Source organism: Cheilinus undulatus, linkage group 11, assembly GCF_018320785.1.
Source record: "Cheilinus undulatus linkage group 11, ASM1832078v1, whole genome shotgun sequence".
Taxonomy (NCBI): Eukaryota; Metazoa; Chordata; class Actinopteri; order Labriformes; family Labridae; genus Cheilinus; species Cheilinus undulatus.
Window position 1 is genome coordinate 29,981,149 of NC_054875.1, and position 144,179 is coordinate 30,125,327.

Sequence of the window (144,179 nt, forward strand, 5' to 3'; positions counted from 1 at the left end):
CCGAATGCTTTTGCTCATATAGTGTAGATCATAGCTTACAGCAGAAATGGATTTAAACAGGTGAACAGAGTCGGCATCACAATTACAGATATTTTTAGTGAATGTAAGAACAACTTGGGATGTAAAATAAATCTTTAAATCACATTTTTTGTCTTTTGTTTGGTTGCTATTCTTGGTTTGACAATGATCTAAAACAGTAAGTCATCTGAAGAAGCATTTTCTCATCTTTATTGTGTCAGAAAGGGAGGGTACAGCTCTGCTATCCCATTTATCTCAGCTTACCCATCCTTGACTATATTGGTGATTGCTGCCCTTTGTTAGCTGCAAACATTGTACGCTTATCTTATTAATAAAGGGGATGCTAATGTCACAGCCTTCAAATTGTGACTTTAACTTGAACATAAAGACTATCTGTTTCAGTTGGCTGATGGCTAATTGGACAGAGGTCAACTCTGACTTCCAAGTGCTCTAGATCCCCAGGAATGACTAAATCAGAAAAATAAATTGCGTAGTTGTATTCATCAGTAGCCACAGATTGAACTTTGGTGACTGAAAGGCTAACTGAATGTTAAGTTTGGTGCTATTAGAGGGCTGAAACGAGAAAAGGATGTTATAATACTAGAAATGAGCTCATGTTTCAACTCATGTATTCTGCTGTGCACTTGTAAGGCTTACAATACTGCAACTGTGTCCCAGGGTTATTTTTAGTTGATCAAGTTTGAGATGTAAGACTCTGCCTTTATCACTTTTTGGGAATAGTCATACTGTGTGATTCATTCTGGCTTTCTGTTCAAGCTGTGTTATTTTAATGACTTTCAGTGACTGTTATACATCTGTGATCTAATGTAGAGTGTAAGTATTCAAAGAGAAACATTTACTTGGAGGCATCTGTGTCTTTTCTTTTCTTCTTATACTCCTATTAATTTTTTCCTCCTCTTGTAAGCTGTTTGTCTCCTTGATACACTCCCTGAGGCCATCACTAGCCAAATAAAGCAACGGTCAACATCATAGCTTCACCCACATTGAATTGTTTCCATGTGACCTGTCTTTTATGGTCTATTAAAGGGTAAAGAGAATGGTTTTACTGGACTCTGTGCTCATTCACCCTCAAATATGCTTGTCCAGAACATCAATGACACCCATTAGCTGGAGGTTAGCATTCATCATTACTGTAATTCATTACGCAACAAATGTTTCTTTATTTAGTGTCATATCTTTTCACCCTTTAGACTGCTTCTGAAAGATTTAGATTCACAAGTCAAGTGCACAGAATATTATATATGAGATTAAAAAGTTGGAAAAATGAGCCAAACAGCCTCATAAAGATGGTTGGCAGCTAATAACCCCTGTCAGAAGCAGGCGACTCCCCCGTACAGGTTATGAGCACCATCTGGGTCTCTCAGAGAGCATGGTAGTAATGTAACCTCAGCTAGTTTGCATGGAGACATCCTACACATCTTCCCCAGCAGGGTGGAAGAAAACTCAGAGGTTATGTAGATGAGTCAGTCTTTTACATACATGCTTTTCTCCCACGTAGGGGCAGACAGATGGAGACGTGCAGTCGAGCGGGTTCGTGTGTGTAGGCTGGGTTTGTCCACTGGATATCTCGACTTGAGTAGGGAAATTAGAAGAAAGAAGTACTCTCAGAGTGAAGATGAGAGATCCCCAAGAGGCCAGCAAAACAGTTTACATAAGATGTGTAGTTTCATCATCAGAAGCCCAATTATTAGTGTAGCTATGTGTAGTAACAAGTTTGTCCTAAGCCTCTTAATGAAAGGTCAGCCAACTGAGGGGATCACTTTTCCTGGATTATGAGACTTTTCTTTGAGATGAGCTGCCAAATGACATGCAAATACAAGTCACAAGTCACTCATTCATCATATTCTTCTGCTGCGTTGTTTGCTTGGTTCATCGTTCTGGCCTGCTGGCTCCAGTATGCATTTCAGATGAAGCAGAACAGGGGTGTAAAAATCTCACCTTGAACTAGCAATGTAGAAAAGGGGCTTGCACGTCTTTGGCTGTTGACTTAGGGTGTTGCTGTTGCTTGATGAAGAAAAAGAATTGTGATAAGTATTCAAAATATACATTGACACAAGTGGTATAAAAGGGAGGTTAAAAATTGTGAAGTGAACCTTTGATACAAAATAATAGTTTTGTCAGCGGTGACACGTATGTTAATGATGTTGACTATGAATGTGTGTAGAAACCACATCAGACAGAGCCAAAAAGGATATGTCTAAGACATCACCACTGATGAGGAGACTGTGAGACTGGTTTCGTCATTAATGGCATTGCCTCTTGACTGTCACTGGCAAAATCTGCAGTTTTCAAATGTGTGCTGAATCAGCACTCCGCCAGCATAAGCCTTTCAGCTTGGTGCTAAAGCTACAGCCACTTCGTATAAATAGCCATTGTTAGGATTCTGACTGTGTAAAATGTGAGATCCAAGAACTTTCTCCTTCTTTCTCCCCCTGTAAACACTGAAAAATGACACCAGTGATGGCATTTTTAATCTGTCATTAATGTCGTAGCAGCTGCTCAGCTGTCGCTGCTTCATCTTCTCTGTGCTTAATGGCAGATCTGCCATGCCACCTACTGTTTTGGGATGTGTAGTCTAATGAGGAAGTAATTTATCAGTTAATACTTTATTAATGTAATAACAAAATTCTGTAAAATATTTCTAATATTGGATGATAATTTATCTGTACATTATATTTAATGAATCCTATTCATAACCTAAACTTCGGCCCAAACGGCTCAAAATGCTAGTAATGGTATCAAAGAGTGCATGTGTTTATGAACCAATCAAATACCATTCTGTTATTGAAGGCTATTAAAAGTTAGGTAAGTTTTGCCTCATAAATTATTGCCTCTTACTTGTTTCCCTCTTAAATGAAGCTATTGCACTGTTCCAATGATGCTATCCATTAGTTTGTAGCCTTTATGAAGACTTTTCTAACAAGCCTGGAACTCAGGTGACTTTTCAGGGACTTTATAAATGCATACGTTCCATTTTTAATCCATTTTGAGTCCTATATTGCTTTGTAGGGCCTGTCAACCAATGGCAGGCTGGCTCATAATGGTGAGAAAGAGAGAGAGATAGTGCCTGTGATGTGGTCCCTTGTGTCACTGATATGTTAATATTTTACAGCAAAACTCACAAAAATCAGCAGGACAAACAACATGAAGTGTCACAGAGAGGCTGTACACTGCAGTTCTACCTGTTGAGAATGTTCTGAGTTTTCCACAGCACAGTCATTAGAAAGTTTATACTAGTATTGGATTGGTAGTCAGTGTCAGCTGATACTCAATGCTCTGGTCTGAAATCTGGTATTTGGGAAGCAAAAAATTGTATCAGAACATCTCTAAATAAAACCAAAAGAAAATCAACAGGTTAAATGATTTTCTCAAGAGGTCTATAAGTTTGACGTTTAAGTGCTTTGTGGGGCTGCGAGAAACGTAATTGGCTCATCATGTTGAAACAGGGTTAAGCAATTTAGCCATGAATTAATCTGCAATTATAACCCTAATTATAACGTTCACTACTTTTATGCAAAAAATCTGAGGTTGGAAGTTAAATGCTTTTTGATAAGTAAAAGTGGTGCTTTTTGTCTAGAATTAATGAAAGGGTAAAAAATGTAGTGTTTGGGGTTCAGATAGGACAGAAATTCTAATTTTAGCTACGGAAATATCACCATTTTATGCCAGAGTTCACTGATCTGATTTTATGGGTAATACATTCACTTCAGCTCAATAAAATTGGAGGCATTCCTTGCCTGTATGTATTAGTAATTTTACCATATATCTGTGGACACTTATTGCATGTCCAACACTGTCACTTTAATGGTTGTACTTTAAAAGTTGCATCACCAACTAAACATCAGCCAGAAAGGCAATGAACCACAAGGTTATTCAGTGCCCTCACAGACAGCCCGAATGTCAAAAAAGGGCCACCAGTAGTGCAGAAGAGTGGGCACACACCCCTCCAGGCTGCAGAAGAGTGACTGGCTGAGTCTCCAGAGATGGAGCTGTCTATAGACTGGGCTGGCTGGCTGACACAGATACGTTTGTTAAACAAGAGAGAAGTAGCACTGAAATGGAGGGTCAAAGAAGATGAATGCTGGTTCTGGGTATGTCGAATCCATCTGCTGCCATCATGTAAACATATTAGTCATGGAGGCTTGCTAGCATGTCACCTATATAGGTGACAAAATGAACATAAAGTACATAAAATGGATCCATGCAAAAAAATTGTGTAAAAATGCGCACAGCAGTTTATGTGGCCATGCTCATGTGCACAAACGCATGCAGACACACAACACACACACTTTAATAAAACAGTGGTGACATGAGTCAGAGTGTCAGCTCTTGGAGCCCAATGGGAGAAAGCACAATGTGTGCTTAGGAGGATGCAGCACAGTTACACAACCACAGCTGGTCAGCATTGCAGAGGTCGATGCTGGAGGTAAACCTAAGGGCAGATGTGCTCATGTTTTGCATAACATGTATATCATCAAGCATCATTCCAGAAAGAAAACTCTAGTAGCATTGTGCATTGCTTGCCAGGGTTCACTCAGAGATTTTTAAAGGTTAAAACAGCAAGAGTCTTCCTTCTCTGGTGTTACGGCTATGGCCGTATTGTATTGCCTGTGTTTTGTATTTTGTATTGTTCTTTTGTGTTTGAGTGAGAGCCCTGTTGTCATGTGGATCTTCGTCTTGTTTTGTGTGAGAGTGAGTCCTCTGTTCGTCCCGTGTGTTTCTGAGTGAGTGTGCGGTCTATAGTGTGAGTGAATCTTTGTTGTGTCCACGTGGTGCTGCGTAATTGGCCAGTAGGGTGGCAGCAAGGAGACGCGGCCCTGGTTGGTTCTCCACGTCTTTAAAATACGGCGGCCTGCAGTTGACGGGGAGCCTAACTGACGGCAGCACCTCTTTGTTTCATCCCAGACTCCAAAGATTTATTGATAATAGTGTTTTCGTAGTAGTTTAGTACAGTTTAGCCGTAGCTTTGATTTTGTTTTGTAGTCTTACTTAGTCCCTTTTGGTCATTGTGTTTTTGTTGGATAAATTTTACTTTTGAGAGCTAGATCACCTCCTTAGTTTGAATCCAGTCTTTTTGTTTGAATTTACAGCCTATTGAGTGACCTGTTTAATTTAAAATATTGTAAATAAACTTTGTTAAACTTCCTTAGATACTGCCTGTTAGTTTGGGGACTGGGAAAAACATTTACTTTTCAAAAATATTATGTTAGTTACCTTTCCCCTAGACCGGTGCATAACATCTGGACAGCCAGATAGAACAGCAGCCAACAAGACAGGCATCTCAGGAATAGTTGAGAAATTACCTTTTAACTGAATATCAATGCCAAAATACTGAACTGCCAAAACACACACCCTTTGGCACATCAACCAGCTTCTCTCATCAAATCAAACAGCAGCAATGTTGGCAGTCATTGGGTAGTTCTGAATGAACATATGAATACAGCGAACAGATATTTGCAATCCCTCGAGCATGGCTTGCTGTAATAATAAAATGTGCACTGGGTAGTAGTGGTTCAACACATCATGGTTATATTAACCAACATCCAGGACTCAGAACACACGAGATCCTTTCATCACAGATCGCTGAAAATTATCATTGTAGTGTGAAATGATTTTTCTGCCAATAAATCCTCGTGCAGAGTCTCAGAGAATAAAGCAGCGCTGAAGACGTACTAAGGTGCCATGGATATCTACTGTACACATGTGACAGTCTAATCACTTTTCACACAGGAAAGGGTTGTGAAGTGTTAATGTTACAGGATGGAAAATTTGTACAGTATGTAGCTTTACAAGCATACTGTTATCTAAGAACCTGCTGTAGTCTGCAGATGTAAACTTGGAGACATACAGTCTCCTTTGATAGCAGTGTGTTTGGTTAAGAAACTGAAATGCATGATTCCGATTAAGCTGGCTGCACACTGGACTATTTGAAGTCCGATTTGTCTGGTCACGGTATCTGAGCATGCAGATGAAAGTCAGTGTTTTGGTCCTTGGTCCTCCAGGTCTTACTATACTCTTATGAAGCCTGGATGTTGACTGATAGCCAGAAACACCAGCTGGAATCCTTTGTGACGACTTCCTTTTGGTGCATTTTTGGATATCAATGGCAAGACCATGTGTCCAATGCTGATGTGCTCAGGAGAGCAAAGATAGGAAAGATCAGCTGCTAGATACATGAGTGGCTTCTTTGGGCACCTGACACACTTTACCAGGTCTGATCCAGCTCACCACATACTGGGTGCCTGGGAACTGGTGGGTATGACTCAGCCTTGGGAACGGCCGCTTTAAATATATGGGCAATTACTTTATAAATGGGTGTGTGGTGTCTTTATTTACTAATGTCTGTATTTACTACTCCAGATCTAGTCAGAGCCTGCCAGATACAGAATGATCTGCCAAATCAGGGTGCCTCCTTACTTATAAACTAACAGTAACAAATGAGAGTCAGCAGGTAGCATCATCAACCGAATTTTGTGTACTTTTACAAAACACAACTTTACCATCTTCTCAGCTAGGGTTTCATCCACATTTCATTCATGTTTCTTTGACTGCAAAAACAGAACGGCAGCCAGACTGTCGGTCCAGTTGTCCTTCATATTTGTTGTTCTTTGGACATGTTCCCGGTGCATTTTGGTCTCCACCAGGGTTGCACCTTTTCTCCAATTCTTATTTGTTATTTTCATGGATAGGATCTCACGGCACAGTCGGGGGGAAGATTTCAGCTTCAGGGAACTAAGAATTTAATCTCTGCTGTTTGCAGATGATGTGGTTCTGGCTTCCTCGGCTGGGGACCTCCAGCAGGCTCTGGGGCAGTTTGCAGTTTAATGCCAAGCAGCTGGTATGCGAGTAAGCCCCTCCAAGTCTGAGACCATGGTCCTCTGCCAGAAAACGGTGGATTGCTCTCTTCTGGTGGGGAGTGACTCTTTGCCTGAAGTGAAGGAGTTAAAGTATCTCTGGGTCTTGCTCACAAGTGAGGGTAGAATGGATCACGAGATTGACAGGCAGATTGGTGCTGCATCAGTAGTTTTGCAGGTACTGTATCATACCATCCAGAGGGATCTCAGGTAGAGTCACTACTCCTCCCTATCAAAAGGAGCCAGATGAGGTGATTCAGGCATCTGATCAGGGGGCCTCTTGGTCACCTCCTTGTGGAGGTCCTCTGGGTACATCCAACTGGAAGTAGACCCCAGGGCAGACCCAGAACTTGCTGGAGGGATTATATATCCCATCTGGCCTGGGAGCGCCTCTGAATCCCTCATGAGGAACTGGAAAACATTGCTGAGGAGAGGGACATCTGGGTTGACTTACTTCGCCTGCTGCCACCGAAACCTTCGGATAAGCAAAAATAGAAGATGGATTTGGCTCCCTACTAAAGTCCTGTTTGATCACGCAAGTTTATATGAGATCATGTGCTAGGACTCATTGCCGTGAAGCTGTCATTAAAAACAATAAGTGTAGGGTCTTCTTGGTCGGTCCAATCATCAATGTATACAGTCCTTAAAATAATCCAATCAGTGGCTTAAACCTGGGATTCAATCCTAAACTTGAATTTTGTAATCAGTTGCACCCCTACTGGAAAGCGATGTTTCAATCAAACTACAACATGCAGACAATAAGTCAGGTGAGGTCAGGCCATGTATGAGAGCATATATACCTGTGCGGCACTTTGCCGTGTCAACCTTGACTCTGCACTGCTCTGACCTGCTGATGGCCATGGTACAGATCTGTGCCAGGCCCATGCCCAATCTCTCCAGGTATCCTCCCAGCTGCACCCTCCACAACAAATTCTACTGCCCCCAGCATCTTGACCAGCCCACCGGGCCCTGTGCACCCAGTATGTGGCAAGCTGGATAAAGACAACACTGCTTTTATAACTTTTTTTGTTTGTTTATAAAGGGAATTTGGAATGAAGTCTGCTTGTCTGAGAGTTAGATCTGATGGATTTTTACTATTATAATTGTATTATTCATGTTATTATTTGATTCATCATCAATATTCTAATTAGTACATACATGCGAGTGGAGCTTGAAATGAAATTGAGATTGAATTTCCAGCTGCTGTCTTTTATTCAAATTGCATGCATGTTGAACAATGACCACTAGGGATCAGACTTTTATGCTTAAAGAGAAATCACACAGAGAGCTAACTGAAAGGAGTGTGGGAAGGTAGACTGAAAGTAAGGGTGAATTTCAAAAGGCAAACTGAGAAGAACAGTATGCTGAAACATCACTGGACACAGGGTTACTTATACAACTGTAATTTATTTTCAGGGGCCCTACTTAAGATCCTATCTACAGGAACAAAATAGGTTGATGATAAAATATTGTCTTTAATCAATAAATAAAACACTGACAGCACTTGACAGATGAGATTTGAGGTTTGGCAACCACAAAATAAGCCAATTAATTGAAGCACACTAGACTCTCCGTGCCAAGCAATGGTTGAGTCAAACTGGCAACAGTTACATCTATTTCTTCCTTTAGTTGGCAAACAGTACAAGACAAGCACAGACACCCAGACCTTCACATCCCAAGCTATTCAATAATATAGATTTAATCTTTTAATTTGATGCCTTTTTGATATCAGTCTCAGAAAAAAATAATTAAAAAGTGACCGTGTATGAAAGAATGGATAGTTTACACATAATAAAGAAAAAGCCATCTTCTCTACATCTACTTTCTAAGATATGTTTGATTTTAGGCATAAAAGGACAAAAAGACACTAGACTTGTGCTTGTAATGTGTTGTTTTGTATGTTTCTTGCATCTGTGTTTAGCGGAGACAGACAACTCTCAGAGGCTGTTGGACAATGATTCATCTCAGCACCTGAAGGTGAGAGAGAGACAGCGCTTTTTTGAAGAGGTCTACCAGCATGATATGGACAACTACCTGCCCTCCTCTCACCTGCAGATTGACTGCAGGAAACGTGAGTGACCATTTCTTCATGGAATTCTGTCATTAGGACAAAGTGTCACATTAGAGCCTCCAATTCTTTAACTTTATTCATATAGCAGGATTAAATAAACAGACACCTACAGTGTGCTTTAACAGTCAAAGCAAAGCAGGAAATCGGGAGGAGAAAAACAGATAAGCGTACAACTAAACAGAGAGATTTCCTCTTTTTCCAAAAAGTTTTCTTTGGGAGTTGAAACTTCTTTGAATAAGTGTTGGATATAGGCTGCCATCTACAGGCAAATTTGTGATTTTTCATAAAATCATAACTGATGGATGTGTGTTAGATTTTAGAAAAGAACATGTTTTGCGTTGTGTATGTTCTTGAATAGGTGTGCATAAAAGTTGATGAAATTAAGATTAAGATTTCATGAAATGCTTTAGACCTAAAAGTGCATATTTATGCTGTTCTGCCTGTATGCAGCCCCCATGGGAAGTATCTCTTCTATGGAGGTGAATGTGGATGTTCTGGAGCAGATGGACTTGATGGACATCTCTGACCAGGAAGCCCTTGATGTATTCCTCAATTCAGGATCTGGAGTAGATGACGGACAGCTAGCATCTCCACTACCAGGTACAATCAATGCCAATTAGGAAAGTTTGATCTGCTGCCAATGTCCTTTCACAAAGTCACTTTCTAATCAAATCCCACCCAAGGAATAAGAGCTGTTTTTACACATGCATCCCAAAATACAGGCTCTCGTTCAGCATATTCCCAAATTCAATGAATCAGGTCCATGAAGGAGTGGACTGACTGACAGGAAACATAATGAAGCAGTTTCACAATATGCACAGGGCTTGCACCATTTATAAGCTACACAGCTCACAGTCACGTGACATAAACTTTAACACCCCCTCCAACACGCTCTCAATAAATTTCCTCACGTTAAGTGTGTAACTAACACACATACTAACATTAACAACATGTCTAATTCTTACAGTCACAATTTTTACAGGACATTACAGGCAACAGAAGCATTATCACATAGGTCATTACAGAAAAAAAAGAAAAAATCCACTACAACACCTGCTGATGACAGAGCAAATGGCCAACCGGTTGAATGCCAGACAATGAAAACTTCTACATTACACTGAAACACATTGCTTTAGTTTTGGTGCAAATGAGAAGAATACCATACCTTTAGCCTACAGTGATATCACAGAAAGATGGCAACACCACACCTGCTGCATTTAGCTGTTTGACTTCTTGATCAAAGACTGTTGTGGAGATATGGAGCTAAACTTTTTTTTTTTTTTTTTTGAGCAAAACTTTGAATATGTTAGGAATGTGCAAGCAGGGTTGGATGTTTTGTCACTTGGGCAGGAATAAAAAATGCTTCAGAGACAAAAGGCACAGCACTGATCTTTACTGTGTCAGTGTACATAGGTTTAAGCTCCTGTAAGGAACTTTTGGCTTGAACTGGTTCTGGCGCCTGATGACTTGTCTATTTGCTTATCTTCAAATGCACCTGTATAAACTGTGTGTCACACTGAGTCTTTGGCGTAACCCCATGTACATGGGTGGCCCAGATTCAAGTCTGTGTTGTAGCTCCTTCCCAGCCAAAGGTTGCTTCTTAGAAATATTAGAAATATTTACTCTTGTTCACTTTTGCTGACTTAAAGAGACACCAGCAGTCATCTCAGCCTAGTTCATAGCCTGCTAAAAACTCCTAACAGTAGTTATAACTTAGAATTTAAAGTATAATGTTCACATATAGCCAGGCCTGTCCACAGAATTGGCTGGGCCCCTGAAAACCCTAGTGAATGGGCCCTCCCCTGCTGTGTTTTTTCAATATCATAAGTGGCACTGGTGCTAGCATCCTGGCTAACAGTTACCACCTTTTGGTGCTGTTCACTCGTGCCACTTTTAAACCCATTTTCATCACTTTCCCCACCCATTTAGCCATATGTTGCCACATTACAACCATTTTTGCCACCTTTAGACTATTTTTTACTCATTTCTAACCTCTTCGGCTATCCATTTTGTCACTGTGACTACTTTTCACCATTTACTTAGCCATTTTTGCCCCTTTTTCTCCTTTCTTAAACAATATTTTCTGCTTCATCCAATTTGTGCCACTTTTAACTATTTTTTTTAAATATATTTCACCCTTATTTAGTAGGGTAACACACATTGGGTTGAACACATAGCACATCATGGCATAGCTATGAAATCTGAAATCTTTCCTAATGGTTTAGTTCTATGTGCCCATCCACATTGTTAGCATGACCAAAAAAGGTAATTCTGTTTTAAGAAAGAGATTTACATTTTGAAAATGCTATGTTGTACTACAGCATAAATAAAAAGATTCATTTTTGTTGCTGTGGTAAGAGTGGCTATTAGACAGGCTGAATATAAAATATGGTTATCACAGATTAACTTTACAATGGACCATGGTTTTCCTGACCTCCATGGGCCCCCAATTAGCTGGGCGCCAGAAAGCTTTCCCTTTTATCCCCCCATATGAGCAGACTTGCATAGAACTCATTTATTTGAGATGATGTAAAAAAAAAAAAAAGATTTGTAAACTATGTATAAAATTTTGTGGCAGAAGTATCTTATTAAACCCCTTAAACTAGGATTATCTTTTTTTTTTGCTTGTTGAGACTCCAGCTTGCCACCTTTACACAAACTGCTTTTTTCCATGACAGTCAATACAAAAACAACTTTCAATTGCAATGCCATGCCAAGACCTTGTTTATAACTGGTATAGCCTTTTCTGTCAGCCATGCATATGAATTCCAATCATGGCAAAGATTGAGCAGTGCAGGTGCACCCTGCTGATATAATGAGCGCTGACAAAACAGGTGCAGAAATCCTCTCTCTCTCTGTTTTCAGAGGGTGAGGACGAAGAAGAAGAGGAGGAGGATGATGAAGATGCAGAGGTCGTTTACAGAGAGCGGGCGCCTTTGAAACGGCAGCACGAAGTGCAACGTGGCTCTCGCATGTCCTCGACATCCTCTGGATCCAGCGATACCAGCGAGGGTGGGGCAGACACACCTGTGATCCAGTCCGACGATGAAGAGGTGCATGCCGACACTTTACTGCTCACCTCTGTCCCTCATACCAGGGATGAAGAAACAGAGGAGGAGGACGAAGATGAAAGATGCCTTGGAAGTAAATCTTCTTAAAGACTGAATTTTACTCTATGTGGAGATAAACAGAGAGGGTGAAACCTGTCTGAAACCTCTCTCCCCGTCACTTCAGATTTGTCTTTTTTGGGGCAAAATCCTAGCATGGTTGACCTGGCTGTGATTCGCTGTCTTTCTGAATGTTTTCCTGAATACATCTTTCCTAATACCTGTTAAGTACGCCATTTAATGTGACTGGCATTCATGAGCAAATTAGATGAGTCATCCCTCTCACTTTCACTAATTTGTTTTGACTGAGGTTAAATAATTGTCAGTTTAAGATTTATTCTTTGTACTGCTCTACTCTTTTATGCCAATTCAATGCTTGAAGGCACAGGTGTTGAACTGCTATTTGAAGGCTGTTGTGCATCTCTGCTGTATAGATGTTCTGGGTAAAACTCAAAGAGAAGAACAGAAACAGTTAAGTACACCAAGGCAATATTAAAAGGAAAAATAATGACAAAGTGTAAGAAGAAATTCAAGAATTTTTAAGTGCACCTGAAATCTGAGTACTTTGGATGATCCTCATCTTAAATGGCACTGAGATTCAAAAGCATCCCTCTACCTCCTTTTGAATACAACACCTGCTCTATGGCATGAGAAATGGCTTTAGATGGAGATTCTTACAGAATGAACACATCAGACTGACAGCTCTTGTCTTCAGGGCTTTAACAGTGATCCAGCGTGAGGGCAGGGATTATGTATTTTGTTTTCAAAGGAAACGAGGCAAGCTTTATTTTGTTAATAAAAAAAAAGTTAAAGACTCTGTTGCAGTGTGCATGTGCAACTAAACAGTTATGAGCTGTGCTTGTAAATGCATGTCATTTTGTCCTTGTCAGTGATTGGATTATATGTTTTTAGTTGGGCTACTAAAGAGTGGTATCAGGCCCGTAGCCAGCAACGTGGAGGAGGGGGTCTTTTCCCCAAAAAGGGCAGTTTTTTTTTTTTTTATTGCAGTTTGTCCTCATTTTTCAAAATATCTTTCAAGGGTTGTATGTTGTGTCACACACAGAGAAGTTCTTCAAGTCAATAATATAAGGAGAATCACAAAAGGGGTGCTTTTAACAAGATAAGGCTTCTGTTTGGTTTAGATTAGGGCTGTCAATAGATTACATTTTTTAATTGCGATTAATCTCACAAATTGCATAGTTAACTTGCAATTAATTGCAATTAATCACACTTTTTTGTCTGTTCTAAATGCCACTTACAGGACTATTTCTCAAGATTTAAATACCCTTATCAACATGAGTGGACAAAAATATTTTTTTTATGCAAATGTTTGTTCATGTCAACAACCCAAAACAACAGATAATGTCAGAATTCTCTAGTCTGAGCGAAAAGATACTGAGAGCATAACATGGTAAACTCAAGCCCACCAAGCCACAACAGATGTAGATACTGACCTTAATGTAACATTACTGAATAATACCAGACTTGTAGAAGTTAAGTCCTCTGTTGTTCTCAGCAGCTTAACACAGACTAACAGATCTAATCATCACACATGGACATAAAGAGCATGGTCAGTGAAGTTTAAATCACTTAAAGATCATCCCTGGATCCTTCACACTAAAGCAGAGAATTTTGGTCTCACATGGTGGAAATAAAGACTCACAATCATCCCTTTACACCAAGAGGACTCACAACAGGATGATACAAAAAGAGAGACTAAATACAGTCAGAGAATTAAACTACAGATTACTCAAACATTTTTTTTCTGCATAAATAAAGGGGACCCACAGTCTAATAATGCTTTTTAGCTTATATTATGATACTCTACAGAGCTTCTTCACTCTCAGGCTCACCTGTAACACCTCTGCTCCTCTGTCACACACCAGCCTCTCCTGCTGTCTCTTCCTCCTCCTCATGATGTAGCTGTATATTCACCAGCGTCAGACTGTCTCCTATAGGGACTGCAGTCTTTGACCTTTTTGCAGCATCTTGATTGTTTTTCTTTAAATTTGGCGTTTATTTACAGTTCCAATCGATCGTTTTAGTAAGTTTTTTTTTGTCCGTATACTTTCACTTTCAAGCAGGAGCTGAGTGGGCATGGGAGAGGGGGGTAAATTGACCTTTATGAGACGTGATTGGGCCAGTCGACGGTCAATATAAAGGGTCAGCGCAGCTGTAGTGCCAGTTCTTAGCAGATATAAATAAATGAATAACTCATGCTGGCCCAAAAGTGTGTCGACCCACCAGGAAATGCCCGGTATGCCAGATAGCGAGTCCATCCCTGCTTTGCAGAGTTGTCTGAGCATAAACAATCCAGCATGGTGAGGGGGGCGGCTCTCTGCATTAGTGGTGTGCTCGGCCAGCGAGTGCTACAGGTTGTTTAAGACTCGACAAACTCCTGGTGACTCAGTTCATGTCGACAGTAAGAGAAAATAACTTCAGTTTTATCTGGCATGATCTGAAAGCTGAACTTGCCTTTCAAAAGTCTCTGTCCTTTATCCATTTCTGCTTGCTTGCACTGCATCAACGGCGCTGCTTCCTGATGTGGCAAACTAGGGGATGGGTTGAGGGTCACAGAGAACGTGTTTTAGTTAAAACTAAGGCTCTTAGTTTTAACGTGATAAATTTGACAGCCCTAGTTAAGATTTTTATTTTCTTGAATTAGTGTAGAATCACTCATAGTTGTTTTAGAAAGAAGTTCACATTATTTCTTTTTATTTCTTTAAAAAAAGGACTTCAATTCCACACTTTTGACAGTGAGGGGGGTTTCTTTTAAACCCATTGAACCCCCTGGCTACGTAGCCTGACGCGCCAGATGGATGTGTGAAACACATCCATCTGGGAAAGCTTCAATAGGAAACGTTTGAGAAAAGGCAGAGGATTTGCAAAAACTCGGGGTGTGATTGGATGAACGTTCAGTCTGTCACATCTCTACGGGCCAATAAGAGCAACAAAACACGTGATGTAGCAGTTGTCAAGCTGTGCGTGCGCAGCTACTAAGGAATAACACGAAACATGGCGATTATAGACATGTAAGTATTCGACTTTTGTCGTTTTTGAAAAGAAAACAACTCACTGCTTTCATTGTTCTTCTTTTAACAAAGAAATGTTGTCAAGTTCTGATAAAACTGGCGCTTTAGCAGCATCCACACTAATCTCTTCCTCCAAAACTGCACCAGCTCTTGCTGCTGCTTGTTTACGTCACGACTCTGCTGCGCCTGAAAGTGCTGCCCCTCGTCACTGATTGGTCCTGTCGCTTTGTAATCGGGCCCAAACATTTCAGATGGGTGCTTAACAAGATGGATTCGCCAGTGAAAAACAAGGAAACAGGCATGTCCATCTGCTTTGCAAGGTTACTGGCTACGGGCTTGACTACAGGACTAAACTATGCAGGTAGCACATTGACTTGTTACCAAGTTTCTCTTCTAAATGTGGCGTAAGATGTGGTGTAAGATGGATAAGCGTGATCTTGTGCAATGTGACTGAAAAGATTTATAGGCTTCTTCTGGGTAACTTCAGCGTCTTTGTGTTTGGATGAATAATGATATTGGTGTGTAAGGGTGTGGATGGCAAACTAAAAAATGAAGAAGTGTAATGATGGTTGACCCTATTGACTCTTTCAAAACATTTTTACAGTGTTCATCCTGAGGTGTAGCCATCCCCTTGTAAAAATCTTACAGGGAACAAAAAACATAATAAAACATGTCAAAAATGTTTTTTATGTCTGATTTTCACTTGCTTGCACTTGCTGTTTTCTTGCAGTTTTTCTCACACTCACTTCGCAGTTGAATCTCAACAACAGTGATCATCAACTGAGGGCTCAGGGGCCACATCAGGCCTTAGTCTACTGCACTAACTTTCTGATTAAGGACCTCAGAAGTGCAATTTTCCTTGCCTGACGATTAAAATAAACGGTCAGTTTCCTGCACGTGTTTTTAACCAATTATGACACATTGGCATCAAACCCAGCGAGGGACAACAAAACAGCCCCAGAATTATGTAGCCAAAGTATCTCAACCACAACTGGCTGTAGAATAAGTGATCTGTTTGAAAAAACTAAATACATTTACAGTTGGAGGAAACTAAAAATATTTAAACAAAAATATATGAATTAGATCCAAAATGTTTATATCAGTTTATTTGAAACTCTGGCTCCCAAGTGTCTGTCACGGAAAAAAGCTGGCCCATGTACAAATGTAGTGGATGACCCTGCTCTACAACACTGCTCATTGCTGAGTCACCAAATGTAGGCGATAAAACCTTACTGAAGAGCTGGGCACGTTGAAAGTTATTTTTTCAAAATGCTTGGAAGATCTGGACTAAAATTACTGGAGGCGACAAGAGATGAGCAGTTTAACTGGAAATCATATAAAACACATTGCAGTATTAAATAAAGCAAAGCAGGCTTTAAATTAAAAACCACTTCACATTCCCTACTGTTCAATTATGTTACTGTATCTAAATTACTGTGCAGAGGTTTGGGTAAATAATTATACAAGATGCAACATGGGCCATTCATAAAGCTGGATAACCCTATCACACAAACTATTCCTAAAGTCAAAATTACTCAAACTTACAGATCTTGTGGAATTTCAGATAGCACAAATAATATTAAACGCCAAAAATCCATTGTTACAAGGAAATGTTCAAAATAAATTTGCCAAAAGGGAAGCAGCTTCAGTGTAATCTGAGAGTGCGTGCAACAAAGAAACGTTTCTAACAGTTTAAATGTGGAGTTGGAGGAAAATCCAAACATATGCCAGTTCAAAAAGCATTATAAAGATAATAGTTATAAGGTGTTTGACTATCACCAGGCACTCACTGAAACCCTCAATGAGACTTCTGCACCTGTCCACAGGTATCCCACTCCTCATGAACAAACTGCTCCAGTTGTCTCAGGTTTGAAGGGTGCCTTCCCCAGACTGCAAGTTTCAGCTCCTTCCACAGATGTTCAATAGGATTTAGATCAGGGCTCAGAGTTTTGTTCTTAGCCATTCTTGTTTTGTTTTTTTGTTTTTTTTCTCTCTGTGCTGGAGGACCCATGACCTGTGACTGAGACCTAGCTCTCTTACACTAGGCAGCACATCTTGCTCCAGAACGCCTTTATATTCTTGAGATTTCATTGTACCCCGCACAGATGCAAGACTTTCTGTGCTAGATGCAGCAAAGCAGCCCCAGAACATACCTAGGCCTCCTTCATGTTTCACAGTTGGTGCAGTGGCCTTTTCTTTGTAGGCTTCATTTTTTGCATCTATGAACATAAAGCTGAGGTGACTTGCCAAAAAGCTCCAGTTTTGTCTCATCTGTCCAAAGGACATTCTCCCAGAAGCATTGTGGCTTGTCAAAATGAGTTCTGGCAAATTCCAGTCTGGCTTTTTTATGATTTGCTTTCAAAGGTGGAGTCTTCCATTAAATCCACTTTGGCGCCAACAGCAATGGATGGTGTGTTCTGACACTGATGTACCAGACATCTAGTGACATCTTTTCTAGGGATACCTTCAATTTTGTCCAGGCCAGTTTCATTATTTATTTGGGGTATTTTTTATGATCCTATTGAACCACAATCCAAAAGCAACGTCTGATTTCCATTTCATTAAAATAAACACAACATAATATGCTAATTAAAATAGGTGCTTTTTAGAGCAATGCATCATATCTATGATTAATAAAGTGTGCTGTAGACACAGGATAGGACATTACAACATAGTCTGAGCAAAGCACTTAAACACGCATTTGTCATTGCATTCTCTACTTCTACCAGTCTATGCATAATCTTTAAAATGCATGAGCAGTTGTAAAATTTTCAACCCCCTCTGCTTTCACTTCCAGAAGTTTTTTAAAAGCAGCGCAGAGATGAGGAGAGCAAAAGCAGGGATGAGGGTCTCGCTGCTCTGCTTCTCTTGCAGCAGGAGATGGAAGTAAACTTTTCTTCTTCGTGTGTTGGCATTCCAGCTACTTCTTCTTCTTCAGTGATGGATTAATAGCACTTTGAAAAAATGTATCAGCATTGCTGCCACCAAGATTGATGGGTCAATGTCACAATTCTTTTCTGTTCTTTTTTTAATAGTTCGGACATATTCCTCGTGTGACTACGTGCACCGAACCGTGACGATTGGCACGAATACAAAAACCATTACACCCCTTGTGTCTATCATCAGGCAAATCCATCCTGCAAAGCCTCAAGCTGGCAGACTTGTTTCCGGTCAGAGAATGAACAGACCAATCAGCATCATTTAAGGAAAATGAGGCAGTAGCTACAGGCGTGGTTGAGTTGGACTGCAAACCTGTAAACAAAGGCAGCCAGTGAAGAGATTGGCACAGATGCAGTTATAGGACAATATCTCTTTAGACCAAGAAGAGAAAAGAACTGCACGGACAGCTTTTCTGGGTGGAAAAGATGTTTTTCCTCTTCTTCTGACAGGCCTCAACAAGCTACACTGCTGAACACAGATAATGGCTGACTATCAAGCTTGTATTGTGATAATGATTCCCCAGGGTGACACTAATAGGTCATATATGTTTTTACTTTGATTGGCCTGTAATCAATGTGACACAGAGAACATGTCGAATTAGCCACAGAGATTTTTCATGTGTTAGCATGCAACTAATGAACCAAGATAGACATGACAGTCCATCTGTGGTTCATATTTATGCATTGCATTTAGGATCCCATGCTGAGTTTAGTCCTTAAGTTCCACCACTAAAGTTCAAAAACATCCACTAAATTGTACCACCTGTACACACTGGTGCAACTTTCCTCCTCTCTCTGCTCCACTGCTGTCTGCTGTCATCATTTAGCGTATAAAGTAAGGACTGATTCTGGTCTGTCTTCAAACACCACTCCAAAGTTCATATGTGTATTTGTACCTCGGGCATTTTTTCTTGCTGTTGAGACAGCAGATAACGCAAATATTTCACACGAAACCTATGAAGACATCCCAGCAGGTCTGAACAGGATGACTCCAAATAATGTCTGAAGGAGTTTTCTTTTGGGCCAGTACAAACAGGAGCAACAATAAAAGCAGAATTACTGTGTATAGGTTTGTGCCATGTGTGGGTGTATGTGGGTGTGCTGGCAGCTCATACATTAAGACTGGCTTTAAAGATGTTAAATTATCTCTTAAAGGTGAGACATGACAAGCTTGCTCAGTTTAACTCAGATATCTCATGTATAAAGACATACAAATGTATGATTTATCTTTAGGGAGAAAACATTTATGCACAGTATATATATATATATACTTAATGTCACGCAGCTGACATGTCCTGATGGCTGTTCCTCTCAATGCATTATGCTTTCCAGTTCTTCTAGTTTTACAAGTTTGCTTTATGTTTTTTTAACCTGCTTTTTTGAACCACTGTGGTTACTCTGTGAGCGCTCTGTATTATGAAAGCACCAAGGTTTGCCTGTGCAACTGTGCCCCACATAATTTGTTTAGTCTTAAACCCTGTGATAAATATATATCAGACCTAATGCCCTAGTTTTGACGCATTGCCGCTGCATCAAAGCTCAGTGGTATCGTGTGGCAGGATGAAGTGTGGCTTTGGTGGCATCAAAAAAGGTACCTTCACACAGAACTGTAAGGTTTGGTCTTGTTGGTTTTTTGCATTAATACCACCATTGCAACTGGCATAGAAAACATGCTGTTTCTACATTACGTCACGTTGTCTTAATTAATGAGGCTCACTTTTAGGGATGCGTGATAGTATCGGCAGTATATCGGTATTGGCCGATAATAAAAATGTACGCTGATCTGTATGGCTGATAGTATGACGTCATAATTAAGCACACAGACGTGCGCTAACAACAAACTCAACATGTCAGTTCTGTGGGAAAAGTCTGAGATGTGGGAACAAGACAGCAAAGTAGCTGTTTGCATCGCTTGTAAAGTACATGTGATGTGTGGAGGAGCTCGGCAACACGCCTTTAACACCACCAGTTTGATTTTTCATCTAAAAAACGTCATTCTGATGACTACAAGGACTTTCTTAAGATAAAGAATAACAAAACTTCGTGCAGGGTAAACTCGTCAGCAGCTTCTACTTAAGTGATTCGACAAAGCTAAGAAATACAGCAGCAACCACCCAAAGGTAAGGAGCTGAACAGGAAAATCATTGAATTTAGAGCTCTTGATAATCAGCCTTTCAGCATGGTAGAATATACGGGCTTCCACGGGCTAATGATGCATTTAAAGCCTGGCTACACTATACCTAGCAGGTGCTTACAGCCTTACCTGAACTGTAAAACATTGTTTCTAGTAATGTAGAGAAGTTCCTCTTTAAAGCTAGACATATTAGCTTCACCATGGATATATGGAAATCAAGTGTCCATCCTGTTATCATGTTGAGTCTCACTGCCTCAGTGGATAAATGAGGATTTCATTCTGAAAAAGCCTGCCCTGCATTCACAGGAGTGCTCACTCAGCAGCCGCAGTTGCAGTCACTTTTCATTTCGGTTTGGAAAATAGAGACAAAGAAAGTGCATATTGTGCTACGTAACAGTGTGTGAAATATGGCAAAAGCAAAGACGGATTTCTATGTGCCAAGTCTTTCATGCGTAGCACTCTGGCTGTGCACAAAGGTGTCTCCAGCATTGGACATGGGTGTCACCGTGATGTTACAGAGCAGTTAACAGTGAAATGCCCATTAAACTTTGATGCTTAGTTAGTTTGCGTTAATTGTACGACAAAGTTTAAAGCAGAATCAGGAGAACCACTTCTGTTGAAGTTTTATTTCTTTTGTTCATCTTGAGTCTCAAAAGTTTTAAAGCATATTTAAACTCTGAACTATAGCGAGATTTTTTGCATTTAAGAATCTGTCTTTTTGTTGTTGTTGTTATTTAATGCACTTTGTCAGGAGTATCTCAGGGAGCCATCCTGCAAACTGGCTGAGTTATAAGGAGAATCAATCTAAATGTATAAGCTATTTCTTTTTTGCACTCTGGTGCTCAGTGTTAGCAGGTTATTTTGCTGCTTTTTGCTGCCCTGAAAGATGCAGATGACTTTGGCTGTACTGTTAAAAATACATGTAGCATGTAATGCACATGTAACCCAAAGACATTACTGTAAGTTTTTCATTACTGTATGGCTGTAGTTGAAAACAAACAAAAAAAAACATTCTTCATTTCTGATAAAAATCTAATGTTTTGTCTGTTTCTTAAAAAAAAAAAGAACTACAGTATTTAAAAAGATATTTGTAGTACAGGATGGAATTGGTGTTTTTCACAGTGGAAAAAATTCTACCACTAAAGACACGAAACTTTTTATCTGTTAGTATTTTTTTTTTTTTTTTTTTTTTTTGCGATAATACATTACGTTCAGTATCAGTTTTCAGAGAATCACTACTGTTAATTTCGATCCTCAGCTGTTGTCAAAAATTTCTGCTGGAGTATTTTATGTCTGTTAAGCCCGACTACAGTTCAATAAGAATACCCTGCTGTCAGTGTTTGGAGAACATTACTCAGTTTTCTCCAACGCTTCAGAAGCTCTTAAGCCTCTTTAAGTCCAAACAGTTTTCCACTTCAGAAGCACTCTTAATAAAACTGTTTGACAATAAGTGTTTTATTTACAAGGGCAGTCTTCACTTTAAGAAGAAATTCTTGAAAAATGTCATGAGCCTAAGCCTTTTCTTTACATTTTGTCTCAAGGAACAACTCTGTACTTAGGAAGCTTTTTGATTTTCAAAGTTTTGATACTTGTTAACACCAGCAAACAGAACAAATAAAGTATATAGAGTTGCTACATAATGTGGGAACGGTAAGAATTAACAAAGGAGTTCAAGTTCTAGTGGATATTTCTGGCAAGCCAGAAAAAAGTTACCTAAAGACATTTGAAAACCTGAGTAAACAAAAGTTAATCCCTTCTTTTCAGCTGTAACGTTGACATTTCTCATTCATCATTCAAACCCTAACTCTGACCTAACCCAGTGTAACGTCTCTGTAATTCTCAGTCTCAGAAGTCATCTGAGGTGAAAGTAGCAAGAAGAGCTGCATCCTTAAGGACTGAGTTCACCACTCTGCAACCTCAGATAACTTACTGTTATTTAGGTATTTCTTCTTTTAGGTTGGTATGAATCCTGGAGTTAATAAATCGTCATCAGAATTTAGAAAACTTGCCAATAAACAAGTTGTGAAGTGTGGACTGGCAATGATTATAAATCTTCCCTTACCAGAGACTAATTGCACAAACCCAAACAAGAGATCAAGCCTTACCTTTGATTTAAAAAATTTGCCGAAAGGCTAAACAGATTAAAATGTATGTGCCTTGAATCTGTATTGCATGAGAAAAGCAGACAACTTTACAATATTTAAAAGAGGAGCATGACTCAGCCTTTACCCAACAAATTAAGTGGGGCTGCAGGGAATTTAAACCTGAAGGTAAATGACTGTAAGGTAAGGGAATTTTGGTGTCAAGAAAACTGAAAGAAAAAAAAAAGTTTTGACTAATAAAAAGACAAAATATCTATCCACCAACATATTGCAGCTTTTTATTGGGCAATCTTAAAAAAAAATGTTTGTTTTATTACTGCTGACAACATGGCTGCCAATTTGAGCCAAGATGACGCTTGCCTTGTTTTTTTGTTTTCTTTCTCTTTTAGAGCCCCGAGTCTTTAAGGTCATAAATAATACAAGTAACACCTGTGATTTCCCAGTTGTTTCCCTGAATGAGCCAGCTAATAAATGAATAAATTTAATTAAATGAAAGATGACAACCATTGGCAAGTGGCATGTCATGTCATGTCTGTATGCATTAAGTTTAACAGCTGTCTCTCTGTGAGCATGTACAATACTGAGCTAATCAGCTTAATATTATATTATTATTAGCATTCCATTTTTTAAGACTTCAAACATCTGCTGCTATCCACAAAAAGTGAATAGTGCTTTCAAATAAGCAGCTGAGGTGAGCATCCATAAATGTTAGCTTGCCTGCTACTTTCGTTCGTCTATCTTTTTGCACAGCTGTTTCCAATGAGAACGGACTGAAATCAGCAGCATCAAGGGCTTGAAAGGAAACTTTCTTTTTTAAAGAATTTAAGGGCTGGGGTGTGCCGGTAGTCGAGTGTTTAAGGCACGCACCATACACGCAGGCGACCCGGGTTCGAATCCGGCCCGTTGCACTATTTCCTGCATGTCTCTCCCTGCTCTCTTCCCTGTTTCCGACTCTATCCACAGTCCTCTCTCTAATAAAGGCATGAAAAAGCCCAAAAATAAATCTTAAAAAAATAAAAATAAAAAATTAAGGGCTTTGGCTCAGTCCCATTTGTAAGGTTTACTCCTACCCCTAATTTCTGAGTGTCTCCTTGCCCCTCCTGGAATGTCATCACTCCTTGTTGACAGTAAACAGACAATACCAAAAAGTTTTACTTCAAGTGATTTTTCATGAGTGTTTCCAAATGATCATAATGCACTACAACAACATTTAATAACATTAGATTGTTGTCATAACTTTCAAGTCTTGCCAATGATTCGCAAGGCCCTGAGGGACTTCCCATATCATCAGGCTTGGAGTACCTCCGGAAAGTCTTCCATTAAGGGGCCATGTAGCCCTAAATTCCAAAAGGAGTTGGGAGACTCCTACCTCGAGCCGTGAACTCACAAAACGTAGGGATGAGTGGTAGGTAGGGATGAACATAGTCAGTTTTATTGATATTGGGAGTCCTTATTAATACTACTATTGTTACTCAACAACATCACTTCCTTTGGTGAAACAATTCTGACATTTTCACTTATGTTTGGAAATGAAAACACATCAGAGTTTGTCCAAAAGGTCAAACTCTGCCCTGAATTTGCTGTAAGGTGTGCTAAATTATTAAACTGATATGACACAACAGATAAAAATCTATTATCTATCTGCTCATCGGTTTCTGCCCACATTATTTGCTGATGGATGATGTTTGTCAGAAATGCTGGCACTGGCTGATACCAGAGTTAAACTGATGCATCTGTGATCTCTTATCAATACTTCTCTAATAGAAGTGGTAGAAGCCCCAAACCCCCTCAAAAAGCTTTACCTTGTCTTCATATCAAGTAAGATATAAAAAAGAGATCTTTATAGGAAATATCAGAGCAATATTACAGTGGATTTTTGTGTGGTGAAATGACATAAAGTACGACTGGGCGATAGGGTTAAAATATTTAACCTCAGATTTTTTCAAACCAAACTTGATTTAAGATAATAACCAAATTTATTTATTTCAAATGAAAAAGAAACAGCTCTAACAGGTTTCTTTTATTGTTTTTTTTTTACCAACAAGGCTACTGAAGGCTATTAAAAGAGTTTGTTAACTTTAAGATCGAAAATAGTTATTTCAGCTCCTTTTTTATGAGTTGATAGGACACGTTTTTAGTTTTAAGTAAACAGTACTAAATCATTCTAAGTATTTTTTTGTCACTGTATTCAAATTATTTGACCATCAGCCCTTGTATGCACATTTCTCCCAGAATGCCTTTGGGCATCAGACACGTTTGCGCCATGAGTGAAGTTACTGACTCTGTAAGTCCCACCTGCTGGGAGCAACTATAATATACAATATGCTAAACACAATGAATATGGTCTTCCTGGTTTGGTGTGCACTGTTCGCTTGTTGTCACTTGTAGTCTCTTATACTGGCCTATCTTTAGTGGAACAAATGTTAAAGATTAAAGTACATGATAGAAATAAGGAAGAATTGCAGCTGATGATGAACATAGAGCTTTAACCTGTTGTTTTGAGTTGAATTTAAACTGAATTTTAAGAGTAGAAAATTTCCACAGAGCAGTTTAACTTATAGAAGTCAAATTAACTCAAAATAAATGTAAGAGTAATGATCTTTTTCCACCACTTAAAAACTTGACATAATCAGTTCCAACAAAAAAATTTAGCAGTTTCAGCTTGTTCAGTTTTACACTGTACAAATATTCTTTGAGATGAATGACAGTTGGGCGACTCCCAAATGCTTTCATTGGAAATAAGGGTCATGATTTATATGACTGGCCTATTTAAACAAAAGATGACAGTTCAAAGGAAGACAAAAGAACCTGCCAACTTAAATATAAAGAGGAGGAACTTTCATGTTCAGTTTTCTGCCAAACATCTGTTCTTTGGCTGTTGAGTGGATGAGAAAAAAAGTTGCCTAAATTCTCAGAATTTTGAGTGTGTGACTCAGTGACTGGCAGAGCAGGTTAGCATTGTTCTTTCCAAAGAGTTCATCATATCTGACTTCAGATGTGAATACAAAGGGCAAGACATTATTATCTACAATGGTTAATATATGCTTGAGGGTTTAATTTAATAAGAGTGGGGGGACATTTTTAAATAATTAGTATAATTTCTATCGTAGTATTTCTATAATCTGTTCAGTAAGCCTGTCAGACACACTGAAGGAACACAACTTGGCACACCAAAGATTCAAGAATAACATCACATGACTTTGAGAACGACGACAGATGTCACAATACAAGGTTTTAAAGTTATTTATGATGCTACAAGTAAAAATCAAATGATATAAATGACTGTTTCCAGAGCTGCTAGGCTAAGGCAAAATTTGTATTCATGATTATTTTGATTTATATTAAGATCAGTATTATTTACTATGATTGCTAACTGATTTTAAAATTTCAGATAAATGGGCTGTAGTAAAACTATGGCCACAGCGTTGTTACATAATGATTCTTGGTTTTATAAATTTCATAAAGACAGATTCCATAAAAGAAAGGTTGAGATGTGTATTAAACAAAATAACAATTAATGCACTTCAATAAATACAAATAAATCATTCCAAATTTCACTGGACTGTGACTATTTTCATACCTAACAGCAGTAGTGTAAGATATTATGCAGATCTCGGGAAAACAATATTTTTTATATTTGTAAATATGCCTAACAAAACAAAGATGCAAAATTAAAAAAAACCTGCATGAACTGCAAGAATAAAAAAGGTAGATAGAGAGAGAGATCTTTAATGAATAAAATGACCATAACTTGATGATTAAAATCATTATACATCTTTGACAGGACCTTAAAAAAGGTTGGTACAACTTTACAAAGTGACTTTAGTCACAAAGTTACTGCCCTGGAAACAACTTCAGAATAAAGGCACTGTTTGAAAATGGTGGTAGTTTTATCATTGAAAAGATGATTGTGCTTTTACTGTAGAATATATTGAAGGACTGACGATCAGGATACAGCAGGATAAATACAGAAAATCTGACATCAAATTTCATACTTTTAAGACCTTTTCAAAGATTGTCTCAATATTTTGAAGACCCTAATGCATCTTCAATTCCTAACAGTTACATTGGCAACAGTTATGTGCATGTGTTGTACAGATTGTCAGATACAAATTTACAATTAATACATGCAGATAGCATTTGTTATTCTTGTATGCAAAGAAAGCTGAAAGCTAGAAATGCTAGCATTTGCTAACATTAGCAAATGCTCAGTAGCAAGCCGTAGTAAGCTCAGCACTGACATAATCATGTAATTTGCCATTATTATTGTTGTTGGCTGGGCTCACAGATGTGGGTCAAGTGGGCTATAATGAAATCATTTTAGATCTGTTTGGCTGCACACATGGAGATGAAATGGTAGGCTTTAACAGATTTGTTCACTTTGAGACCTGGTTTCAAAAAACAGTGTTTTGGGCCCCCAAAACACCAGCTCCGTGTGGATGAAACACTGATTCATAAAAAGACAGTAAATCTCCTTTACATTAGTTCTCCACTCTCTCTACCTCACAGAGCATGAATGCTCTCTATGTGGATTCAGATTGAGCTACACTTATGTTTTTGCTCGTGATGTGTAAATTGAAAAATCACTTTTTTTTAGAAAGTGCAGGAATCATACCTAATTTCAGCATGTAGATCTTATTGCAGCTTTGATGTAATCCATCTGACATCTATGTGACATTAAGATCACAGCCTATTGAGGACGTGCACAGCCGACTGCGCACGGCAGCTACTATACATCATAAATATATATAGCTAACAGCAATTTATCTCTGGCCCAGGACAGGCATTGTTCCTGTGTAGCTTGTGAGTATGCTCTTACGTTGAGGGCCCAGGTTTATCTTTAATGGCTTGTTGAATGCTATTCAGAGAGGTCACTGACATGACTATGTCCATGTTTCCTGCCCTCAGTCTAGCAGCAAACAGCCCACTCTGCAATGTTCTGTGAGGCAAGGAAATAAACAAACATGGAGACCTTGGTGGTGGTCAAACGAAACATTTAAAACTGCTTCATAAGAAGAAAAATCAATGAGCAGTAACTAATATGAACCCTGCTTTCAGGTTTTGTAACAGCAGCATACCAAACATTCAAGGACTTTACACAGACGCTAAACCGTTCCAGGATTCGAGCTTTGTTGGCGCAATGGCAGTACAAATAATAAAAGGTTAAAACTACCAGACAGTCTAGATTGATGACATGATATTTCTCAGACTGATGGGAGGAAATAAAATCAGCTGCCAAGAGAAGTACAGAATAAAAAAAAAACCTTTTTGAAGCAGTTTTTACCTTAAAAACAGATAAGACTGTGCCTAACAGTTTAACCACAAAATGTGAAGGCATTCCAAACTTAAAATTGAGCCTTTAAAATACAGGTGTTTTTTTTTTGATGAAGGGACAAGTAGTCTGTCTCTGCCAAACCCCAAGTTCAAGCAAGAAGACTGTTTTCATGCCTCCCAACCTGCCTCTGCAGTCAGCAGAGATAGAAACATAGGTTTATGTTGTGTCTGTGAGCTTGTTTCAATAGTAACAGACTGTTTGTGCTTTTAAGACATTTTAGAGGCCATTAGATGGACCAGACAGGATTTTTCAACACTATTTTCTGTTTTTTCTATGTTTGTTTCTAGGTTTTGTCACTCTAAATAAGAAGAGCTTTTACAGCAATGAACCCAGACAGTGACTCTCTTAGCAGAAACAATGTCAGTCACTGTGGATGAAGGAACGACTGTAATCCTTAAGAAGTCACCTGAGTGAAAGTTGCGTCCCTGTTCTTCCTTTGTTGGCCTCTCTGTCCCATCAGCAGAGCCCTCTGTACTGCCTCTGGACAAAACAACACAATGTTCTTTCAAGCATGTTACCAGGGCCATGACCAACAGTTGTGTTCAAAATCAAAGTAATCCAACATCATTAACCAGATCAATCACTGTTTTTGGTAGAAATCATATTTCTACATGGCAAATAATTTACTAGTAGGTGTAGTAGAGTAATAGAAAACCAACAGACCCAACAGTCATGGTGTGCATGCTGCTGATTCTGTGTAAATGAATAATCAATTGAAAGGGGCATGTTCAAAATATTAGCAGTGTGGAGTTCAACTAGTAAGGTTATTCATTCTGTGAGAAAAAAGGTGTTAAGCAGGTGGTCCCTGTTTAAGGGTGAAGGCAGCAAATGTTGTACAAGCTGGTTGTAGAGTATTTCTCTCTGAAAATCTTAAAAGAGCAGCATACTTTGATTAAAATGTTGATTGGAGAGGGGAAACCTATAAAGAAGTGCAGAAAATGATAGCCTGCTCAGCTAAAATGATCTCAAAATGCTTTAAAATGGCAACCAAAACCAGAAATGCATAGAAGAAAATGTAAAACTACCAATTGAATGGATCAAAGAATAGCCAAAACAGCAAAGACTCAGCCAATGATCAGCTCCAGGTTGATCAAAAAAGGCCTACAGTTGCCTGTACTGTGATGCCTATGTAAAGCCAAGCTATCGGCAAGAAGTCCCCACAAAGTCCCACTGTTGAAAAAACAACATGTGCTGAAGAGGTTACAGTTTTCTTAAGAACACAATGGCTGGCCTAAAGAGAAATGGCACAACATGTTGTGGACTGATGCAAGATGGTTCTTTTGGGGTCTAGGCGCTGCAGACAGTTTGTTAAATGACCCCAAAACACTGAAATCAAGTCCCAGTACACTGTGAGGCATGGTGGTGCAAGCATGATGTGGGGATGTTTCTCATACCATGGTGTCGGGCCTATTTATGGCATACCAGGGATCATGGATTAGTTAAAACACATCAAAACACTTGAAGAGCTCATGTTGTCCTTTGCCGAAGAGGAAATGCCCTTGGAATGGGTTTTTTAACAAGACAACGACCCAAAACACACCAGTAAGTGAGCAGCATCTTGGTTCCATACCAACCAGATAAACGTAACGGAGTGGTCAGCCTAATCCCCGGACCTTATTTCAATAGAAAAACTTGTGTGGTGACATCAAAAATGCTGTTTCTGAGGTAAAACCAGGAAACACAAAAGAAATTGTGGAACGTAGTCCAGTGTCCTGGGCTGGAATACCTGTTCACTGGTGCTAGAACAACTGAATATTGTATAAACTGATTGTAACAGTGATTCACAGGAAAGCTTAATCTTTTCAGTTTAAAAAGTAAATTTTTGTTAAGAAAATACAGACACTGCTGTTTTTCATCAGCCTTTTTGTCATTTTCTTTTAAGCAATGACAAATTTGATATATTTTTACCTCCGCCAAGGAGGTTATGTGATCGGCAGGGTTTGTTAGTTACCCACGCCAATGAAATCGGCAGGGGGTTATGTAAAGGGTTCCATATCTTTCTTTCTTTCTTTCTTTGATCGTTTGTTTGTTTGTATGTGTACAAGATAACTCCAGAACGGAGAGTCAGCTCTTCACCAAACTTTCGGGGAATGTTGGGATAGTGACAAGGAAGAATTGATTAGATTTTGGCGATGATCCGCGCACCCGTTTGTTTTTTCTCATACTTCGAAATTTTGAACACCATAGTAATCAATGGGAGCGTCAGTTCCTTGGTGGCACTGCTTAGGCGTGGGTCTGCTGCCTCAGGCGGCCATTCTAGTTAGTTAGTTTGTTTGTTAGTTTGTTAGCAACATAAGTCAAAAGTTATGGACAGATTTTGATGAAATTTTTATGAAATGTCAGAAATGGCATAAGGAAGAACTGATTAGATTTTGGGAGTGATTCGGATCACCATCTGGATCCAGGAATTTTTCAAAGGATTCTTTACTATTGGGAGATAAGGCTAATGGCAGAGGTCTGCGCTCTCCGAGTGCTTTTCTAGTTCTTCATGTTTTGATTTGGAACAGAATGTGCAGTGTTCCTAATGCGTCTGCCTGTATAGAAATAAAAGCTGTTTTGGGAATTTTAGGCTCCAATCGTTTTATTAAACACACTGCTATTATTTTGAACACAACTGTATGTAGGATTGGCATTAAGTTTGTGTTAATGCGCACACAGGATCACCATTTATTTATCCTAACTGTCCACACTTGTCATATCTACTTAGCTACTTCTAACATTAAAATAACTCATTTAAAAAACTCTCTTTGTTTAATTGAGGTTAAGTTTAGTCTAGTTTCTTAGTTTATTTGAGGGACTATGCACAACTCAACTGTTGAGCCAGAGTTAGCGCTAAAATTAATTTAAAACTGTGGTCTCGGGGCAGAAAGGTGTAACAACGTACAACACAAATGGTTAAAAACAATATACAAACAGATTTTAAAAAACAGTGCATCACATAAAAACAACACAGGTAAAATGCATGTCATTCTCTTTAACATTGTTGCATACTCAAGTTTAATGAGTGATCACATGATGGTTAAAAGTGTTGCTTGTGAGAAAAATCACGGGCAAACACTTCAACTGCATGAAGTTTTTATGACCTCTAGCTGCACCCATATTTACACAAAAACAAAACAAAGAAAAAGACATATGAGGTCTGACGACTAGTTTTAGCCTTTGTTTAGCTTAGCATTATCATGCTCATTAACAAAAAGGTTAGAAATAACTATGTAGTGAGTCAGACATTAGCTTTGATGTGAGTAAAATAAATGACTCTGTCTCTAACAATGTGTATAAGAGAAAAAATACACATGCAAGACCAAATGGTATCATGCAATAAGTGTACATTACAGACTATCTAATTTTTGCAGAACCAACAATACTGAGCTGTGCACTGCCTGACATGTCAGGCAGTCATAAATAAGACAGAGTAACCTGAGCTAGAGAGTTGGAGGGGGTGTTCACTTGAGCATGTTTCTCAACACAGAAAAAAGGCATTTAAAGATCATTCATTCTCTCATTAAATCTAGTTTGATATAGAACTAAATGGCAAAGCAAATGTAAAAGAAACCGAGCATGAAATTTAATATGTCACATAGCACATACCATACATGAACAAACAGCCCTTTGTCAACTGTAAAGTCAACCTGCTGCCTGCAGGCAATAGGGGCTGTCTCATGTTCTCTATAATACAGGCTGTCTTTGACTGAGTGTGAGGACTCTCACACAGGATATCAGACAGAGAGGACCAAAATGAGGACCATTTCCCTGCTTCTGCTGGTAGGCATGAAATTCTGTTTTTTCTACAGCTATCATCAAATGGATATCTATGTATTTTTACTAAACTTATCTTTTTCGTTTGTCTTAAAATGGTTTCATCATCTAAACTGGCAGAATAACATGAAAAATAAAGTGATAGCTTAGTTATTTTGTTAACAAAAACTGTTCTGTGACAGTTTGTTGTAAACTTGGAAGTATCAGGACACAGTATCTACAGTTAGAGAACATATAGTTACCCGCGCTTTACTGTGTACTAAAAGGCTTCAGGCAAGATGGAAAGACATCAGGTAGAACCAGTTCTATATGCTTTATAGTAAAGGAACACAGGGTGGGGGTAAAGTAATATGAACTGCTTACAGTGTATTACAACAACAACCTGCAAAAGCTCAACCAAGGGAGAGAAGTTAAACTGAGTAGGAGGATTTGAATGAGTTGTAATATTTCTGGCACACAAGCTGCCACAGCAAAAGCCCAAGGCAGTAATGTAAATACAATCTTGAAAGGTATTTATTTACCCCCCCCTTCATACTTGAACTAATGCTGCAACAACCATGGCATTACAAAAGCAAAGGAATCTCAGGCTAAAACTTTCATTCAGTTCCAACATGGTGCTTTCACCTCTCTTTTACATCATTAACTCAATGAGCCAAAACTGAAAAATCTATGATAACTTTTAACCATATGAATTTATAAGACCACAAAAATGTTTTTTTTAAACAACTTTGCACTGAGGAATTGATTAGGGAAGAATCAGGCTAAAGTCAAACAGCTGAAGTAAAAGTATTCATATTTAAAACATCAGTCTCTTGTGCTTCAGCCCCTGAAAATCAGGAGCTCTGTGCTCTCAGAAAAGGCTCTATGCCTCTACCAATGGCTAATGTAATGCCTGTAAATACAGGCAGAAAATTTAATATCCACCCTAAAACCAATAACTGACTTTTTAATAATGACTGATACAGAGGCTATGCCAAAAATATTGTGCATCCTATTATGTTTTCTAATTTAATATGAATATGTCCTCATCTATTTATACTGGGTATACATTTTTTCCATTTGTTCTCTACTTCTGACAATATTTATCAGGTGTGTTAAAAATGCTCAAACATTGCCTTAGTTTTTTTTTTTAACTTATTAGACCTTACTTGCGGACCTCTCTCCCTCTCATCGTTGCGTGGGAAACACTGCTGATATAGGGTGTATTTAACATCCTGCCCAATGCGTATTGGAATTTACTTTACCTCTCCACAGTGCTTCACAGGATAAGTGGGTAAAGAAACAGAATAAATGGGCACTTTTTCTCATTTGTTTCAGTATCTCAGAAACAAAATAGTGGCAAAACAGGAAGAGTCAAATAAAGGCAGGCACAAAGCAAAGCCCAAGTGATCAATAATTCTCTGTGGCATCAAAGATCCAAATTACTCTTGACAGTGACAGAGCAATGTATCACAAGTGTGCTGCACATTATTGTTTGGGTTTTTGTTGTTAAAATGTCTTCTAGTAACCTTCTTTTTGTTCATCTGAAAAGCCTTTTGGAACTTGTTTTTGTCCCATATAAATAAAGCGTTACTGTTTTGTTATAAAGGCGTATGAAGCATGATGGAGTAGTTTTGGATTAGAAATGGCAAGTGCTCTATGATGAAGAGATTAAGCTTCTTAATCAGTTTCTTTGTTGTGGTAGGTTGCCATAATAGCCTTGGCGGAATCTCGCATCGAGTACGGCAGGCGTGCTAAACGGGTAACTGTTCCCTATTCAGGGATTCTAATCTCTAAAAAATGTTTGCTTATGGAAAAATGCTTATCACTTTGCTATTTGTTGATTTTTTTTCATCTGAAATGATTCTGGAAATTCTTTATTTTCCAAGCCAGTCTATTCTTTGTGGTATTCAGGGATTCCTTTCTTCTTGTGTTCCTGACCTGAGGTCTATTTTGGGTCCAATCTGGTTTCATGTTTGCATGCTATTTCTTGTGACAATCCTGCATCTGCATGCCACTGACTATCTTTGACACTATGCCATCTTAAAATTTATCAACACAGAGTCACAATGACTACAAATCTGTGCTCATTACTCCCTCTAGTCCCATGACTAGCAACATTAACCTTCACTCTTAGAATTAGAGCTGCACGATAATAATCGGTACCAATAAATTAGCGGCCGATATTGCACATATATTACATACTTTATTTATACTGAAAATAAAATACTAACTGATAAAATCAACTGAAAATAAAGCTTTTCTTTTCTCACAAGACTACACATGCCAAAACAATAGGTGGTGCCGCTGTTAAGCCCCAGAGAAGAAGAGGAAGCAGCCTCAGTGCTAAGAGGCTAACACAGTGGAGTTATTCAGTATTTACGGGGAGTATAAATAACAGTGTTTGTAAAAATTGCCCAGCAAAGATCCAGAAGAGTGGAAAATAGTCCTCGAGTTTTAACACAATGGATCATATAAGTCACTTAAAAGTCTTTAGCCTAACAATGTTAAAACGAAGCGGCTAGCCTTAGCTGCAGGCATTGGAAACGGCAGACAGTTTTCCAGAGCCAAAAGGCGCAACGCTAATAATGATAAAATCAGTCTGACAATCTCCTGATCCAGCGCTACTTTCATAACTCTGTTTGATGTGGTTTCATTCAGTCTGATCGACATTAGAAACAGAATTTTTGCCACAGACCACAGTGTACTTAACATTTTTTACCTATTTAGTGATATGACTTATGCCAGTGCATATTTTTATGTAAAACATCAGCTCTCTTTACTTCTGACTTATGCAGCAAAAAAAAAAAAAAAAATTAAATTAAAAAAACAGACCCCGATAAAAACTCCATTTGTTAAGCATGACAGCCTGTTATCATTTGGATTTGACCACTTGCCAAGATACTAAAATACAATTCGAGGGAAAAGGGGGAAAACTTATGTCAGCTGTTTGTGTATGTTGTACTTTGTTTGGTATATGAATGTTTAACAGAAAAAATAGGAGTTGTAAAGTCAGAATAGTTCTTTGTTTTTTGATAAAAACACGAGTGATGTCAGTTAGAATTTGTTATAAATATCTTTGCTCCCTACATATTAACCCCTTCTTACCCCCAGGTGTGCATACATACATCAAATAAACTTCTTTTTTAAAATCAACAATTAAAAAGAAAATAATTGTTCTTATCAGTTATCAGCCATGAGGACTAGGGAATTATCAATTAAAGAAAAAACTTATCATGCATCACTACTTTTAGTATTTGCAAAGAGGTCATTTTTGACTCAGCCCCATCTGTTGATATCCACATGACTAAAGTTCAGTGATCCTCCTTTGCACAATTGAGACAATTAAGCAAAATGTTTTTTTTTCCCTTGCCAATTTACAAAAAGTAATCAATGCATGTATTTTTTCCAGGCATGATATGACTATTGAAATACACATTATTCCAGCATCAGGAAGAGTAAAATGCAAAAACTGGTTCAAAACCCTGCCAGTAGGGGTTTAACAGATAGCATAGAAGTGACCACATTGCTCCTGTCCTTGCTTCTTTTACTGCATGCACACAAGTGAGTTTGAGAATTGATCCTCATTTCTTAATGCTTTCTTCTAAATCCTTTAACAAACATGCTCCACCAGTGATTTGCTGTAAACCAGACTGCTGCTTGAGATCTTCTGGCAGGGATAAAGACAGTGTAAATCTTTTCTCAAAACTCACTTTCATCAGCTGGCTTCTTTTTAACACTTGGCCTGGTCAAACTTCTTTACCCTGTTGTATTGATATGACTTTTATTAATGTTTGAGTATTAATAAGCTGTTTATCTGGCTTTTATTTATTTTATCATTTGTTTTGGGGGGTTTGCCTCGGACTCTAACAGGAGCTTTTATTGCGTTCCAAAAGAAGATGGGTTTTGTCTACTATTGAGCTAACAGAAGAGGAACCAGGACCATACCCCAAAAAGATTTCACAGGTGACGACATCAAATACTGAGGCAGTATTTTCTGATTCAGTCAAAGATGCAAATATTAATGTCTCTATGGTTTGTGTCTTGTCACTAGATGTTTAATAACATGACAGGAGACCATCACGAGTTCCGTATAAGTGGAATGGGTGTGGATCAGCCACCACTTGGTGTTTTTGAAATTGATAAGCACACTGGAGACGTTTTTGCCAATAGAGCTCTGGACCGAGAGAAGTACCCACAACCCTTCCACGTGAGTATATGCTAAAATGATGATAAAGAAACTTTGCACTGATTTATAACCTGTACAATTTATCTGACATGAGAAGCTGTCCCCACAGATCAAGTTTGACATCTACCACAAACACAGTGGGCTTCAACTGGACAAGGAGCTTGCTTTTGATGTAGAGCTAAAAGACATTAATGACAACGCACCCACGTTTGACCCTCCTAGAGTAACTCAAAGAGTAAAGGAAAGTACACGTGACAGTAAGTAGAAAGTTGTATTTTAGTAGTTATGGTTTAATTCAGACGGTCTGATACTGATATCTTCCTGACACAGTTGCTCATAGATGCATCTCACAGCAGGAGACACTCCCTGTTTAATGGGAGGAGGAAGAGGCAAGCTATGACAAAGCCTTTTTCACAAGTATACTACTTAGTTGCAGAATCACTCAAAGAGCAGAGCAGAAAACAGTGGTGAAAAAAAACACAAAACAGTAATAGCATGCATAAAAAATGCATTGGATATAAATGCTGTCACCCCCTGTCACTCATAGCAGTGATTTTTCAGATTACTTTGCTGTTTTCACATTGGTTAACTCTGACATCAAATTAACTAGGGGGCAGGCAGGAAAAAACCCAGGTAAAGTCGAGGTAAAAATGTGTCTGTGTTACAAATACAGCTCCACCTAAATTCTGTGGAGATTCTCAGGAATTTTGTGTAGCTGTCAAAGCATAGAAAGAAGGTACAGAGTTTTTCTTGCGGTCTTTAGGTATTACTTATCAAGCATCAAAAGCAGAGATTTCATCAATACGCAGTCATACTGAGTCCTTTTTCCTTTTCTTTTCTTCCATTTCTTAATCTGTTGCAGGTGACTTGTCAGTGCTACTGTACATCAACGACATAGATAAGGACAACACACCTAACTCTCAAACCACCGTAACCGTGGTTGATCAGAACCCAAAACAACCCAAGATTGGTATTCGCAAGATCAACGACAAACAGTTCCGGCTCACCCTTGACGGATGTTTCGACTATGATGTAAGACTGAATGAATTGTTCCTAAACAGCTGTCAGCATGTATGGTGCTGTAAAAAAGTATTTGCCCCCTTACTGATTTCTGATTTGTTGCATATTTTTTCACACTTTAATGTTTTGGATTATCAGACAAATTTTAATACCAGACAAAGACAGCCTGAGTAAATACAAAAGGCAGTTTTTAAATGATGATTTTTCATTTTATTAAGGGAAAAGGGCCATCCAAACCTCCCTTGCCCTATGTGAAAAAGTAATTGTCCCAAAACGTAATTACTGGATTTGCCACCCTTGGCGGCAACAACTATAAGCATATGTTTGTGATGACTGGAAATGAATCTTTCACATCACTGTGGAGGAACTTTGGCCCACTCCTCTTTGCAGAATTGTTTGAACTCAGCCATAACGGAGAGTTTTTGACCATGAACGAAATGTTTAAGGTTATGCCATATTCTCCAAACTTTGACTAGGCCACTCCAAAACCTCCATCTCGTTTTTCAAGCCATACAGACATGGAATTGCTTTCCTGCTCCAAAACCCGAATGTGCTTGAGGGCATGATCTGAAAGCCAACCCTTCTCCTTCAGGATTTCTGGTAGAGAGCAGAATTCAGTGTTCCATCAATCGCAGCAGATATCCTGGCCCTGAAGGAGCAAAGCAGCCCCAGACCATCACATTACTACCACGTTCAACTGTTGGCATGGTGCTCTTTTTATGAAATGTGTTAGTTTTAACGAGATGCACATCACCCAAAAAGTTCAACCTTTACCTTGTGAGTCCATTAAATATTTTCCCAAAAGTCTTGGGGGTCATCAAGATGTTTTTTTGGCCAATGTAAGACAAGCCTTGACTTCTTTTTGGTCAGCAGTCAAGTTTTTCTCCGTTTGTGGATAATGTTGTGGTTCGTTGATGTCCAAAGCCTTAAAAATGGCTTGGTAAGCATTTCCAGACTAATAGATGTCAATGAACACATTTCTCATCTGTTCTTGAATTTCTTTTGATGGTGACATGTTGTGTTGGGTTTTGAGATCTTTAAGCCAACTTCACTTTGTCAAACAAGTTCTATTTAAGTATTTAAGTGTTTTTTGATTCAACTGGTCTGGCAGTCATCAGGCTTGGGTGTGGTTAGTGTAATTGAGCTTAGCTGCTCAAAAAACATGGTTAATCACAGTTTATTCATGTTTTACAATGGGCTTGGATTGCTTTTTGGCATAGGACCTGGTAAGTTTGGATAGGTTTTTACCTTAATAAATGAGAATTTTTTTTTTTACATACTTGGGATGCCTTTTTCTGACACTGAAATGTGTGAAGTGAAACTAATATGAAAAAAAAAAAAGAAATCAAGAAGGGGGCAAATTCTTTTCACAGTACCATACATGCACAAAGAAGCATACATTGTGATCACCTTAATATCAATAATAAAATCTCTTTCTTTTGTTTCAGAAAGTAAAAAAGTATGACATAATTGTCAAAGCAAATGATCATGGAAAACCTGTCATGTCCTCATCGGCTACCATTACTCTCAATATTGTTGACACAAACACACATCTACCAACATTCAAGAAAAAGGAGGCATGTTATTTTTTACGACTTTTGCTGTAAGTATTGCTGTTTTCTGATTAATGCACTGAGGTGAAGTTGAAACTTTTCTGCATATCTAGTATCACGGGGAGGTGCAGGAAGCAACCATTGTTGATGAATTGTTGAGAATTGGAGTAGAGGATCTAGACACTCCTAAAACACCTGGTTGGCGCGCTGTGTATTACTTCATCAAAGGAAATGAGGATGGAAACTACATGATTCGAACAGACCCTGAAACCAATGAGGGAATTCTGAGTGTCGTCAAGGTAATTCTGCTTTCTTTTTCATATTTAAAGAATCCTGATCCATTTACAGAGGGAAAAGCTTGAAGTCTAATTAATGTGATAATGGATAATGGATAAAGAAATTATGCTGCATATGTGTTGATTTTATTTCTTCCAGAAAAAGGATTATGAAAAGACAATGACAGCAAATCTGCAGGTTGGGGTAAAGAATGAGGAACCTTTAACTATTTGTAAAGATCATAAGGATGGTGGCACAGCAGATGAGAAAAATCAAGATTCTACAGTCATCACAATCAAAGTGATTGATCTCAATGACCCACCGGTTTTTGACAAAGATCCAGTGCATGTATACGAGAGGGAAGAGGAAGCTATAGGAAAGACGCTGCTCATACCAAGTGTTTATGATGCAGAGGGAGACAAAGTCAGGTCAGTGTCCTCTATACAGTACTATTTCTCCTGTGACCTTAGGCTGCATCATATTTGGGTCTGAACTATGCAGATTTTTTTTAAATAGTAATTGGTACCAAAATCTGAAAAAAAGCAGAAATCATCATCAAAATGTTTTCTATTTATTTCCTTATATATATATTTCTTTAAATCTGAGGATTTTTTTTAAACAGGGTATTTTGCTGGGTGAAAATGTTAGTCTTCCTGATAAACAAACTACTCATGGATGCATTCCTTCCAATTGTTTGCAATGTATCTTTAGTTTGTATTTCCCACTGTCTCTTCAGCCTTTTGAAATGTGAACAGAACCCCAGGGTGAGCTGCATGAGTGAACACTAGAATTTGTTATATCTATAATAACTACCCACAAATGCAATAAACCACAAACGTAACACAAATCTGAAGCTTTTCATGGAATAATCTGGAAAATTTAATGTTTCCCACAAATGTAACAACAGTTGGCTACAGCAGACGTAAAGACTAATTTTCAACAAACATAATAACCAGTAAATCTACTAGGAATCTATTACATTCGTTGGAAGGTAACATTCTCCCTCTCTCAAAATTGTAATAACTCCCTACAAATGTAATATGGACATGAAAAATGAATTTTCTGGTCATTTTTGTTTGTTGTAGTTCTTTCAGTAATGCAAATGGATTCAAGTCAGTTCACTAGAAAGCACCAGGCTCAAATAAAGTGGAAGAAAATGTGTCAAAGCAGTGATTTGAGTCATTTATAAAGAACTTACAGAAACATTTGTTCTAATTTTCGGCTGTTTAAACATTGTTCAACATTCTTGTTATTATTATTATTATTATTATTATTATTATTATTATTATTATTATTAGCATGAGCAAGCTCAATATCTTAAGAGCCTTTAATTCAGGTTCAAGAAGTGTGGGTGCAGGACTTTAAAACCTTCATAGTCTCCCCGAGACAAAAATGTGTTTTTAGTCCTGAGAAGAATATATGTATCACATATGTTTAAGATACAATCCCTTCATTTTACATGGCTAAACATCAAACTTTATTAAAACCAACATAGCCTTGCCCTGTGTGTTTAGTTAACATGAAAGAATGTAAAAAAAAATGTAACATCAAAGAAGTCATATTTTTGTCAGTTCTCACTCTGTGAACTGTAAATTTACTGTTATTATTTATTATTTATTTGGATTAGATGAACCCTCTATGAGGGCTTGATGGGTTTTAGCATATATGTTTGACAAGTAGTGGCAGCCTTGCCCTTTGAGTTTTGTCCTCAGGCTAATTTTGAATATCTTGCCTAACTGTAAAGCAAATTTTAAAGGGAAAGGATGAACATCCCAGAAGGAGTTAATAGTCGAAGGAACCTTAAAAAGCTGATTTTGTCATCTGAGTCTGAGAGGTGTTTTCAGGTCTCTGTAGGATACATATGCCAGCCAAAATTCTAATTTCTAGAAGCAACCTGCTGCAGGGCTGATTTTTTGCAACTCCCACAGACAAAACCTTCTGAAACATTGGTTCTCAAACTGGGGTCCGGGACTCCTGAGGGTCCGTGAGCCAAAGCCTGGGGGTCCGCCAAATAATTCAAAATAAATTATTTAAGCAATGTCATGTCATCAGAAAGCAAACATATACATATAGGGATCACAGCACCATAAAACAACCACACTAAAGCAATGACATGAGTCAGCTTTGGGCTCAAACTCAGATATGATTGTGACATATCATGTAAATCTATCACTCGTCACACATCAGTCACGTTGTGCATTTGGTGAGCAGGTCCAGCTAGCAACAATGGATAAATATTTACTAGTAAGTGTGTCCACTCCATCAAGTGGTGCTAGGCCCAAACCAACTAAACTGAGGAAATATGATGACAGCTATCTCGAGACCAAAATGTGTTGAGTGTCTTCATGTGTTTGGAAATGAAGCAATGAAGCCTTCCAAGCTAATGGTTCATCTGATAACAAAGCATGCAGAGTTTAAGGACAAAACAAAAGATTTTTCAGATGAAAGACTGAGGAATAAATCTGCCACAAAACATGAATGGTGAACCTGACCACAACCTCACAAAAAGCACAGAGGGCTTCTTATTTAGCTGCTCAACAGATCAAATGAAGTAAGAAGCCACACTCAGCTGGACAAGAAGTCCTGATTAACATATGTTTAATCAGCGTGAGGGTTATGTGGGAGTCCTTGGAAAATTTCTGCCCTGTAGGGGGTCCCTAGCCCGGAAAAGTTTAGAGACCCCTGTTCTAAAGTACTTCCTGATTCATGGTGAATCTTGGTGTCATGGAGACGGCCTTAGGATGTTACAAAGCAATTTGAGGGAGATTTGGTCAACCTTGTATACTTTTTTTGTGAGGACCAGCCATTTTGGGACATTGCAAGACATCCACATTTATAAAATCTGCCATAGCCACTACAAACAGGTTCAAATATGTCCTCTGATACTGTCCAAAAATACAGTCAATCAAAATGATGGACTTCCTGTTTGGTTGACAATTTGGGTCCAAGAGACTTATTTTGTTGTCCTGACAAAATCAAAAATTTTTAAAATACTGTATGGGGACATCATCTCCAAAACTGTTATCAATCATACCCTTTTTCCAACTGAAATCTTTGTACCAAGATTCATGACTCTACAGGTGCTGAACTACTTCCTGTTTCATAATGGAAAAAATCTGATAATAATAATCTCACTTTCTCTGAAAGTTCTTTATAAATGACTCCGAGCATTGCTTTGACACATTTTGATCAACTCTACCTAAACCTGTGATGTTTTCGAATGAGATGACTTGAGCCCAGTGGGAGCTGTAAAAGAGCTACAACAAACAACAATGACTAGAATGTTTATTTTTCATGTTCATATCACATTTGTGTGAATTATTTCAATTTTGAGAGAGAGAGAATGTCACCTTCCCACTTTAAATTCCCGCAAATTTAATAGTTATACTGTGAGAAATTCAGTTATTACATTTGCAGTATGCATGTTTGTGGGATTATGACATTAGCTTTAAGGGACAAGGAAAACTGCAGCTTATGAAGATCTGAAGGGCGTGCTGTGTTGTAATTTTCAGGAGTTTATGTGTAAGAAGGGCCATAAAAGTCCCTCTGCCCAAGTTCTAAAATGTTTGCGAAGACAGATCTCAAAAACCTACCCTCTCTCGTCTTGTCATTCCTGGTTTTAATCTAGTATATCCTGTTCTATTTTCATTCCCCCTCCTGATTAGGTTTGTTCTGTTAGAAGATCCAGCTGATTGGGTCACCATTGATGAGACAACCGGAAAGATCACTTCAACTAAGAAGATGGACAGAGAGTCACCACATGTTAATCAAACATCAAACACTTACACTGTTGTTATTGCTGCAATAGATGATGGTACAAAAGATGCTCAAATGTAGATTTTAAATGCATGCCAATTTCAAAGAGCCCCTAGTTAACTGAGCAAGTACATTAATAACCTTTTTTTCCTTTGCTGTTGAACCAAGGTGAACCTTCAGCCACTGGGACAACCACTGTCCAGATCCACCTGACCGATATCAATGACAATGTGCCTCAGCTGGTCAGCAAAAATGTCACTATGTGTGGAAACAAGGTTAACAAGGTCATGGTGCAAGCCAATGATTCCGACGTGGATCCTTATGGTGGGCCCTTCACCTTCTCTCTGATGGACGAGGACAAGACTCTGGCACAGCGATGGAAAGTAGACCCTGCCACAGGTAGCAGATGTCTGTTAACCCTTTTTACAAACAAATTATTTCCTTTTTCCACTTACAAAATGACTACACCCCAATCTTTATCTGTTACCAGGGGAGGAAGGTTGGCTTGTTAGCCTAAAACAGCTTCCTTATGGTACCTACGAAGTTCCCCTAGTGATTCAGGATCAACAGAACATGATTGGACGTGATACTGTGGCAGTGACGGTGTGTGACTGTGGCGACAAGGATATCTGCAAAGGCAAAGCACCGCTTGTATCCAGTATAGGGGCCCCTGGCATTGGACTTATCTTTTTAGGACTCCTCCTATTCTTGTGTGAGTATGACAAAAAGAGAAAACACAACAAATCTGATAAGTTTATGCTCACTCAATCTTGAAACCCATCACTTATCTTCATTTGATATACGATATAGGCCTCTATAAAAGCATGGACATGGTTTCAGTAATTCTGGAGAAGCAAGTAGGTATTTTTAAACTTCCAGACAAGACCTTCTTTTTTATGTAGCATTTCAAATAATGTCCTTCGTGGTCTGTTACATCCTGCAAGAAATGCTCATTTATCTTTCTCACGAGAGGCAGTTCAATAGTGGATGATAATTACAGATGGGCTTCACTAATGCTAACTTCAGCCAGTAAAAGACTTTTTAAAAAAATCAACAAAGAAAAAACAATAAAGATCAGGGTAAAAGTACACTGTATTCTAGTGTAAATGCATGCTTGAAAATTCCCAAGTCAATTCTTCACTTTTCCATCTGCTAGCTACTTTTTTTAATCACTACTTAGCCATACATCATACCTATTTCTATTTCTCAAAAATTTACTACTGACAAGCACCATACTGACAATCCCCCAAAAAACCCTTGTAATGTGCAAAAATCAGTGGCTTTTTTTTCCTAACTTTGGACAGCATCAAGAGCATTTAAAGACTGTAAGCCTGTACTTCATTTATCTAATTGGTGAATTTCCCTTTTTGATATGTACCAATAAAACACTATTAAATCGCTAACAATTTTGAAATGGCAACCCCTGTTTAACTTATTCTGTCTTTATGATTTTCTCTCTCTAAAATTTGAGTTGCCTCTTACTTTGCTTTGGCATTTTTAAGATGGCACTGGAAACTCTTATCTACACTAACCTTAGTGTTTTGATATGGTTTATGTTCATTATGGAGAGAATTTAAAAATAATTAGGAAATCTGTTTATAATTCCAAATACTACCATTAGTGAATCTTTTCAGTAGGTTGTGAATAGGTGCACATAAAAAAATATCAACAATAAGTACACAATATGCTTTTATTTTGAAGGATATGTTAACATCTATTTGTTCTATCACATATTTTGTTCCATTAGGAGTCTAAATTTTTGTTTAAAAAAAAGTGTTTATGATTGAAAAATGTACAAAATTTAAATTTTGTTTATGCCTTGAGGAGGCCGGGATAGGTTCTGACACTAGACCAGTTGAGAACCACTGATTTACATAATCTATCAAACTGCAGATTACTTTTTATTTAAGTTTGGTGAGCAGATGAATACTATAGTTAAAAAAAATGCATCCCATTGTGAGCAAACAGAAAACTAATGACCCAGAGTTGTTGAAATAATATGAAATTCTTAATTATTATTTGGAGAAATTAAATAGCAAAAAAAAAAACAACATACAAGTATAGTCTTTACAATGTTTGTTAAAAAAAATTATATCACTGACATGCATGCACACTTTGAGATCATACGGATGACAATACTGATTTACTTTGAATGAAGGAGTTGAGATAGTAGTGGGATACTTTGACTATGTGGTAACAGTACTTTTACTATACCTCGAGCATTCATTTCAACACAGAAGAGTGACAGATTTAACCAAAATTTAAAGATACTATGATATCTCACATACATTTGTCACTCAATGCTTGGCCAAGCTATCATTAGCTCAAAAATCAAAGCTCGTTCCTCTATTTTTATAGCAATTCCTTCATTGTCCACTTGATTTCTCCCTTTTAAAAGAATAACAAAAAAAAAAAAAAAAAAAAAAAACAATACAAGCACTAGAGAAACATCCTATCCTGTCCCAACTCTGTCTGACTGCATGATTTTATATCTTGAACTACTTTTGTGCTGGAAAACAAAACTTCTCAATGTGCCAGTGCATACAACCTGCGTAATGCTTTTTTTCCATTGTGCAGGAAGCCATGAACAATTTACTGATAAATAGCTGTAGTAAATGGACACAAATTAAACCACATATAGAAGAAACTTATATACATACACCATAACAGTGTATCTGTAAACATTTTAACTTTTATTGAGACGTGCTGCTCTGGCAGTTGATCTCATACTTTTAAATATAAAAATACATTTAAAACTAACCACCGCTTCTCAAATACTTCACCTAACTGTTTTTTAAACAAAATAATGTATTGTTTTATGATAGGAGATGAGAAGCTCACATGGCAGCAGAGTAAGATCTACCTAGCTTATGATGTATATAATTTTTTTTTAACATGTTTTATTCTAAAGTGACACATGCCCGGGTCCTACAGGTTCCACGGTGCATTGTTGTTAATATAAACTTTATATTAGGATAAAAAAGAAAGGACTGACATCAGTGGAGAGAGGAGAACTGAGAGAGAGGGCGAGAAAGAAAACGCACCAGTTTAAGACCTGGTTTCATTCTGTGTTAAATTGTACCACTTTTACTGCCTGTGGCAGTTAGCCCTGGCCTTTGAAAGTTAGTTTTTATTTTTAATGAGACTTATCTGCATATGAGGGGAACAATTTTGTGTGTAATTTTTTCAGAATTTCCCCATTTACATGCATGCAAATGGGACAGGGTGATGTTTGCTCAGCTGAGTAGTTTGCTTTCATTTTATGTACTTTTTTGCCATATGGACAGCTTAACAATGTGAAAAAAGCCGTGTACCTCTTCAGGGGATCTGCCCCACAGTGTGGAAAATGTTGCGGAGTTTGGATGTGTGACAGCTCATGACTATCATTCCTAATCTCATAAATAAAAACAAAACTTTGGTTCTGTCTGGGTTTTTCCCACGATGATCAATTTTGTCTCGCTCATGGAAAAACTTTTGTGAATGAACATTTCTCCTCATAATTTCTGCTGACCATAAAACTATCAAAGTAATAAGTAAAGGTTAACAACTGTCTGCAACAGCTCCATGCCACAGCAGGTGATGTGAAATCAATCAATTTGTTGTCAACACCTTGAATGATTAAGTACCAATTTATCTATTTATTGTTGCAGTCATAATTAAAACTGTGATTCAAGCATAGGAAAATGAACCCCCAGCATTTGGGCTCTTTGCACTTAACATATAACAATCATTTTTGGATTGACAATTTAAAGCCAGACAGATTACTTCCAGCCACAGGTGTTGATTGTTTTCTTAGTTAAATCTGTCTTCCAATCAGATTTTAATGGATTCTTAAAAATACTTTCAACTTTGTCCTCATAAAAATGTTCAACCTCAAGTCAATTTTCCAGTTGCTTCAAAAACTTAAATTGTTTGGAGAAAGGCTCTTTTTTCATCATACAACTGGATAGATAGACCCTCAGCTGCTGAACTACAGAGCCCCCTCTTGGTCATTGAGAAGTATTACTGGAGCAGTAAGTTGCTAATGGTGTAAATAAATGGAAGATTTTTTCCTCTCCTGCAGCTTAACCGACCAGTAAAGAGACCTTCTTCACAATCAGCCTCTCGCTAACTCATGTTAAACTCTTATAGAAAACACACATTTCAAACTCTGTTCTTTTCTATTCTTATGTCTCTACAGTGCTGCTACTCCTCTTCATGTGTCAGTGTGGAAAAAAGGAGTTTAAAATCCCCATTACTGAGGATGAAGGTAACCAGACCCTCATCAAGTACAACCAAGAAGGAGGTGGCTCCGAATGCAAGGTTTGTTTGATATTTTGTGTGTATAAAGAAATAAAGAAAGTAAAGTTGTGACCGTATGCTGCAATATTTACCCAATCTAAATGCACGTCCCTTTCTGGGGGTCTACCTTTTTCTCTCTTTCTCTGCCAGTCTGTCCCCAGTCTGCCCCTGACACCGACGCGCATTGACACTGTGACGGACAGCATAAAAGTGGGCACCAAGCAGGTAATCCTCAATCTATTATCAATCTTCTTGTTGTTGGCTCTTTGTCTTTTTCTTTAAGAGAGAGCGCCTTATTTTTTTCACTAAGGTGGCAAATTCAACCTTACAGGTATTCCTACAGAAAACCAAAAACCAAGGAGTCACATAAAGCAAACATGGATTTCAGAAAATGTTACACCTAGTCCTGTTCAAACATGAGTGGCAGCTTTAATCCAGTCACTCTGTCACCTTTTCTTTTTCTGTCTACCTGAGGTGATGACAGATAGGCAGATGTTAAGTCGAGGTTAAGATGCTTGTTGTGAAAATATTTATGGCATAAATTACAGGGTTTGTAAAGGCCTGGTAACCAGTAGCAAACAGGTTTGACTTGTAAGCTACTGTTAGAATGTGTTTGATTCCCCAAAACAGGCTACCTGCACACAGACTATTTTATTTTTGGGGGGAAGCACTGATATCATTTACTGTGACTTCAGCAGTTGTGAAAGCTAGATAACAGAACTTTGATTCAAATCTCAGTTTAAGTGGGGTATTGAAGGGATGAGTTACTAATCAACTTTCAGAGCAGATTTTTAACTCTGCTTGGACCCACCTCCTCCATCCATCAGCTGCCTCCTCCCCTCCTAAACCACACTTCCTTCCCCTCTCTGCCAGTTTCAACAGCAAGTGTTTCGTGAAAAAGACAGTGGCAGACAAATGCTGATAAACATCTAAAAGCAAGACATCTCAAGGTTGATTTGGTGGTTATCAATTTGTTTTTTGACCGAAGAAAATATTTTGTCTGTTTGGGGCACAGATGGCCATGCAGTAAGGTCAAGCCCCATGTATGCAGGCGACCTGGATTTAATTCTACACTCATTTTTCCTTAGGAGGGGCCTCTTCCCTCACATGGTGGCGACACTACCGTTAGAAGTTCATGTGCAAAAAGAAAAAAGACTTATGATGGGATGGGACACTTTTGCCCAATATTTAAATCTGATTATTTCATTTTATTTTCCAAAGCTAAATGTGTTAGCCTGGTAATGGCATTTTTATAATGTGTTAGCATCAAGCTAACAAACTAAAACATGCACTCTCAGGCCCACTCTCAGGTTTATATCAATGCAGCGCAGTTAGGATATCGATGCTTCCTAATGTGGATCTATGTATTACTTATGCTGATCATCACTGTCTGTTATTTTCATTACTTCAATCAAGACACTTTTATTATTCTGTACTTGTACATTAGTGCATTTCTCCTCTGTTCAGCTGCATCAGTGTGTCATAATGTTTTTAAAGGCCAATGAAGAATTTTGAAGTGAGAGAGAGCCAGTGTAGTTATTTATTTGATTTCATTAGAAGAATTGCCACTTCAAAACTGTATGTTGGTTTGAAATGAAATACCTACTGCTGGTATGATAAATGTTTGAGCCTCTGGGTGGCATGTAAACAAGCTGAAGGAAGCCATCAATTTGATAACAGAGCTAACTACAACAAACCCAAGAGTCTGACTTCAGTCTCTTTTTAAGAAGTAAGTTCTCTACAATTAATCTACACAGGGTATATTTTCGATTGCTGCATATTAAAGAGAAATGTTATTTCAGTGTTAAAATAACCTGCATGATTCATGAAGTTCTGATTTAGTTAAATAAACTGATCCTGTGGATGCATGTCTCTTTCAGATAGTCAAAAATACAGTATGTTTAGTAAATTCAGTAGACATAGACTCTTCTGGGTTCTGATTATAACATTGTGGGTTTTTTTTTTTATACAATAGGTGACCAAAACAGCTCCAGTCATGAACCAGGAAATGGATGCATACAGCAGCTACAGCCATACCATGGTGAGTTACAGAGACAGAGGTTTACAAAGATTTAGAGCAGTTTACAGCAGCAGGATACATCCAAATGATAAACTAAGTTAACTTGCTAAGTGGTGCGTGCCTGTACTTGTCCTTTACTATGCTCCCTTACTTTACCTTAATGTAATTCGCCTACAGATTAACAGCCACATGAACTCAATGTCAATGCAGCATCAAAGAGACACCATGAGGAGCCAAGGAGCACAGAACATGGTGAGTGACAACAGGACAACAGCTTTGTTTACACGAGCTGCCCTTTCACTGTTCAGTTATGATATGGAGGACGGTCTACAGCTCAGTCAGATCAGCCAGCACACTGCCTGTTGAAATCCACAAGGGGGCGCCAGAGTCTACATTTTTATGAGCAACACAATTACAGACAAGATAACTCAAGTTTTTCCAATTGTTTATAGACTATATTTTTTGTCTCTTTTTCTCTATTCCATTAGCTCAGAATACTTTAAATGTATTATTTTCTATTTGGAATTAGCATAAATCTGGGGTTTAGATGACCTCAAATACAATACAGAGCTTAAAGTAAAAACAAAGATAAAACACTGCATACTCACTGTGGTAACTTGGGGTGCATACCAGGTGCTCTTGAAGTCAAAGTTGAAGACGACTAGATCAACTTGAAAGCCACAGGGGTAATTTAAGGCATACTTGCACTGAGCCAAGGATGTGGCGAGATTGGCTTTATTGGTTTAGGGCACATCAGCCTAAACCAATATGATAAGCCCTAAACCGATAAAGGCATTTAACCACATCCGTAGCTCGGTGAGAGTGAGCCTGCAAGAAGGCCTAGCTGCCTCCCCCTCCCCTTGGATAGAAAAGTGGTTATGAAATAACATGTTTACTTTACATCAAATGTTGTATACACATAAAAAAAGTTTAACTTAATGTGTATTCTGGTGTTTTAAATCTAACCAGTGTGAGTGACAATTTTAGTTGCAGAGCTTTTTGGAGATTCTTTAACCAGATTTAATTGCTAGAAATTGTATGGATCCTGACTAATATAATCTCATTAAACACTATCTGGCTTTATTATAGTATTTACAAGATTAAGTTGACAATAACTTTTTAATTTTACTCATTTCAGTACTCTATGTGGAACACAAGCAGGACAAACACCTATCAGGTAAGAAATGCAAATTAAAGTGGCATGTTTGCACAAGAAGGTAAAAACGAGACTTAGTTTTCATCATATAGAAGTTATTTATGTTTTTTAGTACAGTATGTTATTCCAGCAGTGGAAAGTGTATATATGCATGTTATAGTTTGATGATAGGAACTCATAATCCTCCTCTTTGTGAACAGGGAGGCTCTTCGAGATACAATCGCTCTCTCAGCTTGAGGTCAACACTGCACATAGCAGATCACCTTGACAGGGTAAGAAGCTCTGTGAATGTCTAATAAAAGATTTGACATATAGCATACACTACTAGTAGGGTGCATGTGGCTCTGAAGGTAAACAGGTTGTCTACCATCATGGCAAGTGTTTTCTCCCCCTCTTAAAGAGTGCTGTGCCTGACAAGATTTAAGTGTATTCAAAAATGTATACTTTCATCGTCAACATCTGCAGCTATCTATGACAGTCATATTCTGCTACTACAAGCAGTAAAGCAGCTTTTGTGTAAAACAACAGAATTTTAACGAAGGATAAACTCTCCTCTGTGAAATTGATAGCTAAGCCCCATAATACAAGTTACTCCTGGTGGTTACAGCAGCATTATGCATTCTCTCCTCCATGAATGGATGTGAGTGTTAACCATTCCGTGGTCAAAAGCTCCATATAAAACAGCTATTGACATTTTTCTGATAATAAAACTGGATAAACTAAGCATGCTGTAAAACACTAACGGCCAGCCAGGCCACAATCCCATTATTTAAACTCCCTGATGCTTATAAAATACCATTAATGAAACAAAAACACTGTATGGGAGTAAAGAGGTTAGATAATATGGTGAGTGTACATGTACACTGAATGTAAATGTGGGCTACTCGTTTCTTTATACATACAATATAACCATGACATCTTTGCTTGATTATTCCCACAGAGACTGCACACCATTGATGGAAACCACACAGACTACCCGGTGTACCGACCCTGTGAGTATGCCTACGAGGGGCAGGGGAGCAGATCCCAGTCGCTGGATAGGCTGTCTCTCAGCAACTATGGAGACGATTTAAACTTTCTGAATGAATTGGGACCGAAGTTCAAGACACTGGGAAGCGTCTTGCAGCAGAAAATTCAAGAAAAGAAGACAGGTTTTTAAAAGGCACTGCTGAACTGAGTTTTCAACTAAGCTTGATTTTTTTCTCCTCATTTGTATTTGTAAAAATGGATGGATCAGACTTAATCACTGGAGAGATTGTTGCGTGGACTTTGTACCAAACACTAAGGTGACATTGTAAATTGGTATCATTCCAATGGACTACGCAGAAGAGGTTATGACTTGCTTGTTTGAACTTGGAGTTATTGCACTGCACAAACTGTTATGCTCTGGTTATTTTGAAAAGTTACGTTTTGAAAGGGACTGGGTGTGTATGGTTTAATTTTTTTACTGTGCTTCTTTGAGAGTGACAGCTGTCACAGTAAACACAGCACATCATTTGAAGCTTTGGTGGTTTAGTCACGGCAGTATTATAAAGACTTTTATAGTGTACGTTTGTATGAAAAGTGGAAATTTTAGAAAATGTAAGATGTGGCTGGCTGTCTAGTCATACAGTGGTGTGCTTCGAACAACTATCATGGCTGTAGTTTTCTTTTGTTCTGAGGATTTTTGTATCAGTCTAAGTATGAATTCTTTAAGGAAAAAATAAAATGTGATTTTTGGGGAGAAACTTGCCTTTGCTTAAAGCTTTACTGGCAGCCACCTCTGGCGTAAAATCTTTAAACAAAAAGAAAATATGGTAAAAATATACTCAGCTCATAATGCGCTGTGATTTATGCTAGGTCCTTAATAACTTTTTCCCATGATACTTGTAAGCAGTGTTGGGTTAGCATGTTACCAAGCGATCTTTTAAGTTATCACATAACTTTTTAGTAGTAAGGAGCAACAATACATGAGTTTTGCATTCAAGTAATTCATGATTATTTTTTCATGATAGCCCCATTTCACTTTTTATCCCCACAAAAAAAGGAAAATCCACAAAAATTTAGGTTTGTAGTGGTTGCTTTGTAGTGCATGCTTCTATGTGACAGGCAGGAGTACACATTTTGTGATGCCATAGTATTGTATGCCTCTGCCCAGTTTGTTGTTAGATTGTGAGCACATTAAAGAGCTGTAACTTTATTTTGTTATTTATGCTGCAGAGGGACAGATTGGTGGCACCATACTTGGCTTTAGAATGACAGTAGAGTTCAAAGGCAGACCTATAGTAGGTTATGTGCGGGTATCACAATGTGGAGCTAGGCCTAGTTATGGGTTTAAATTGTGGTCAAGCAAAAGTACTCTTACGTGATATATAACACAATAATATTAGAAAATTACTTTTGAAAGTAAAGTTAACTGACAATGGCACTAGTAGCCCAGCTCATAATAATACTCTAGATAAGAGATTACCTCATTAAAGTGCGGTTTGTGATGCATATTTGCATATATTTGTATTTTTTTAAGTCATAGAAGTACTTCAACTAGATTGCAAAAATTTGGGGTAGACTAAAACAGCTAAAAGAATGGCCGACAATGATAAATATTGGATTGCAATATCACCCTCTCAAGGGGCAGAAGCACTGATGTTGCCGCTGTCTTAGAGTCCCTTCTCTCTCTGTGACCTGCAAAGCAAGTTTGGCCACGCTGCTTGCCACACATATGGAGGAAGAAGAGAAAGAGGGCTTGTCAGTTAGCTTTGCAGTCTTATATGGATAAAAAACAAAAATGCTAAACTGGTTGAAAAACTGCAGGGGGGCCACCTGTCTCATCTGCTATCATGTACGCCACTATTCAACCACGGATGAAGAGACCTTGAACAAGTTAAGTCCAATGCAAATCTGGCTTGCTGTTTACAAGCCAGATTGCATACATTTTTGTGGATCCAAATAGTAACTTAAAGGTACAGTGTGTAATATTTAGCCTATTAGCATTTAGCAAAACAAGCTTGGTTAAAATGAAACATAACATTTATAAGTAGATTGATCTAAATTAGTGTTGACATCTGATAATACATTTTTTAAATTTATGTTTTAAATTAACTCAGAATAAGCCTTTTATTCGTACATAGGGAGGGTCCCTTCCAAGGACGCTGCCATCTTGGATTTTTGCATTTTGCCTGTTTCTATGGCACCATAGAAGGAACCAAATAACAGTTAAGCATGTATTGATTTTTAAACTTCACTGGTTCCCACAGTTATCACCAGAGAAATGATCATCACACTCCAGAATTGACTGTTAGATGTTGACAGTCCCAATTTTACACACTGTACCTTTAAAGCAGTGGTTCCTTACCTGGGGTCCGGGCACCCCTTTAATTAGAATATAAAACACAAAAAAAAGAAAAGATGAAGAGAATCTGCTCATTTTGTGCAAATAAAGTCAATTTGTTTGGGGAAAAAATTAGATTATAGTCATATATTTACATGAAATCAAACTCATAATTTAAGAGTTTTAAAAGTCTGAAATTTACAGGAAAAAAATGAAATTTCGAAGTTTAAAAACTCTTACATTTTGACACTAGAAACTCAAAAATTGCTGTTTTAAAATCATAAATCTACAACAGTGTAAAGTAAAAAAGAAAACTGATGAAAAAAGTGGTTCAATTCTGGACTATATGGTCTCAAAAATTCCACGTTTTGGTTCATGTACATTTACAACTTTGTAAGTCAACAAATTATTTTTTTTCTCTCACATTAACAAGTTTTTAAACTTGCAGACTGAGTTTCTCATAGATCTTTTGTCAAGAACAAGTGTATATGGGCCTATAACATTAGGATTTTGTCAATGAAATCAATTAAAATTGATGTTTGTTGTTTTTCAAGTTGGTCGGGCTTTTCTTAGATATGAGTAAAGAGCCTTGAAGAAAAAAGGCTGGGAGCCAGTACCTTTAATGAAGCAATATTTAACCGTATTGTGAGGTACCCTCACATCCTCAACCATAAAGTTTCATCATTTGAAGCAGTAGTAATAAAATCATTCTGAACTATAACTGTATATATTTTACAAAACATGAACATTTTAAAATCAAGAGATCACTCACATCTTCATTTGCAGTTTTCAATTTTTCATCACAACACCTTGTTCATTATTTTTCAATCTTACATGCTACTAGCCGGGTCTAAATGTAAAATATGTTTACAGAAGTATAATGAAATAAAATGGTTACAGTCTTCAAAAGTTTAGTTAGATCAGTGATTTTCCCACAGTGCTGTCATTCTAGTGATAATCTTGCATTACATTTCATGACATACTGAGACATACTTTCTCTGAACATTGTTTTTAAAACCTGTGAGAGTGAGGTTGTCTACTGTGTTGCCACAGTGCACTGTTAAGATTGCATGCTGACACAATGGTTCTGTCTTGACTAGATCATATCATCAACTTCCCGCGTCAGCAAAAGGGAATCTTCAGCCAGACGTGTTTGATTTGTTGTGTTTCCCACGTTTCACGTTCGCTCTGAGCTGTTGCTGAAAGTTAAAGTAGTCGCCCCTCAGCCAGACAGCAGAGGTGGAAGAACTTGTTTTTTGATGAATGCTTGTATTGACAGTATGGTGCTGGGAGGCCATATCAGGTAAGGGTGTGGCAAAGAGAGTAACATGTAAATCTGGTATCTGTTAATCGGCTAGTTTGATCAACATGCACAATGAGCATGCAACGAGTCTAGTTTTTAACCTTTACTTTAGGTCAGTTTCAGAGTCATGAGATAACAAAAGACATGAACCAGACTGATAATGCAGACTACAGCAGAAAATAGGAAATCTTTGCCATACGCAAAGATGGATGAACATAATATTAATCAAAGTGATATTTCGGGATTTTGGAAGTTGGGTCGTAGGAGGTACTTGCTCCAAATGAAGTTTCTCTGCTCTCTCTTTCAGCCCCCTGACTCTTCATCTGCAGAAGTTCTTCGTCGGTGTACTCCGGTTCGAATATCCTCTTGTATCCCCAGTAAACGGTACATCATCATCACTCAAGTAAAAATTGCTCGTATAATCTTTGTTTTAGCTTGTTGTGGTGTTATTATCCGGGTAGAAGCAAGCAAACCCACACAGCTGATGAGAGGATATCGGTGCTGCATCGTAAATTAGTGCCTGGCACAGAGGGATTTTTTGGGGAGTAATGAAGTACATTTTCGACAGGCGAGCCAACATATTTTCTCAGCCAATTTTTAGAAAAACTTGTTAAACTATGCAGATAAAATGTTCCCATCTACAGCCACTTTGCCCTGGATCTCTCTGAGCTCGTAATAACACTGGGAGCAACTTTCACAGAAATCACTGGAGGCTAATGCCACTACTATAGCCAAGTACCTCATACCACCCAACTTCAAAAATCCCAAAATATCCCTTTAAGTTACTCAAAGAAGCTCAAATTCCACTTCTGATTTATCAAGGAAACAACAGCCTGAATTATTTTTTTAACTATACCAAAGAGCATTTACTGTAAAAGGCTTTTCATCACTGTTTTACAGTGTAAAACCTACCATCATGTCACTGTTTTCCAACATTCATTTCCAATTTAAAAAAGCAAATGACAACTCTATTTTGCACAATAAAGAAAGTGCAGCAATAAACAGCCATTTAAGGTTTCATAGTGCTTATCATTTAATTAAGTTCTGTTTTTTAGTCACTGACATAACGTACAGGTTTGGAATGTCCCTGCAGGAGTTGCAGCAATAATCCACTTTTCCTGAGAATGGATTTCTTCAGGGTGACTGGTAAAAGACGTCACAGCTTTGCCACACCACTGAATGGCATGGTTCAGTATAATGCTGGCTGGAACTTGTACTGTATGATATTACACAAGTCGCTGCAGGAGTCCCTCCAGAGTAAAATGGTTGATGGGGTATGCTTTCTTTGTTTCCTTGTGGTGAGTTTACGATGCACTCAGTTTAATTAAAATATGAGCTGGCCCTCCTAAAGAGCAGTGTTCAGGAGCGTGAGACAGCTCAGTGCATTTCTTTTCAATTCTTAAGTAAGTTTCCTACATAACTGTGCTGATTCTAATCTTACGTGATTGTCTTTGATGTCTCTCTAAAGGACATAGTTCCTCTTGATATTAATGCTAGCATTTAGTTCCAAAGTTTTTAAAAAAAAGATAGTTTCCCCTTGTTATATGCTACAGCTTTTACAGAGCCAGCTTAGAGTTGCTGCTGATGTGGACCATCAATCACAGAGCTGTCATTCAGCATATTTCCACTTTTTCTAATGCCATCACAATGAGCACAGACAACACTAAAACAAAGAAACAAAGGATGAATTAATCCATTTTTGATGACGAACTGAAAGAGCTTTTATGCAGAAACCACACAACAGAAAGAAAACCATTGTAAGGACTAATTAGCATCAAAAGGCACACAGGAGCATGAAAAACAAGCAAGTGACTTATAATCTGCTGTGGTTAACTGTGGTAAAATAAAAGTTGAACAGTTTGTAATGTTGCTAAACAAGAACTTTGGCTAAAGTGACATGAGCTGTTCAAAACTGGCTACACAGAAAGATGACACTAGTTTTAGACCCTACAAAAGCGACGTTGTGATGTTTTTGGCATTAAATGTAAGCAAAGTAGCACTTCCAATGCTTTCCTGAATGTGTCCTGTAGAAATGAGGTTGTGTTTTCTTACAAAAACAATTCTGTTATCTCTTAACAGTAAAATGTGACACTTACTGGGAATGCTTTCTGTTTCTAATTGTATATAGTTTGACACTTTTACCCTGGCAGCTGTTCCACACATTAAAAATTACTATACTGAACTGATCAGTAGTCAAGTTAATGGGGTTGGTTGACTTCATGGCTCGAAATAAGGTTTCTATGCGATTTTTCCCCTTTAAATTAGGCAGTTAGCTAAACTAATGAATAATTTTTTTATCTCATTCACTCACACAATATAATATTTCTAAACATAACAACCAAAGTAACTTCTTTAATCTTTTTATTTTTCTTTTTAAATAAAACATGCTATCAGAAGGCTAAAGTTTATGATAAAAGGAAGTAAAAAATACTTTGAGATGTAGCTTGTTTAAACCTTTTCTCACAAGGAGAGATTAAATGGCAAGCCAGACAAAGCAGGCATTAGTCATATGACTGGTTTTGTCTTGTTTGTCTTGGCTAACAAAGATCATGTGATGAATGTCGGTTAAGTTATGAAAAAAAAACCTGTCTCTGAATAGGGTCACAAATTTCATTAGTCAAAAATTCTGTTTTAAATGAAAGTTATTTACAACCACACCTGTAATAGCAAAAAAAAAAGAAGAAAAAAAAAATACACTTGAGCTTATTATGTTTTTTGTTCCAACTAAAGAAGTTTATATCTTATCATTTTTAATATAACACAATATGCATAAAGCAAAACCTATAATTCCTCACAAGGTTTAAATGAAAAGTGAATGAAAATAGGAGCTAACTAGGATTTGATTAACTGATAGCCTCTGTGGAAAATTACACCATCCAGCCTGTTGTTCCATCCCTACTTGTATTTTACACACAAACTATTTACACATTCTTCCTTCAACAAAACTAATTTACTTTTTTCATGGCTGAGATTGCGTGACAAATCGTGAATTTGAAAATTATCTATGTACTTCTATAGAGGAGAGTTTGAAAAGCAAACAATAAGTGTTCACCTGCACATACACACTTTGGCATGCTTGCACACAAATGCCCTACATACCTTGATCACGCCCAGCTGCACAGGAACAGGGTTCATAAGCAATGTTTTTTTTTTTTGTTTTGGACACAGGCCCTCCCACTCAAAGGTAAACTGCTGCTCGAGCCCACTTTTGCATTTAACTGATCTTTCATTCGGTCGATTACCAAAGGGACTTACTTTGAGGACAGCATAGGAGCTGGATACACAATGGAGAAAGTCCATCTCAGTCTTTTCATCATGCTGGTAAGAGTTCATCTTAGGTGGCGGGCTGTTCTGATAAGAGGGTTAGAGCTTTTAACTTAGATACCAACAAGACTGATCAGAATTAGAAAACAAGTTAACCAACATGCTGTTTTAACATGGAAAAAGTTACTAAGTTAATTTTTAGTTTAAGAGGAAAGAAAGGAGTGTGGGGGGATACTTTATTATATTGTCAACTATGGGAACATCTAAAAAATCAAAGCAGTTTTTCTTAGTAGATTGAATATTTAATCAGCATAACAACCACTGCAGTAGGCGCAATGTATGTATGTATGTATGTATGCAGGCCTGCCCAAAGAAACAGAGTGGTCCCTGAAAGTCTCAGTAAATAGACCCTTCCAAGATGAAAATATCATTGCATGCCCACTGGATCTTCAGCATAAGAGCTACCCCCCCTGGTCATCTCCTTGGTCTGACTCCATTCAGATTTAAAGAGGATGAAGAAAAAACACTGCAGGTCTTAGCATGGATGTAAACACTTAGCAGTGAGTCCAATGGGCCCACCCACATTGTGAATATCATAAACATAAAGACAAACTACTTTAAGAAGAGGGGGGTTACATTTTGAAACAGGCAACAGTACATAAAATGTTTTACACTTTTTTGCCTGGTAAATAATAATGAGTGTTTAGTAGTACTGGGTTGAACCGGTTTTTAACTTCAATCACAGTTTTGGCTTCCTCAAAATCATGAAAACAAGAAAATCATGATAAAATAATTATGATGCCACATGCTGTCATGCCTGTTTTGTCCATAACCTTTGTCGTATGGTAAATGTGTCCATGTTTTTTGTGGTATTTGACCATGGAAGTAATTCATTCTGTTTGTATTTCAAATCCTTATTTTACGTATTTATACTTTATATTCATTGATTTGAGTGAAAAATGAGAGAAGTGTTCAGGTTCCACAATACACATAATGCAGATGTTGTAAAATTGATGGGTAATTGTGATAATAATTGTGATCTCAGTATCAATAAAAAATACTCATTATGTTTGCTATAATTAAGCAAGTCTAGTGTATAAGTGTAAAATAAAAAGGTAATGATCGCAAAAACTTAGGACTGACCATGACCTCCATCTCCCTGGACTGCAGGAAGCTTCACCTATTTTCACTTTTATGGGCTGCCTTTTATGTATGTATGTATTTATGTATGTATGTAAATCCTCTGAGATTTAAGACACTTAACGACTCAGCTAGACTGTCAGACCACTGGGGCCACACACCTGCCGACCTGTTTACGACCTCATAGGGAAAGTTCCCTCCACACGAGGTATCAAAGAATCTCACATGATCAAACATGACGTTAGAATAAAAAAAAACATGGATGACTATTCATATCCTCAGCTAGCTGTCCCACTGCAACAGGCACTTGGCATACATTACAGTTGCAGCAAAAATCATGAAACAAGGAAAAGAATTCGTATTAAAACCTGGCTGGAATGGTGGTACCGTTGTGTTTATGTTTGTGAGCAGTGAAAGGACATAATAGCGATGCTGCTTGTCACTCTCACTGGCTGCTGGGGAGTATTTCGTCTGAGACATTACAACCTAGAATATTTACGATGTAATTTGGAGCAGTAAAATATTTTGGAATAATGGAAAGTTAGAAAAGCCTTTTCTAACATTCCATACTACAAAATAAGTAATAAAAGTATGTATGATTCGTGCTTATATCGTATCAGATTGATATTGGTATCAGCCAATACTCGGAAGTGAAAAAGTCTGATCAGGACATCCCTATTTGCTATAAGCCTCTGTTTGAGTTACACCCCCAAGTTCATCAGAGGGAGGCAATTTTGGCCTCAAATCAGCCTTAAAATCCTGTAGTTTGTGGCCAGTCTTATTGAGTAACAAAATAAAATACTGAAACAGGTGGTCCAAGCTTCCAGCAACTATGTGAAAAGTAGCCAGTTGTTTGTTTTCCAGGTAGCACGGCAATCAGAGGCATATAGCTAGTAAAAGGCCAATTTCCACTCCACCCTTTGCCCCCGACACTTTACCCTTCCTGTATATTTTGTGCATTCACAAACGGTGGGGAGTCCCAGTTCTCCTTGGAGTTCAGGGGTTGGGTGAAGCATTAGGGCTACTTGGCCCTTGAGATTTTCCAGAGGTAAACTCTAAACTGAGTGTTATGAGAAATCTCTATGCACACAGGCTTACATACTGTCTAAATCTTGCTTTTCAATAAGGCACACTAAAAATGTAGTTCTTTGGTCTGGTGGTTATAAGTTTAGTGTTGTCCTGTGCAACCTTGGGACACCACAGACAACTGAGTTATAGCGACTATTCGGTCACTGTGATTAACGTAAGATATTGTAGCCAGTAGAACACGCGTAAAACATTAACTTTTTAACAATCTGTTAACATAAATGCCATATTTTCCCACTACACTTTGTAGCTATGGTAAGTGGGGACTCAAATGGAGGGGTGGGGTAAACATGTAAAAATGGATAAACAATATGGTTACAGAGTCATATTCCATTGTTTCCCACGTGAAAAAAAAAAAAAAAGTCACATTTTCCTTTCAACACCCTCAGGTCTCAAAAACCTCTACCCAGTACTCAGTACATTGAGTAAACATTAGGCTAAATAAACTAATTTTTACTTTTCTTGAGTAGATTTATAGAACAGTAATTGAATTTCTACTGCAACAGTAGAACTACTCTGGTGAATTTTAATCAAAGAAACTGTACTTTTACTAAAAATAATTTCTGAATTCTCTCAGCCCCTGTATGAATGCAAAGTATGTACGTATGAATGGATAAATGTCAGTAAATACAAGGGTGCACAATATTTTCAGCACAATATCGGTATTGGCAGACATTAACTTAAAAAGGTCATTATGGTAAAGGCAGATATGAACATATCTGCCAACATTTACAATTATATTCGGCTATAAAATTCTGTCTATATCAGCTGTAAATATTGGCCCTATGAGCGAACATGTTTGTGGGGTTCTAGGCAGGACCAACAGGCCTTCATCAGCTAAAGTTTTTATTTTTTCTTATCATTCTTTACACTTTTAAGTGTGTTTTAAGGACTGACATTTGTTAATTTGTTTATCACCAAACTTAAATTGTGTGTTTTAAGAATTTAAGTTTTAAGAATGAACTACATTTACATTTGTTTTAATCTAATTTGTCACCAGAAATCTATTAGTGGCCATCCTATTTTTAAAGTAACACATTCTCCTCATCCAGTTCATTAAAGGCTAATTCACACCGCCATTTCAAGATGTGATATGTACCTCCCTATTTTTGGCTTCACAATGAATGTCCTTATGAATGTGCATCAGACGTAGTGACAGAGGTGAGATGGGATTAGTGGAACCAGTGGGGGATCGCAGTGCTCTTTTTGTGTGTTCATGTCTGACTATGTGTATGTGGAGCTCCCACAGTGCTGGTTCCTCTTGTTCCTGAAACACCATTTTGCAAAAAGAATGTATATTTGGGGTTACCGAATATCCCACCACTGCAGATGAATGTGGCCAGGTCACAGAAATGCACCATAATTAATCCTCTATTGCATGACTTTTTAATTTTTTGAGAAAAAAAAATTTAACCCTACTTTTTGGAAGCTTGGGGGTCCTTATTAAGAGATCAACCAAAAAAATTTCCCCACCACCACCCACTCTCCAGATTTTGGTTCTTTGCCTCAGGGCAACAATGTGCAATAAGGGTACCAAAACGTGATGGTTTCCAATATATATAAAATAAAACAAATAAGCAGTTTATTTTTAAAAATTACATTATATTTTAACAAGCAGCACATCAAAAAACAACTTTTTATTCATATATTCTATAATCAAGCATTTATTCCAATTCCATTTACTGTTTTTTTTTTATATACCACAGTATACTACTCATATGATAGTAGTAGTATCGTGGTCACCTATTACAGTATACTACTACTCTAGGGAATAAATATTCATTATCTAACTAACCTTCTACATATGTGATGGCAAAAGAAAAGACAATCTGAACCTAACTGTAAAGTTTCTTGCTTTTTAGAGCTTAAACTGCATTATACACATGTACAGCACTTTCCCCTATAAAGATGGAGTCAGATCTATCACTGAAGGACAGAATGGTTCCCCCCATGAAGACTCCATGTTTTTAACCCTGCTCTACCCCTGTATTACATTTTTTATAAGTAGGCAAAGCCTAGTGTGAGGAAACAACTGTACTTTTCTATGCCTTTGTAGGTCTGAATGCAAGTGTGCATGGGGGAGTTAGTCTGCTCATGTCAGTAGAAGTGATTCTGTGTCTGAATAATGTGTTAGTTGAACATGTTTCAGTCCCAGTGTTTCTTTGCTACAGTATTTGGTGTAGAACCAAGGAAGCTGTTGCTGTAGATGCAGTGCAGTTGCAGTGGTGGACGTAAACAGACCATCTCCTATAAAAGACAGTCAAACATACAGAGTCACAATAGGACTTCTCCAGCTTTCCAAAAAAGGACTCACAAAACACTGGCATCTACACATACACCATAGTTAACTCAACTATATAAAAAATGATATCTGACTGGCTAATGGCCAATTTAAAATACTCATTATTAAATCACTAATCACTAATAATAGTGTTCTGAAAACTGTAACATAGTGCCTCTCAGTCCTGGTCCCTGGGACCCTTTTCTGCTTCTTTTTGATTGATTTATTTTATCAATTGGATTTACAACAAGCTGATCATTTGGTTCAGATATAATGAAGCAGACAAGCATCTAACATGCAGGGTGAGATGTCTTCAGGGCCAGAGTTGAGAACCACTGCTTCATCAAAATTACTGTAACGGTAGTGGCCTAACTGCTTAATGTTGCCCTCAGGCAACAACCAAAAAACTCATTTTTGGTGACTAAAAAATATCACAATATGTCTTTAAACAATAAAGGATACGTCCTAACATATTAATGCACATGCACATATTTTTACTTATGAAGTAATTTCAATTTAATCATGTGAAATAACAGTATTTAACTTGCCAATCTCTGGCGCCGTGTCCTATGCCATTTTGACCCCCAAAAGTGATGCCCCACCCCCCTATAAAATATCACAACCACTGCTAACCCTTTTATTATTGCTAACAATTAGTTCTTGTGATATTATATCAAAAAATGAACGCCAAGAAACTATAGGGGGAAGTGTAATGACAATAAAACCGGTTCGTTGCCTGAGGGCAAAGTAGAGGGTTAACAACTTATGGTTCTGGAAGAAGCGTTATATGCAAACTAAGATGCTTATCCTACTTTAAAATCTTTATCAAAAACTTTTATAATACTCTTTTCAATAAAAATGCAATCCAAAAATACCCATGAAAAGTTCAGTCCACTCTAACTATGATATCATGTTTTGCAGTGTTTCGGAGTCTACAAGTCATCTTCAGAAATTCTTCATCGACAAAAAAGAGACTGGATCATTGATTCCTTTAAAATCTATGAAAACTATTCAGGATCTTACCCATATGAACTCGGCAAGGTGAGTATTTACCCAAAGTCGCAATAACCTGACATGCCAGATGACTGTTTCTTACATCCATTGAATGGGATATATTTCACATTAATCTGGGAAACCTCTCAAACAAAGTGTCTGGGAAGGGCAGGACTTGATAGGGTGAACATTTTGCCTGTCACATTCATTACGGGCCAATCAGAGCAACAAAACAAAATTAGGTAGTAGGCATGGACAGCTCTGTGAGTTACATGAGATCGGAAGGCAAGCTACTTGAACACTGGAGCTAGGAGGTGCTGAGTGCAGAGGCCAGTCCGGACTCTGGTGAAGTGCACAATCATATCCTACACCAGGAAAGGCTTTCTTCCATCCTGAAATGCTGTCCAGACCTTATAAAAACTGCTGTAGCTACATTGAGGTAATTGCTTTACCTGCAGGTGTTGTATGTATCAGCTTACAGTACAACTAAATTCTCCCATAACTATAATTAACAAATGCTGAAGCAGATCTAGAGAAGAGCAAAAACATCCTTTTTGCATTAAAAGCTTTCAATGCTGTTTTTTGCTCTTCTTTTCATAAACAAATGCGGCCCAATTCTGATAAAACTGCCGCTAATTGCTACACAGACGGCAGCCATTGCTTTTGGCTTTCAGTACAACTAAGCATCACTCATAGCCACTAGCTTGTTCTCCTCAAATGATGTTTATTGGTCTAGTCCTTTTTCAGACCAGGCACAATTATTTCAGACTGAAGCTTTGCAAGATGGATCTACCTGATGACAGACATAGAATCTGGCCAATCCATTTGCTTTGTAAGGTTAAAGTCACAATGCCTGGATATGTAAAGTACATACAATGAAAAGATCAGGAAGGACATTGCATAGTTCACTGCTGTTGTGTTTTTATTACTTGCAGATTAGGCTTGATAGGAACTTCACCGTTTTCCATATAGAAGGCCAGGGGGTCAAAGAGGAACCCATAAACACGTTAGCCATTGACGAAAACACGGGAGTCATTCAAGTCCACAGGCCTGTGGACTATGAGACTTACCAAGTACTGAAGGTATGAATGAATTAATATTTTAAAATATTGAGAAAGAGTTTGTGTGTGATCATTTTACAATTATTGTGTTGTCATTCCAGGTTAAATTCAAGGCAGTGAATAAGAAAAACAATGAAATAGACACAAAGCTGGGAGTTGAGATAATCATTGTGGATGCAAATGACAACCCTCCAAAGTTTGTTCCGAGCATGTACAATGCTAAAATACCAGAGTCAACAAAACAAGGTATTTCGCTTGTGCTACTATTGATGAAAAATATTTCACACTACAATAATTGTAGTGAATAGCATGTGGATTTCATTAAGGAACTAGAAATAAGGAAAAACCAACAACTGCTTTTTTTTATTCTGGCAGGCACTGATGTTATCAGGATTAAAGCAACTGATGAGGACTCTGATCTTGATGGAGAGCTTGATTACAAAATAATAAAGGTCGTTCCTAAAAATGATCATATGGAATTCTATCTAACTGAAATAGATGCTACTAAAACTGCAATCATTTCCTTCAGAGGCTGTCTGGAATACATGGTGAGAGAAGTCGCAAACTTAACACTGAATCAGACAACCTTGGAACTTATATATCTCCAAGTTTTTATTATACAGCTACTAACTGTTTGAATTTCCTTGTTTTAATTGATCAGAAAGCTCATGAATACACCATTATTGTGGAGGCAAAAGACCATGGAAGAGACAGACAACTCTCTGGCACCTGTACTGTCCAGGTCGAAGTAACTGAGGCAAATAACCACCTTCCTGTAATCACTGGAAAAACTGTAAGCAAACACTAAGAATACGTTTGGGAAAGTATTGATACCAATAAAACAATGCTCTCTTTAGAATAAAAATAAAAATGTTGTTATTTTGCATCCTAGGGTCCAGGGAGAGTGAAAGAAGGAGAGAAAAATGTTAATGTCTTACGCCTGCAAGTCAAGGATGAGGACGCCAAAGGTACACCTGCCTGGAAAGCAAAGTATACAATCCATGGAGACACCAACAAAAACTTTGGCATCAGTACTGATCCTGAGACCAATGAGGGAATACTGGTTGTGGAAAAGGTACCCTGTCTCTACCCTACAAATCTGCATTCTTTTGTAGGCTTCATTGTTTTTGTTTTGTATGTTTAAACAAATTTTTAAAAAGATGTACCACAATTAGGGATGTGCGGTTAAACTGTTACATTCATTTCTCAAATTAGCTGGCGCTAGATTTACGAGTCCGTTAACCTAATTATCTATCATTTTTTATAAATACAGCCTTGAAATCCCGGTCTACAATACTCTTTTACACTGTGATGAACCTTCCACCACTAGAAGCCGCTGTAACTTCGGTTTATGGCTGCTGCCTTCCTGACATAGTTTTCCCAGCACTTTGCAAGATGTAAATATTAGGGGTCGACCAGTTAACGGTCTGGTTTGGTTCTGATTATTGGCATTTTGCAGATTATTGGTATCTGCATTTTATTACACTGATCACCAATATGATTAATGAGTTAAAAAGTCTTCTACTTTGACTCCTCTGCATGTGTTTCCCCTCCTCTAGCTCTGTTCTCCTTCACTAACATAATGTCCTTCCCACAACACAACCTGATTGGCTAAAATATCACGAGTTCTAGCCAATCAACGCTGTAGCCTGTCCCTTGTAAACTGACACCAACCTGAAGCGCTCTCTCTGATGTGTTGCCTCATGAGCAGGAAATACAGCGGCTATCCCTGATGATAAAAACATTACAATCCTCCACACTGAAGTTCCTAAAACACCAGAATCCTGGACACAGTCTCTGCAATGACAAGCCTGTCCAGTTTCACAGTTAAACCACAGAGAATGACCGAAAAGTTAACTTTCTTTTTGGTGCTATGTAAGCCTGTTGTGTACATGGACGGGGTTGAAAAGGTTGCACTGAGCCACAGCTTGTGTTCCTAAAAGTTTAATTGGTGCTAGTGCTGCAGGGATTCTTACAGCTTCTCTGACTGCAGATGTAACATTTGTTATCAGTTTGAGACTGCATGTTTTTTCTTGTTACATAATATTAAATTAGCTGACAATAATGTTTCATGTTGAGTCTTATAATGTGTTGAATGTGTTAGAAAGCATCTTTAGCTGGATCATCATTTAACCAGCTGACTAAACATTGTTAGACTGTGGTGTTAATTCTTGCGCTAAACATGTTACAGTTCCCTGTTCATGGAAACAGTAATAAAAAGTCCCTCTACTAAACCAAAGTAACTGAAAACTGAATGCAATTTAAACAGGTATTTAGCTGAATAGGGAAACAGACATCTGCCAACATCCTTACCATGCAGTCACATGACCTGAATCATAGACTGTAGAAAGAATTGGACAAACCCTGTGTGACGTCAGCCATCTGCTTACAATAGGCGGACTCAAAGTGCTTTGGAAGCTAATCCGCAATGGCATCCAAATTGAAATTGTGGTCTCAACCGAACTTTGGATTACCCTAACAGCCCATCCACTAAGCTCAACTTCCTGTCACCTAACTAGAGAGCATTCTGGTTGACAGAAACATAGCCTTTGCCTCTCAAGCTATCTGTCAATCAATTGAGACGCGCCAATCAGTCCGCAGTGAGGTTTTTCCTAATAATAATCTAAACCATTGTGGTCCAAAAAAAATTCAACCCCTGTACAGTGAGAGACATTAGCTAATGAGACACGTTTGGTTTTTTTTAACCAGGCTGTAAACCAGTTTATTTCTAGTGTAAAAAACGTCTGTTTAACAGGTGTTCAGATGGGACTTCAAGTGTTCCTGCAGCTAGCCTCAAGTAGACACGCGCTGTGTATTGCAATTTTTTTGCACATTTTGCACACACGATGCCTCCATACATACATCCAGGTTGTTGTAATGCTTGCAATGATTTACAGATCAGTTGTAAACAATAAATGAAAAAGAAGCAGAGACGAGAAGAAAAGTTACTTGTAGTAGCAACAAGTAAAATGGCAGAGCAGAGCTAAATGACTGGCTTCTTAAACTTCTCCTGAACTTCTACATGTAGTTTTTCAGAACCCTCTAGATGTAAAGGCAAAGAGGTATGGAAATACACTTTAAAGGATACATGGGGATATGTGGTAGTGGAAGAGCCTGGATTCAGTAAGCTAACTTTCACACATTCATGCTGTCACAGGTTCAGGCAAAAACTCAAAAGGAGGACCCAAATGCAGATAACACAAAAGACTGATTTAATGAAACAAAAGAACTTACTCGAACAAAAAACCAGGAATCAAAATCAAAGTCCATAAAACAAAACAAAATTCACTAGGAGCACGAGGAGTAACACGGGGAATGACATCTACAATGAACCGACACAGACACAGGGAGACAGAGAGCTTAAATGCACAGGGAGTGATTAACAACAGAGGACAGGTGTGAACAATCAGACACAGGTGGAACTGGTGAAGGTAATCACGGTGGAGGGAAACTCAGGCAGGAAGCAAAACTGAAATCACACACAAGGGAAGGCAAACTACGAAGTAAAACAGGAAACATGGAACCTAACACAAGAAGCATACGAGGACTGAATGACAAAACTAAACACTAGAAGCTGAACAAAGGAAACTCAGGAGGATACAAAGAACCAAACACAAGGAGGGAAACTAAAACACAGGGAGGAAAACTGAACATGAAACACAGGGAGTAAATCTAAAACATGGAATAACTAAACAAGAAGCACAGGGAATAAACTACACAAGAAACAAAGGGAGTAGACATACTAGCTAACTAGACATAAAATACAAGGAGTAACTAAACGTAAAACACAGGGAATAACCTAAACATGAAGCCCTAAATACTAGAAACAGGAAAATACTACACAAGAAACACGAGGGCTAAAGAAAACTCCTAATAAACTCAAAACCTAATACAAGATCAAACTAGAAATCACAGAATTCACAAAGGATAATCATAGGAAAACTCAGAAACATAATAAATCAAAACCTGGATCATGACACATGCTTATTAGAGACTGTTAACCATTCCATGCAGTGAATGTTTTTATGCACTCAATGATTTTCTCCCACCTCAACAATTGTGTAACCTCCTGGTCACAAGCTGCACCTACAACAATCAAACCTGTGATGATGATCTACAACAGAGCAATTAAAATCTCAGATAGAGGCCGACAAGGTCACATCGCTGCCATATTCTTAAAAAATTGAATACGTTAAGTTTTGATAATATCATTAAAATTGCCGGTCCAAAACGGTTCATAAATGTTTAAATCACCAGGCCCTCCAGGTGCTCAGTAATGCATGGAGCGTCTCATGGAGACTGTAATGTTCCTCACTAGGAAAAATGGTGTTTTCCGTTCAGGGGGTCAAAATGTGTAATGTGTTGCCAGCAGAGCTCGAACTGGATCCAGTGGGATCATTTTAAACTAGGACTGAAGCAGCTTTTAAAGAGGTCTCAGTCTTGTAGTCATGGATGATTATGTGATTCCTTTCCAACTTTGTGCCATTGTATGATTATATATTTGATGCATTTGTTTTGTCTTTGATGTTGTGACTGTTTTGTGTGCATTTGTTGTGGCCTTTTATGTATTATAAAGGTCCAGCTATGACAGGCATTGCAAATTAGCTGTGGTCATACATTTTGTAGTGTTTGGCAATGGCTTACTTGCTTAATACTTGTCCCTATACAAATAAACACACAATAAATAAGTAGATTTAAATAACACCAAATGGAACAAAACTGTAACTGTTACTATTGCCAGTTCAGAACAGAAATCAGAGACACCTAGAAACATGCATCCAGGACTTGGTAATCCTTTTTCCCTGTTGAACTGAACCGATACCAAATGGTAACCCCAAAACTGAGGTACAAATTGAACTGTGACCTCTATAGTGTTGCATCATGTACTGATATGTCATAATATTTGATTAACTGAAAAATATAAAATGCCATTAAATACAGGATTTAAGTATTTAGTCACTACATTTCAGAGTCAGTTCAACCTCTTTCATATGTTAACTTCTTTTTTAGTGACATCTGACATTTTCCCACTGTCTTCTTCTGAAATTATCCCACTTCCTTCTTCTTTTTTCATCATGCTCCAAACAACTTCTTTGGCCGATTAACTTCACTTCACATTAGTCTCAATCACATTCTGAGGAGTCATTAAGCTGTGGTGTAGTGAATTCAATTCTAAAATCTGAGCATGATGTTTTTATCATAAAACATTTAGTTTTGATTCAATGTGATCAAATAGTTGTATCACAAGTCAGAATGCCAATATATTACTTGACTGATTTTTTCCCAACTACTGAACAAAGTGATATTGAATTATTTTGCAAAATTATAGACCTACACAAAAAAAGATACAGAATGAGTATTTTGTTTGAACTGTTTTATATGAAACTATTATCTCCAAAATTTAAAGAAGTAATCTTAATCTTTTACATTTTAACACCTACTGTTCTTTGCTATTTATTTATGTTTGTTAATTGAATTAATTATAGTAATTTTACTATAGCTGTTGTATGCTATAAGGTAACTCCCCACCCTTCTCTTAAAGAGCCCTGTGATGTTAAGTTTGACATGACATGAACTGTAAGCCCTTCTGCTCATCCCTGCTTCTGGTCATACTTCTTTTACAGCCACTGGACTATGAAGAAAGTCATAAAAAGAACTTGAATATCACTGTTGAGAATGAGATCCCCTTTAGCTCCTGCAAAGTGAACAAACGCCCAAAAACTGGTCTTTGGGATGTAACCATGAGTGACAAAGCAAAAGAACAAGCCCCCTTTCAAGTCACAGTGAATGTAGAGGATGTCAATGACGCCCCGGTCTTCCTCAAAACAAACAAAAAAGTTTCAGTGAAAGAAAACGTTGCTGTGGGACACTACCTGGAGACATTTAAGGCTGAAGACCATGATGGCAACGGGGCAAACAAAATATCGTAAGTAACAATAAACAAAAGCTTCATGTATTTATCACTTCAAATCAGTACATTATCATGTACTTGGATGAACTCTAAAATTTCTAACACATCTCATGTTTGTATTTCAGATACAGAAAAGGAGAAGATAAAGCAGGTTTTGTTTCTGTTGACCCTAAGACTGGAAAAGTAACTACATCAAGGCTTATAGACCGAGAGTCATCATTTGTGAAAAACAACACCTATATTGTCAACATACTTGCTTCTGACAATGGTATGTTTTTACTCACTTTATTTGGCGTGCCTTTCTTCCACTTACACATGTATGGAGCTTAGCCAACAGGGAGCTTATTCATTCCAAGGGGTAGCTCTGATATATCTGATGTGTCTGCAAAACTCATCACCACCGTGATGTTTCAGCTTAGAATGCCACCTGAGCATGTTTAAAAAACTGAACTGATTCAGAGAGACCTTATGGAGATGTGCTAACAAGCTAATGACTAGCTTAAAGACTACTTCCTTAGATTCAGTTTCCTATTTTGATGTACAAGTGAGCATGTATGGTTAAAAAGAACTTGTTTTTTTATAAAAACCCACTGTGGATCTGACAAATGTTATTTCACCTATACATGGTTCTACCTTTAAAACGATCCAATTCTCTCTAAGAGTTTCACATCAGAAACAGTAATCTGTTTTATCAGTTTTATGTCAAATAAAACTGGAAGGCATCTTTCATATATTTACAGATTTAGGGACAGAAGTTGCATAAATAAGTGGAAACAAAGTGTTATTAATAGCATGTTGTACATTTTCTGTGGTATGATAAATGTCCTTGTCCAATTGCTAAAATATATACATGTTTCTCCACTGGCTAGCACACCCACCAATGACAGGCACAGCAACCCTTACCATTTATATTTTTGATGAAAATGACAACGCTCCATCCCTGGCTAAAAGCATATTCGACATCTGCCAGTCTAGTAAACCACCTATGGCCAATATCGAGGCCTTTGACTTAGATGAAGGAGCAAATGGTGGACCTTTCAGCTTCAAGCTCCTTGGAGATGTTAAGGGGAAATGGAGGATTGAACCTCCTCAAGGTAAGCTCTTGCCACAACCTTAAAATATGTCTAAGATAATTTTTTCCATGCAACTAATCTCACTTGTTTCAGATATCTAAGATGTTACCATTTCAAACTTAATTGTATATTCTTTTTTTTTTTTTTGCATCTACAGGGCACTCTGTCAACCTGATCAAAGACAGCCAAGTTCACTCAGGTCGCTATGACTTACAGCTTCAAGTGTCTGACCTCAAGCAAATGTCCAAAATCCACAACCTAACAGTGACTGTATGTAAATGCAAAAACCCCCAATTTCCCAACTGCGTTATTCGCCAATCTTTGGGCTCAGCTAAGGCACCGTTTGTTGGGATCATTTTCCTGGCATTACTACTGGCTGCAGGTAGGATCCATGTCCAAAATACTACAATCACTGAAATCACATTTTAACTACCAAAAAAAGAAATAAACATTTAACTGTGTTGTTTGCTACTATCTTCTGAGTAAAACTGCTGAAGAAAATCCAAACCAAACTTAATCTCTACCTTTGCTGTATTTGATTTGTCTGTGTTGTCTTATATCCAAGCCATTCTTCTTATGGCCTTATTTGTGAGATGTAAGGGAAACCCGCCTCCGCCAATCAACGCTGAAGGTTCACAGCACCTCATGAAGTCCAACATTGAAAAACCAGGAACTGACTGCAAGGTATCCACTTTGATTTTAAAATAACCTGGACTAGAATCCAACATTTCTTTCTGTTTCTTTTCTTAATTTGTTACATTTTTTTCATTAAAATTCACCTCTTATCTTAAAAGTGTTATAGCCTGTACAAATGTAACTTAACTCTCTAGAAAGGGTGGATGGTACTAAAAAAATAATTTTCTCATAGCTGAATCAAAATCAAGATTATAACACAATTATTTTTCATACTGATTTTGAAGACTAATTCCTAAGTTGTAGACCAGAACAACCTAACTTCTTTTCCCTGTTTATTTTTTGATGTACAAATCCTGTGTTTACAAGTCAAGTCTGTTCAACTTTTTCATGTTCTGCATTAAACTGTTGACCAGTCTATGAAATATCAAACATTTGCCATATTATAGTGAGCACTGTCAGGAAAGGGGAATATTGTGCCCTTCCCCCAGAGTATTCTGTAGTACAAAATATTTATTTCCTTGTATTGAGATCTCTTTTATGGTGCATTTTCTACACCACTTGAAAAATGATCAGGTATTTGTGTGTCCTTTATTAATATTTAAAATCTTTTTTAGTGTTCTTTAGGGCAATGAGCGCTATAAACAGGATTCTACAAGTGCAGCTTTTGACAAGTAGCCTCTGTACATATGCAATATTATGCATAAGAACATTACTTTAGCTTTTTTTATGGTCAAGTGCAACCTGTGGCTCCTTTCCTGCATGGCTCTCTCCCACTCTCTCATTCCTGTTTCCAATTCTATCCACTGTCATCCTCCAAGTAAAGGCACAAAAAGCCCAACAAAATATCTCGAAAAAAATTGAGGGGACTGTATTTCTCATGGGTGGGTGTGGCATCAGCTCATTCAACTGACATGCCCACACCATCCCGGAGTACATTTTATTGCCTATTTTTTTATGATTTTGAAGCTTAGTTTTATAAACTTAGGGATTTTTCATTTGACTGAAATTTGACCTGGGCGTTCATAATGCAGTGGCCTGTCATACAACAAACTTAAGTGAAAGCAAAGCGGACCAACTTGTGAACCAAAGGCATGCAATGGCATAAAGCATAATGGTTTCCGGATATAATTTTGTCATTATATACATTCAGATATAATGTCAGTACCTCACTCGGCGTCTGTGTAACCATGGCGACACGTTGTAGTTTCTGGGCTCCCTTCTTATTCGGTACCAGTCCACTCGTCTCACATTAGGAACGACATGCTAGACAGCTTGCTGCCTTACTGGCTGCTCATAATGCCCCAAGGCAAAGGCAAAAATCCCAAGATACCATAAATGTTGTGTTGTTTCATCATTTATTTGGTAAAAGGAAGAAAAACGGAGATAGATTTCTGGTTTATTCTTTTTCTTTGTTTTCTTTTTATTCTTCATAGCTCTTTGTTTGCAACAACAGCGCCACAATCATATAACCGCCTAATGTTATACAGAAGGTGAAGTTTGTTTGACCAAGCGCAATGTAAATGTGAACCAAACTACAGGAAACTTGGAAATTTGTGCCCCGAACTAAACCGAGTCCCCTGGACTATCAAGGTGTGACAACAACCTAAATCTAAAGGTTAATTTCTAACCATGTATCCCTGCTTTGTAGGGAAGCAGATGTGGAAGCATGAGTGAGCACAGATATGCAACAAATAGGGTGGTCTCTCAGCTTTGACAGATCATCACTACATTCTATTTGTTCCTGACCTTCCTGACCACCTAGTCTCTCTTTAGATGTTAAAAAAGAAAAAAAAAAGAAGGAAAAAGGCATTATAGTAACTATCAAATACAAAGTGAGGCCATTTATAAGTTATCTCTCAAGGTGTTCATCTTGAACTGCATGATGCGGGTGAAGTTTTATCAGTGACTGCAGCATGCAGATGACAGCATTTACAAGTGAAAACTAAACAAAGGGCATTTTCAATACTTCTTTTCTATTGAGTTACTACCATTGATGACAAAGTACCTAATTCAAACATTTTGACTCATTGGCCAAACTGGCAAGTAGATGTAAAAAATCCAGGGGCCAATTATAGAACTTAAGCCTACTAGCAGAAATAATATATTGTGTTTTTCTGTAATGTACACATCTTTTTCTGTGCATTTCATTGAGATTAAAAAAAAAAGTATTATGTTCCTGCAGATCACAAATTGGATTTGAGCCTATTGGCCACTCCTACTCTTGCCACCCTTTGGATCTTGCCTTTTTTATTAAGTGAACATCCCAAACGCCACCCAAACATTTCTCTGTGAATAACAAATCTGCTAGAATTTACTCAATGAAATCCTTGCTGTATTTGCCGCTTGTTGGATGTTAATAGCTTATATCATTTAGTGTTATCAGCCATAATATGATGGCACAGCACTACAGTACACATTGAAATACTGCAAAAATGAATCTGACTTTTCCTATAAAAGCTAATTACTATATTTAAATATTCAACAGGTGGTGTTTAAGCCTAAACAGCAAGAGATCATCAAACAGGAGGAGACAACAATATACACCCCTATCGACTATCCAGATAATGTAATGCCAGTAAGTTCTAAAAGTGCATGTTTTCAATGATATTATGCTATAATGACACAATAACAAATGGGCAATGATACATCTTTTCTCCTTCGTCTTGATATGAATAAAGTTTGATTTGTATTTTTTATCTTGCAGTCAAGAAATCCATCCCTGTTGAAAACCAGGGACATCACAACCTATGGCACCAAAAATGACCAGGGTTACGAGCACACAAAGTTTACACATGTGGTACAGAAGTTCTCATGTTATGATTGCTTTGTTGTGGATGGTTTTATTCTCCCGATAATGAAACCAATGAAAAGATCAAAATTAGCCAAGGATTGGTGTAACTAAGAAGTATAATTGTGTGGCAAAAGTCACCTAACTTGTCACAGATGTCTGAAGAATTCACGTTGTTTTTGTGTTATTTCACCGTTCACATGATTTTTAACTTCATGAGTTGTTCTACACACCATTTCTCTGCTAAACCTGAAAAAAGTAAAACTAAAATGACACAGATCAATATGCTTTATTTTTGGATGGTTCAAAAGTTTGTGTGGCATCCAGAATTATTCACTGAGTTTCTTTATTTTTCAGACCATGGGGGGGTCATCTTCAATGAGAAGGGGACAGCAGAATAGCTTCTCAGTGCATGGGGTACTTCAAAGTTCATTTTTGTATAAACATACCTTGTTAAGGTTCTTTTCAATTCATTTCAAAATGCATCAAGTTTAACTTTTAAACACTGGACCTATTTAAGTCAAAACAAGGGCACAACTAACATTGTCTATGCCTAAAATTTTCAAAGGGTCAAGACCAACGATGGGGGTACTCTGAAGAACAAAACCTCACCACAATTCAAACTGAATTACTGCCCAAAGTACTTCATGGGGTAAGACAGATAAATTAATCACCCCCGCAAAGCTTGGTTATCAGGTTTCTATGTTTGCTGTCAGTTCATTTTTCCATATCTCTCTGTTTACCACAGAAGTTGTACACTCTGCAATCACCAGGAGAAGAGCTGTTGGATTACGGTCCTCGTGTGTATGCAGAGGAGAATGATCGCGAGCCCAACGATGTGCTTGATGCCATCTCCATTCCTGAATTATCCTTTGACCCCAACATGCAACTGGACCCCAGATTTAATCATCTGGCCTCAGTCTGCATGACAAATGCAAACACTTACCACTCACACAAATCTGTGCCTGTAGTTCAGAAAGTACTGAGAAAAACTTAGTGACTTTGACAGGAATTTTCCAAAACTCTTGGCTTTTGATGATCGACTGTTTGGCTTAACTTTTTTTTTCTAAGTCAGATGTTGAGGTTTGGGTGGTGTACAGTACAGGGTGTTGTTTTGTGTTCATAAAACTGCTATTGGGTTGCACCAGCTATGAGCAAGTTCAAACATAGCCTCAAAGGAAACTATTTTCTAACTGGAGTCTGAGTTTATGCACTACAAGAGTTTAAGGTAGGCCAAAATAGTTCCAACACAGGGTCAAATTATTGCTGACTTTGTACACCTAGAGCCTAAGAAGCATAAAAACTAACAAAATATGGTTGTTAGAGTGTATCATTTTGAAAACTGGCACAACTTGGAGGATGAGGAGCAGCAGCTGTTCAGTGTCACGGGCCCTAACTGATCAAACTTTTGTAGAAACACACATAGATTTGGATGGAAAAATCATCTTACAAAAAAGTCCAGTTGTTATTTATAAAACGCTTATCTGTCCAACAGTGTATGATTGACTTGATTGAAAGCAGTCGCCATTTAAATATATAGATTCACAGTTCAGCCGGCCTTGCCCCCAGAGTTTATGACATGCAGGTATGTGATACAGCAAAAACAACTGCACCCTTTATTAGGGTATCAATTTCCAGGTTGGAGACAAAAAAAGGAAAATAAATATTTGTTGTTTTTTCAGCCTGAAAAGTGGCATTTAAGTGACTCAGAAACACCATGTGGGGAAGGAAATCACTGCTGAGATTAACAGCGATGTTGGCAAACAACTGAACTCCAACTGATTTTTGAATGTTTAATTTATACATCTGTGATACATGACTTTTATATGATATGATCACAATTCTTTACTTTCAGATTAAAATATAATCACAATTCTTGACATTTGGGTTTAAAAAAACAGCCTGCTCTTAAAATGGCAATCAAAAGGCATTAATGCTCTTATAAGAAGCAGCATGTTAACAGGAGTAGGCCATCCTAAAACTGCCCAAGACTGAGAAAAGAACTGCCAGCTTATCTCAGATATTATTATTCATGTAAGCTAATTATAACTGTCAGAGGGCAGACAGTGATATGTTGGTTTACAGGAGAGATGAACTGCTTTCTTCTGAATGTTCATTTAACTTCAAACGATATTTGAGAAAGCCTGCAGTGTCCGCTAGCCTATAAAACAAATGAAATGTTGTCATAATTTGTTTTTCTAATCTGAATAGCTCTCTTGCCAAACATATCACTTGTAATTCTTACATTTTAGAGTGCTGAAGGTTGTGTCTTTGTCTAACAGCCTTCAGCAATGAGTCTGCATAAACTAAGGCTATAAATTCAGTCTCCAGACTCCAGAGTTCATTCATGGTCAGCTCTTCAACACACTGCAGGTTTATACAGTTAAATAGTTTAAAGTAAAACACTCCTCTTCCTGATGAATCTTTGCAGGCACAGCCATCTGAAAATATTTCCTATTTAGGAAGCTAAACATTTAAATCATTTCCTCTTGAGTTAAATGTTTTTTCCTCAAATAACTGTTTTTTTCTGCTTACGGAACTTTATTAATTACTGAAGGCAGCCTTTCTTATTTATTTTGAAAGCAAATCAATAAAGAATCATTTGTTAATCATATATAACAAACAACGAGGAAAGCAGCTGAAGCTTGTGCTGCTCAACATCATTTAAAAAGCAAAATTGCCTACAGGGAGTATCAGAAGTTAGATGTAATGTTCAAAAGCCATATCTAACCTAACAGCGTCAGATTCACGCTGCACAGAAAGGCCACACTGACTTGAATGTGTGTACATGAGCTGAGATCTGGCGTGGGATTTGAGTGCATTGTACGCTCATGTCCATATTGATAAATGCAGAAATAACCATACATCCAAATTTCTGCCATGTTTGATAAATGAGGGCAAGTGTGTTCTCTATGATGGCTGACAGCCCTAAGAAAGGTACGACGACTTTGTTTTGTACGCATACGTTCGTTCTCCATGAGTAGAGATGAATTTATCAGTCCAACAACAGAGTACTGTGAAATTATCTCATCTTTTAGTTTAAGATTTCACCACTTGTTACTGCTATCACCTCATCACGATACACCGTCATATTTTACTAACTTTTTGGTCCCAGTTTTAGGTTAATGGCTCTTAAAAGAAGGAATTCTATTCAGGGAGATTTAGACCGATAGGCAGCACTTTAACAAACACTGCACTATGAAAAAGAGGTTTCACAGAGTGATCACATGACGGTAAAACATTTCTGTGATATTACTTTGGCTGGTTTTGGAATTATGCTTTACAAGTCAAAAGGAACCCCTCATGTAAAGACATGTTCACCTTACTGCATTAACATTTGTGTCTCTTAAATGTAGATATCTAAATCAAAGTGGATATGATAGAGGCAGGGAGACAAGAGCTAATATGACAGGCTATATCGTTCATCAGTGCCAGTCTCCAGAGAACAAGCCAGCCTGGTATTAGCAGTGTGTCCTTGAACACAAAATAATGACATACTGCACACAATCTGCACAGTAGGATGAATATGCGCTGTACACTGGAGCATATATAGCCACTCGCGCTCCATGGCATGGCACTGGCACAGGGCTATGGTCTTCTCTGTCAAACTGGTGACCTATGGGTCACCTTATAATTTCAAATTTTCCCAAATTGTGGATATGTACTGTGTGATTTTGTACAGCATACACATCAGAGACTCAAATGATAAGGCAAACACGTCTGAACATGAAGGTTTCCTTTTAAGATGAAACTTTCAACCTTTGTGGTGCAACCAAACGATGACACAACATGAGTCACTAACGAAATAGTTTCATTTGAGAATTAAGAGTGGACTTCACTTCTATTCCTTAGAAAGAATTTACACATAGCTGGTGGAACAGGCAACAGGGACTCTATAAATCACAAAGGGTTGAAAATCTCACGTAGAAATAACTTCATATGAATGAACTGAATAAACAAAAAGGGACAAAAGAATGTATTTACAAACTGACTGAAGATATGGCTTCAAATTTCATTAATTTTTGGTTTCATTTGTTTAAAATCATAAAGTACACACTAAGTTCATGTTACACAGTCCTCATTCTTTTCCGTCTCTTTGCTTGTCCAAAGATTAATGTGTTAGTATTTGCTAGAATTGAGATTGGAAAACAGTTCAAATGAACTGGACATGAAATCTGTATTAGAAGTGTTACAGTATCAAACTGTAACACTTCATTTTCACAATGATTCAGGACATGGTTTAAAGTACAGCGAGTTTTGCCAACCTACACAAAGATAATTTCATATGTGCGGCAATGCACACTCCAAAAGAATGGAGTAACCTTTGTAAATTCCACCAAAAAGATATAGGAGATTATTTTCTACTCTTCAAGATAAGGGCTTTTTTTCTATTCAGCACATTGTGGGACAGGCATCCTTCCAAAAAAAGAAAAAAATCAACCGCAGATAGTTATGATGTTGGGTGTGTAGCTGGGCAGGGCTATGGTATGAGAGAATGGAATCTCATAACACAGCGTTTGTAATTAAAACGGGGGACTGTGGGAACTGTTGACAAAGACATTAAATGAATACTGAACTGCATGATTCATAGTCTACTGAATTAGCAAGGTTATTTTCTTTTCTTAAGCTGAAATGGTGGGGATGGTGCCTTTGGCCAAAAGATCAAACTACAAGCATTAGCAGACTTCTTTAACATAACAAACTGTGTATTGAGAAAATACACAAAAAAAACAGCAAATGCTGCCATAGACAACAAACTGAACATGTCTAAGATATCACAACTGTTTCTTTCAGTTAAGATTGATTGCATTTTTCTGCATAGTGACTAGGACATAAATGTTTCTTTTTCATTAGCCATATTCTTAAGGTTTATTCTTGGGTATTGTGCATTGTGGTAGTCTTTTCTGTGGATACATTAGTAACAAGCTTTTCATTAACAAACTGTGAGTGCAATATAGGTTCTCAGGCGTTTGACAATGCTTACACTTTCTAGGGGCCAAAATCCCAACAGTGTTTGTGTGTGACTGCCAGAAATCTAAAGGTGTGTCTCTTCTTGGCAAACATTTCTCTTCCAAGGAAGAGAGGTAATTACTGACGCTACAGATGAGCCAAAATCCATGGTAATGCCAACCCCCATTTACCAGCTCGTCAAGCCAGTTTTGTTTTGTTTTTTTTGACTGGAGATAAAATAAAAAGGTGTGTGTATTTGCATGTCCTGTGTGTGTGTGTATTTGTAAACTTGTAGCAGACTAAGGCATCATATTTACTTTAAATTTTAAAGGATTCTGTTAAACTGCATAATTTAATTTCTTAAAATGTCTGTCTTCTAATATACCAATATCTAGGACACTGATGCAGGGACTAAAGATCTTTAAAAAAAAGACCAACAATTCTTGGCATTCAGAACAAGTTAGAGCAGCCTCCCTGCTCTGTATGAGCTTTCTCAAACAAGATAATGGTGCAGATTTTGCTGAATTCCCCCTTCCAAACAAAGTCAACAAAGTCTCAATTATCATACTGCTCTAAAGAATATCTTGATGGATTAGCCTGAGGTGTGATGTTTGCTAACTTGTGATCTTTTCCTCTCCAACAATCCGACGATCAGAGCTGCTCAGACTTGAGGTTTTGAATATTAAACATGTTCAGTATTTACAATCAGAAATCCTGTTGTGTGGGCAGAACACCAGGGTCAGCCGAGAAGACATGAGCGGGATTTTTACATGGAATAGAGCAATAGCTAATGAAGAAGTAAGGTGACCGAGGAAGGAGGCACAACAAATACAGCCATGACATTCATAGTCTATGTGAGACATAAAATTAGATGGACGTTAGAAGTGGAGGACCAAGTTGTTGGTTTGAGGCAACAACAGAGGTCTTTACACAATTCATACAGTAAACATACCACAATCAAGTTGACAAGGGAGGGGGCTAGACCAAAATTGGCATAGCTAGGTGAAGCAGGTTTAGCCGGCCTACTCTAAAGTTGTGTTTGTCCACACATGATTTTGCATTTTGTGAGTCGGGACTCAGGTTGTTGGCAAATGAATGGTGTGCTCTGTTGGTTATCTTGTTGCACACGACACCCTATAAAAACTAAATTTTTAAAGCTGTCGTTATTAATCACCATATGCATGATCTCACTTTTAAAAAAGTTTTAATTTAAAAAATCTTGAAGTGTGTGCCAGGCTTCCTGTTTTCAAAATTCAGGGCAATATGTATACCCTTACTTGTTGGGTCCTTTTAATATATAAATGACTGAGAAGTCTACCCACAGTGAGGTTAATTGTTTACTCATACAAATAAGATAGCTGTCAGAGCTGGATAGCTGTAGGAAACTGGAGAAGTTAAATTTGAGGCAAGACAGAAAGAAAATGAAGGGTCCCTTGAGAGACATAAAGAAATTAAGAATAAAATCATTTAAACATACAAACCAAGCTCTTTGGAACATTGTCAGATTACAGTATGAGAAAAGAAGACTATGTTGACGAAGTACTCAAACCTTCGATGTAGGCAACATAGAAGTAGTAATAGGCTTGTCTATGATAAGGCCCCTGAGCGTTTTGCTCTGTACTCGACAAAACTTAAAAGTAAAGAAAAGCATCAAAACATGTAGATGTTTTAATACCAGTTAAAATTAAGTTATAACTCAAAATGGCCAATTGAATGCTGTTGGTTTGATTATTAAAATCTTATCATTAAAATACAAAATACATGTTGAAAGATACATGTGTCCATCACTAAAGTGTTCCAGTTGATAAAACTGGAGCTGATTTTGACAGAGTTGGATAACTGTATTTATTTATGCACAAACTGCTGGGAAGCCTTGGAATTCCTTCAACAGAAATATACTGTCATAAGAGGCTGTCAAATTTTATGAAGTGTAATTTTGATTGTGGGAATGTAACACGCAGCCAAACTCTTGCTGTTCTCTAAAAGTGATGTCAGCAAGCCGGTTTCTGTAAATTTTCACAATCTTGGGTATTACGTAGTAACTTTCCCCCACTCAGTGGGAGATTACAAAATAGTAAGCTACTGTTAGTTTTGTTTCAGCTAATAGAAAACAATGACAGTCCGGTTTGAACGTGACATACTGTGATACAGAAGAGTGTCGAAGCATAGTGTGTTCTTCATTCAGAAAGTCTGTGATTATGTGTGTGTGATGTGCATTCTGCCTTATATTTTATATTGCCCTGGCTGAGGAAAAAAAAACATTCTCCTGTTTGGTGTTATCCAAACATCATGTAGCAGATGACATGAAAGTTCTAATTTCCACATTGATATACTACACTTACATTTCAGGATTCACATAATTAAGTGACTGACAGTAAAAAAAACCCACAAAAAACAGCCATCTAAGACATTAACCAAAAATAATATAATTTTAAAATATGCCAAAAGGAAAGAGAACTTTAGTCCTTGTAGGTGAAGTTATAAGAGGGCAAAAATCAAATAACTTTTATATACTTTTATATACATTTTCTAAAGCGCACATGGCAAAGGTATGTCCAGTAATCACAGCACAGCACTGCCCAACACTGAATTAACTGACCTCACATCAGGCCCTCTGAAATCAAAATTCATACCTGTAATCAGTCTGATTTATCTACTTCCTATTGAATACTGACCCCTTGTGGTTATACAGTGATATTGACAACATGTAATGTCTGATCTACACACCCAATCCCTTTGTATTGTATGTTCTAAAATTGTAAAGATGCAGTATATATGTCTTAAAAGTGTTTTAAAAGAAAATTCATTCTTATCTAATTCAAATAAGAATCATAAACTCAGTATGGAAAGTGGATGTTGACTTTGCTTAGACATTGTATGTGTGATTTAGTGAGCTTAAATGAGATTTCCTTTGTTACTAATGGCTGTGAGCAAAGCTTCAGGAAGGAGCACAGAAATAAAACAGACTCCATCCTCAAAGAGTGTGATCCACACATACAGATAGTATGTTTCAATGCACAGTTAAGTTCAGCTACAGTTAAAGCTCTATTATGCCTTCATCTCCTGGTATCCAAACACTGGGGGAGTTAATTTATTGATTTCCAACTCAGTATGACCCCTTTCCACTAGTTACTATTGGGCCTCCTTCAGGTTAACCATGCTAATAAGTAAAAAAAAACAATAAGACTGAATATTTGACAAACGGTCAAAAATAAACAGCTTGACATCACTGTATATTTTGCACACACTTCACTTTTGGGACAAATGTGTTGCCTGTTATACCTCTTGTTTAAGCATGGATGATAATTCTGCGTTGAATCTACCCCATAGGTATGTCATAGTGGTCGACGTTGTGAGAGCTACATACTAGTGCGTTAGTGTGTCGTTGCTCTGCAATATTCTACCTGAAAGCTAGTAAGCAGAGTGCCAATTCCTGGTCTTGCTGCCAAATTTCTTGCGTGTTTGTGTACAAGACGCCATGGCAACTGAAACCAAGTGTATTATGCTGGAGTTAAAAAAATATTGAGCAGCACTTGATTCTCCTGCAGTTACTGCAAAGAAGAAAAGAGAGGAAACATCGAAAAAGACGGAAAGTACAGCCGTTGAATCAGCTTAGATAGAGGACGGGGGGGATTTCTTGCATTTGCTCAACCACTGAGAGACATGGATGAGAAAATGCACATCTGAGATTTTGGATGCCGACAAGTAGATTTGACTAACTGTATCATCGTCACCCAGTGCTACCTTGTAGAGTAATTACAGGGCTTAGGTGCTGGGTCCTTTCAACAGATATTTGCATTTTTGAAGAAGATTCAGCACAGATATGACACAGAAGCACAAATCACTGTTTACAGGGACGTTTGGGAGCAGACATCAACACCACATCTGCCATGCATTTACGCTGGTCAACTTCCAGGTCAAAGCTTACAGTAGAAACTGTGGAGCATTTGCAGAACACCCGGGCCACTCCTGGTCTGATTAAGGTGAATACATGCAAGAGTAAATCTATTCCTAACTGGATTATTTAGCTGTTCAACACCCGAAAGAACATCAATTACTTTTTCAAGTCATTTGTCTTTAATTGTCATTTTTTATTTGCAGCTACCTTACACTGGGAACAGTTTTATAACATGAACATAACTGCGTGGACCCTGGGGGACATCCCCATACTGCTGATTTAAATGGTACCTGCAGTTTTAACACCAGTGTAGTGTGCGTTGTTTACTTGGGACAGTAGCCAGCCTGGAGAAACCAGTGGTATGCAGAGAGGGCGCTGGTAGAAATCTGCTGTTCCACCTGGAAGCCTTTATCAGGATAGTCCCTGATTCTCTCCACCACACCTAGAAAATATTGATATGAAAAAGAGCACACTCATGAAACAGAGAATAAAAACTTTTCACCACAATTTCCAGACACCAGTAATGGCATTAAAGAATGAGTGACAGACAGTACCAAGCATGTAGCAGATAAGATCAGAGGCTGTGCCCACAGTTGGATGAGGGTATTCAAAGATGCTTAACTGGGGTGAAGTCACAATGGCATGTTTGAGCTCTCTCAGGTCAGGCCATTGGCGCATGAAGGTGGCATAAACTCGACGTTCCATGAAGGGCTGCTGCACAAGGATGACACTGGAGACTGTTGAGGATGTAGAAATAATGACAAATATCACAGGCGAACAGATGAAGCTAAAAAAAGTTTTCTTGTGTTTAATTGAGATAATCAGAACAATATCTGAGACAAAAAGTTAAGAGTACAGCAGCTGTGAATATTTTGTTGCTCATTGTGTTATGGAAAAAGCTTCTACACTTATGAACAAGTTCAGCTATGATATCCCACCTGGAATGTTTCTTTCCTTGAGGACCCTGTGAGAGAAGCGGATATTCTCCCCAGTGTTTGTAGCTTCTGTCTCCAGCAAGATGTTCATCCTTGGAACTCCCATCCGAAGTGCAACATCCAGAAAGACATCAGCCTCCGGTCTGGTCCAAACGCCTACAGAAAATATAAAATGTCAGTGCTGATAACAGCTGTGATTGTCTGGGTATGAAAAAAAGTACTGACAAATATCTCTGACCAAGTGATTAAAGTGTGGAATTCCTTATCACAAAACACAAACAATAAACAAATGTTCTGGGTTTTTTTTCCAATTGGGGTAAGAATCTGACTTTTCAGATACTGACTTTTCAGAGCAGGACTGGCTAAATGTGCACTTTACAGTGAACCTCCACCAGTTTGAGTCTTTCGAGGGACTTTTCTTTGTGAAATCTGATCAGATATTTTATAACATGTAGAATAAAATGTAGGGTAGGAAGGGGTCTCTGTTGAAGGAAATGTGGAGAACAGCTGGCAGATCATTTTTATGTATTGGAAACTACCCAAAAATTTAGACACACTAGCATGATGCTACCCATGCAATGCTGAGCATTTATGGTTTTGTCCGTACTTGTTCAACATCACAGCTCACATTTGGCAGGGGAAAAAAAAAAAAAAGAATTAACACAACGACTAACTGGCGATATGCTACATGATCATCTCAATCCAGTAAGTGGGAATAACCATATAATAATCTGATTTGATATGCAAACATGCACACAGTAGAATGTGTTTTATTGTGTGTGTTACTGGGGAAAAAAAAAATTAAAAATTCAATAGTCAAGTCAATTCAAAATGATTTTCTATAGCATGTTTGAAGAAAAAAAAACACTTGACAAAAGTACTGCACAGGCTTAAGACATAGAAGACAATGAAACACAATAAAAAAAATTACAATAATAAACAGTACAAATAAAAACAGACAATGTCAAGTTGCCAAAGATCAACTTGTATTAAAAGCCATTTCAAATAGGGGAGTCAAGGACTAAAAGTTTTCGAAAGACTGAGCAGTTCTAATTTTTTCAGGTAAACTGTTCCACAGTCTTGGAACAGCCACCACAAATGCTTTGTCACCTAAAGTTTTGAGCCTACATCTCGGAACAGCTAAGAATATGTGATGTGTTGACGATCATTAAGTGCAGTTTCTTTCTTTTGGTAAGATTTAAAACCAGGCTGAATTTTTCTAAAATAATATTAAAAATCAAGATGTGACTGTAATTGATTAAAAACCACTCTCTCCAAAACCTTAGATGGAAAAAGAAGCACAGAAATGAGCTAAAAATTAGACAGAACAGAGGGATCACTGTTGGGGTTTTTAATAAGAGGCTGCACACGGCATGTTTAAAAACAGCTGGAACGCAGCCTGATTAAAGCGATAAACTTATCAAAGTTAAAATAGTTGGATTTCTTGTCACAGGAACATGACGTAAAACAGCAGAATCACTGTTGTCTTTTTTTACACTGTGTAGCCTCTCCACCTTTTGGCATACTGATGCAGCAGGGGGCATTGTTGGTCATGATTCATCAACTGCTAGCTATCAATGTTGGAGCTTGTACTGTTTTATCATTCAGATTTGTAGAGAGTTAGTCTAAGGGATTTCAAACTGCAGAAAATGCATTCCAAGCTTCATGTAAACCAACATTTTTATACCCTTCATTTCACTGAGCATTAACATCATAGCTTAATTCCAAAACTGCTGCTCTTCAATGCTAATGCATTATTCTGCTTCCACTCATGAGCTTTGTTCTACTCCAGTTATTACTTCTATCTGATAATGGATATCAGATTATGCTGTTCAAATGACTACTTGAGTAACCAGATAGCTCCAGAAATCAAATAATTATCAATTTATTTAACAGTCACATTGAGTGACAATAAAAGCAAGGAGGGAACAACTATTTCACTAAATCAGATTGACGATTTTTAGCAACACTGGTAAAATATGATTGTGGTTTTAACTTCAACTTAACCACAATCATCTAAACTAATGCCTCTTCATCTGTATAGATGTATGGGATGCTTAGATTACCAGCTGTTCCTTCTGTCTTTTGTTTTTCCTCTGCGTGCTTCAAAAATAAGCTGTAAAAATAGTGTGGACATGATCAAACACAATTGATATTGAGATGCACTGTCTAACGTTATATGCGTGTGTCTCCTTGATTAGTAAAGGCTATAACTATTATCATATGGATTTGGTCAAGCTGCCTACAGAACAAAGAAAAAACAAATGACAACGAAGAGATGTATGTTCTGACTGACCTGCTGTCTGTTTGCCCAGGTTGCCGGTGAAGAGAAGCCATGGAGCCCATCCCTCTAAAAATAGAGTCGCTGACCTCTCTGCAACCCGCAGGTCATGACAACCAAGTCCAATTATCACGTCACTCTTTTGAGAACAAAAACTTATGTCAGCAATAAAAAAGTACGAAATTTGACATGAACTAGGACTGAAATGGAAAAGTAGACTTAGCTGACAATTATGTTAGCTGAAACTACTTACTAAATACCCGGATGATTACCGAACGTTAACAAGCATGTGTCAATGCTACCCTCCTTTTTTTTTTTGCATATTTTAGGCACAAAACTTCCATTTTTCTTTTCATGCATACACTTCCATATTATTTACGTACTTAATAAAGAATGAGATGGGTTGAGCGGCTTACCAAACTCAGACAAATCCACTCAAGGCCACAAGTTTTTTTAAAAGCATTATATTTGAGTTTCAGTTTAACTAGCAAGCTAACCAACTTCCACTGAAAAAAGACAAGCTAGAAAGCGAAATAAACAAAAAACGTTGGAAAACTGCCTGATATGAAACGTCAGTGACTTACATTTGTATCTTGCTGAGAAATACGCAAAAATACCATAAAAATGTTCCTAAGCATATCAGAAATCATATAGAAAGCCTGTTGGCTTTTTTGCATTACAAAAGACTCAACCTCATTCAGTGGCAATATGGGAAATGGCAGTTTTGGGTTATTGTTATTATATATTTTTTAAATTTATAATATTTCCTGTCTTCTTTTTAAGGTCAAAGTCATGCAGTCTGGCGTAAACATTAATTTTAAATGTAAGTAAATTCATAGGCATTAATATAAAAATGTTTAAGGAAATATTTCCTCAGAATGACTCTACATACTTTTTTCAGAGGCTGATGCAAACAAAGGTAGTCCCACAGGATTCTGGCCCATTTCTCACTTTCTTCATCCATTTCTTCCACCTGTTGAGCTGTGGAGACAGGGAGCAGACTTCTCAACCTTAAGGCACATAAAAAAAAAATCCAGCAAATTCTAAATATGATGCCACACCCGCTCCCATGAGAACACAAGTTTAAGGTTTTAAAGTAAAGCAGCTGTCAAGACATATGTGGAATAGACTTACGTTAGTCATATAAGATTCACTGATGGAAAATTTGTTGCACAGCAGCCTCCATAACAGCATCAGCCTGAGGGGAGGAGACTGACCTAGACCAGTCTTTGAAAGAACCAGGGATCAGTACACTTGCTGGCTTCTACTGAAGCGTTTACCACTTAAGTCAAATTGTAGATCTGTTTAGGGTGACAATTATTGTATTTTAGTATTCAAAAACATTTGTTTCCATTAACTAAATACACTTTATTTCTTTTATTGGTATTAAATGCTTGTATCAACTACAAACAACGTTACTAAGCTGTTCTCTATAGATTTAACTGTTTCCCTTTACTCTGTCCTGTAACTGGGTGCATATGTACTGTTTACAACACCAAAATTCAGATCAAACTTTTCTCTAGAGAGTTCCATTCTGGTGATGCACATTCTGAGTCTCCATAGTGGCATTTTCAGCATAAAACAGAGAAAACTAGGGATAACACGACCCATAGATAAAAACGAAAGGCCAGGCTTTACTTTTAGAGCAGCAACCCAATAAATGCTGACATGGGGTCAAAGGGCAGTTGTGCCTCACCATACTCCTGTTGTTTTTCAGCTTCAAACAAAACAAACCACGCCTCTGGAATGGCAGTCAAAGCACAAGCACAACAGCTTGCCTCTGTTTTGTTTTTCCAGTCTGCTGCATTAATCCAAATGTGTGCATCTGTCCTGTTAATCAAATCAGCATAATTTTCTGTGTGAGCTGCATTACAACCAGTGATTGAGTGAAGTTTTCGAACAACACAAATGTCATAATCTGGTCTTTGCAAAACTTTTTAAACCAGTTCTTAAAAAATTATGTTTAAAATAAGTTTACCCTCTGCTTATTCACTTGGGAATCATGTTAGCATCACCACCAGGCTGGTCAGGGGTATGGAGTTTCTTGAATCCACTTGCACCTTACTTGAAAGTTTTCTTTGTATCTTTGTGCTCACAAATATCCCTTGGTGGACTTGTTTTTATTCATTTCTCTCTTGTTATAGCCAGAGCTTTAGCAGGCCTTTGATAGTCCTAACATTTTAAAGTGTACTTTTCCTGTTTTACATTGCCACTTTTGCCAAAACTTATATGTTTATCAAAAAGCTGTTAAAAGTAAAATTAAATGAATACTCTATGAAGCAGTCATAAAAAGCACACAAATATCAAAGTATTCTTAAACTTAAATTTAATAATTATTTTGAATACAATCAATATCATCCAGTATAAATAGTTCCATCAAGCCAGAGGAAAGAGCTTGCACTACCATCTAGTGGATTTCCCCTCCTCTTGGAGGTATCCGTCATACAGCTCTCTGAGGTGGAGGACAAGCTCCTCTACGTTCTTTCCTGTTAGTGCTGACACAGGGATGACCCGCTGGGTGACGAGGCTCCTCAAAGTCTTAAGCTTCTCCTCAGCCTCAGGTAGGTCCATTTTGTTGGCTATGATTGCTTGAGGCCGCTGGGAGAGACCAGCTTCGTACTGGTCCAGTTCAAATTGTAGGTGCTGGAGCTGCATCCAGGGCTCAGGGGAAGACAGGTCGAGAACAAAGAGGAGGCAACGACAGCGTTCTATGTGACGAAGAAAAGAGATCCCAAGGCCTCGGTTTTGATGTGCTCCCCTGATGATGCCTGGTATGTCAGCAACTGCAGACAGGAAGGTAAAATTGAAACGAAAATGTAGATTCAAATGAATAGAAAGATAAATAAAACTTTACAAAGCTGTTAAATAATATATGTATATATATATATATGTAATCTACCTGCAACTTGCTCATGATCCCTGTACTTGACGATCCCTACATGTGGGTTTAGTGTTGTAAAAGGATAAGCAGCGACAGCAGGTCTGGCATTGGAGATGGCTCTCAACAATGATGACTTCCCAGCATTAGGGAACCCAACCTTATGGAGAAAGGTAAAAACAGTTCAGCCAGTTGTGGGGTTGGCAGGCAACATACCATTTTTGACTTTGAGCAGCTTTTTTCTTACCAGTCCAGCATGAGCCATAGTACGTAGTTCTAACTGAAGAACCCTCTCTTGGCCCTCGGTTCCTGGGGTTGCTGTCATTGGTGCCCGGTTTTCATTTGATAAAAAGAAACGATTCCCTTTTCCACCAGACCCTCCAAAAGCAGCCAGATACTCCTGGCCATGCTCAGAAAGGTCAAAAACCATCTTTCCATGCTCTTTCACCACAGTACCTACAGGTACCTGTAGAATGGAAAAACATCAAAGTTAGACTTCACAAGAGGTTTATGACAAAACAGTTACAATAGTGTAGGTTAAGTGTTATTCACAGTGGACTCACAGATATATAAGTCGGACAGGCGTTTCTGCCATAACAGTTCTTGCTGCCTCCTGACTGCCCGTCCTCTCCCTTGTAAACTGGAACTACTTGTGCCAATGATTTGACAAAGCGGTCAGCTGAAGGCACACAAATGGGAAAGACTGTTTTGATGTAGGTTGTTTAAGATTGTATAGGAAAATTGTAAAACAAACAGCAAAAAGACAAGAAGGTGAACAGAATCCTTGCATGAGACTTACCCTTTATAATGATGCTTCCTCCATCTCCTCCATTACCTCCATCTGGTCCTCCCCACTCTTTACGGGGCTCACTGTGAAAGCTGCAGGCACCTTTACCACCTGAGCCGGCCACTAACTTCACATAGCGATAGTCTTTAAAGTGACGGGTCTATGGGCAAGAAAAAAAACAAGTAACATTTATCAGAAGACGGCCTCACACAACACCAATAATTGCAAGATTTGTAATGGACAAGACTCCAAATTCAGTTGCTTTAAATGGTTTTACAAAAGGATTTATAAGAGTGTTTTCCCACCTCTAGCTCATTTGCTTTGGTACAAATCAAGGACAAGTTGGTTACATTGTTGCTGATTTGCATCAACTTGGTCTGTGTTCACACAGGGGAGATTTATAAGCAGAGTAAAATGCAATGATAATGCCTTGAAAAGCCTTTTGCATTTGTGAGCATTAGTATATACAGTTGAAACCAGAGGTTTACATACACTATATAAAAAGGCACATAAACTTTTTTTTTCTCACCGTCTAACATTAAATCAGACTAAACTTTTCCTGTTTTGGTCAATTAGGATTACCAAAATTATTTCTATTTGCTAAATGCCAGAATAATGAGAAAATGATTTTTTTAGACAATTTTTTTATTGTTTTCTTGAGAGTCAGAAGTTTACACACACTAAGATTACTATGCCTTTAAACAATTTGGGAAAGCCCAGATGATGATGTCATGTCTTTGGAAGCCTCTGATAGATTTATTGACAACATTTGAGTTAATTAGAGGCACACCTGTGGATGTATTTTAAAGCACACCTGAAACACACTGCTTCTTTGTGTAACATCATGGGAAAATCAAAAGAAATCAGCCAAGATATCAGGAAGACAATTGTGGACTTACACAAGTCTGGTTCGTCCTTGGGTGCAATTTCCAGATGCCTGAAGGTGCCACGTTCATCTGTTCAAACAATTATATGCAAGTATAAACACCATGGGAATGTCCAGCCATCATACCGCTCAGGAAGGAGACGGGTTCTGTGTCCCAGAGATGAACGTGCTTTGGTCTGAAAAGTGCATCTCAACCCAAGAACAAAAGCAAAAGACCTTGTGAAGATGCTGGCTGAAGCTGGTAAGAGTGTGTCATTATCAACAGTCAAACGAGTCCTGTACCAACATGGGCTGAAAGGCCACTCTCCCAGGAAGAAGCCATAACTCCAAAAGAAACATAAAAAAGCCAGATTACAGTTTGCAAATGCACACAGGGACAAAGGCCTTAATTTTTGGAGACATGTTCTGTGGTCTGACAAAACTAAAATCAAACTTTTTGGCCATAATGACCATCGTTACATTTGGAGAAAAAAGGGGGAAGCTTGCAAGCCTGAGAACACCATCTCAACTGTGAAACATGGGGGTGGCAGCATCATGTTGTGGGGTTGTTTTGCTGCAGGAGGGACTGGTGCACTTCACAAAATAGATGGCATCATGAGGAAAGAACATTATGTGGAAATACTGAAGCAACATCTCAAGACATCAGCCAGGAAGTTCAAGCTTGGGCGCAAATGGGTTTTCCAAATGGACAATGACCCTAAGCATACTGCCAAACTGGTTACAAAGTGGCTTAAGGATAACAAAGTCAATGTTTTGGAGTGGCCATCACAAAGCCCTGATCTCAATCCCATTGAAAATTTATGGGCAGAGCTGAAAAGGCATGTGTGAGCAAGGTGGCCTACAAACTTGGCTCAGTTACACCAGTTCTGCCAGGAGGAATGGGCCAAAATTCCTGCAAACTATTGTGAGAAGCTTGTGGAAGCATATCCAAAACGTTTGACCCAAGTCATACAGTTTAAAGGCAATGCTACCAAATACTAATGAAATGTATGTAAACTTCTGACTCTCAAGAAAATAGTACAAAATTGTCTAAAAAATCATTTTCTCATTATTCTGGCATTTAGTAAATAGAAATAATTTTGGTAATCCTAATTGACCAAAAACAGGAAAAGCTTAATCTGATTTAATGTTAGACGGTGAGAAAAAAAAAGTTTATGTGCCTTTTTATATAGTGTATTTAAACTTCTGGTTTCAACTGTATGTATCAAATGTTAACAATCATGTAAAACAAGGCTACAAAAAGTATCTTAGAAATAATACACTGGACATTAGTCATTTATGGGCAATTGACAAAAACAGTGGGTAAGACAGGGTGATATACAAATAGCATGGAATTTATGAAGTGTGGCATATATATTAGGTCTACAGGTACATCTCAAAAAATTAAAACATCATTATAAAGTTCTATATTTCTTGTCACTCATTTCAGAAAGTGAAACCCATATATTATAGACTCATTACACATAGAGTGAAATATTCCAAGCCTTTATTTCTTGAAATGTTGATGATTATGACTTACAGATAATGAAAACTAAAATTCTGTGTTTCAGAAAATTAGAATATTGTGAAAAAGTTCAATATTGGAAGGTCATGGTGTCACACTCTAATCAGCTAATTCACTCAAAACACCTGCAAAGGTTTCCTGAGCTTTTAAATGGCCTCTCAGTCTGGGTCAGAAGGCTACACAATCATGGGGAAGACTGCAGGCTTGACAGCTGTCCAGAAGACAGTCACTGACACCCTCCACAAGGAGGGTAAGCCCCAAAAGGTCATTGCTAAAGAAGCTGGTTGTTCACAGAGTGCTGTATCCAAGCATATTCATAGAAAGTTGAGTGGTGGGAAAAAGTGTGGTAGGAAAAGGTGCACCAGCATAAAGGATAACCGCAGCCTTGAGAAGATTGTCAAGCAAAATCCATTCAAGATTTCGGGGGAGCTTCACAAGGAGTGGACTGAGGCTGGAGTCAGCGCATCAAGAGCCACTACGCACAGACCAATCCTAGACATGGGCTACAAATGTCGCATTCCTCGTGTCAAGCCACTCCTGAAACCGAGACAACATCAGAAGTGTCTTACGTGGGCTGTGGAGAAAAAGAATTGAACTGTTGCTCAGTGGCCCAAAGTCCTCTTTTCAGATGAAAGTAAATGTTGCATGTCATTTGGAAAATCAAGGTCCCAGAGTCTGAAGGAAGAGTGGAGAGGCACAGAATCCACGTTGCTTAAAGTCCAGTGTGAAGTTTCCACAGTCAGTGATGATTTGGGCTGCCATGGCATCTGCTGGTGTTGGTCCACTGTGTTTTCTGAAGTCCACAGTCAACACATCCATCTACCAGGACATTTTAGAGTACTTCATGCTTCCTTCTGCTGACAAGCTTGATGGAGATGCTGATTTCATTTTCCAGCAGGACTTGGCACCTGCCCACACTGCCAAAGGTACCAAAAGCTGGTTCAATGACCATGGTGTTACTGTGCTTGATTGGCCAGCAAACTGGCCTGACCTGAACCCCACAGAGAATCTATGGAGTATTGTCAAGAGGAAGATGAGAGACACCAGACCCAACAATGCAGATGACCTGAAGGCCGCTATCAAAGCAACCTGGGCTTCCATTACACCTGTGCAGTGCCACAGGCTGATCACCTCCATGCCACGCCACATTGATGCAGTATTTCATGCAAAAGGAGGCCCAACCGAGTATTGAATGCATAGAAATGAACAGCCTTTTCAGAAGCCTGACATTTCTGTTTAAAATATCCTTTTTCATTGATCTTGTGTGATATTCTAATTTTCTGAAACACAGAATTTTAGGTTTTCATTATCTGTAAAGGCTTGAAATATTTCACTCTATGTGAAATGAGTCTATATAATATATGGGTTTCACTTTCTGAAATGAGTGACAAAAAACATTAAACTTTTCACGATATTCTAATTTTTTGAGATGTACCTGTAAATACGGAGTATCCTGTTTATTCAATTTTCTTGAATTTTAAATATTCAAACAAAAACATAGTAGTTGAACACTGACTAACTTTACAAGGAAGTAACTCGGCAACTCTATACAGAAGGCAGATTGATGGATGTAATTTCAGTGTGTAATTCCTTAAATTAAAGCTCCTATTAGGAAGTTTGCTTTATGTTGTTTTTGGCACCCTCTGTCAACAAACTTCTGACTTTCTAAGAGAGAGTTCACATGTTCTCCTTGTGCATCCTCCCCAGGTACTCCAGTTCCCCCTCCAGCTCTAAGATATGCTCATTAGGCTGATTCATGACTCTAACTTACCCCCTGTAATTACCCTCGTGCAGGGGTTGGCACCCTGTAGCTCTTTTGCCTGTCCCAAGTGGCTCTCTGCAGATGTGCCAGAAATTTGAAGTAAAGGAAACTTGTTTTTTAACATCAAACAAATATTTTTTCTTATGCTATATTGAGATAGTTTTGTATATTTTTCTGTAAAACTTGCAACTTTTTTTATTCACTCATAACTTTATTTTTATAAATAGGCTTATTTTATCAACATAGATGTGCGTTATATCATTGTGTCTATGGCACAGCACACACCGGTGCTTCTTGTCTTGGAAGCAAAGACCAGGACAGTCACGTCATGAGTGACACCTGAAGAAGGAGTTTTGCACACATCACATGAGTTAAGTTTTTAATATCTGCAACCTGGTTTAGCACAGCAGGAGGGAAGTTAAGAACCAGAAAAAGATGATCAATTTGATAAGTTTCTTATTAAACTGGTGCGTCCATCGGACCATAAGAAGACTAAAGAAGTGTCAGCAGAAAATGTGAACAGTGATAATGTTAACAACAGCATGAAAAACTAAGACAAGTTCACACTTGACAGCATCAGTCAGAGGAGAAAAGAGAGAAAGGAGGCCAAGGGATCACTGTGGGCTGTTTGAGCAAAAAAAAAAGAGGTAAGCTCATGTTTTATTGTTATTCTCCTCTCTGCTGCTGTGAATTCTTCATTATTGATATGTTTGATGATGATTTCAATGTTATGGTGTGTAATAGTACAAGGTACTGTGTACAAGTGTGCATTTGTGTTGTAAAAGATGAGACTGTTAATGTTTGTGCTGAAAATGGCAAGTGTGTTAATGTGGCACTGTCCAGGGTGCTGACATCTGTCCATTATAGAGAGTGAAAGAGTGAGAAAGGCTGTACACAGCTAATTCTACTCTCATGAATATTTTGAGTCATTATCATAATTTCTGCAGTTTGTCCTTCAGATTGTGAGCTGAGATTGGTTCCAGTCCCCTGAGACCCCAAACACGAAAAGCGGTACAGATTAATGGATGGATGGATGTGTGAGTAGTAGTGCTGTTAAATTATGGAGAGAAAAAAAATATGATCACAGCAAGTTTGATTGATACAACTGTTTAACACATCACTCATTGATTTTAAAACCTGTAAAAATTACATCATCCTGAACACTTTAACATTCTAACCCCCCTCCCTCCCTTCAGCTGTTTGTCAGTTCTGACAGATAACCATTTTGGCCATTTACAAAAAAAACACATTATCCTCTGTTCATTTTATTCTGCTTATTTGTTTATACGCTAGCTAATCTATATGCAATCAAAAATAACCTATTCAAACACAAATTTTAATTTGGTTACTATTAAAGAAAAAGTTCTGAAATCATAAAATTCTGAGATAAGATACTTCAGATGAGTGAAAAATAAAATTAAGTGCAATAATGCTTTTTATTACTAAACATCATTACTGAATACCAGCATTAGCCAACTGAAAACTTGACATTCATCTTGAATTAGTAAAATGAAAACTGAGTAAATTTTAGTATGTCTGACAGAGTTGACAAAAATCAAGATATGATGGTCAAAAAAGCAACAATTTTTTTTTGGGGGGGGGGGCGTTTTTAAAACAAAACTTCACACAACTGCTAGTTGAGACCTCAAACTACACAAAAATCCAGTTCATTATTGTGTATAACAAAAATGAAGTAAAGTTTGGAAACTTAACTTCATTCCTTTTCACAAGATTTAGTTACTAGTTTAATTTTCCTTTTTTAAGATTTTTTTGGGCGGTGATTTTTGATACTTAAAGTCCTTGTAAAGTGTTAAAAAAAAGATCTTTATTTTATTTTTGCTGTATGAAAGGCCACTGTGTTATTAATGACCAAGCAAAATTTCAGTCATGAATCATCTGTAAGTTTATCAACTTAGTTTATTAACGTTACAGTTATCCGATACAAATGTCTCTGTTGTGACACTTTTAATGACCCATAGACCACCGTAAGCTGTTGCAGTTAAAATATTGCAACAGCTATCCGGTTTTGTTTTGAATAAATGGAAGCCAAAATCATAGTTGAAATGTCATTAATTCATTGTCAAGCAGTGATATATGGGGGTCTATTTTCTTTAAATTATCAAATCTAACATTCAGAAAATCATTGCCATTGAACACATGCATATTTTTAAAAAGTTTTGGGCTGGCAGCTTTCCTGCAGCAGTAGGTTCGGGGCATTTTAAGTAACAAAATCCAAGAAATTAATTGTTTTATATATGGCCAGGTTTGGATTTTAATCTCATACAGAAACATAAGTGATATTTTTGGCTGCTTCATAAACAGCTGAAACTCCTCACATGTGCATTCAATCTTATACTCCAAATACACGATGGATGATCCTAAATAGTGTTGGCCACTGCTGTTTTTATATCCATCCAGTTGTTGAGTTAAAATGGGATAGGAAATAATTGATCACCTACGCAGGTATGACACATACCAGCTTCTTCTCGGAGATCTCACTCTTCCTCGGGTTTCCTCGGACTTTGGAGTAAAGTGTACAGGAGGTGCTGACATCTCTGGTGCCGCCGTGAACTCTCAACCTCCACGCTGTCGACACTGTAGATCTAAAATCGATATTTTTTACCTCCTGACCAAAGAATGCGTTTACCAAAAGTGTGTCAGGGTTAAACCTCCGACAGCTTCTTGCTCTCGACAACGTCGCTAACATCGTATGTTGAACAGACGCACAGCTAATGACAGTTTAACAGTGTCACCTCCACCGTTGGTTTCACTACAGCCAACATCAGTGACCAAAGGGGAAGTGTGTCCGCAAATTAACTGAAAAAAAAAACCAGATGTCAAAACTATATTTAAAACCAAGATGTGAAGTCATTTTACTTCATAAATACTTCTACTACCTGCATGCTTTCGTTTATTTATCGAACATACTTCCTAGTACAGGAGCCGTGAAGGAACAATTTGTGCGAGTGTGCACTGTTTTGCCGAGACTTGGTGCTCTACCGCCACCCTCTGTACTGGAATGTACAGACATCCTAGCGATGTGTTTGTGCTCCCACTGAAACACTGTCTCCGAACAAGTTATGCCTTTATACGGCATTTTTGTAGCAACAACACATGAGTTTGGATGCACAATATGCACAAAATGCATATTAAATTCTATAAATAATCATTGTGTAGTTACAATCATCTACAATTTTTATCTATTCTTCCTGTCTCCCACATGCCTTATGACCATGCTTATAACATGCATTTTCAGACGTGAAATAGGACGTGTGGTGGACATTTTGACACAATACCGATTATTACAACTCTTCATTCAAAATAATGAAAAAATAGCTTGATAATTAAAATAAAGCCCCCCTAAAATGGTCTAAAATAGTATGTGGTGAAATGTTGCCTCTATAAAGCCCATGATTCATTTAGGGATAAAAAGACTTCCTTAAAGAGTCTCTCAAATAGGCAAAAAATGCAGACTTATAGAAGGTGAATGATGGTTTATTTTTTTTTTTTTATCACAATCAGTAACAAAAGACATCAGAAGATCTGGCAATGCAGTCTTACAATAAATGAGTAACATTCATGATTTAATTATGCACGAGAAACTTGACACTCTCTCAGTCATCTTACACACAAACAAACACACATCATCACAGACACGCATCAAAAGAGCACGGTTCTGATATGTAGAAGGATAATGATCTTAACTTTCCTCATTTTTACCTGTCAGAGCAGGAGCTCACTGTCAGTAGCAGAACAAAATATTTGGGACATCTCATTACTGATCAAATGTGTAATGATTATTTGTATAGACAGTGCCGTATGCTGTATGCTCAGGCCAATATTTTGGCAAGGAATTTTTTGATGTGCTCTGACAATGTCAAGATTACTCTCTTTAGAGCTTATGTACCCCTCTGTATAACGCCCCCTTGTGGACTAAGTACAAAGAGTCAAGCTTACATTCGTTGGGGAAGTGCAAGTGAGATGTTTTGTCAAGCAGGAGTTTACACTTTCCAGCCTCTAATGAGAAATCTGATGTACAAATTTATACTCAGGCTAAAGGACTCTCAGAACTCCATTATAATGCTATTGACTAATCCCAGTCATAGTGTTGTAAGATACCAGTCATCCTTGTGGAGACACTGGTATGGGTGTCTTTTATATATAGGGAGGTATTTTGTTAGTCCGTTGATTGTTTTTTTTAAATACTGTTTTTAATCCTGGTTTTATGTATTTGTTGTTGTTTTTACATGGACTTCTATGTCTGCTAATAAAGATGATGATGAAGCGGATTACATCCAAACTACCTACATCACTGATGACACAGCCTACTACATACAAGAGGAGAAAACATGCCATACATGTTCGATTGACAGTAAAATGAAACATACAAAATTTATGCAGTCTAAAGAGGCATGTGATTGTCACTGTCGAGTTGTAAATAGTTATTTAGCTGTTTGACAGCCAAGTTATCTCTTACCCTTGATTAACCCTGCAAATTACTGCTACCATTGTGTTATTTTACCCATCTGAGATCAAATGAAACATACTGCAAAACTGGATTCTCACAGACATACTTAAAATCTTATTAAACTCAAAATAAAAGATAGATAGATAGATAGATAGATAGATAGATAGATAGATAGATAGATAGATAGATAGATAGATAGATAGATAGATAGATAGATAACTTAACTGAAAATTATTTCCTCAAACAATGAGTATTAGTTAAAAACAGTTTCCTATCTTCAGACAACATATAACAACCAGCCCTAAGCCTATATGCCATTATTTTTTTCAACAAAGTGCTAATAATGATAAATATTTTGCCTCCAATATGAGAATAGTCCATCATAACTAACCATGTATTGCACTATCTGAAGAGGAGGTGCAGGATACCATACTGCTCTGTTCCTGTGTTACTTTGGCATTTTGAGGATCATTTTGTAAAAAAAAAAAAAAAACAGCCTGAATAACAGTACATACACATATTAGACGATGCATACACTGTCACTGCAAAAATAAAGTGCTGATAAAGTGGCAAAATCAGAGCTGAGAGCATCCCCCTCTCCAATTTCTGCTCATTGACATCTGTACAGAGCAATGCCACTGAAAATATGAACAAAAAACACTACCGTGGTGTTACATGATCATGAACGGTAAAGCACGTTTAAAGTCATGATGTGTTTATGAACACTGTAAGACATGAGTAGTGAATGCACAAAATGTAAGAGCACACAGCAACACAGCACAGTTTGACCAACACAGACAGACTCCCTGATCATGTCAGGTTTAAGACAGACGTTTTCACCTCTATGATTTATCATGACCTAGAACATTGTCTCAACTCAGACTTAAAGTAAAAGGCTTCATCTTGTTGCTAAGATAAACATAAAGGGATATTTCTGGCCATACAGTTTGCTTTTAAATCCACCGAAGTGTTTTGTACGCTGATACAGTGGCTTGCAAAATAAATTAATTAATTATAAAAAAAGGAAAAGCATAGAGGTACAATATTTTGAAGCTGCACTGCTTTATAGTTTGTCTTACACCGATTTTATATGAACTCTCATAATTTTACCAGCTTTTGGATAAGATTAGCTCTTCACACCTCCGTCTACCCACTACAACCCTGTGGCCAGCAAAACTGATAAAGAAAGCATCACACACGGCTAGATGATCTATTCTTAGCCACACTGATTATTAATGACAGGGTAATAATAATGGTGCAGCCAGGTCTTCTACTCAACAGCTGAGCCAGTCATTGTTGAATCATTCGCTTTTCACTTCTTCAACGTGGAAAACAGTGTGGTATTTTATTGCTGATAGTTTCCGTACTGACCCTGCAATGTATAAACGTTTACAAAAAGAAAAAGGTTAGACATTATGTTGGTTTTTTGCTGTAATAAGGAAGAAAATGTTATGGTACACAAGTATTTCTTTCTTTTTTATATTTCATTACAGAGGTGCCATCTTAATCTCCAGAGACCCTGCCTGTACATATGAGGTCATCGTTACGTTGTAGCTTTCCTACAACATTGTAATAAATTGTGCTGTTTAAATTTTTTATCCATAATTGTACAGAATTTCCATAAAAGTTAAAGTTATTTGCTTGTAGCGTCTGGGGAATTCAAACTGAAATGCAGGAATTTTGGAGGACATATTTGTATATTTTTTAGAGCTTGATTAGAAATTTTTTCTTTTTTTGAAGGGCAGGGGGAGGAGAAATTTTTCAGGTGCTTTCATAGGTTTGTGTGTGTGTGTGTTGGGGGGGGGGGGGTAATTTAGGAGAATTTGATTGAAAATTTGGCCAGGAAATTTCCTTCAGAGTTTTCCTAAATTTTCATTGCAAATTGTTTGGATGTTTCGGAGGAATTCATTTGCAAATTTTCCATGATTATTCATGGAATTTTGATAACATTTCTTTGTAGACTATTGTGGCATATTAGAAATTTTGAATTTGCATTTACATTTTTAAGGAATTTGCTTGACATTTGGGGGGAAAATTTCCACGCACTTTCAAAAGGCTTACTGAAATGTTTTGGAAATATTTCAGGATGTTTTGGGGTTGTTCTAAGGGATATTGTTTAAGAACTTTCATAGATGTCTTTAAGAAAGTCTTGGGAATTTGGGGATTTAAAAAATGTGGAAAAAGCCAATAATTTTAAAGAAAATTTTCCAAGATCTCAAGAACTTTAGAGGAAATCTAGTTCATACTCTGTCTTAGCAAGTTTTTTTTGGGTGAAAACAACTTTATGTTCAAAGACAAGGCTTAGTTTTACACTTACTGGATCCCAATTATCCCAAATAAGTGGGAGAAACTAAAGCTCAAGTCTAAGGATATTAAACTATAGTCTGTTAACTTGGTAAGAGGAAGTGAGTTGGCACTACGGCAGGCCTGAAGCCTCCTAACAAACAGCTAAACATGCACACTTGTCAGCCAGATCGGTCGTGTCCCACACACACAGTTGTGATGAATAACTGTTATCCTTCATTTAATCAGAACAGGTGAGTACTAAAATAAAACAATCCAATTTATAGTGTGTGCCAATCAGGAAATTAACTAATCAGACTATATTTGGTTTTTGAAACAGGTGGTCAACATGTTTATTTGGTTCATGGCATCCGAGGCTTTCACAGGGAGCTTCAGGAGGACTATTAAGAACTACAAGTTTGTGCACCTCTGCTTGGCTTTATTTTTCAACACTAGAGGTTGTTGCTAGGATCAACTGCATAAATCAGGTTTATTATGCTGAGCAATTCATTAAAACCCTATTTGAAAAATAGAGAGCAGGGAAAGAAAAAATATACATCTTTAAAGTTCTGAAACACTTTCTAATGGTTGAATCAATTAGAGTTACCGGTCTTTTTGTTTGCGGCAAACTTTTTTGGACATATAGTGTGCTTAGGGACCAATTTTTGATTTTGTTTTACACAGAAATGTTTTCCTTTTAGATAAGTGTGAGTATTGCAAAGCCATTTTCAAACATGGGGTGTATGGACTTATTTTGTGTACCTGTTCATAGGCATAGGGCCTCTGTGTCTGCGCTCCAGGGCCGCTCTGTGTAGTGCGATATGAGCCGTACTGTTGGCTTTGGCTCTGCTGATACTGAGAATACTGGGATGATCCACCTTGTCCAGAACCTGTGGCAGAGAGAACAGTGTCACTTTATTTGCTCATTTGTGTTTGTGTCAATGTGAATGTACCCAAATGGCTGAATGGGGTTTTCCTGACCATATCCCTGTGGCTGCCCGCTGTAGCCTTGTTGAGATGAGTACTGCTGCTGGCTGAAGGACTGCTGCTGGCCAGAGCCCTGCTGATACTGAGCCTGCTGCTGACTGTACTGGGAGTTACCTAGAAGAATATAAATGGCCAGAGTGCATTATCTTATTATGAATTTCCTCTTGATATCCTTTATTAATGAACATACAGCATGAGGGGTATTCTACTATACTTTACTATACATTTGTTAGGGTTGGATGAATTTAGCCAAACACTGTAAACAGAGAAATAAACAAATGCACAGTACTAAAAACTATTACCTCCTTCATAGTAATGTTGTGAAGAGTCGTCAAAGGACCTGTCATAGCCTTGCTCACCATAAGAAGACTGTTGATAGTAGTCTCCATGACCTGCAGAGAACACAATTTGACATGCAAAATTTCCACTGTGCAAGGAAAACCCCTTCTAGATGCAGAAGAGAAACTATCATTCATAATTTGATACCAAAGAAGTCCTCATACATATTCAAAGACAGAATAACAGGCATAATCAAACATCTTCAAAGACTTTTAACATCTACATTATGCACAAAGCACACCCTGAAGGAAGTTTGTACTCTCTCCTTAACACACTGTTATCGCACACCCTGAAACCTGAAATTTCGGCACACCAAAGGGGACAGTATGGACACAGACACACTGGGAGGAAACAGACCAGTAGCAGTCTTTCTATTCTTTTTCAGTGCTTTTTATCTCCCCCATTAAGGGCAAAAGACCGTGACTGGGAGTAAGAACTGAAGCCTCAGTGTTGTGGTAAATGTGGCTCAGACCTGTGATAGTGCTAAGAGGAAATCTAATGGCCTATAATGAGGGACTGTGTGCTTGGGAGCTGTGTGTATGTAGTTTATGGATGTGCATGATTACCATCAGGGTAATACTGCTGGTTTATGGGCTCGCTGGAGCTCTGAGTGTGTCCATACTGCTCTCCGTAGAACTCGTCTTGTCCCATGTACTGCTGTGCAGATCCTGCAAGACAGGCGACACCAGGATTGTTAAACACTGGGTTGGACCAATTTGACGCTCAGTTGGAGACTTAAGGGCTAGTGTCAGGACACTAGGCAAACTTGGGAGGGGACGTGATATCCATAAGAAAAATTAAATAAAATAACTAAAGACTGTTAGAAATGATAATATGTGCACCTTTTCCTCTAAAATGCATTTTAGACAACCAGGTGCATCTTAAGTTCATTTTTCTGCACTCTGAATAAAGTTCCAAACATTGTTGATGCATTGCACATGAAGCAAAATATTCAAATCCTTTTTTCTTTTAATCTTTGATTACAGGTTACAGCTCATAAAACTAAATTCAGTATTCCAAAATATGGATACGGAATTGGGATGTCAGAGCTGAGAATGACATCACAACCAGTTGACTTTGTTCCATTTGCTATTAGCTTGTTAGAGTAGGTGACTTTGTTGAAACACATCAAAATAAACTTTCTTTAAAGCACTTCTTTGAGCTCATATTAAACAAAATAATACAGGAGATGCATCACATGTTGCTGTTAGAATTATTTAATGAGAAATTACAGCCTGATTGCTGTTTTGTCAGCTACTGCCGGTGCTGCGTAGATATGTTTGAATATGGGTCTGTCTCCGCCTAGCCAGCATCATCAATCAATCAATCAAAGTTCTTGATTGATTGATCATGCGGCAGGTGGGCTGTGAAATGCTTTGTTGAAGCTCCACAATGAAGTGCGTGCGCTAGAACTTTTTAATTCAGTCAAAAGGCAAAGCTTTAATGCTCCTCTTACTGTGTTGTTGGCCTACCACCACATATATGCACTGGTGTGCTGAGCAACTAGGCAGATATTTGGGGAAAAACAACCCTTTCCGTGCAAATTGACCTTTTATATTAAGCATCTAATGATGAGGATGGTAACAGCAAAGCATATATACAGTAAAGATTAGCCTAGTGTCTGTCTATACTTCATGCTTCCTTCTGCTGACAAGCTTTATGGAGATGCTGATTTCATTTTCCAGCAGGACTTGGCACCTGTCCACACTGCCAATGGTACCAAAAGCTGGTTCAATTACCATGGTGTTACTGTGCTTGATTGGCCAGCAAACTGGCCTGACCTGAACCTCACAGAAAATCAATGGAGTATGGATAAGAGGAAGATAAGGGACTCCAGACTCAACAATAAAGAAGAACTGAAGGCTGCTATCAGAGCAACCTGGGCTTCCATAAAACCCTAGCAGTGCCACAGGCTGATTACCTCCATGCCACATTTTTTAAATAATTTATACAAAAAAAGCCCAGACCAAGTATTTAGTGCATAACAAATGTACTTATTAGAAGGTTAGCATTTGTGTCTAATATATATATTTTTAATATAAATGATCTATTATACTAATATTTGATATACTGTATTTAATTCATTTCCATTAGCTGTAATCTGGGATCATCAAGGTTAAAACAAAAAAGGGCTGGAAATATTTAATGTTATGTGTAATATAATGTTATATGAAAGGTTCACAGTATGATTATATAACAGAAGTAATGAACCCTTTCACAACAGTCTCTTCTTTATATACACCTGTATGGCCAGAATAAAGAGAGGATGAAGTGAATTTTGTTTTGAAAAGAAATACAGAAATCCATTTTGTTTTATGCCCTAGAAATTAAAAATGATATTCTGATGGGAGCTTACATTAATATTTTGTGGAAAAAAGTGGAGCGCTTGCTATGAATAATACAAACACAAGATTTAATAATAGGAAAACAATGAGAAAGAATTTAATTTCTTCTCGGTGATGGTGTGCCGAAACCCCAGATTTCACTCACCTGCTCTTGTGATGAACTTAAAACAACAAACTGGGAACAAAAACCGACAGAATGACATCTATCCTGAAGGTTTATCAAAGAGCCATGAAAGGTCTAAAATCAGTAACAATCCACAACATAGCACAGATTCTAAAAATACAGAGAAAAGCAATTAGAAAACTATTTTCTCCAAACATTCACAACATTATCTTTGCAACAAATCTGATCAATGCTCATTTGACTTAGGCAAAATAGTTAATACAGGAGCCTCAACAACATCCCCATGACCAATCACTTAGCCTAAAATCTGGACAATTCCACAACAGAGCTCTATCCTGGATGTATTTCAGCCAGTCATGCAAGGACAATACTGCACCAGGGCAAATGAGGACTTCAACCATTGCCTGTTGACCTGGAAACAGTAGCCTTTCCTTTTTTTTTTTTTTTAAATCTGACCACAACATGCATGGTCTTCACCCTTCAAAGTTGGAGCAGGACAAGGGCGGAGCTATTATTAGGCCCACACTGATGCAGCAAAAGTGATTTACAGGGATGAAACCAATGTGACAAGAAAGATGCATCTCCAAACCGCTTCTTAAAAGTCACAGGGGGCGACTGGGCAAGACCAGTTTAAAGACCTTCAATGTCACAATCCATTTATGATCACTGAAGGTAAGATCGAAGTCGCAACTTCCAGTGCTTAAAAGAGAGGCAAGTGCAAAATGTGCACTTTCTTGAGTGTCTGCTTTAGACAACCATAATTGGGTTCAAAAAGACCTCTTTAAAATCCAATGATAACACCTCTGAGACAGAACTCATGCCTTTTACAATTTAAGATAAAAGAAATTAAAACTAGTACCACAGATAATGTAAAACATTTCAACATTCAAGAATAGAATCTGCTGAAACATACAGCTTCAAACACTGCTCACACATCCATCTTTAGAACCACAATTCCAAAAAAGTTGGGGCATGCATGAAATTAAAATACAAACAAAATACAATGATTTACAAATCCCTTTAAAGTCATATTCAATTGAATACAGAGCAAAGACAAGGTATTTATTGTTTGAACTAATCTTTTTTATATACACACATTCTGAATTTTATGCCTTTAACATGCTCCTAGTTGGAACAGGACCACTGTTACATCTCCTTTTTTCTACCAACACTCAGTAAGCAACTGGGCACTAAAGACACCAACTGTGAAGTACTGAAAGTAGAATCCTTTCCCATACTTACTTGATGCATATCTTAATCCCTCAACAATGTAGGGTTTCTGCTGTCTAATTTTATGCTTCATAATGTGCCATACATTTTTAAAAGAAGACGTGTGGATTGCATGCAGGCCAGTCTAGTACCCACACTCTTAGGAGCCATGCTGTTGTAACTCTTGCAGCCTGTAGCTTGGCATTGTTTCGCTTAAATAAGAAGGGAACGTGCCAGAAAAAAAGACATTGCCATGGAAGCCTATGTTGGTGCAAAACATGCATGTATCTCTTGAAATTACTGGTGCATTCCCAGGTGTGCAAGTTGCCAACTAATAACCCTCCACACCAATACAGATGTTGGCTTTTGAAATAAGCACTGGTAAGTTCCCTTTAGCCTGGAGGATGCCATTATTTCATAAATGAACTGACCAATAGAGCAGCTGACTCTGAAACGGATCCAGCCTCAACTCGCTGGATTCAATCAATCAAGCAATCCCAGCTGCTCAGTGCTTTTGCACCAAATAAGGCTGGAATCATTAGAATGACAGTAGTATTAATAGGTTAGGAGCTGATATGGGGCAGTCCTTTTAGACTGGACACAGATTCACTGATGTCATATCCACAACAGCAAAATATTCTTACTGTGTCTTTCTATTGGATAAAAACTGCCCTGAAGTTTGTTCCCCCTAGATTTCTTTTAGACATTTCTACATCTGAATATGGTGATGTTTTGGATATGAATGCCTCTGCTCAGAATCTTCATATGGTGGAAAAGAGATCTTTCATTTCAATGGGACTAATCTGGCTAAATAAAGGTTGAATAAAAATACAAATATATAAAAACATTAACTGGGCTGAACATTATCTTGGTTTCCATTAATCTCTGCTCTGGTCCAAAACTGTTACAGATTAGTCCAGAGTCCTCACCAGATCATGCCCATTGTGCAAAAAGACACTGGGCAGACCCATTGCCCCATTTCAGACCAAAAATCTAAGTACATCGGTCCATGTCTGATCCAGTCACATTTTGCTATCTGGGGAACAACCAAAATCAATTTGGCATATGGACTCCTCAGACTGAAGCTCACTTTTCTACCAAGAGAAAACAGCAGCACTACTGGATGTTATTAAAAAATGGCTTTCATCCTACAAGCAGAGCTTGACTGGTAATCTGGCATACCCGGCATTCTCCTGGTGGGCTAATGCATGTTGGGGCTGATATGATTTTTTATTTTTCATATTAAAATATATATTTTTTTACTTTTCATTTTTTCACTAAGCACCAGCCCATTGACAGGGACAGCATCCCATTGGCTGGTTTCTTTAGAATGACAGTTTATTTAGCCCTATCACTTCTCCAAAGTCGAGAGCAATCTGGCTGCAGACCTCTATGGTGGTCTGCACCTCTATGGTGGACGGCAGGTATGTGACAGGGAGGTTGTCCCGAATTTTTTGGAACAGGTTGCAGGCATCAAATTCTGAATGTGTGATTATTTCCAAAAAAACAACAATAACAACTTCAATAAACAATAAAGTTTTAGTCACATTTTACACAATGCGGTTTGTGGTATGTACTTCAGCACTCACTCTACAACACAAACAAACTCACTTAACTGGCACAGAAAAAGCCTCACCACCTACCTTGCTGCGAGGAGCGGTAGGATCCCATGGGCCTCTGAGGCATCAGACTGTTCCCTTGACTGCCCTGGCCCATCAAGCCCATAGACTGCTGTCCCTGATAGTGCTGCCCCCCTGCCTGGGCTGAGGTGTAGTGTGGAGTAGCAGACTGTTGGTGCATCATGGTGACTGGATAGGAGTTTGGATTATAGGGGAGAGATCTCATATGTTATCACAAACATGCATATAGAAGGAAAGCAGATGTGAGAAGGCAGACTTGTGCATAATCAAACTGATAAATGAACAATTATAAAAAGACGTCCAAAGCAATCAGGGCACAGGGTACAGCCAGCATGGGTTCACACCAGTCAGGGGGTCTAGAAAAATCTCTTTGAAGAGGGTTGCCAAATAAAGCAAGTGAAAGCAGTCAGTGCATAAACACAGGTACAGTCAATGTGCATGAACATCCAAGGAGAGGTCAGCTGCATCTCAAGCCAGGGTTAAAGATCAGGAGAGGTAAAGCCTGGAGCAGGAGGAAGAGCGGAGGACACAAGATACCTCTCTGATGAACTGAATGTGTTTGATTCATGAGGGTTACACTGAACTATTTGGTAATCAACAGTGTGATGAGGGAGTTCTGTATATGAAAGAATGTCTAAAGCAAAACTGTGAAGCCGTTTAGCTTGAGTCGTTGTGTTCTGCAGATTTACAGAGATAAAAAACATCCTGATTTAAACGCTACTCTATTCCTGGCTCACCTTGGTTAGACTGCATGTTGAGGTTGTTGCGGGAAGAGGAGGATGAGGATGTGGAGGAAGAAGAGCCATAGCCCCCGGAGGAGGGTGCAGCGTGGTTGTAGCCGGAGGCTGAGGCTGGGCTACTGTAGCTGCTGAGGGATGCTGAGGGAATTGCCGACTGCACCTGACCAGACTGCTGCTGCTGCTGTATGGGGGCATGGCTGGGGCCTGACGACATACACGCACAGTCAGAGCAGCCAGAACATATTTCCATGTGGTGCATGTTAAGTTATAGACCCACATTCAGTTCATCTGTACAGAAAGCTTGTGAAGTGACTGAGTCACGAGTGTAAGAGGGGAAAAAGGAAAGCAAGACAGTTTGCCATACAAATCTAATCATCAGACCATTAGCAGAACAAAAGACTATGGATGCTTTCAGACACTTCAACTACAGAGGGAAGAGACACAAGACATGGTGTTGCGTCTGCAGACCAACATGCAGCAAAGTCAGAATCAAATGAGGACTCAAGGCACGGGACATACAACAAGGTGGAGCTGTGCACATGAAGCCTGGGATTTAGAGGAGGATAAATAAAATGTGAGCTTAAGTTAATTTTAAAAGATCTGAGTTAAGCTCTTACCATTGCTCATTTGGCTCTGCATCATTGATGTGGGGGGAAGCCCTGGTGCCATGTTGTCATTGAGGTTGTTAGGAGCATGTCCCCCACTTTGCCCCATCCCTCCTGGACACATAGACATATTGGTTGTGGGAGGCTAGAGGGAAAATTAGAAAGAACATTCTAATTTTATATAAAATGCATTATCACAAACGTTGCATTACTCTACTACAGCACTTGTGAATTATTTGCCACATAGAAATATAATTTCTAACAAAAATAGTGACTGGTCTGATTTGTGATGTTAACCTGCTATTATTTTGAACACAACTGTACTTCTTAAATGTGTCATGAGAGGATGTACAACAAATCTGTGGAGATTAATCTTTGAAATTTGCATATTTTGTCATGAAACTTCAAACAGGACTCACTGCAGGTAGTAGTGACTGCATGTTCTGATTTGAATCTGCTATTGTGGCCAAGTAAACAAGATTTCTGTGTAGGATCTGCTGATACCTGTTAGAAAGGGGAAATGAAAAATAGCATGATTTAGTTACATTACCTGTGATGCTTACATGCAATTGAAAGAGAACACTTACTGTGTGCATTCAGCTGTCTTCCCTTTGCTTTGGTAATCCATTATACATTGTATTAAATGGTGGTTCTCATCCAGCATCTATGGGAAACAATAATACAACTTCAGTATTGTGCGCATGGTGACATTATCCTATTAAGACATTGCAGTGATGCTGTCCTGGATTCTCAGAACTTCAACCAGCCTAAAACATTTCTATCTGGGTCATTATTTTCTTTTTTTTCATATTGGAGCCAAATAAAGCAGCAGCTCTTCAGTTTCTATTCAGGACATCGTTTGAAAGTCCATGTCTTAGTGCATTTTTACCGGAAACACTCGGTTCAGTCGAGGATAAAAGCAGCTGAGAAGTATATGGCTCAGCTGCCTACCGTCCTCCTCTTTACGCTCCTTTTTTTAGCATTACATCTCAGAAGGTGACTCTCTTTAACCCACTGAGACTTTTTTTAAAGAATGGCACAAAGAACGTGTTAAACATTTGTTAGAAACAGTTCACACAATTCCATGCTATTTTGTGTTTACAGTTCATTTACTAGAAGGGAAAAGCAGCGTGAAATAATGTAAAGAAAGCCTAGCAAAGCGCTCCAGCGTTACCGTAATGGCTTTGTTCGGTCCTTCAATTGACTGTACCGCTACAATACCAGTTGCCATTTCTTCTGATATTCGCCACAGGCTATACTTTCATATAGCACTAGCGCTGGACCGCACACTCCTGTCCAGACTACAATATTTAATCTCAAACGCAAATTAGCATTACCTTCTGAATGGTTTGCTGTGTCACCTCCCCTTTACTCCTGGGGCGAGCAGATGGAAATGCCACCGACATTTTGTCATATGGAAAAATTAAAGCGCTTCTTTTATTCTAATATTTATAATCATGAGCGCAACCCTCTATTTGGTTCTACAGTATGTCCATTACGATGAAAATTAGGGGGGTGGCATGTCATCTTTCGGTCATGAAGACAGGAAAATTGTGTGGATAAGTATATTTTTTCTGTGTTTGTTAACGTGTGTTATAAATAACGGGAAAGGCATGTTTTACACCCAATTAACAACAACTAAAAAATCAATATTTTCACGAAAGACAAACCCTCCCTCCCTCAGTTTTTGGTATGACCCGATCAGTGAGTAGCCTACCGCTTTTCCCTCTCCTCAGACGGAGTATGCTTTGATCCATGAGGGCCAATCAGTCTTTATTGTTCAGGCTGATCGGAAGAGCTATTGTGAATTGTGACTGCTGAACTTTTTCAGAGTAACTACATAAAGATTTGAATGCCACATCATAACAAGTCTATTTGCTCCGATTTCACCATGCACCTGTCATCTGGCAGGCTTTTACAACACTAACCTGTCATATACCTGGACTTCAGAACTCACTGAAGAAGTGTTGCCTTTTATTTCAGCCTATATTGAACACTTGTTCCCTTTGTATACGGGTATTATCATCAGGCATCAGTGGGCAGGGGCTTCAAGAAATAGTTATTACAGGTGTGCATCACATATGAGGCACATATCTAAAATTTTAATTTTTAATTTTCAATAATTAAGGTGTGCGCTTAGTTAGTAAAAATGAGTGAACAAACACATCAAAAAGTATTTGGATTATCCAAAAATAAGTCTCTGAGGAGGGCCCTGGCCCTAACAGCAAGGTTCAATCCTCTTAAAAAATCTACGCATCAAACAATTAGACCCCCATAGACTTACTGAAAAAAATTAACCGATGGATTTTTGTGTGGTAAAATGGCAGTAGATAAGAAGGGATATTGCACCAATGATGTGCATAATTCAATTTTTGTGTTAAATCTGGTCTAGTGATGTAAAAATATTTGTGGCAAGAGTGAGGTAGAGTGCACTGGATTGGCAAGTTCTGTTGGATATGTGTAGATATTTCAGAAATGTGTATAGGCCTATGGTAGTTCTGTGTTTTTAACTGAAAAATGCTTTGAAATGCTCTACACAAAAAGTATTCTGATGCCTGACCACACCAACAATGACTGTATTCAAATAGATATACTTTAATATGGAGTTAGCCCTCCTTTTACAACTATAACGGCCTCCACTCTTCTTGGAAGACTTTCCACAAGATTTTGGAGTGTTTTTGCAGGAATTTATACCCATTCATTCTGTAGAGCATTTATGAGGTCAGACACTGATCTTGGAAGAGACAGCCTTGCTTGTAATCTCCACTCCAGTTCATCCCAAAGGTTCTTCATGGGGTTGAGGTCAGGGCTCTGTGCTGGTCAGTCAAGTTCTTTTACACCAAACTCAAACTATAGAGCCCTTGCTTTGTTGGACTAAAAAGGGGGCCTTCTCCAAACTGTTGCCACAAAGTTGGAAGCATAGCGTTGTCTGAAACGTCTTATGAAGCATTAAGAGTATCCTTCTCTGGAGATTAGGAGCCCAAAAACAGCCCAATACTATTATTCTTCCTCCATAAAACTTCACAGTTGGCACAATGCAGAGGTAGATAACGCTCTCGATATCTGCCAAACCTAGATTCGCAAATCTGACTACCAAACAGAGAAGTGTGATTTGTCACTCCAGAGAACACGTTTCCACTGCTCCACAGTAACCCATTCCATGAAGTTCCCACAACCAGGTTGTGTGCTTAAAAATGGGGGAAGGCCTCAAATTGGTCTTCACCCTGAGGCCTCCAACTAAAACCAGCTCTGTCCCCAAGAAAAGACTAGGGAGCTCCATGCCCATAACGAACAAATACAATACTAAGATATGACCATGTAAGATCACAAACCCAGATTTATTAACCCATGCGCCTCACAAACCTATATAGCATACAGTAAATACATTCTAAAAGCTTGAGACAAGGACATTGGCATTTTAGGTTTATTGACATTAATCTCTCCCATTGCTTTAATCTTACAAAATGATACAAAGCACAAACTTCAAGACTTTAAATATACTTATTTGGTTCGTTTTTACATGAGTAATGTTAACAGTAAGCAGTTAATGAGTCTGACAAATGTACAACTCTCAAGAGGCAAAGCCACATATCTCTGGCATGAAAAACCCTCTACAAAGTGAAGCTTTCACGAGCAAAACAAAATCTAAACTTAAATATTCACTTCCCTTTTAGTTGAAAAGAAAATATTACAAATATTCTAGGGGAAAAAAAAATCTAGCTACAAAGTGAATCATCTCATGAGCCATGCATACATATTCCAGTAGGGGAAAAAAAAAATCAGAACAGACCTGTCTTTATACAGTGAGAGCTTTAAAGTCTATCATTATACACTAGTGGCAAAAAGTTGAAGATAGATCTGCTTTAGTGTGGTATCAAACTCTGGCCTTCACAGCCGTCCACCCGGAGCTCTGTAAGTTGACAGAGATGATCCCTGTCCTCTCCGTCCAGGGTATCCTCCTCTGAAGCCCTGGCCCCTCAGAAACCGTCCGGGGACCCCAAAAGTCTCCAGATTACGCCTCCGCTCTTCTGCCCATGTTAGTCTGAAACACAGGAGGCACAAGCCTGTAGCATCATGCTAGCATTCAACAGTGATAATTAACAAGGCAACTGCAGTTTACCTGAACTTCTTATCAGACGAGATGTTGTCAAAGAAAGACTTTGCTCTGTCATAGTAACATTTCGGTCCAAAATTATCTTCTTCAGTTAAGTGCAATTCCTCCTTTTCCTTCTCTTCCACATCTTGATCGCCATCTGCGGACCAAAATATTTACAATATATCTTGAAATTTTGCGGTATTAGACAAAGCAACATGCAACTTGCCTAAGATGAGACTAATTCACATATTCTAGACTCATGTTCAATCAATCACATCCCCAGATGCAATCTTAGATACAGAGATACTTTGCTGGGCAGGTAAATTTTTGAATATTGTCACTTTAAGATTATAGAGACTTGAACTGCTCATCTGTGACAAAATGTAAACAAATCTCTGCACATGTGAATTAAAAAGATAAGCTTCAGAAAGTGCAATAAACATTGTCAGATATAGCTTTAAAGCAAAGCAATGCCCAAATCTAATTCAGAGCATCCTCAGGAGGGACTGAAAACATTTCAAGATCAAACGGTGATTAAAAAAGAAAAAAAAAAAATTCTGCTCAAGATAAAAATTGTTAGCAGAATGACAATGCAGTGGCATGTTTAAGGTTACTCCAGGTGCTGAACCCACCTTGTTCATTCATCTTGTCTTTGGCCTCCTTCTCCAGTTGCTCCTTCATAAATTGAGCATTTGAGGAATCAAAATCAAAATCTGTATCAAACTTTAGGGTAGCAGCTGGAGCTTCAGCCACCATCAGCTGGCCTCTACTATAGTTCCTGCGCCTCCGGGCTCCTATGATTATAGTAAAGAAAGGCATTAGTTGTTAACAGCACACTCATTTTTGTTTGTTGCAACAATAATTCGGTTTTATTTTACAAACATGAACGCTTCATATTTACCTTTTCTTCTTGGTGGTGGCCTGTTTTCATTGCTCTGCTGTCGAGTTTCATATCGAGCACTGGGATAACCTGGACCCAACTTCCCTTAAATTAAAAAAAAACAAAACAAAAACATTGAGAGACTCAAAATGGAAATTACAGAATTTCATCAGAAACTGAGCCTCTCAAGTAAATAAGTAGACCATTGTTTTCCAAAGTGTAGGCACTGGGGGAACAACAGGTGGGTCGCAAGAGGCCTAATTTTGAAGATGAAGTTTTAAATGATCAGATACTTCATTACATGTTCATATGCCTTTTACAGTTCAAATAGTAAGAAAACAGAAGATTTAGCTTGCATCCCACCTTTTAAACATTTATTATGTCTGATGTACAGAGTGCACTGGCCTTCCCACAGATTTGGCTGGGCCCCTAAAAAACCAACAGAATGAGCTCTCCCCAGTGGGGATTTATTGAGATCACTGCATGTGTGGTGGATTAGAAGCATTGGTGTTAGCGTCCTGGCTAACAGCTACCTCATTATGGAGCTGAAGTGTGTCAAGTTATTAATGGGCTCTGATGTTGAAACAATTTATTCGTGCTACTTTTTAACCCAATTCACTTTTTCCATCCAATATTGCCACTTCACATGTGCTTTTTCTTTCCTTTTTTGCCACTATTTTTGTCACTATTGTCACTTCTGCCCATATTTGCAATTTCCCCCTTTAGACCCACTTTTCATCGTTCTTGCCCATTTGCCACTTTCAAACCATTCCTGCAACAAATTTGTCATTTTGTCCCTCATTTTGGCAGATTTTTCGCCAATTAAAGCCCAGGCTTGAAACGTTTTTTTTTTCAACCTTAACCCATTTCTGCCACTAATGTCACTTTTTGCTCATTTTGTCAATTTAAACCAATTTCTGTCACTTTTACCCATTTGTCTCTTTCCAAAATTATTCTAGTCTCTTTTTAAGTTGTCTCAGCTTTTCTGACACCCTGACATCTGTGCACATTATGGCCAAGCTATGAAGTCTGACATTACTTTCCTAATCATTCATTTTAGTTTGCCCATCCACATTGTTATCACCAAGAAAGAAGTCATTCTGTTTTAAGAAAAGGGATTTACATTTTGTTAAAGCTTATATTGCACTACAGCATTAATAAACACAAGTCATTTTCATTCCTTTGGTAAGAGGTCATTCCTCAGGTTCAAACTAAAACATCACAGCTTAACTTTACAATGGACCAAGATTTTGCTGACCTGCTCTCAGATTGGCTGGGCCCCAGAAATCTTTCCCCTTTATCCCCGCTTATAGACAGCCTTGAGTGTAGGTGTCATGGTTTGACTGGTGCTGAATTATCTGGTGATGCTCCATCAAACATTCTACTATATTGTTTTAATGCTACTAGGAAAGGGTTGATGGCATGACAGGGTATGTTTTAAATGATTATTAGAAAAGGATATATAGATCACTGTGCAGGTACCTGCTCGAAACAAAACAAACACTGATTATTTGATAATTTTACTTAATGACTTTGCCGAGACTTTCTTGTGATGACTTTAAAATCTAGACACGCTCACTGAAATCCTCTGTTTAAAAACCATAAATAAAGAGGTAAATACTGCAATCTTGTGTCACGGTTGACTGAGGGTTTTGGTGGTCCCCAAAAGATTTTCAGGTCTCAAACTGGGCCCTAGCACACTGAAGTGTGGGAAAGGCTGAAGTAGACAAAGTAAGTTACAAACCAGTGGCTCCAGTGCCCCTTCTGGCCTGGGGGCTCTCCTGTCTGGCCCTCGGAGGCCTCCTTCTCCACCGCTGCTCCTGCTCCTGGGATGATGTCAAAGCTCTCCTTTGCCTGGATCTGTCCACCTGTAGGGTCTGAACAGCCTTTTCCACCATAGTGCCCCTTCTGACATGTAAGCCAGGAAGTACAGGACCTGCATGAAAAATGCAATCAATTACTTTATTGTTTCAACATAGGTGCAAAATGAATTTTTTAAAATAAATCTGCATAAATTGATTTACCAAAGCCAAGAGCAGCAGCATACTGTTGACTGAGGAGAGAATTTGCAGCAAGTTGGCTGTAGGCAGGCATGCTTGCAGGACTACATGGTCCACGAGATGGGTAGACTCCAGAAGACCCTGCAATGGATGACTGAAATAAAAAAAAAGGTTTCAGCAATCCAGAAAACATACTCTAAACATAGCACATTTAGTCCACTTTGTGTTTAGAATAATTAAATTATGGCGTTCTTGTATAGAATACCTGTACTATTGCAGGATCCGGGGGTAGGCCATGGTAGGACCTTGGAGGTTCACACAGCGTTATATCTTTAATATCACTCCCACGAAAAGTGATATATTCATAGATATCATCTTTGGGTGGCGTTGGCCTGTCAGTGGGTCGTCCCTCAGTTCCTAAACACCTGACTAGTTGAGAAAAATGTTTTAAGTGAGAGCTATTTGGCTATCCATCAAAGAAAGGTCTACCTAACTCACCTTTAGCAAGGACCACTGTTGAGTTCACTTTATCAATTGTATACAAAATTCCCTCATAGCGATTTTGGGCTTTAGAAATTAAGCCAATTTTACAGCCAATACTCGGCTTTGCTAAGCTCATTTCGGTATATTACTCAGAGAAATTGGTGGCCTGATGTTCAAAAGAACCCGAGTCAATTCCGTGCATTCAACCCACCGGACCACAAACAATTCATCGGTGCTCTCAGGTGACTTGAAACCACGTCCATTGATTGAGGCGCAAACGCACCTGGAAACCTCTGATTAGCTGCAGAGCTCCTTGCTGACGTCAGCCATGTTGGGTTGATGACTGTTATGTTTATTTGATGGGAAATTTCTTCCAGGAGTAAGTTTTTGGAAAAAAATGTAACTTTACTGCCATGATGAGCTGCCCACGATACAATTAAATGGTATGCATCGATACTGTGCATAATTAAAGACATGTTCCGTGCTCAATTCTGATCTTTTCAGAAAGACTTCAAAAAAGATCAGATATGTATCTAATTTAGAACCATATACAAAAGTGACCTGAATCTGATTCGAAAAGGTCAGATTCAGTGTGACTTGCGCTTCTCATACTGTCAGAAAAGAACCAGATATGAATTACATGTGAGCAAAAAAAATCAGATTTAGGTCACTTTTAAGTACAGTGTGAACGTAGCCTAAGACGCTTCGTTCTCCCTGTGGTAAAGGCCCGCTAGAATCAGCTCACAGGACTCAATTCATATTCACTCCTGTACACAACGTAGACAGTCCACACTGCTGCTTTGAACTGTTTGTTCCCAGCTTATTTTATCCCACTGACCAATCACGGCCCCCGAGGTCACGTCACTGACGGTGCATCCAATCGGCGCATGCGTCTCACGAGCGAGCGTAGCTGGGCAAAGATGGCGGCGGGCTCCGATTTGCTGGATGATGTTTTGCTCAGCGCAGCGGTGGACGAAAAAGTAGTTAGTGATTCAGTTGGATCTTCAGAGTGTAATCTGACAGAAGCAGACCGTGTCAATTCAACCGTGCGAGCTCAGTCTGTTGTAAATAACGTTAACAGTACAGCAGCGTGAAGTATGTTTATTCAAATGTTCAGAGCAGTAAAATGGGACTTTCACAACAAGAGCTCGCTAAAACAGGTAAGATAGCTGTACACTCTGGTTAGCTAACATTAGCTAATTTTGGTCACGTTCTTTAACTGACAGTAGCTAACTTGGCTCTACTTTGTGTGTCCCGAAACTAACGCGAACCGGAGAGTTGCTCGACACCCGCTTGTTTTCATATTTTCAGGAGCTAAGGGAGCTGTCATAGACAGTACGGGGTCCCCTGATTCGAGCATGGATGGAGCAGCCGGGACCACATCGGCGGCGGGACCGAGCTTGACAGCCGCCCAGAGTCAGTCCAGGACGGGGGCAGAAAGTGGAGTCGACACGGTCGCTGCTGATGAAACATCTGTCGTCGGAAAACCTGCAATGACTTCTTCTCAAACTTTGAATGGAAGTACCGTGGTGACGAACTGTCACATCCCGGGAGGAGCGTCCGCTGACAGCAGCTCTCAGCCCGCTGTCACGCTTGTAAACAACGGACACGTTTCTGTAAGCAAAGGAGACACGACAGTTTTGTATGGAGCACCTACTGCTACGATTATTCGAACTACTTCTACAAGTCCACAGACTGCTGTCATTTCCTCTCAGGCTTCAGTGAAAAGTGTGCCCACCGTCACACTCGTGAGGCCACCTATGCAAACTCTTATCAACACCTCACAAAGTGGAGGGAACCCAACCACAATCCTAACATCACCCGCTGTCAGTGTAACCAGCACCACAGGCTCTGTTGTAAACAAATCCGACTTAACAAAAACAGTTCTTCAGACTAGTGGACACATAGTGGCTTCAACAGGGACAACAGTGACCAGGACTCCCACTGTTTGTGTGAATATGAGGACTTCAGTGCCATCAACCATCACCAGCACTCCTCCTGCAGGAATACGAGCCATTGCTCCACAGGTGTTGGCCCCAAGACTCACTCAGCCTCAACAAAACACCCAAAACATCCAAAACATTCAGCTCCCTCCAGGTAACCTAGTGTAAATTTAATAGAATTAGAGCATCCTCTTACTTATTCTGTGGGCCTCTGTGGGCTTTGTCAAGCTGCAGTAGTTTTGTCATAAGGTTTATGGCACTCAAAGACTAAGATCATAAAATAAACAGGTCAATGCTCTTGTGTATAGACATGACGTGATTGTAGACAGTTGTAATGAATAGCATTGATTGCCTTTAAAGGCCTCAAATGACAGATAAGAGGTGGGCAAGGTTCTAACTGCTAGATTAAATCTTTAGGGAAGTTCAGTTCTTCAGTGCATTGAAAAACTGATGCAATCTATCAGTTCTTTCTCTGCATAGTGAGCAGCCTCTAGCTGACAGCTGGGGGTGTGAAAAGCCCTGCAAGTTACGTTTTTGGAGTTTTTAGCAAAACTAGCTCACCTACTTCATTTGTATTCCTTGAAGTTCAAGTGTGGTCTAATGACTGAAGTTTGGTGTCTCCACAACGGGGAAAGATTTGTTTCTCTAAGTGTCAATATCAGTATTGGTTCAAATGGGGTTGAAAATTTTGGCATATTGTCTATCAGCAAAAATCTAATATCATGCATCTTAAGTTTTTTTGTGTAATTTTAAGCAAGTTCTCAGGATTGTCTCAGGAAACCACCTTGCAAGCTTGATGTATGACTAGGAGAATTTGTGTTCATTTGAAAGTACATATTTTTAGGGATGCACTATTATCGATATGATAGTGGTATGGGCACACATTACCTTATCAGATATTAACAATTCTACTGATATTTACAACCAATATTTTGCCTATAAAAATCTGCCTAAAACTGGCTGCATGAACAAATAAGTTATTGAGGTTTTAGGCTGCACCAACAGAACTACTTCAGATGAAATCTTATCCTTTTATTCATCATCATTCATTAAACTTTACAGAGTGTGTTTAAAGGACTGAAATTGGTTAATTCATTATCCTAAACCTTTAAAATGTGTGTTATAAGGAGTGAAGTTGTAGGTCTGAGTTATATTTAAGTATCAAATATTGGCAATAATCCAGTGTCGGTCATCCCTAATTTTTCTATGCGATTATTTTTAGGTTCTTCATCTTATGTATTATTCAACAAAAAAGCAATAAATCATTCTATATTATAACTAACACAAAATTAGAAAAAAATATTTAATTGGGATTTTAGCTCATATAGCAAATTTGATATCAATTGCTATACTGAGGGATAATAATTTTTACCTCAGCCAAAGAGGTTATGTGATCAGCAGCGTTTCTTAGTTTGTTTGTTAGTATGTTTGTTAGCAACATAACTCAAAAAGTTATGGACGGATTTTGATGAAATTTTCAGGAAATGGCATAAGGAAGAACTGATTAGATTTTGGGAGTAATGCGGATCACCATCTGGATACAGGTATGTTGTAAATGAGTCTTTACTATTGGGAGATAGGGCTAATGGCAGAGGTCTGCGCTCTGCGAGTGCTTTTCTAGTTTCTCATTTTTTTCTCAACTGTTCTGAAGAACAACACTTGTATGTATGCATAATGTGTAGAGCATGAAATCTGTGCTGCCAAAATTTTTTATCAAATTGGTATTTTGACACATTTCAGGATAAAACTAGAAAAGCACTCGGAGAATGCAGACTTCTGCCATTAGCCCTATCTCCCAATAGTACAGAACCCTTTAAAAAATTCCTGGATCAAGATGGTGATCCAGATCACTCCCAAAATCTAATCAGATCTTCCTTATACCATTTCTGACATTTCCTGAAAATTTCATCAAAATCCGCCCATAACTTTTTGAGTTATGTTGCTAACAAACTAACAAACCCTGCCAATCACATAACCTCCTTGGCGTGTGCAGCAGTGCAGCAGGCCATATTGCAATTTCATCTAATTTGTGATTAATTGCCCAGCCCCAGTCAGAATGAGAGAAGCAGGTCAGTTCTACAACAAAAGAGTCTTGTTTTCTTTTCAGTAAAAATGATATATTGGTATTGATTAAACTAATTATGGTTTGATGAATATCAGAAAAGATTTAGTATCATGCATCCCAAGTTTAAACACCATCTCATGGGGAGTTTTAAAAAATTCTCTCAAAAACTCTAACTTAAATATGCAGGAATTACCTGTACTTTCTGGAAATAAAAACAAAATCTACTCAATGTAAGGCACCAGATTTTTTTGCTTGGATAATTAAACTGGTATAATTACCGTGTGTATATATATATATATATATATACATTTTATTTTTGCAGAAATATCAACGTAGAAAAAGACAACATAAGAAGACCAGTGTATTGATAAAGCTCCATTTCTTACTAAATATCTTCTGTTTATAGTGAAAACAGGCTAAAATCAAGTTCCAACAACAAAATTACTTTGTTGTTTACACTGTTTTGTTGACACTTACTGCATCTATCTACATGACGACATGTTTCTGTTTTATTTTGATCTGACTGGTACTGACTATCTTGAAGTCTCTGAGCCTAGACCTCTCATCTGAGGTTAATCCATGCATTGACAGACCTTCAGATGGGTGATTCATACCTACTCATGTCTCTCTATTTGAACAGTGCAACTGTGTGACTGAACAGAAAAGCCATGACTTTGGACTTCTTAACTACCATGATATTTGCCTGTTGCAGGCATGGTCCTGGTCCGCAGTGAGAGCGGGCAGCTGCTCATGATTCACCAGCAGACCTTGGCTCAGATGCAGTCACAGTCCCAAAGTGCCATGACACCACGACCAGCAGCCCCCACCAGCACTCCACCTGTCCAGATCACGTCTCTACAGGTATTGTACCTGGAAAACAAAACACACAGACACTCGGTAAAAAAAGCTTGGTCTTGTTTTGTTGTGATGCAGAGCAGTGATATTGCTAGACCACCATTTAGGTGCGTGATCACTTCAGAGAGGCAGCAAGCCCGATCCACTTTGGGCGTTTAAATCTTTATCTTACTATCGTTATGCAGCTGCTATAGTTTTCTAAAATTCTGTTCATACTTTACATAAAAGAAATACATTTTGTTCTTGATGAACTTTTTTGTTTTAATATGTTTATTTGACACACTTAAGAACAATTAAAAAGTCTTTTTTCATACACTTTAGCATGGAGATGAAATCAAATTCTTTTTTTGTAGGCTGCAATTAGTCATTTCATTTAGACATTTAGACACAGACAAACAAACAAACAAACCCTGCCAATCACATAACCTCCTTGGTGGAGGTAATAATCAACACCATCAGTGAAAAGACTTGCTATTTTTTAGAAGTAATTGTAAAGCCTTTAACCACTGCCAGGATGAGAGTCATGATTAAACAACTTTTGCATGAACAAAAAAAAACATTGGCATTAAACTTATAAACCCCGCTGTCCCACAGGCTCCAGGCACATCACTGCTGTCTCGTCCAGTTACCCCCACCACAATTATTAAACAATCTTCCCCAGTCCACACCACCGTAACGGCCACCACAACTCTGCAGAGGCCTCCAGTGCTGCAGGTAACTCCACCACATTTTAAAGAATATTTATTTTGGGGCTTTTCTGCCTTTATTGGAGAGACAGGTCTGTGGATAGAGTCAGAAACAGAGGAGAGGGAGTTAGGAATGACATGCAGGAAATGAGCAACAGGCTGGATTTAAAGTCAGGCTGTTTGCTTCAAGGACAACAGGTGAGCCTGTGGTGAAGGAGCAAGCTGAGGATTATCGATAGTGTTAATTTTTATTCTGAAGTCACATTTGATCATGCAAGATTCTGTAAAATCCTGTGTGTGGGGAATCTTTGCTTTGAGGTGGAAAACTTTTCAGGATTGCAGGATTAAGTTGTTAGTTTTGTTGAATCATTTTCCAGATTTCACATACAGTATTTGTCTCATCATTGGCAACCTGAATGAGCAGCAAATGAAAAACTTTAAAAGTGCAAATGAAAAATTATCTCTCTTACACCATTTAGGATTTATATCTTCATTTTAAAAGCTTCCTAGTAACAGCCTTGAACCTGCTTCACGGGTTCTATTGTAATTCTTTGTTGCCTATTAACCATGCAACAAAAAGTTCTGTGTATCAATACTTGAGCAGTTGTTTTCATGTCAGTGTATGCTTTTGCTTGCTTGTTTTATTTTGTAGATATATTGTTTGTTTTCTTTGTTCTTTATTTATTGTTCTTAGAATGCCGAGGGAAAATCTCAAGCTTGAAGGGGTCTATTTTATATATATGTTTTGTGTCAATACCCTTTTCCATTAAAACATCAAGCTTGGAGGGAAAAACTGTTTTTTAAAGTCCAAATAAAGTTGACTGTAGCGGACTGTGCCCCTGGAGCACACGTCAAAGCTGCTACTCTGCCCTTGTCATTTTCCTCAGCCTCATGTCATGACTGCATATTCACTGACTTTTATAGAACACCATCATGCTGGGAGGAAGCGCCACTGCCCCAGGGCAGCCGCTCGGCACACCCGGCACAGCGCAGCCTGGATCTGCAGCCTCAGCAGTTACGCAGAGGGTAGGGTCGCTTGCAGCCACTGGGACCCCTGTCACTCCAACAGCTATCTCGGCTGTAAGAAAGAACTTCTAACCTTGAATGCTCCTGCCTTTGCAACCTTTTCAGTATAATTCAAAAGAAATGTTATGATATGTCTGTTAAAAGAAAATGTTATTTTGTATTGCAGGAGACATTGGAGAATGTCAAAAAGTGTCGAAACTTTCTGTCCACGTTGATTAAGCTGGCATCCAGTGGAAAACAGTCCTCTGAGACTACAGCTAATGTCAAGGAGCTGGTCAAGAACCTGCTGGTAAATGGCTAGTCCTGTTGATCTCTTATAACCCCATTTCCTAAAAAGTTGAGATTTTGTCTTAAATAAATAGCATGTGATGATTTGCAGAAATGGAAGTGTTCCTCAGCCCATGCAGTGAAGTCCACGACATAATAATTTAATGGCAATTCATATACAGAATTAAATTTGTATACTTTCCTAGTCTCCTGACTCCTCAAAACTGCTTTTGCACCAATCACTCATTCACCCATTCACACACTGATGGCTGAGACTGTAAAGTGTCCTTCAGAAATGATTAATCCCATTCATTCTCATACACACCCTACTGACAGGGTGGTGGGTGAAATCTAGAGTTTTACCATCTTTTGTGTACTGTCCCAACTTTTGAGGAAGGTATTGCTGGCATGAAAAATAAAATTGGTGCTTATATTACCTAAAAACAATAACATTTCTTTGTTTCAGCATTTGGTATCCTGTCTTTGTGCTGTTTCCAATCATGTTTTTATGCTTTGACATTGATTACGTTATGTTTTATGACATTTTATACAACGTCCAAACTTTTTAGGAAGCAGGGTCGCAAATCTCTCTTTTTAAAACTTGATCATTCCATCCTCTTTTTTATAGTTTTGTCTTTCCTTTAGTTGGTTCTATTAATTCTCTATGTCCCTGTGCTTATTTTAAACAGGAAGCAAAGATTGAGCCTGAAGATTTCACCAGTAGGTTATACAAGGAACTCAACTCCTCACCACAGCCGTACCTTGTGCCTTTCCTCAAGGTGAGACCAGTGACATAGTTGCAGATATGTACAGTACCTCTAAAAAGTATTCACCCCCCTTGGATATTATATAACAGTCATGGTCAATATAATTTGGCTTTTTAATAAGAAAAAGAAAACCTCTTTAATGTGAAAATATGAATATGAAAACAGATTTCTACAAAGTAATGTCAATTAAACAAAAATAAGTTATGTGAAATAAGAAACTGCATAGATATTCACCCTCTTTAAGTGGCTGACCTGATTTAACAGAGATCCAGCCAGTTGGTGCAAGTAGTCTCACAGTTAGTGAAAAGAGGATCACCTGAGTGCAGTGAATGTATCTCAAAGAGATTGTAGTATAAAGCCTACTGTGTCTGGAAGGTCCAGTCACTGGTTAACCAGTATTCATGGCTACCATTACACCATGGAGACAAAAGAACTCTCCAAGCAACTCAGAAAAAAGGTTATTGAAAAGTATAAGTGAGGAGATGAATTTAAAACACAGTTTAGGAGCAGTTTTGTGAAGAAGAATTGAGTAAAATTGCAGTGTTCAGATGTGCAAGCCTGATTGAGACCTATCCAGACAGACTCAGTACTGTGATTGCAGCTAAAGGTGCATCTACTAAATACTGACTTGAAGAGGGGGATATTTATGCAGTCCTTTTTTTTATATGACATGTTTGTGCTAAATTGACATTACTTTGTAGAAGTCCATTGTAACATGGATGTCTTTGATCTGGGACCATGATTCTAGCAAATGTCCATCCCCTTGTGTAGACCAAACTGAGTCTATGTACAGTCAGACTGTAACATTTCCAACATCACACTTTAATTTCAACACATTTTGAAGAGAGGTGATATTACTAAAAATACATACATACATCTCTGTTTTAGGTCAATTTAAATAGAGCCATGATTTTTGAAAATTATTGTGTTGTATCAAAAACGCTATGGGCTGGAGCTGAAGCAGTAATTATGGAGTGAGATCCATTTTCTCATACTATTTCATACAGTCAGTTTAACTCCTCTTGTGCCTGTTACCCTGCAGAGAAGCCTCCCAGCACTACGTCAGATGACCCCAGACTCAGAGGCCTTCATTCAGCAGAGCCTGATGCCTCAGCCCAGCACTCAACCTGCTGCAGCAGCCTCCACCGCCCTCACTGCTGTGGTGCTCCGACCGCCTCTCTCCACTGCTGCTGCCACCACCACCAGCACTGCTGCGACCAAAACCACAGTCATCAGCCTCACTCAGACACCTCACAGTAAACCTGGACTGGTAAATTTAAAGCTAAATGATTATTTGAATTTAGTCGCACAGAAGAGGAAGCCTTGGGAGAGTGCTTTTTAAGTCTTGGCTATGCTTTTTTTGTCATTGTTTGTCCCTAAATGTGCACAGATAGTCCCCCAGCAACAGGGGGCCGTGCTGAGGCCACAGGTGACACTGGCTCAGTCTCCCATGTTAACGCTCAGAGGACAACCTCACAACCGGATCATTGTGAGTCAGCCACAGGTGGTCAAACAGCTGCACACAGGTGTGTGTTTGATGCTTTACACAATTTTAATTTGTCCTTAGTTTGCTGTTTGTTGTTTCTCAGTAGATGTGTAAAATCACCCCAGTGCTTTGGATGTTATAGTTTTTTGGTAGATGACAAAGTGCTCAGTGTGTTTTTTGTGGAAAGGCACTGTTGCACCAAGAATACATGTAACAAATCAAACATTAACAAATCAAAACATGAAGAAAGCTAGTACTGCCATCTTGTGGATATTTTCCATGTTTGCAGGATTTAAATTGATCAGTTTTGCCACTCATTCCTGTTAGGCAGTATCAAAGATGTAAATGAGGTTGTGTGTCTTTGTCTCTCCCCTAAAGGAGTGAAGCAGACGTTACCTCCAGGTGTCAAGGGGGTGCAGATAGTGAGTCAGTCTGTGCTTGCTGCTCAGAAGAACAAGCTGAAGGAAGCAGGAGGAGGAACATTCAGGTTTGCAACACTTTTACATGAATATCATCAGTGTTTTAAATTCTGTTCCCTAGATAGCCAGCATTTAGAGATTCTTTTGTTTTGCCTGTAAAAGGACCATGTTAAATGTTAAACTTAATTGTTGTGCTTTGATGCATTGCATCAGATTTGGCTTAAAGCTATTACATCTGCAGTCCATAGGATGGACACAGTCAAAACATCAATTATAAAACATCACAGATAAAAACTACATGACAAAGCTGTGCATCATACATGCATGCATACACACTTAATATTAACATTAAGCAGCGGTATGAAAGCAGTGGTTGCAGAGTTGTAGATAAATTTGCACCATGTCCATCATCAGGCAAATCCATCTTGCAAAGCTCCGTGCATACAATGTTTGTGCCAGGTTTAAAAATGTTTCAGACCAATTAGCATCATTTTAGGAGAATGAGGCTGTAGCTACAGGTGGGGTTTATTTGTACTCACTGCCACTGGATTAGCTCTTATCAGTTTGCCACAGTGGTAGCTTTCTCAGAACTGGACCACCTTATTAAAATAAGAGCAACTTTTTCATGACAGAAAAGATGTTTTCACTCTTTTCTTAACCTTCTTTGGCATGAGTTTCTATAGGTAGGATTAAGTTTTACTTCAAGCTGATGTGTACAGGGCTGCTACCACTGTAGCTATTAGCTTGGAGTTGGTTGTAGGAAAGCAGCGGTTAAATCAGACCTGGACCACATTTCTTTATTATAACAAGAGCAAAGAGCCACAATTAAGGTTCTCTTGGCAGAGAAAATGCTTTCGCCCAATAACCTTTAGCATGAATTTTAGCCACTGACGAGCTCCGTTTATCATAAACTATGTCAATGCTAGCCTGCATAGCTCAGGTTAGTACTAGAACTGAACATGTTTACGCTCTGATCAATGTGACAGACAGATTGTCCGTCCAATCACCTTTGGATAATTTTTTGACAACTCTTGCCATTCCCAAATGCTTTGTATGTGAGGTTTCACAGATGGTGAGTCTATCAATACAATGGGTATATGGAACAGTCTATCTGGGGTGTCCGGTTAGAGTTAAGTGTCTTTCAGCTGATTTTTCAGTTTGTTTTAGGAGATTCCAGTGGAGTTATAGTTCTAAACGTAACCAGCAGACAAGTTACATCATTTGATATTTCAATAACCTCAAAATACTATGAGGGATTACTTTTTCTGGTTAAAAAAATATACTATCTAAAGCAGGTTGCAGTAGATGCAATATTTTCAACATTAAACTCCATATGTTTTAAATCTCTGACATGTTACTTGAGCTGGAAAAATTAGTTGAGAATGTAAATCAGAATGTATTTTTAATAAAAATGTAAAACTTGAGATTCCTTCTGCTTAGAAACTATGAGGATTATTCTCTTTCCTGTACCTAAAGTGGTGGCTGTGTGTTTTGCTAAAATTAAGAAAAAAGTCAGCATTTTTACTGGGATTAATTTTGGTCATAAGTTGAAATCAAAAGTGTATTTTCTTTCTAAGTATTAAATTTGAGAAAGTTAATGTGTTTGAAAAAAGCACATGCTGGTCTCAGGTTATTATATTACTTCATTAGGGTAGCTCGAACAGTCAGAGCACTTTTTCATCTCGCATTTATCGTTTTTTCTTTGGATTCAGTTTAGTGACAAAATTCCAAATACAGCAAAAAGAACTACACACTTCTGAACACAGATAATATCGCACACAAGGAAGGTGTTACAGTGAGGGAGACTTCAGTAAATTATTAGAATGATGGAAAGTATTCAGAAATGGTATAAAGTCAACATATTCATCATTCTTCATTCATAATATCACTGCATCGTTGTAGGTTTTTAGCCTTTATTCTATTTAATGTAAGATTTCAGCATGATCGTCCTGGCTTTGTCCATGATATACAACCTTTGTGTTGTTTGATGATGAGCTGGTTTTCATAGTCTCATTTGATCAGTGCTGCAGTGATTATCTCAAGTTTGGACTCATTTTTATATCAGGTTATAGGAAATACAAAATATTTTCTGCATTTACAGGGACAAAATAAATCATCATCACATTTGTGCAATTAAGATTACGAACATTATTAGTTACATTTTAATTAAAGGCATATTTTACACACACTTTTTAAAACTATGCCAATCATATAAGTTTATGTGTAGATAGAAGAGACTGTCTTTGCTGAGTTGTTCTTGTGATAGTGTCTTTTAAAACTACCAATAGGGGTCACCAAAAACAGAAATATTCAAATGTTATAGCCCACTGTGATAGGTCTTAATTATGCTTATATTGTTTAATGATGGTTTTGTAAATGAAGTTGTTCAATCTACATGCAACAAGGTGTAAATTGTCTCTGTATTTGTTTTTTTTGTTTGTTTGTTTTTTGTCATTCAGGGACGACGATGACATCAATGATGTGGCCTCTATGGCTGGAGTCAACCTGTCTGAGGAGAGCGCCCGTATCTTAGCAACCAACTCTGAGCTTGTAGGTGTGGTGACGCACTCCTGTAAGGACGAGAGCTTTCTCTCCACCTCTTTGCTCACCCAGAGAGCTCTGGAGATCGGTGAGATAATTGTAAACTTAATAGAGCACATTTTTGCTGCTAAAGCTCATGTTGTTTGAATCTTTATCCACGTTGTTGTTACAGCGAAGAAGTTTGGTATCAGCGAGCTGGGCACTGATGTTGTAAACTACATTTCCTACGCTACACAGCAGCGGCTACAAAACCTGCTGGAGAAGGTTTCACAAGTGGCACAGCAGAAGAATGGAACCTTCAAGGTGATCAAGAATATGGCTGTTTGACATAGTCCCCTTTGAGATAGATTTGTTCCCCACTTGTAAATTTCCTTCCTTTTATCAACATTTTTCCTCATCCATCAGGAGGATGAGCGGTACGAGCAAGTTAGCGATGTGCGGGCGCAGCTTAAATTCTTCGAGCAGCTGGATCAGATGGAGAAGCAAAGAAAAGAGGAGCAGGAGAGGGAGATTCTCTTGAAGGCTGCAAAGGTAGCAAATTAACAAAACATGCCTTATATAACAGGGAGAATCTTTCACACCACCTTGACTGAAATGTCCTCCACTTTTCTGCAGTCCCGATCCCGACAAGAAGACCCTGAGCAGCTCAGACTTAAACAGAAAGCCAAAGAGGTACAGTAAGATCATGCACAGTTAAGTGTGTTGTATCCTGATTATGTGAAACTAACCTATGTGTTTGTATTTCAGATGCAGCAGCAGGAGCTGGCTCAGATACGACAGAGAGAAGCTAATCTGACAGCACTGGCAGCAATCGGCCCGAGGAAAAAACGAAAAACAGACTCTCCAGTTAGAGGTGCCAGCGCAGAGGTGAGAAATACTGACCACTCTTATTCAGATTTTAAATACTGGAAGAGACTTGAAACATCCCTTGTTGCTCCCTCTACAGGGCTCAGGGTCAGGTCCCTCCCAGCCTGGAGCATCCAGTGGATCAGGCTCCAGACAGTTTACACGACATAGAATCACCAGAGTCAACCTCAGGGACCTGCTCTTCTGCCTGGAGAATGAAAGAGAGACCAGCCATTCACACCTGCTCTATAAAGGCTTCCTCAAATAGCACCCCTGTTACAAGCCTAGTGTTGCCCTGTGGCTTGAGGAAGCAGAGTTGAGAGTAAGTTCAGAACTTTGCTGTAGGTACCGTCTGTGATCACCCACTTCTGACTGATTAGTGGGAAGAGATTAACCCAGAATGCAGAGGGGCTGCCAACTTTTTAAAAAACCTCCTAAAGCACAGGCCTTTTGTACTTTTTTTGCGCCAAGATGGAGCAATTATTGGAACTCGGATCTGATTTCAGTTTGCCTCCTAGCTGGCTTTACCCTTTGGAGACCAGTTGCCCCCAACCACACTTTAATCATGTACTGCCTCATGCTGCACACAAGCAAACATGTTTTTTAACTAAACTCTGCAGTTTAGGTTTGCAGCAAATCTTTGTGAAGTGGTTCAACATGAGATTAAGAGCCTGATTTTATACTCACTGCAGTATTGACTATTTTAATGTAAACTCTCTGCTAACTGAGTTTAATTTATTACAAGTTTGTCTGATATTTTAGCATAGTTAGAGGCTCAGTCCTTGTTCTAACCTTACCCCTACCTCTACCCCTCGTTTACTAGTGTAAATGAAGAGACTTGTGTCTCTTTTGAAACGGAGTCAAAAGAGACAGAAGTGTGAAACTGCCCCTTACGGAAAGGGACAACCTTTTAGGTTCCTAATACATCATCAGTGGTGGTGATGGTGTTTATGTAAACAGACACCACCAGGTTTCCAATCTAATGGATGAAGAAAATACTTGTACACTTCTTTTCACCCTTGCTGATGATTTGCAAGCCATTCTGGGAGATTTCTCTTTCCACTAGGAAAGGGAATAACCTTGCAAAGCAGATAGATATGCCCATATCCTTGTTTTTCACTGGCAAATCCATCTTGTTAAGCTCTCATCTGAACCGTTTGGGCCCAGTTAGAAAGTGACAGGACCAATCAGCGAGGAGGGGCAGTACTTTCAGGCACAGCAGAGTTGTGACCTAAACAAGCAGAAGCAAGAGACCAGCGTGGATGCTGCTAAAGCGCCAGTTTTATCAGAACTTGGCAACATTTCTTCAATATAAGAAGAACAAAGAACAGCAGTGAGTTGTTTTCTTTTCAAAAACGACAAAAGTCGAGTACTTACATGTCTATAGTCGCCATGTTTCGTGTTATTCCTCCGTAGCTGCACACGCACAGCTCAGTAGCTGCTACATCACGTGTTTTGTTGCTCTGATTGGCCTGTAGAGATGTGACAGACAGAACGTTTGTCCAACCACACTCTGAGTTTTTTTCAAAGCCTCTGCCTTTTCTCAAACGTTTCCTATTGAAGCTTTCCCAGATGGATGTGTGAAACACATCCATCTGGTGTGTCAGGTTAGAAAGGGAATGTACCTCTGGGAAATCTCAGTTTGAAGGGTCACATGCCCCCAACATTTTATCCCACTTCTTCATTCCAGCAAGAATCTGGACACCCCTAACCCCAGCTATAAATGAGTAAAACATAGGAGTAGAGTTAATTGGTAAGGGCAAGAGGTGAACAGGGACTGAGTCTTAGGCCTTGTCCACAGGTAAGCGGGTTTCTGTTTTTAAAATAATTGTGTTCACACACTTTTTTAAAAAACGTCATCCACATGAAAAAGCAAAAATGCATTGTTTCGTCCCGTTAAAGCATGCCATGTCAACATTCGTCCATCCTTCACTGCAGCTCACTCAGAAACAGCAATGTTGTTCTTGACGTGAATTTTTCTCATGGTTCTTACTCAACTTGAACTCGTCCAAAACCAACCACACTGGCTGCAGGATCTGTGTTTGTCGGAGTGCTGTAAGAAGCAGCAGTGACCTCTGTAGTCCATTCAGACGTCTCTGTTCATGAACATAGTAGGAGAGCAAGTGTGTCTATACATGTAAGCATCTAAAGGTCCAGCAACATTTATGGTACTGGCACACAGCATGACATTACAAGACCAATACCATTGACATCAACAGTGCTTATACGATGTATTTACCCCCTTAGATGTTTTACCTTTTTTATTGATTTTATAAATCAATCATGGTCAATGTAATAGTTTCATGCATACTTAACAAGATTGTCCTCCAGGATTTCCCTACATTTTGCTGATTATTTTACCCTCTTCCTCTACAAGCCTGCCAGCTGTCAAGAAGCATCCCCACAGCTAAATGCTGCCGCCACTATGCTTCACAGTGTGGATGGTGTGTTTGTGGTGATTGTGTCCAGCTAACATATTGTCTGATCTGATGGCCAAAAAGCACCATTTTGGTCTCATCAGACCAAAGAACTTTATCCCACTTGACCATGGAGTCTCCCACATGCCTTTTGATGAACTCTAGTCCAGATTTAATACGTTTCTCCCATAAAACTTTGACTGGTGAAGAGCCTGGGCAAAAGTTGTATGCAGTCTTTGTCATCTCAGCTGCTGAAGCTTCTAACTCCTTCAGACTAGTTCTAGGAGTCTTGATGGCCTCTCACACTGGTCTCCTTCTTGCACGGCCACTCAGTTTGTGAGGACGGCCTGATCTAGGCCACTCATGCCATATTCTTTCCATTTCTTTATTATGGGTTCGACTGAACTCTGGGGGATGTTTAGTGCCTTGAAATATTTTTGTATCCATCCACAGACTTTCACTTTTCAATTACCCTTTTTCTAAGTTGCCTGGCGTGTTCTTTTGTCTCCATGGTGTAATGGTAGCCAGGAATACTGTTTGACATTACTTTGTAGAAAACTGTTTTCACTCGCACATTGAAGATATATTTTTGTTAAAAAAGCCACATTATATCGACCATGTTTTTTTTAAACCAATACAAGCAATAAAACATCCAAGGGGGTGAATACTTTTTATAGGCACTGTACATCCAAACAGCTTTCCATGTCTACACATAAACGTTTCCCAAAAGGTGCTTTTTTTCAGTGACCTAAAACACTGTTTGCATTTGTACAAAAAGCCAAAACCACCTGCCTACATGTGGACTAGGCCTTAATGTTGATTATAATTTTTTTCTACCTTGAAATTCTTCTCTTCCGCTGAGTTGCCTTTTTATCAAATCAAGCCATATGGATCAGAAACATCATCAGCTTCAATAATGTCCTCTATCCAACAGTTTTCTCCAGATCAGGATATGTACATTAACAATATTTACATGCTCTTTCTTTGTCTTTGCTTTAAAGAAGAAGAGATTAAGTGGTATGTCATTTTTTTTTTGTGCATGATTTAATCACAGGCTCTTGCTATGATAGTTCTACAACAGTGAGAGTCCCTCACACAGTGCCTGAAAGAGAAATTCCACTTTACAGTTGGATTATAATGGTGAAAATCAAGACTGGAGATTCTTCGCGTCCTTTCAGAAGCATCAGACTCAGCAGTTTGGAAATAAGGACTAAGAGACTTTCCCTTGAACAGAAACAACAATCTTTAAACAGTGTGTTGTTGGTATCCTTCCATCATTGAACACAAATTTAAAGAGTAAACAGATAAACTGGACTGGGAAGTATTGCTGCAAGGAAGCTCACTGTCTGCCAATTTAAAAATCATGAGATAATGGAGGAAAAAAAGTTTCCAAATGAGAGTTTGCCATGATTAACTTTAGGGTGGAACGTTTACTGCTTTTAGTCACCTTGTCAAACACATTCAAGTGTTATTTTAAGTATCTATTTTGCGTATCTGAAGAAAATCAAGCCCAGGCTTTTATAATGTAGGACTTTATTTTTAAAATGTGACATTTCCAGGTTCTGTCTCTAGTCTGATTTTAAAAACTCCTAGGAGTGTTTAGCTGGTCATGAAACTATCAGATGAGACAATTAACAGGAAGCAGCACAAAAAGCCTCTATTCACACTTTTCACAGCGGTTTCTCTCAATGAGTGAGGAAACTGATGTCAGATTGTTTTGCGCACGGCGCATACATGCCGTTTTTACAAAAAGCAGATATTGACATTGTTTGCTTTTTGCTAGTATCATCAAACTTAAAAGTTCTGGTTTTGTGCCGAGCCTACTTCCAAATGAAGGGAACAAAATCAGCAACGACGTACCATTTTGTCCACAGGGAGGCACCAAAGTCAACAGTCTGAAAGCTCCTCACAGGAGCTTTTAAAAGAAGAGGAGGGTTCGGAGAAGTCCTAATGTTATTAATCATAGTGATGATTTATGTTAATCAAAATTTGTCAGAAATGTTGTATGTCTAAATTTTTATATTTGTGAGTGATGGGGTTCATGTTGGGCAAATTGAAATGCAAAATGAAGAACGCACTTTGACAGTTTTTTAAAGATTAGATAAACATACCCACTTTATAACTCTTTTTATTTTTGTGTTCATTTATTTTGAATTAAATATCTTTTATTGTTGAATGAAAGAATGATTTGCAAATTTTACGACTGTACATACTAAGGTTTGCTATTTGTAGATTTATCCAGGTGACAGCTCCAAAGAAGGCATGTCTGTCTTATTTTCCATGCACAATATTGTCTGTATGAGAAATAAGATATTTACAATGCTTTCATGCCAATGTCTTGTACATTTTGCACAGCCTTTTGTTTATATGTAAATATCAGAATAAAAAGAAGTTTTTAATTGCTATTTTACAAATGATCCATATTAAAACTTAAAGGAAAAACACATCTTGATTGTCTTTATTGATTCTATGTGTGGACTTTCAGCTTTTCAAACAGAAGTTTGCACTAAAGCTTAGAGTAATCAGAACCCAAGTAATGGCACCCTTCTCTCCTGAAGATTGTCTTTAAGTTTTCTGTGAAAAACTGTCCAAGAGTTCTGGTGGACTGTTCGAAAGAGCCGACTTGAAACGCACTAAGACAATGGGCCTCATTCTTGAGAAGAAATGTGTTCTTAATACCCACAGAAATTTCTGACATTCACCAAAGCTTTCTTATCTGTTTTCGGATTTTGTTCTAGTGAGGTAGAGGATATAATTTGTTGTCATATAATAAGAAGGAATAAGTCTGAGGGGAAGATTTAAACTCTGGACTGTAATGGTAAATAGGCCTAAGGAAAATAAACTGATATAAGAGTAAAATTGACTTTTTGGGCACATTTCACACCAATTTATTTCAGGAGAAAGAAAAAAAATGCCAACAAACCCTTCCATAACTTGGATGTCTGTGTAGTCAGGGGTAAAAGATTGTTTTATCAAGCAATAATACTCTGGTAGCAGAAACACTGTTCTCAATTCTTCTCAGCATTAACAGACACAGCCTTTGTATTTTTCACTATTAATTGTTTATTTTTTTCAGGATGTGTGGCTTCAGAGAAGCCAGCCGCAGAGACTGGAATGCTGATACAGGCGCTTAGTCTTTCATACATTTGTTTTATATCTTTTTCGGCTTGAGGTAGAAATGTAGGGCTGTGACAAACCTAGGCGGACCGTGACTATTGTCTGAATGTTGTTCAATGTTTGAAGGAACACATTTTACATGTGCAAAAAATACAAATGACATTAACAAAGTATAAAAATTTAAACAGAGGATACTCAATCCACAAAGCTGGAAAAAAGTGATCTAAAGTCCTGTAAAGTGGGAGCTGCTCATAGTAAATATTTAAAGCCACAACATTTAAAGTAACATTTTTCCATACAGCATTTAAATGCACTTAAGCAACTTCATGCACTGCAATGCACTATGAAATGATAACAATGCTCCTTAGAAGAACAGACAGCAACAAGTATATAAAACGCTTATAAACAACATGCACTCATTTTATGAAATTACATGTAGGAAGGCCATTTCAATACAGTGCCTTTACAAACAGTCTCTATGGGCTTTAAACCCAAATAATACAATTGACATAATTCCACAAGACATAATCTTTGCTTCCTTCTTTACATCCCGTTCCATTTACATTGCGGTGGATGCTCATTTTAAGCCATCATAGAAGCAGGAAGGCTGATGCTCATATTCAGTCTTCAAGACATTTATGCACCCGAGACCAGCTCCCATGATTTTTCTTGTCTTTAATATGGGAAACCTGCCCAAAAGTACTTTAAGTACACTTAGTATGCAAAAAAATGTTCAAAACATATTAAAGTAAATAAAAAAACGTACAAACATAAAGTTTTAGTCAGCATGAACATAAGGGAATGCCACATAAGCTGATTGATGTGCACTGTAGCAGAGCTACACATATGTATTTTCAAAGTCAAATCTTTGAGATTACCTAACTTCTTAAAGGAAATATTCACTACTGATAAATGTACATATGAAATAAAGATTTAGCAGAGCGGTTACAACAAAAATGGACAGAAGGAATTGATTGTCATACAGGGAAAAAGAGATGAGGTGATTGCACTGGTTATTTTAGCAACATATTCATGATAACATAATGGAGTACCTTAACATTGTAAGACTTCAAGACTAACATCAACCGAGAGGTAAAAAAAATATATATAAAAAAAGAAAAAAGAAAAACATTTTATTTTAACATGCTGATTCAGCTGATATGACTGAGTGTGAGCTAGACGTTACAAAGAGGCCTTCACTATGAAGCGTGCTCAGGATAACCAGGACCAAATTATATGTTGTTTTTTACTCTGTATCCTGTGATTTTGCTGTTGCACCAAACAGTTTCACTCTTACGTTGACCTAACAATGACAATAAAAGCATTCTGACTGTGATCTCTCTCTGATCTCTGGCTTCACTAACAAAGGAGGGTCCTGCTCAACAATGACACAATGCTGCTGTCAATCTGATAAGAAATGTAAGAGTTCCTGCAAGCATGATCACATCTAAGAAGCAGAGTATAGGGCTGACAATTTGGGAAAATAACCTATTTGTGATTGTATGCTTCCAGTAATGCAACTGTGATTTAATATGTGATCAGTTTTTGAGTTCCTTATGTTTTTTGTCGAACAAACATGAGCAATAAACGGGTCTATATTATAACCAACACATTATTAGGTAGATTAAACTAGGGCTGAATAATTGTGAAATAATTTAGAATTTGATTTTTTTTACTCGAATTGCAAATTTAATATAAAGTGAAAAAAAAAACAGATGCTCAAATGTTTGCATAACGTGTAAAGCATAATATTTCTGCTGCAAAAAAAGTTTCAAACTATTGAGAAACACCTAAGACAAAGGAATACTGTCCCCTCGAAGATTCAAAAATTGCAGTAGGCCATATTACGATTTAATCTAAATTTCAATTACAGCCTTACAGGATAAGCAGCATTAACCAACCATAAAAAGGATCAAGTCTGCTATACAAATCAAAGTATTTTACAAACTAAAGACATAATCCAGGTTAAAATTATGGCAGCTGCAGCAAAAAGTGCAGGAAGATCAGACAAGTGCCAGATGTGAGTGCACAAATTAGTGAGACATTTATGTCAAGAGTTGACATCGGTTTATAATCTTTTTTTTATTTAAATAAAGTAGCCCTGAACACAAATGTTCTCATCCAAGGACCACTGTATGAACTGTGAAACTATGCATGAACTGTGCAAAATTATTTTCAACAACGTCAAAGCAGGCATTTCCTCACACCCCCCGTGAAATTTCTCTCAACCCACTGAGGGGTCTCAGACCCCAGGTTGCTTACATTAGTCCTTATTGAGGAATGATATCTGTGAATAAATACAAACCTTTTATATTTAAACTCTAAGTGCTTGCTGATCTATCCCCCTATCCACTCTCAGCTCATAGAGCTCTGATCTACACTCCTAAATTCTCAGTGGACACTCTTTGGTGATCAGCATTAGTAACATGGTGGTCTACTCAGTAAGAAGTGAACCACCTTCATAATGCTGAAAACATCACTTTAAACCTGAAGTTACCCCGTTCTCTTCAAATCCTGCTTCATAGTCCAGGCCTCTGAAGTCTGTCAAACTCTCATGAGCTATGAACAGGATTTATTTCACCTCAAAGCTTTGCAGATACACCTCCATAGTAGAGCTGAAATTACTTGTTAATGGCAGGCTGATTTGACTTTTATAGATGATTACCACTGAAATTTTTATTTTAATGTTGTCAAAACTCAAGAACTTTAAATTATATGGCAACTTTGAGAAACTTCAGTCAGTCGTTGAGCTTGAAAACATAAAAAACTATGATTGGGCATACTTCAATTCCCTGTAATATGACATTCAGGAAAGCCATAATTAGTCCGTGTAAAAGTTTAAATTCTCCAGACAAAAACACAGTCATAGAAATATCATGTTGTATTTATGCTCTGATGTTACCTGTTACCAATGCAAGCACATGAAGAAGCGAGTACTTGTTTAAGATTCGGCTTTTAAATAGATACAGTCCTACTTTTTACTTTAGGATTCATGTTAGATTTTTGACTGAGCTTATAAAGGAAGTTTATCTGATATCTGCAAATAACCTTGGAGATATCTGTATAGAATCAACATAAGAGCATGGTAAGGCTTTAAAAAGACAAAAAAGGCTTAGCTCAGAAGGTAAAGTTCCCACAACTTTATCTTGAAGTGCTTTAAAGACGTAAAGGGGATGAGTGCAGATGCAGCTGCAGAGGATTCCTTTTTTTAATTCAGCTCAGAGTTTAGGCCCAAAACTCAAAATGACTGAACCGCCTGAGCTTCAGAAAACATTCCAGGTGTCACTCTGGCTTTACAAAACCAGATTTTTCTTTTCTATGAAGGATTCCTGAATGAGTTTGCACCATGTGTTGTTGAAATAGGGCCCCCCTGCAGAGTTTTGGACCGTTAACCCTTTGAGAGACATGGCGTACCTGAAGTCCTGAAGTGGAGAGTCTCTAATCTTGAATTTCAAAGTCCAGGTTGCTGGAGTGTTGAAGTGATTGGCTGTCATTGTGATGGGTCAGAGTCCTGGCTGTTATACTCAGCCGTCTCCATTTTGAGGATGTAGGGAATGATGCTGTCGATAGAGACGTTACCGATCAAACCAGTGAAGAAGAGCTCTTCTGTGATGCTGGAGTTCATGAGGCGAAGTGCTGGGAGACGAGTCAGAATGCGGGTCAGCCTGATGAAACAAACACATGGCTATTAATACAGGGTGATTGAGAACATTTGTATTGTGTTCACCATAAGATGTTTTGATAATCAGCAATCCACCTCTCATTAATCCACCTCTCTTTTGTCTGATGCTTTTGTCTGCAGCCACTTCATCAGCAGCTTCCTGTCTTAAATGTTTTCGTTTTAGTTTAAACTCATTATCGCCAAAGAGAAACATTTGGTCCGTGTTGATTTAGGTGACCCCCTGTGGACAAGGTAATCTAGCCTAATCTTGCCCTGTAGATGTGTTTGTTGGGTTCTTTTTTTGTTTGTTTGTTTTGAAATCATTATTTTATAACAGATCCCAAATCAGTAGCTGTACGACATATGACGGCATAAACATTAGCTTCAGCTTGCTTCATAGCCAGTAAAAACTTTTCACTGGAGTATTAGGTAGAACTACAATTTGCCAGACATCCCCACAGTCAGAACTTCAAGCTTTGTTGACTATCTGTTTACAATACCGATATACAGGTGTATCTAAAAACGTTAGAATATCATGTAAAAGTTCTTTTTGTTTCTAGTTATTTACTTCAGAAAGTTAAACTACCAATTATTTTAGATTCATCTCAGACAAAGTGAAACTTTTCAAGACTTTTTTTGTTTTAATCTTGATTACAGCTTGTGAAAAATCAGAAATCCACTATCTCAGAATATTAAAATATTGTGGAAAAAGCCCAATTTGCAAAAGTTTCCTGAGCCTTCATTCTCGTACTTTGGTTCAGTGCACACAACCACAATCATGTGGAAGACTGCTGATTTGACAAATAACTACAACAGTATTAATTTTGACAGCTATTCGTTTTATTTTAGTCACAGTCTTAATCTATCGATTAGATGTATTTTAGGTTTAGTCACATTTTAGTCAATTCTACCCTTTGTAGTCTTAGACTAGTTTGAGTTGACAAAAACTCAAAAACATTTTAGCAACGTTTTTGTCCATCAAAAGTCCTAACATTTTAGTCTTAACTTTAAGTCAATTTTAGTCATCAAAGACCTATTTTTGGATAATTTTAGTCTAGTCTTTCTATGGAAAAATGGCTGTTGAAGAACATTTTTAGTCATAGTTTTCATCGATGAAATAAACACTGGTCCAGAAGACAATCATTGACACCCTCCAAGGAGGGTAAGCCACAGAATGTCACTGCTGAAAGGCAAGGCTGTGCTCAAAGGCTTTATCAAAGCATATTCAAGGAAAGTTGAGTAAAAGGGAAAAATGTGGCAAGAAAAGACGTTCAAGTGACAGAGATGGGTGCAGCCTTAAGAGGAATGTCAAACATAGCAGATTCAAGAACTAAAGGGAACTTCACAAGGAGTGGACTGAGGCTGGAGCCAGTTGATCAAGAGCCACCACACGGATGTGTACAGGTAATAGATGACAAATGTTGTTTTCCTAATGCTAAGCTATTCCTGACTGTAAACATCATTGGTGTCTCATCTGGGATAAGGAGAAAAGAAATGGACTGTTGCTCAGCAGTCCAAAGTCCTGTTATCACATAAAACAATATTTTGAATTGCATTTGGAAATCTAGGTCACAGAACCCACGGTTCTTAAAGCCCAGTGTTTTCAGTTTCCACAGTCAGTGATGGTTTGGGGTGCCATGTCATCTGCTGCTGTTGGTCCACAGTACTTTATTGAGTCCAGAGTCGATGCTGTCAGCCGTCTACCATGAGATTTTAGAGCACTTCATGTTTCCATCTGCTAAGAAACTTTACGGATATTATAATTTCCTTTTCCAGTAGAACTTGGCACCCGCCCACAGTAAAGCCAAAACCACCAGAAACTGGTTTGCTGACCATGGTATTACTGTGCTTGACAGGCCAGCCAACTGGCCTGACCAGAATCCCAGAGAGAATCTCTGGGAAATGTCAAGATGAAGATGACAACTCAAATACAGAGACAAGCTGAAGGCTGCTATTAGAACAACCTGTTTTTCATGCCAGTTTGTTACCAAAATAGCATTTAAGCTGATTTTGTCAGACTGTGGATTCTTCTGCCATTTCTGTGTTGTCTTTAAAATTGTATTAGTTGGATAGCCCTGTCATCCATCTGAGACAGTCTCCTGTTGTGAAGCATGTTTGAATAAGCAAATCAGAAAGAGATCAGGGGCAACCTGACCTTTCAAGAGTTCATGTATTTAAATTCTTGTGTTGGCACTGTTGAGCTGACTCGAGGCTTTAGATGTGTAAGCCCACCTGTAGGTGTCCTCAGGGTACGTTTTCTGCACATAATCTTGCAGCTCCATCAAGGCTTTCTCTTGTAACTTTTCAATCTGCCCACTGTTGTCCACACCTGGATGATCTGGCAAGTCAAACACAATCCAAAACTCCAAATCAGGTCATTTATTTAAATCACATTTACTTGTGAATTCAGTTAGTATCCACTGGCTGATAAAAGGTGTCCATTATTAACTTGAGTAGGACTCACCAGGGCTGAAGAGAACGATAGCTTTCAGATAGGCGTATTCATAGCTGTCAGTTTCCAGCCTCGTCATGCTGTTACAAAACTCCTGGAACTTCCAGATATGCTCCATCACCTGCTTCACCCTCTCCCCTGAAAGCTTGTCTGAGAGAGATGAAAAATCCACAAGACATGTCTCTTTGAATAAAAATACAACTACATGTCATCCTAAGATCCCCATAAATCATAGATAGTTTCTCCACTTTATATTAAAATTGAATCTGGTGTAGTATTTTTGCAGCTCATAGATGTCATAATGGGCTGTGCAACAATGGTGATAAAACTATTTTTATTGTTTTTGTATAGGTTCATTAAAATCTAACCAAAAGTGCCTCCTATTAATCTACCTTGTGACACATGAATGAGTAATGAGAGTAATTGCAGCCTCAGATATATTCTGTTATAAAACAACCCAGGTTTTAACTGTGTGCCTGCTGAGCAGTGATGGTGAGCTCTATTGTCTGTACCGTCCTGGATGCTGCTCTGAAGGTGGTTGATGATGGCGGTGAGGATCGTTGACAGGTTCATCACATGAGCGCACTGAGCCAAACCCAGAGTGAACAGCTCGTTCCAGCAGGCTCGCACTAAACTGGTGTGTGCCTCCTGACTGACAGAGTCAAAGACAATAAAAACAAAAAAATATGAGAAAATACAATGACAAATAAAATGTAAATAAGGCTTGGCACACACTGAGATTTCGGATCTGTAAAATGTCAGAGACCCAGCACATGTGGATAAACAATGACCGGCAGTTTTGTTCTGAAGTGTGTGGTGTGAAATTAGAGGGCAAGCTCAACATAACACACATTAATCAGGGGTCAAACTTGACTTTAGAGTAATAAAGCTAAATGTGTCTAGCTGTTAAATCTGTTGCTCCTTATCAGTTCAATCGTGGTATGTTTTGCAGCAAGTTTAAACATAGTGCTCTTGCCACAAAACAACAAGGTGGTCCTCCATTTCTGACATTTATCTAACTTTAAAGACCCTGTAAAGTGAAATCCAAAGTTTGTTTCTTAACACACTAGATGTGTTGGAATATGGCTGCTGTAAACATGTGAAACACTGAGATCTACATGTGACTGAAATCTAGATTTAGACAGTTTTTCACCCTTTTCCAGGCTGTTTAATTTGGGTGGGGCTAATATGTGGGCTCGTGATGTCATGAGCCCACAGTAGGGAATGACCCCACCCCTCTAACACTACATTATAAAATCATAGAGCATTTCATCTCAGTACAGCCTGTTGCTAGCTGATGTCACTACCTTTATTGAAAGATTACAGTTAATTGCTCTTTTTTGTTCATTGTGAGATAAATTTATTAGTTCAAAAAGGTCAAACCATTAAATTGAAATTTAAAAATAATGTTTTTTTAAAGGCAAATATATTGAAGAGTCAAAATTATGAGTCTAAAAGGTCAAAATACACAATAAAATTTATAATCATGAAATCAAAAGTCAAGGTATGATTCAAATTTTAAATTGTGAGTCTAAAAGTTCAAACTATGGGATTATGAAGTCAAAGTTTGAAGTTTAAATCTGAGATAAAATGAAAAATAATTGATTTAAAAGGTCAAAATATGAACTGGAAATGTAGAATTATGAATCTTAAAGCTTAAAATATTATATGAGAATTCAACGTTATGAGTTGAAATGCTTAAAGTACAAAATACAAAGTCAAAATCCTAAGTTTGAGTCCTAATTGTGAGATGCAAAATTATGAGATTAAAACACAAATTAATTATATTTCCCACATTCCTGACTTCTTATCACAATATTTTTACTCCTTACTTTTTCAGATTTTATGGCTTAACAAGGATATCTTAAATCATCAAGGATGATGGGCCAGTTATGACAGAAATATGAGATAATCTTTCGGGCCGGATTTAACTGTTCTACAGGCCGGATTTGGACCCCGGGCCTTGAGTTTGACTCCCAGGCTTTAAAGGGTCTTTAAGGTTCGCATCTAGCTTCATCTCCATGGCTGTGTTTGTTGTGCTTCCCCATTGGCTACCCTTCTGTCCCATGTTGCAATCCACTGAATGCATGCCTGACTGTTGTCAGTGTTTCTCCCTCACAACAGGATTTCTGATCATTAATCTTGAATATGTTTCATTGTTTTGATTTGAAATCTGGGCTGCCCTGATCATTTGGCAAGAAAACCTTTAGAACCATCAGATAATCAAGCCTTTGATTACTTTGTGCGGTTATGGAAAATCAGGGCCAAAATTGACCCAATTATTTTGTAGTCCTATTAAAAAAAAAAAAAAGAAAAAAAAAAAAAAGGATCTTCACCCCAGAGCTGAGAAGGCCGGGATGGATCGTGCCCAGTGCATGGAGAGAAACAGAAGTCTGGATGCTGACTCACAGATGTAGTGTACATTCAGATACTCAGGCATTGGGCTCGGCATGGACAGCTGGACGGAGAAGGAGGAGAAAATCATTAAGGAGAATTGTCAAATCAACAGATTTAGTCTGTATTATTTATTTTTTTATATTTAATAAACAGCCAAACCCTTAGAGGATAGACAAATATCCATAAACCTAATGAATGCACACCTTTGTACACGATCCAAATAAAGGCTTTAAAATACTTGAATAAAGTAAAGGTTTTTGTATTTGTCAGTTGGGGGGGGGGCACGGTTCGTTTACACAGTCACAAGACAAATACGCCTGAACCATTAAAACAAATAAAACAAGTACTTTGCCACCACAATGAGTCACAAAACAACCAACAAAGAAGAGGAAGGAGCTGGCAAAACAAAACACACAAAGAAGAAAAGTGACCTCCTGCTACAAGAGAAGCTGAGAAGCGACACCCACCAGCTCATTCTCCTTCTCCTCACCTCTACACTGTTTTTAAAAAGCATCAACAAACACTAGATTGAACAAAGTAAAAGCTGCACTGCTAGTTTAAAAAAATATATAATTATTATTATTTTCCTTTTTTTATTGCTGAATTGAACCCATACTTTACCGCGACCCCAAAATCAGGGTACAAACCAACTGTGACCTTTGCGAACATTACACCCCTTGTAATTTCCTATCACTGTTGGCTTCATTTCAAT

At 38.2% G+C, this 144,179-nt stretch overlaps 7 protein-coding genes and 1 pseudogene across 10 annotated transcripts in view; 3 read left to right on the forward strand and 5 right to left on the reverse strand.

The window, feature by feature from the left end:
• The first annotated feature begins 7,752 nt into the window (after positions 1-7,752).
• cdh26.1 (cadherin 26, tandem duplicate 1) lies at positions 7,753-51,254 on the forward strand. The gene is made up of 23 exons (XM_041798746.1): positions 7,753-7,873; positions 8,815-8,964; positions 9,415-9,564; positions 11,830-12,108; positions 32,193-32,263; positions 33,054-33,110; positions 35,222-35,314; positions 35,403-35,558; positions 35,647-35,794; positions 36,400-36,569; positions 38,006-38,134; positions 38,224-38,409; positions 38,546-38,814; positions 42,052-42,200; positions 42,311-42,541; positions 42,633-42,854; positions 46,323-46,444; positions 46,574-46,648; positions 48,399-48,464; positions 48,621-48,695; positions 49,582-49,620; positions 49,800-49,871; positions 50,540-51,254. The coding sequence occupies exons 1-23, from the start codon at positions 7,753-7,755 to the stop codon at positions 50,756-50,758; spliced, it is 3,249 nt and encodes a 1,082-aa protein (XP_041654680.1). The 3' UTR covers positions 50,759-51,254.
• Positions 51,255-57,445: 6,191 nt separating this feature from the next.
• Positions 57,446-79,631, forward strand: LOC121517111 (B-cadherin-like). The gene is made up of 17 exons (XM_041798641.1): positions 57,446-57,530; positions 62,902-63,021; positions 63,909-64,055; positions 64,136-64,280; positions 64,410-64,582; positions 64,696-64,827; positions 64,927-65,109; positions 69,659-69,960; positions 70,071-70,213; positions 70,815-71,039; positions 71,176-71,400; positions 71,584-71,702; positions 74,140-74,229; positions 74,359-74,451; positions 74,800-74,859; positions 75,011-75,094; positions 75,191-79,631. Exons 1-17 carry the CDS (start codon positions 57,495-57,497, stop codon positions 75,437-75,439), a joined length of 2,526 nt encoding a protein of 841 aa, XP_041654575.1. The 5' UTR covers positions 57,446-57,494; the 3' UTR covers positions 75,440-79,631.
• A 3,892-nt stretch (positions 79,632-83,523) lies between these two features.
• LOC121516899 (uncharacterized protein SCO4629-like) lies at positions 83,524-87,470 on the reverse strand. Its single transcript, XM_041798311.1, has 5 exons — positions 87,399-87,470; positions 86,522-86,645; positions 84,229-84,381; positions 83,845-84,027; positions 83,524-83,732 (listed from the first exon to the last, which is right to left on the reverse strand). Exons 1-5 carry the CDS (start codon positions 87,468-87,470, stop codon positions 83,614-83,616), a joined length of 651 nt encoding a protein of 216 aa, XP_041654245.1. The 3' UTR covers positions 83,524-83,613.
• Positions 87,471-88,842: 1,372 nt separating this feature from the next.
• On the reverse strand, positions 88,843-97,277 carry mtg2 (mitochondrial ribosome-associated GTPase 2). 2 transcript variants are annotated; one of them, XM_041798616.1, is made up of 8 exons: positions 97,221-97,277; positions 97,077-97,140; positions 96,783-96,926; positions 90,184-90,331; positions 89,948-90,063; positions 89,632-89,850; positions 89,406-89,544; positions 88,843-89,289 (listed from the first exon to the last, which is right to left on the reverse strand). In XM_041798616.1, the coding sequence occupies exons 3-8, from the start codon at positions 96,795-96,797 to the stop codon at positions 88,907-88,909; spliced, it is 1,020 nt and encodes a 339-aa protein (XP_041654550.1). In that variant the 5' UTR covers positions 96,798-96,926; positions 97,077-97,140; positions 97,221-97,277; the 3' UTR covers positions 88,843-88,906. The 2 variants fall into 2 exon arrangements, with proteins under 2 accessions (XP_041654550.1, XP_041654548.1); XM_041798614.1 differs by having other exon boundaries at positions 96,800-97,140; positions 97,221-97,271.
• Positions 97,278-100,032: 2,755 nt separating this feature from the next.
• On the reverse strand, positions 100,033-110,469 carry LOC121517917 (calcium-responsive transactivator-like). Its single transcript, XM_041800028.1, has 11 exons — positions 110,401-110,469; positions 109,651-109,727; positions 109,483-109,567; positions 109,076-109,208; positions 108,456-108,662; positions 107,722-107,886; positions 102,967-103,068; positions 102,364-102,453; positions 102,056-102,175; positions 101,837-101,964; positions 100,033-100,163 (listed from the first exon to the last, which is right to left on the reverse strand). Exons 1-11 carry the CDS (start codon positions 110,467-110,469, stop codon positions 100,137-100,139), a joined length of 1,203 nt encoding a protein of 400 aa, XP_041655962.1. The 3' UTR covers positions 100,033-100,136.
• A 2,001-nt stretch (positions 110,470-112,470) lies between these two features.
• On the reverse strand, positions 112,471-116,798 carry lsm14b (LSM family member 14B). Its single transcript, XM_041798632.1, has 8 exons — positions 116,538-116,798; positions 116,305-116,468; positions 116,064-116,193; positions 115,784-115,975; positions 114,061-114,144; positions 113,792-113,953; positions 113,184-113,316; positions 112,471-113,105 (listed from the first exon to the last, which is right to left on the reverse strand). Exons 1-8 carry the CDS (start codon positions 116,656-116,658, stop codon positions 112,952-112,954), a joined length of 1,140 nt encoding a protein of 379 aa, XP_041654566.1. The 5' UTR covers positions 116,659-116,798; the 3' UTR covers positions 112,471-112,951.
• Positions 116,799-117,442: 644 nt separating this feature from the next.
• On the forward strand, positions 117,443-134,274 carry LOC121517449 (annotated as a pseudogene).
• Positions 134,275-134,773: 499 nt separating this feature from the next.
• The window catches only part of nr2c2 (nuclear receptor subfamily 2, group C, member 2), a 17,823-nt gene continuing 8,417 nt past the window's right edge, over positions 134,774-144,179 (reverse strand). For all 3 annotated transcript variants that reach the window (XM_041799766.1, XM_041799764.1, XM_041799765.1), the window contains 5 exons: positions 143,407-143,528; positions 141,583-141,722; positions 141,083-141,220; positions 140,851-140,956; positions 134,774-138,622 (listed from right to left, as the gene is read on the reverse strand). In XM_041799766.1, coding sequence (XP_041655700.1) covers positions 138,448-138,622; positions 140,851-140,956; positions 141,083-141,220; positions 141,583-141,722; positions 143,407-143,528 — 681 coding nt within the window. In that variant the 3' untranslated portion in view covers positions 134,774-138,447. The remainder of the gene's footprint in view (positions 138,623-140,850; positions 140,957-141,082; positions 141,221-141,582; positions 141,723-143,406; positions 143,529-144,179) is intronic.

Coding starts and splice junctions, on each gene's coding strand:
- cdh26.1 (XM_041798746.1), top strand. CDS start 7,753: ATGGTACAGATCTGTGCCAGGCCCATGCCCAATCTCTCCAGGTATCCT. Junction 12,109..32,192: donor AGATGAAAGATGCCTTGGAA/GTAAATCTTCTT, acceptor CTTGTGCTTCAG/CCCCTGAAAATCAGGAGCTC. Junction 46,649..48,398: donor TAAAAGTGGGCACCAAGCAG/GTAATCCTCAAT, acceptor TTTATACAATAG/GTGACCAAAACAGCTCCAGT.
- LOC121517111 (XM_041798641.1), top strand. CDS start 57,495: ATGGAGAAAGTCCATCTCAGTCTTTTCATCATGCTG. Junction 57,531..62,901: donor TCAGTCTTTTCATCATGCTG/GTAAGAGTTCAT, acceptor CATGTTTTGCAG/TGTTTCGGAGTCTACAAGTC. Junction 71,040..71,175: donor GAGGATTGAACCTCCTCAAG/GTAAGCTCTTGC, acceptor TTGCATCTACAG/GGCACTCTGTCAACCTGATC.
- LOC121516899 (XM_041798311.1), bottom strand. CDS start 87,470: ATGGATGAAGAAAGTGAGAAATGGGCCAGAATCCTGTGGGACTACCTT. Junction 84,028..84,228: donor CAAGGAAAGAAACATTCCAG/GTGGGATATCAT, acceptor CATCCTCAACAG/TCTCCAGTGTCATCCTTGTG. Junction 83,733..83,844: donor TCTTATCTGCTACATGCTTG/GTACTGTCTGTC, acceptor AATATTTTCTAG/GTGTGGTGGAGAGAATCAGG.
- mtg2 (XM_041798614.1), bottom strand. CDS start 97,030: ATGTTAGCGACGTTGTCGAGAGCAAGAAGCTGTCGGAGGTTTAACCCT. Junction 90,064..90,183: donor AGGAAGCATCATTATAAAGG/GTAAGTCTCATG, acceptor GTGTGCCTTCAG/CTGACCGCTTTGTCAAATCA. Junction 89,290..89,405: donor GGATCATGAGCAAGTTGCAG/GTAGATTACATA, acceptor TCCTGTCTGCAG/TTGCTGACATACCAGGCATC.
- LOC121517917 (XM_041800028.1), bottom strand. CDS start 110,469: ATGTCGGTGGCATTTCCATCTGCTCGCCCCAGGAGTAAAGGGGAGGTG. Junction 107,887..108,455: donor CAACATGCAGTCTAACCAAG/GTGAGCCAGGAA, acceptor ACTCCTATCCAG/TCACCATGATGCACCAACAG. Junction 100,164..101,836: donor GGCCCTATGCCTATGAACAG/GTACACAAAATA, acceptor TATACATTGCAG/GGTCAGTACGGAAACTATCA.
- lsm14b (XM_041798632.1), bottom strand. CDS start 116,658: ATGAGCTTAGCAAAGCCGAGTATTGGCTGTAAAATTGGCTTAATTTCT. Junction 116,469..116,537: donor AACAGTGGTCCTTGCTAAAG/GTGAGTTAGGTA, acceptor TTTCTCAACTAG/TCAGGTGTTTAGGAACTGAG. Junction 113,954..114,060: donor GCCACCACCAAGAAGAAAAG/GTAAATATGAAG, acceptor CTATAATCATAG/GAGCCCGGAGGCGCAGGAAC.